General features: G+C 46.4%; 5 protein-coding genes and 1 long non-coding RNA gene across 8 annotated transcripts; 1 reads left to right on the top strand and 5 right to left on the bottom strand.

The window, feature by feature from the left end:
- The first annotated feature begins 41,976 nt into the window (after positions 1-41,976).
- LOC136943261 (lutropin-choriogonadotropic hormone receptor-like) lies at positions 41,977-45,449 on the top strand. The gene is given in 6 exon segments (XM_067236521.1): positions 41,977-41,981; positions 42,886-42,960; positions 44,258-44,446; positions 44,568-44,624; positions 44,748-45,103; positions 45,106-45,449. Coding segments are annotated over 6 exon segments (1,026 nt in total).
- Positions 45,447-59,945, bottom strand: gtf2a1l (general transcription factor IIA, 1-like). The gene is made up of 9 exons (XM_067236518.1): positions 59,922-59,945; positions 59,598-59,699; positions 59,393-59,513; positions 59,264-59,313; positions 52,553-52,646; positions 51,516-52,444; positions 50,866-51,162; positions 46,222-46,311; positions 45,447-45,927 (listed from the first exon to the last, which is right to left on the bottom strand). Exons 1-9 carry the CDS (start codon positions 59,943-59,945, stop codon positions 45,820-45,822), a joined length of 1,815 nt encoding a protein of 604 aa, XP_067092619.1. The 3' UTR covers positions 45,447-45,819.
- Positions 59,946-60,170: 225 nt separating this feature from the next.
- On the bottom strand, positions 60,171-78,250 carry LOC136942909 (stonin-1). Of its 2 annotated transcripts, none has more exons than XM_067235959.1 (5): positions 78,124-78,250; positions 64,993-65,191; positions 61,838-63,755; positions 61,230-61,432; positions 60,171-61,068 (listed from the first exon to the last, which is right to left on the bottom strand). In XM_067235959.1, the coding sequence occupies exons 3-5, from the start codon at positions 63,681-63,683 to the stop codon at positions 61,003-61,005; spliced, it is 2,115 nt and encodes a 704-aa protein (XP_067092060.1). In that variant the 5' UTR covers positions 63,684-63,755; positions 64,993-65,191; positions 78,124-78,250; the 3' UTR covers positions 60,171-61,002. The 2 variants fall into 2 exon arrangements, with proteins under 2 accessions (XP_067092060.1, XP_067092059.1); XM_067235958.1 differs by having other exon boundaries at positions 64,993-65,209; positions 78,124-78,241.
- A 2,537-nt stretch (positions 78,251-80,787) lies between these two features.
- Positions 80,788-104,110, bottom strand: ppp1r21 (protein phosphatase 1, regulatory subunit 21). 2 transcript variants are annotated; one of them, XM_067236757.1, is made up of 21 exons: positions 103,579-104,110; positions 102,524-102,592; positions 101,689-101,841; positions 101,232-101,333; positions 99,798-100,021; positions 98,294-98,388; positions 97,542-97,594; positions 94,823-94,972; positions 94,611-94,712; positions 93,832-93,920; positions 93,206-93,342; positions 91,309-91,401; positions 89,802-89,929; positions 88,843-88,995; positions 88,388-88,480; positions 86,164-86,412; positions 86,033-86,068; positions 85,833-85,949; positions 82,917-83,015; positions 82,100-82,228; positions 80,788-81,736 (listed from the first exon to the last, which is right to left on the bottom strand). In XM_067236757.1, the coding sequence occupies exons 1-21, from the start codon at positions 103,630-103,632 to the stop codon at positions 81,707-81,709; spliced, it is 2,355 nt and encodes a 784-aa protein (XP_067092858.1). In that variant the 5' UTR covers positions 103,633-104,110; the 3' UTR covers positions 80,788-81,706. The 2 variants fall into 2 exon arrangements, with proteins under 2 accessions (XP_067092858.1, XP_067092859.1); XM_067236758.1 differs by having other exon boundaries at positions 101,232-101,330.
- A 7,878-nt stretch (positions 104,111-111,988) lies between these two features.
- On the bottom strand, positions 111,989-114,395 carry LOC136943239 (uncharacterized). Its single transcript, XR_010876669.1, has 2 exons — positions 113,569-114,395; positions 111,989-113,513 (listed from the first exon to the last, which is right to left on the bottom strand). It is a non-coding gene; the product is annotated as an uncharacterized lncRNA (long non-coding RNA).
- Positions 114,396-114,593: 198 nt separating this feature from the next.
- foxn2a (forkhead box N2a) lies at positions 114,594-143,417 on the bottom strand. Its single transcript, XM_067235968.1, has 6 exons — positions 143,297-143,417; positions 125,608-126,161; positions 124,017-124,141; positions 118,008-118,057; positions 116,658-116,726; positions 114,594-116,025 (listed from the first exon to the last, which is right to left on the bottom strand). Exons 2-6 carry the CDS (start codon positions 126,145-126,147, stop codon positions 115,619-115,621), a joined length of 1,191 nt encoding a protein of 396 aa, XP_067092069.1. The 5' UTR covers positions 126,148-126,161; positions 143,297-143,417; the 3' UTR covers positions 114,594-115,618.
- Positions 143,418-144,179: the final 762 nt, after the last annotated feature.

The raw sequence follows: 144,179 nt of genomic DNA, 5'->3' as shown, positions 1-144,179 counted from the left end.
GCTGTCTTGAAGGAAGAATAAGTAGAATTTGAAGAATACAGGTAGACCTACCGCTAGGTATTATGAGGAACTTAGAGCACGGGAGTCAGGTGGCTGAGTGGTGAGGGAATCGGGCTAGTAATCCAAAGGTTGCCAGTTCGATTCCCGGTCAAGCCAACTGACGTTGTGTCCTTGGGCAAGGCACTTCACCCTACTTGCCTCGGGGGAATGTCCCTGTACTTACTGTAAGTCGCTCTGGATAAGAGCGTCTGCTAAATGACTAAATGTAAATGTAACATTCAAGAACTGTTATTTCTATCACAAATATCGTCTGCCAAAGCGGAGGCTCGGATGCGAGACAGTGTACAGTTTTACTGGAGTCCTTATGCCAGAACTTGTTATTATACGGCAGTTCGAGGGCCAAATTCATAGAGAACGTGAACCAACAGCAATTGTACCTACAACTAACCTAGGAACACCTGGACGCCCACGCTACGACTTGACAGCAGAACAGATTCATTTATGTTTGGATCTTGGGTTTAATTGGCAAGGCATCGCCTCCCTTTTTCGGATTGATCGCCGGACTTTGTTTCGCCATCGACAACGCTTGCGTGTCTCATCACTTCAATACAGTCAACTCTCCAACGAGAGCCTAATGACAAACATCAGGCAGATTTTAGGGAACACACCCAACGCTGGTGAGACTTGTGTGCGGGGCAGTCTGCGCTCCATGGGAATTTGCGTTCAGCGTAGGAGAGTTCGTGAAGCACTACAAGCAACAGACCCAATTGGAAGATGTGTGCGTCACAGACAGGCTATTCATCGCAGGATCTACACAGTTAGGGGGCCGAATGAGTTATGGTGTGTTCATTGGTTACTACTATCAATAATAGGGCCTTTGTGGCCACAATTCAAAATGTTATGTTTTTAACTCAATGTTAAAGTTTGATAGTTTATGTTTAATAACTCAATACTTCTTTATGCCATCTTTATTCACAGGCACATAGATGGAAATCATAAACTTATCCACTGGAGAATGGTGTTCCACGGATGTGTTGACAGGTATAGCCGTTCTATTATATATTTAGACTGTCTAACAAACAACTGTGCGTCCAGTGTGTTAACGCTGTTTGAAGAGGGAGCGCGTAGCTTTGGGTTGCCATCAAGAGTCAGATGTGATCGCGGAATGGAGAACGTTGAGGTAGCTCGTTTCATGCTGAGCAGGAGAGGGTTGAATAGGAGAAGCATTATTGCTGGCCGCAGTGTTCACAACCAAAGAATTGAACGACTTTGGGCTGAGCTGAATCGTGTTGTTTCGTACTGTTACGCGGAACTGTTTACATTCATGGAGAATAAAAAACTTCTGGATTCGTTGTCAGAGCTGCACATATTTGCACTACATTATATTTACTTACCACGAATCCAAAGGTCGGCGAGGGAATTCCGCAATCAATGGAATAACCACGCACTGTCAACAGAGAGCTACATGACACCGTTGCAATTATGGTTCAGAGGTGTGATTGGTAATATAGGACAGAATGTCACAGGCGTGAACAGTGTGCTTGACCCTTCCGAAGACCCAGTTATTGCTGAGAGTGAAACACTGGCCGAACTTCGACTCAACAGCAGTGTAGTCGTTCCTGGCAACAGTTTCGTTGTGAATGACTCTACAATGGAAGAGATCTGTCAAATAATTAATCCTTTAGCTGATGATGGAAACAATGGCATTAATCTTTTCACAACCGTTGTTGCTTTCTTGTTAACAAGATATTCAATGGAATAGTCTTAAACTTCTGTTATTGTTATGTGCAGTTGAATAAAAAGCCTTTTCAAATGTTTTTACAGTATTGCTTTTAGAGTATTAACGTTTTGCTACTGCTTTAGATCATTAACTTTCCTGGAGATGAACATGGAAAGATATCAAATACAAACATTAACATTTTGACAAGTTAACTGAACAACAGTTTTACAGTATCGCTTTTAAAGTGCTTTAAATCCTTAACTTGCCAGGAGATGAACATGGAAATATAAAAATACAAACATTAAAATTTTGACACGTTAACTGAACAACAGTTTTACAGTATCGCTTAAAAGTGCTTTAAATCCTTAACTCGCCAGGAGATAAACATGGACATATAAAAAAAAATTGACAAGTTAACTGAACAACAGTTTTACAATCAGTATTAGGGCATCTTGCTAGTTCGATTATGTATTCAGCCTTTTTGATACATATATTCCATGGAAATCCTGTACTGGATTTAGGCCATGCCGAAACCCTGTGTTGCGAACGGCAAAGTCCATGGCTTCCTTGAAAGCTTCATAGTGCCTATAGATAGGCAAGCGCAAGCAGTTAACACACGTGTTGGCTAGTGGATACTTTCCTCCACTGTGCAGGAATTCCAAAGAGGGCTGAGGAGAAAACCCAATCGGAGGCAGTTCATCTGACCCTGTTGCAAATGCTAGCAAGTCCTGCAGTGTTGTTTACATTTACATTACATTTACATTTAGTCATTTAGCAGACGCTCTTATCCAGAGCGACTTACAGTAAGTACAGGGACATTCCCCCGAGGCAAGTAGGGTGAAGTGCCTTGCCCAAGGACACAACGTCAGTTGGCATGACCGGGAATCGAACTGGCAACCTTCGGATTACTAGCCCGACTCCCTCACCGCTCAGCCAACTGACTCCCTGTTGTTGTTGTCCCCGCTTCCTCTGTAATCATCAAAAAAAGCACCACAAAATCAATGATCACTACTCCAATAACTAACTGGCATAAAACAGTAGAAAAGGCTAATGTAATTACACAAAATAAAACTGAACAATAACTAATACTCAAATATGAACACACTATGGCATGATTACAGAGAAATTAAATTTAAGCAATACAGTCCTCATGCCATGTCCACCACATCCAGTGTCTTAAAAATCACTGAAAACGTATTATGCCCGCCTTCCACATCTTGTAGGAAGTCCCTCCAGAAGGCAACAACTTTGTTCTCATCCGATCTGTTGTTGCTTCCTATCTCCGACCATCGTATTAGAAACAGCTCATCCATGGTGTCCGCTGTGAGGTTACTTGGACTGTAACAGAGGATGGAGCGAAAAGCTTCTGGATGAAGCTTGATCTTCTGGAGGACACCAAGTGTTTTTAATCCATCTCTGAATCTAAATATTTTTTGGGGAAAAAAACAAGCCTTCATTATGATACTACTTATGAGACAAAAAGGAATCCACATATTCATCCCAAATTACACAATTATACCATCCTTCTAATGGTTAGTTGAGAGGCTTATTTGTGAATTTCAGTCAGGTGTACAGTACAAATTGTAAGCATGTGTAGACATTCCCATACTGAAGCCTGATTCATGACAACCAGATGTATAGGAACATGCAGGGCATGGGGTCCTGAGGACCAGGGCTGAGAACCAGTGTTGTAGCAGACTACTGCTACAACTATTGATTTATGTCAGATTTATGTCAGGCTGCCAACTGCCTAGCTGCCGGCAGTGCTTGAGGAAGGCCAAACTCAGACATTGACCATTACACACACAATAGTACTCAGAAAATGTACCTTTCATAGGGTCCCCGCACACGGTGAACTACTTGAAACAGTAGAATGTCCTCGAGTAGCTGATCCTTGTCAGTCAATGTGATCAGATTCCTCAAGCAGCCTCCATTGGCCAGGTAGTCTGTCAGTGGCTCAACAAGCTGCTTCAGCTCCTCCAGACTTCTGGGCTCAGAGATCTGTGGGGTGTTGGTACATTAACAAGTCCTCCAAAAAGTTAAGAGCTAAGGTTTGTCTAAAATGTACAAACATTTTTGTCATCCTTGTTATCTACAAATCTTCAAATTTGCACTGTAACAAATTTGACTGTAGATTTTACAGTAAATACCTGGCAGAAAAGTTGCCAGTAAAGTCTTGTAAAATTGCTGTTAATAACTGTGAATATAATTACAGTATAATACAGGATTTTTTTACAGGTTATTGGTGTAAATATATTACAGCAATGTATAGTTTTTTTCTTAAAAAACAAAACTTTATTGTAATTTAGTTTACAACATTATCTTGTGTTCTTTTCAAATTACAGATGTTACCTGGCAACTCGAGTTGCCAGCTAAAAGCTGTAAATATTTCACAATACAATATGTTGTTGTAAAAACAATTACAGTTAATTTTTTTTACATTTGCAGCTTTGCTGATGCTTATTGTAAAGTGTTTTAAATAAGACCAGGTTTGCTTTTAATCCACAAATCATTTCATTAATTTTTCTTTAACTGTTAAATAAAACCAGTCCGAGATACAAAATCATGACACTTTATTTTTTAACGCAATACAGTATTACAATAATGTACGTTTTAACTTTTCAGTTTCTTAACAACTCATTAAACAATAAACTTCATGTTAATCTTAATTCAATTAAGAGATGCAACGAGGTCCAGCTATATTCAAAGTTACCATATACATTGCTTGAAGACCCAATTTAAAATAATGACCTGGATTAGAAAAACTGTTCAAAACATCACCTCGACAAAAATAAAACATTAAAACTATATTCACATAGTGAGGAAGTCGTATTACAATATAAGCCATTCAAAGTCCATTAGCCGCTTTAGTAAAGAAGAGACGTGAGGGTTAATGGAGTTTCTCTTCTTCTCCTGTACCTTCCCACTTTTTTGGGTCACCATCTTGGTTGCCTTGGTCCCACTGGAGGGGTTAAGTCCGATGAAGCATCTGAAATCACAAATTTCATGAAATCTTTTGTAGGTGTAATATGACAATGAAAATAAACTTCATTAAAAAGTGCCTTAACTGCTTTACAATAACTGCTAACTTACCCTTTTTTTTACTCAAAATGTTAAAGCTAAATAAAATCTGTTACTCATAATAGCAAACTTTACAAAATAATGATCAACCGTCTTCTACTTCAAGCACATAGTTACCTTTGAATGAATTCCAGTGTGCAAGATGCTTGCTCCTGGTACACCAGATTAAAGTTGTAGTAGCTAGAAAACAAAGCTGCCATTCCAGCCACAAAGTTGGGATGTGGAGGCACAACCACCTGACCCTCAATGCTCAGCATCCAAACGGTTGCTGTGAGCAATTCACCTAAACATAAAAAAATAAAATAATGGTTAAAACATTTTTTTTCTGTGGCCTTCCACATAAACATATCCACGTTAAATTAATCTTTGTCCTTCATAGTCTGTCTTTGCAATGCTTTACAACTGATAATAATAAAAACAAATACAATACCTAAGACAATCAGTCTTGGAGAGTCAGGAAGCTGCAGTGTTTGTTCAACGTCAGCTGCTGTTGCCAACACCTAAAAGACGTTTTTACCTGAAAATCGTCTTCAGCCATGTAGCCTTTGGTTGATCACTGTGCAGCGACGGCGCTCCCTTTCGGATTTTTTTCCTCGACCTCTAGCTATCTATGCTAAACAATGCAGCAGTTGAAAAACACGATTAGTACTTCTACTTCCACTACTACGCTCAGTTCAAAATGAAATAAATATGAAAAGGATTAACGGTAACATAATACCCACTATACTTTTACTTCAGTACTATTACCATAAGCTAAACTGCTTCGCCTGGATTGCTTGTTCAAAATGTCTTCTGACATTTCTCCAGCTAACTTAGCTAACTTAGTTAGTTACCAAGCTATAAGTGAACTTTATATTGGGGCCTGCACTAGACTGATACACGGTCAATGTAGGTTATTTCAACCAACATAAACAAGTTAAACCACAATTTAATTATGTAAGCTATTTATAGCTATGTATAGCTATTATTTATAGCTATGTATACTTACATATTGTAGATGAGGGGAGTGGAAATGTGGCTGCTCCTCTGCAATCTGCCATCAAATGGTCTTTCGTCAAGCTAACCGCCTCGTGCAACGCATTCAACAGTAAATAACTGTATTACTGCATCATTTACAGTCAAGCGCAAATATGCCTGTAATTTCACAATAATTATTGTAGAAAAAAACTGTTGGCTACTGTAATCGTTTTTCCACCCACAATGCATTGCAATATACAGGTAAACTTTGTAAAATGACAGAACAAGAAGTTACTGTAAAATTTTGCTGTAGAAATTACAGAAATGTGTTACAGTGTGGAAAAAGAGTCAATATACAGGTGACAAATATAAAATTGTAATTTTAAGAAAGAATATGTTTTCCCCAATAAACCTGTGTCAGCTTTTCACGCAGATCCACATCTGTGACATGATCAAGGTCAGGTTTGGTCACTTCTGGTCCCTCAACCACAGATGTGAATAGAGTTTTGGACAGGAAATGAGGGGACGGGCCTCCATGAACCAAGCTGACAGCAATGGCTGTACCAGCAATGAAATACCTATTCTCTCGTGCAGCTGGGGAAAGAAGGAAACAAGTTTGTCACTGAGCAATTATGGCCAGACCATCAGTAGCCTTAACATTTAGACTATTTTTAGACAACATGAGGTATACAAACCAGTGGAATCCAGAGCCCAGTTAAGATGGCCTTCACAACCTTCAAACATCCCAGATTGAGAGAGTGCCTCCATTAGCAGCCGAAGAAACTCTCTTATTGGCCCCCCAAGATCAACAGCTTCTTCAATTGTCCCCTTATTGTCAGAAAACTTTATTGACATGGTGTTATTTGGGTTGTATGTCAATCTTTTGAAGCCTCGGATGGCACCATCAAGAACACTGGAGCGATTTATGTTGAACTTGCAACTGCTCCTGCTGTTTATCTTTTCTGACAGCTCCTTTAAGATGTGGCTCTGTAAAGGAGTTTTGTTGAATAATTTAAATTGTTATTGGTTAAGCAATTTTTAAAGGAATGTCCTAAAAAGTCATTTAAGAACACACTAAATAAGGTCATATTTGATTCAAACTAATAAACACACATCAATTGTGATTTCAGAGAATTATTTACTTAATGTTGTCCAATCCATTAAGAAAGAAAGGTTTGGAGCATAACACACTCACGTCTGGTCTTCGATGCTGGCTCTAATGGCGCTGTAAAAATCATCATCTGATGAAGTAGATGAGTCTTTTATCAGATTTATATATGTCCCATAATCACTTTGGCGGGGTCCGATCTCACTACTTGTGGACGGTTGTGCTGACTGTGTCTCATGTTGGCCTGATGATGATGATGGCCGGGTATGGGACTGTGTCTCATGTTGGCCAGATGATGATGATGGCCGGGTATGGGACTGTGTCTCATGTTGGCCAGATGATGATGATGATGGCCGGGTATGGGACTGTGTCTCATGTTGGCCAGATGATGATGATGATGGCACAGTATGGGACTGTGTCTCATGTTGGCCAGATGATGATAGCACACAAGAGTCCATCACTTCCTCTTCAATGAAGCTATCCTCTGTTTCAGAACTGTCCCTACTCACAGACTTGGGGGTCAAACACAGCAACTGTTACTCTGGTTGGCATGATCAACATTACATCACTACACAATGAAAGATTTTAAGCTTACAATTAAAGTTTAAAAGCCTACTGAGACAAACAAAAGAGTTACGTGTACTGTGCAACACACTGGACAATGAAGCTGGATTAGAGAATCTAGATTCTAGACTAAGGTTCTTCAACACCAGCCCTCTGGGCCCATTTTTGGGTGGTTTCCCTCAAATGAATAAGGTTGTTATCAGGCTTCCAAAGAGCTTGATGATGATGTGTTGGAGTAGGGAAACATCTACAACTTGCAGGGCAGAGGATCACTGAGGAGCAGGGTTGAAAGTAGATGATCCTAGGCCTACTTAATATGCCTATGTTCTTCAATACATAAATCTCACCTCAAGTGTTTGGGATGGCCTCAAGTATAGTGATGACTTCTTAAAAACCTTATGAATGAGCTCAGCATCCAACTGCTGGCCTTCACATAGTGCTGTAGCAACCAGCTTGTTTCCACAGGGCAAAAGCATTTCCAAACTGAAGATAAAAAATGAAAATGGATTTAAATCAAGATTTTAGCTCAATTTGTATCACATTCCTCTCTGTATAATTATAACAATATGTCAATGGCATAATCCAATGCCAATGTAACTTGCCTCACACCATCTGGAAGTTGTCCTCTGGTTTTGAATGCTTCACAAATTTTTTGAATGACTGTTGCATTATCCCAGGTTTTTTCAAATTCAAAGGCATTTAATATTTATCCCTTTTCGTGTAGCCTCTGTTTCTTCCTAATGACCCCCCACATCTTTGTTGAAGGTCCTGTGAATTGGTGGTCTGGCTCTGAAAAAAACAAAAATTGAAGATAAAGTATTTTCAATCACACCTAAAAATAATCCCAGTGTCCAATGCGCATGAAACATAACAGTTGTACTAGGTAGCCCGAGATACAACCATGTGACATGGAGGAGGAGGCGGCTCCTCAGGGGAAGAACATCCTCCTCAGTGAAATTATTAATTGATTAAATATTAGTGAATTATATACATAATTGAACATCAATTATCAATTAAAGATAAAACTATACTAACACGTTAATATTTCACCAAAACATTTTAAAATATTTTGTTTGGCAATGAATGTCTACTGCAAATCAAAAGCCGTCATTTGTGGGAGGACATCCTTCCGAAGTAGTATTAGTGTAATTGCCATGCACGTCTATGGACGGGGGGTTCGGCCCACCAGCCGCTAGGTTTTGTAATTGAAATCAAGTCAATGCAGCCAGAGGAGGGACGCGGCTAACTGTCCTCCGGAGTTTCAGTAGACATGAGGCCTACCGCTACCTTAAAAACATATCGGCATCACAAAAGAGGGAACATTCAAATAGAAAACGACTAGAGCTAAAGATGCTAAAAACACTGCATTGAGAGAATTAGCCTAGCTAGTGATTAATAAAGTGTTTTTATCTGTATCTTGTTTTTACTTTTTAAATCAGATCGAGGGTGTTGTGTAAACGTTGTCCATTGCCATTTGGACGCCCGCTGTGATTACATGCATTTCCCTCGTTCACCTAGCCCCTTTTTAATATTCATAATTTGAGTTGCAATTCGATCAATAGGCTATAGCTTATTGTATGATATACTATGTGTTGCTTAAAGATATGGAACATGAGAATAACTTCCGATCGCCAGTTGCTAGTCAGATTATTGCTACATTGCTAGCTAGTCTACAAACAGCATGCCATAGGTTGGGTTTCTCCCGACTTTTTTGAGGCAGCAGCCGCCACTAAAATCTCGTTAAACGATGAATCGGTTGTATGAAATTCTTCCCTTTTTCCCTTTTGAAGACCAGCTGCTAAAGTGTCTGGCTTGAAACCTGGGATTTTCGCTTGTGGCTGGTGGCACGGCCATGGGTGTCGTGCCATGTCGTCCAGTAAAGCTGTTTTGTGGCCTGAACAAGTGCCTGACCTCGGCATTTAGAGCCGGGACCGGAGCTGTACCTATTGCATTTGAGAGAGTGTTTGCAAGTGCAGGGGAACCCAGGAAAGTTCGCAGAACTTGCATGGCCTCTTCTATGCTTTTGCCCGTACTATGATTCTATGCAAAAGTGCGGGACAATTATCTTCCGCTTCCAATTTAAAGACTTCCGGGCGGGTAAAAAATAACATCGGCACTGCTTTTATGTTTATCTGGTAGCGGGGTCAGGCGCTCAAAAGACCACTGAGTCTTCAGACAAAGACGCTGTTACTGATAATGATCGATAGATGGCGATTGTAGAAGTCGTAAAATATAGCCTACTTGCGTTGGGACAGTGTGTCCTTCATTTCCATGTTGATGCTCAGTGAATATTTATTCAGAACATTTGTTGTCTAGCCCTTTAGATTATTTCTTTATTTGTGGTAACCATATGTTCCCAAAGGCATTAAAAATATTGACCAAACTGGACTGAGAAAACCATCTAAACGAGACATGATAAAACTAATGTATCAGGAGGTGATGCAATGTCACACACGTTGGTTGTAGACTGCACACTGCAGGATATAAAAGTGTAGCTCAACTTTAAAAACGTCCCATTGTCTGATTATAATGCCATGACATGATATTGATGATAATAATAGTGACAATAATAAATCGTTGTCCCTAGTCCAAAAGTACTGATCCACAGCAACATGAAACTGTCATTTAGACAGATTACAGTTTGGACATGAGTCGATTAAATTCTGATTAAGATAAAACTTTAGTCAGTATGGAAATAAAGTAGGCCTATGACATGTAAAACAGAAAACAGATTGTGAAGGTCAGTACTTATAGGCCTAAATGTAGGATATGTTGTCCTGTATTTGTCAGACGGGAGACCTGCAAGCCGCGGCACCTATTCGAGTCTTACATTTACATTTAGTCATTTGGCAGACACTCTTATTCAGAGCGACTTACAGTAAGTACAGGGACATTCACCCCAAGGCAAGTAGGGTGAAGTGCCTTACCCAAGGACACAAAGTCATTTTCCACAGCCAGGAATCGAACCGGCAACCTTATGATTAATAGCCCGACTCCCTAACCGCTCAGCCATCTGACCCCCGGGGGGGCTACAGAGCTAGATAAGCCATTTATTTGAATCTTCTAAAACATGCAGGACAGGGGTTCCCTGAGGACCAGGGTTAAGAACCACTGCTCTAGGATGAGAATCAGGCTACTGTGTGTAATATGAAACTCGCATGTAAAAATAAACCATCTACAAGAAATGATACTACAGTGAACCTTTCCACCTAGCTAAAGATATTCACAGAATTTAACTTCTCGAATCAATAACAAATTACAGCAAGGGTTATAAAACTTTTTGGGACCAGGGGCCACTTGGAGAAAACATTTTGCAAGGACCACCCCCCCCCCCCCCCCCCCCCCCCCCATAATCGTAACACCCATTCGGCATACCCTTTGTGTAGGCTACTTGTTTTATTGGTGCAGATGGTCCCTTCTGTAGATTATTATATAGGCTATTTGTTCATTTTTTAAATGACAGGACAATTTTGAAATGTTATAATTTATGGCAAATTATTTCACGGACCATGTCCCTCGGGGGCTCATGTGGGGGGTGCTCCGGGAGTATGGGGTACCGGACTCCCTGATCGGGGCTGTTCGGTCCCTGTACGACCGGTGCAAGAGTTTGGTCCGCATTGCCGGTAGTAAGTCGAACTTATTCCCGGTGAGGGTTGGACTCCGCCAGGGCTGCCCTTTGTCACCGATTCTGTTCATAACTTATATGGACAGAATTTCTAGCCGCAGCCAGGGTGTTGAGGCGGTCCGGTTTGGTGACCTCAGGATCGGGTCGCTGCTTTTTGCAGATGATGTGGTCCTGTTGGCTTCATCAGGCGGTGACCTTCAGCTCCCACTGGAGCGGTTCGCAACCGAATGCGAAGCGGCTGGGATGGGAATCAGCACCTCCAAATCTGAGGCCATGGTTATCGACCGGAAAAGGGTGGAGTGCAATCTCCGGGTCGGGGAGGAGATCTTGTCCCAAGCGGAGGAGTTCAAGTATCTCGGGGTCTTGTTCACGAGTGAGGGAAGGATGGAGCGTGAGATCGACAGGCGGATCGGTGCGGCGTCCGCAGTGATGCGGGCTCTGCATCGGTCCGTCGTGGTGAAGAAGGAGCTGAGTCGAAAGGCGAAGCTCTCTATTTACCAGTCGATCTACGTTCCTACCCTCACCTATGGTCACGAACTGTGGGTAGTGACTGAAAGAACGAGATCGCGAATACAAGCGGCCGAAATGAGTTTTCTCCGCAGGGTGTCCGGGCTCTCCCTTAGAGATAGGGTGAGAAGCTTGGTCATCCGGGAGGGGCTCAGAGTAGAACCGCTGCTCCTCCGCGTCGAGAGGGGCCAGTTGAGGTGGCTCGGGCATCTGATAAGGATGCCTCCTGGACGCCTCCCTGGTGAGGTGTTCTGGGAAGAGGCCCCGGGGAAGACCCAGGACACGCTGGAGGGACTATGTCTCTCGGCTGGCCTGGGAATGCCTCGGGGTCCCCCAGGAAGAGCTGGTGGAAGTGGCCGGGGAGAGGGAAGTCTGGGCCTCCCTACTTAGGTTGCTGTCCCCGCGACCCGACCCCCGGATAAGCGGAAGATGATGGGATGGGATATTTCACGGACCTCCTCGCTATGGTTCGCGGACCCCCACTTTGAGAACCACTGAAGAAACATTGAGTGCATTTACATGCACACGCCGATCATAACCCACGATAATGGCATTAATGCCATTATTAAACTGATCATGTGAACATCTTTATCTGATTTCCAAAGAAAGTCACAGCATGCATGATTAAACTATTTAGCCTACCTAAATAAACAACCACATACATTAAAAATATCTGCATTTTGTGATGGGTAGAGCTACAGTACGTAGAGGCCTGATTTACGCCTGGGACACATGCTACGAAGCCAGACGCGCATACACCAAGCCTTTCACCTCCACTGAGCTTTCCTTTTTCACATTTAAAGCTGACATGGTAACATGGCATAGGCTATATTTAGGCAACTTGTAGCCTAATTCCAACAGCCGTTGCAGCATAACATAACGTGGCAACATTTGTATTTTTTTGCCGTAGTCTTTATAAAATACGTGCTGTGGGTCATACAACTCCATGTAGGCCTAGGCTACTTCTCAACTTCGATGATTAACTTTGTGTCGTCAATCTTCCCAAATTTCTCAGTTGGTTTATGATGTAGGCCTACCCTATGGGTTTCAGTATAGCCAGCAGCAGTAGGCCATTGATGTGTCAAGTGAATTTGGGGACATTGTGCAAGTGTAACAGTGACGTTATGTAATATTTTTGTTGTATCGCTTTGCACTTTGCAGACTTCACCGGCTGCGCTTAGAAAGCATTGTAATTTGTTCAGATTGGAGGAAGGCTCGTTTTCATGAAAACGAGGTTGTAGCTCGATGTCTATATCACTACGGTTGGAAAGAGGTGCCGTTTGTGTTTTAACAACGTTCTTGTAATTAATTATTGCTTCGAGTTTGAATCTGTGAATATCTTTCCAACTTTAACTAGCCAATATTTCCTCCCCATATTGTTACAGAAGCAAAGTTGCCCCTCTTGTTTTTTCTTTTCCAATCTAAAACAGCAAACGGGCTGAGGTATTCGCCTCGGTTAAAAGTATGCTCTGCCTTCCTTTTACAGCGACTTCCGGAAAAACCGGAAAGTTGTCTTCTCTCCCCCCTTGTATTTTTCTCTCTCCCACCTTCTCTCTCTCCCCCCCACCTCTCTCGCTCTCTCCCCCGACCCCACGAGTATGCAGTACGAGTTTCTGCGACACTTGCTGAAAGAAAAGAGAATCGCAACCTTGAAAGACGTGAAAATCGCTGATCACAAAGCAGCCCTTTAACTGAAATAGCAATGATAAAATAGCTTGAAACTAGCTTTTACCAATGTAATTTCAATACTGGATTGATTAATGATTAAATATTTAGGAAAAGCCATGAATGGATTGTCCAACGCACCTGACAATAAAAAAACTTGAAACTTCTAGAATTCAATCTGTGCGAAAACTTCAAGGGGCACTGAAAATCGTCTCCTCTCCCACCTTGTCTCTCCCCTCCTTTCTTCTCTCTCTCTCCCCTCTTCTCTCTCTCCCCCTTCTCTCTCTCTCTCCCCTCCCTTCTCACTCTCTCCCTTCCCTTCTGTCTCTCTCCCCCGCTCTTTTCTAAATTAATAAATTACTAATGAAAATGACTAATTTTCTAATGTATTTGCATGATATCAGTATAACATTGCTTAAGAATAACTGATGAGTGCATATGTATGAATGTTTCATGGGGTAACACAAGTGATGAGTGCATGTGGAGGAGAAAGTCTTTCAGGAGTTTCGCCCTAGACAGCCTCTCATAGATAACCCTGTTGGGCTGGGTTTCATGTTTGGACAGGTGTCAATTATATCACACATTTACATCTATCTCTCTTTCACGCTCTCTCTCGGTTTCACACTCAATCTCACTCTTCTTTCGCTCTCACCATTTCGCTCTCTGTCTCCTACTTTCAGACAGGCACACACCCAAACAAACACAGAAACTATCTCTCTACCTCTCTCTCTCCCCATCTCTCCTTCTCTCTCTTTTTGTCTCTCTCCTTCTCTCCCCCCCTCTCTCTCTTTCTCTCTTCCTATCTCTCTTGCTTTGTGTCTCTGTCTATCTCTCTGTCTATCTCTCTGTCTATCTCTACCCTCTTGAATTGTCTTCCAATGTCCTTGATCGAGCTATTTCAGTTTAAACTATGTCTCAGCACATATTGGTAAGACAACTCTCACCCCCTGCCCGGCCCCTCTTCTCAGGAAGCTGTGTGGAGCTGATGGTGTTAGTGATGCTGTATTGACGTTTGTGGGGGTGGAGAGACCCTGCACAGGAACCTGATCCACTCTGCATCTCCACCATCCTCAACCACCAACACATGAATTATTCAACAACCTCAACTCTTACTCCACTTTCTCCTTCCTTTCGACTCTGTTTATCCTCCTTCACCCCTCTGCTCTGCTCTCCTCCTACCTCCCCCCCTCTGCTCTCTTTTCCTACTCACACACACACACCACTCGCATACACACACACACCACACACTCACTAAAACACCACACCAGACACACTCTCAAACACACACACCTAAACACATACACTCTCAAACACACACACACACAGGCTCAGCTGATCCAACCCACACACTTGACCAGGCCAGGGGCACCAAACCTAGGTGTGTGTGTGTGCTAAGGGTGTGAGTGTGTGTGTGTATACCTCTCTCTCTGATGTGGTCTACTAGCTGATGACAGGCTTGTTTGGCCACCTCACCACACATCTTTACACTCTCACAGAAACACGCACCCTTCACACACACCCTCATACCCCTACACTTATACATCCACATCCTTTACACAGATGACACACACACACACTCTGCAAGATTAACTGTCCGGCAAATTATCTTTAGAGCGCCAGGACCCAACATTAACTAACCTGAATAGAGTAATTAAAATGTAGCTTTAGACCAACAGGTGCTTGAACTGGCTGTGCTTTATCCATGTCTCTGCAGTCCCATCTGCTGACTGGGGACAGAGGAATCCTGTGTGTGTGTGTGTGTGTGTGGTTGTACTGTATGTATACATGGCTGTGTGTGTGTATGGTTGTACTATATGTATACGTGGTTGTGTGTGTGTATGGTTGTACTATATGTATACATGGTTGTGTGTGTGTATGGTTGTACTATATGTATACATGGTTGTGTGCAGTGTTCTGCACGTTCATTCCTCTCATGAACTAGTTCAAAGTTCAGTTCATACAAGTGAATATGAATCGTTCACATTCATAGTTCACCATTTAAATTTTGAACTAGTTCATAGTTCAGTTCATTTCGTAGTTTAAGGTGTGTGTTTACTGTGTAAAAATCCTGCAAAAAATAATAAGGTGCATCAGATCAGATGTAGTTCCTGAGTCTGCGTCTCTGCTTTCACTTGCCATTTTTATGAGACGGAGAGCTGTTGTCTTGGAATATGTTGCTTGTTTGGTCTACGTGTGTGCGAAGAATCATGGGTAACGTAGTGCAAAGTTGAGTTAGTTGGTTTAGGTTAGGTTACATTCAAAATTTTACGGGCACTGAGCAACAACATGGTGCAAGCATTCATTTTAGACTGCGTCTCTCCTCAGGAGAAGGAAAACATTCCTTAACGTTTTAGTTAGACCTCAGATAATATGAAAGTGTTCACCATTCAAATTCATTATTTGTCATTAAGTTGCGTTCAGTTCATCGTTCTCATGAAAATGAACGTGTTCAATGAACGCATTCTTTTGAACTTGTTCTTGCACAACACTGGTTGTGTGTGTATGGTTGTGCTTTATATACATGGCTGTGTGTATGGTTGACTATATGTATACATGGTTGTGTGTGTGTATGGTTGTACTATATGTATACATGGTTGTGTGTGTGTGTGTATGGTTGTACTATATGTATACATGGTTGTGTTTGTGTGTATGGTTGTACCATATGTATACATGGTTGTGTGCGTGTATGGTTGTATTATACTATATGTATACATGGTTGTGTGCGTGTATGGTTGTACTATATGTATACATGGTTGTGTGTGTGTATGGTTGTACTATATGTATACATGGTTGTGTGTGGTTGTACTATATGTATACATGGTTGTGTGTGTGTTCATGGTTGTGTGTGAGTGGTGTTTGTCAATATGTATTTATACATTGTCATATATATGATATCACAGTATGTGTGGATATAAATGTGTGTGTTTGTGCATATGAGAGTGTGGATATGTCTGTGTTTACACATAAATATTACAGTATGTGAGTGTCAAATGTGTTGGCCATAAGCCTCCCTATGTGATGATTCAGCAGATTATGGAGGAGGATAGAGCTAATCTGACAGCCTGCGCAGGGTGCAATACTCCTCCACCCCTCTCCCTCTTTTTTCCTCCTCCACCACCTCTCTCACCCCCTCTCTTTCCTTCCCCCCTCTCTCTCTCCCTCCCCCCTTCTTTCTCTCCCGCCTCACTCTCTCCCCTCTCTCTCCCCCCCCTCTTTCTCTCTCTCTCTTTATCTCCCCTCTCCTGTTCCCCCCTCACTCTCTCCCCTCTCTCTCCCTCCCCCCTCTCTCTATCTCTCCTGCTCCCCCCTCACTCTCTCCCCTCTCTCTCCCTCCCCCCTCTCTCTATCTCTCCTGCTCCCCCCTCACTCTCTCCCCTCTCTCTCTCCGCCTCTCTCTCTCTCCCCTTCCTCTCTCTTCCCCTCTTTCTCTCTCTCTTCCTCCTTCCGTCTCTCTTGGGACCAGGAGCTTCCTCAGAGTTCTGGTACCTTGTTGTCATAGTAACCGTGGATGGAGGGTGTTCATTGTTTCAGCTTTAATCCCCAACACCACGGCAACCTGGCTCACATACCTGCCCTAGTTCCTGCCCACACCTGCTTCTCCTGGTTTCTGTTTTCATTTACCAGCCGTTCTTCCAAAAATATTGTCTTTCTGCCTAGTGTGAGTGGTGTAGCGGTCTTGATGTCAGGGGTGGAGGGGTGTGGTGAAGGGTGAGGGGGTGTGGTGAGGGGTAAGGGATGAGGGGGTGTGGTGAAGGGTGAGGGGGTGTGGTGAGGGGTAAGGGATGAGGGGGTGTGGTGAAAGGTGAGGGGTAAGAGGGAGGGGTGAGGGGGGGTGGTGAGGGGTTGTGGTGAGGGGGTGTGGTGACGGGTTGAGGGGGTGTGGTAAGGGGTGGTGGTAAGGGGTGAGGGGTTGTGGTGAGGGTTGAGGGGGTGTGGTGAGGGTTGAGGGGGTGTGGTGACGGGTGAGGGATTGTGGTAAGGGGTGTGGTGAGGGTTGAGGGTGTGTGGTAAGGGGTGTGGTGAGGGTTGAGGGGGTGTGGTAAGGGGTGCGGGGGTGTGGCAAGGGGTGAGGGGGGTGGTAATGGAGTGTCTGAAAGCTTCAGGAGAGATCCAGCCTCTGCAGAAGAGCACTACAGCCACCTGCTGGTAACACATACATTACTGCAGCCTCTAAATCTGCAGCCTCTAAATCTGGGGAGTCAGGTGGCTGAGCGGTTAGGGAGTCGGGCTAGTAATCTGAAGGTTACCGGTTTGATTCCCCGCTGTGCAAAATGACGTTGTGTCCTTGGGCAAGGCACTTCACCCTACTTGCCTCGGGGGAATGTCCCTGTACTTACTGTAAGTCGCTCTGGATAAGAGCGTCTGATAAATGACTAAATGTAAATGTAAATCTACCTCTAAACCCCAGACCATAGCCCCCACAAAAAAACAAACCCAGACCATAGCCCCCAGACCATAACCCCAAGATCCTAGACTCCAGACCCCAGTCCATAACCCATAGCCCCCAGACCATAGCCCCCAGACCATAACCCCAAGACCCTAGACTCCAGACCCCAGTCCATAACCCATAGCCCCCAGACCATAGCCCCCAGACCATAACCCCAAGACCCTAGACTCCAGACCCCAGTCCATAACCCATAGCCCCCAGACCATAACCCCAAGACCATAGCCCCCAGACCATAGCCCCCAGACCATAACCCCCAGACCATAATCTATAGCCCCCGGACCATAGCCCCCAGTCCATAACCCATAGCCCCCAGACCATAGCCCCCAGTCCATAACCCATAGTCCCCAGACCATAATGCCCACACCATAATCTATAGCCCCCGGACCATAGCCCCCAGACCATAACTCATAGCCCCCATTTATAATGTAATGGAGACATCTCAGTGTGTTTGGTGGGTCTGCCTCTAATTACAATTACACAGATACAATCACAGACACATGGTTACCCTGCCAACAGACACATGGTTACCCTGCCAACAGAATCATGGTTACCCTGCCAACTGACACATATGGATGCACAAACGTCCAAACTCTTATCACACACATGATAACACTTTAACAACATCATACAGAGTTCCACCTGTTTGTCTTTCCAACGTTTTACAGCTGGCAGACAAAAGGATCTTATCAGATACAAAGAATTCAGTACATGTTTGTGATCCTTTGTAATTCCAACATAAATGCACAATCCAGGATGTAATGTTCAGATACAATGTTCAGTTGTAGTGTTCAAATGTTATGTTCAGATGTAATGTTCAGATGTAATGTTCAGATGTAACGTTCAGATGTAATGAGAGTTGGACTACAGTAGACTGAGTGAGGTGAGTGGTTAAAAAATTGTTACCCCGTATATCGTTTCCCGGTAAAACTTCCTTTTTAAAAGTATTATAACAATTAAAAGGGCTTGTCCATCAACGGTGAGTGCGGTAACATAGGAAAGAGAGGGGGGATCATTCCAGAATATGATAAAGTTTCAAATTAGATAACCTCAACTGTCACATTTAGAATATATATGTTCACCATCCCTATCTGCTGAAGATGTGTGTGTGTGCGTATGTGTGTGTGTGTGTGTGTGTGCGTGCGTGTGAGCATCAGAGCCAAAAGTGATTCATTATATAGTGTGCACTTTCATCCAAAACAACCATCAAGCAGAGCAGAAGATGCTGGTTCAACATGGTCCTGAGAACAGACAGACAGACAACCAGGCAGACAGACAGACAAAGACAGACAGACACACAGGCAGACAAACAGAAAGACAGACAGATAGAGAGACAGAGTGTCTGACCAGTATTGTAGCTGATTGTAGAACTGAGTCAATTTTATTAATGACCGCACAGGCATTTCCACGGCAGCCGGCAATCAATGGCACTTGACCCCTTTTAATACCAGAAGTGCTACCATGATGCTCGCCTCAAGGCTGGATGGTGTTTTGGGAGAGCACCAGAGAACCAGCCAGCCAGGACAAGAGAACCAGCCAGCCAGGACAAGAGAACCAGCCATCCAGGACAAGAGAACCAGCCATCCAGGACAAGAGAACCAGCCATCCAGGACAGATCAGCTGCAGGTTGTGTGGTTCTTCTGTGTCTGTTTGCCTCATGGAAGGTGACAGACATATCAGAAATACCATATCAGTAACACTGTGAACATCACACACGCTCACAGTTTTACCATCTGCATGTACAGTGTGAAAACATTCTGCTGATGCAGCCAGACAGGGAGTGAGGCGTTCCACAGTCATCAGGGTTATTTATCTCATCCTTTCTCCTTCTCCTCCTCTATCCTTCATCCCTCCACCTCCTCATCCTCTTCCACCTACCTATCCTACTCCACCTCCCCATCCTCCACCTCCCCATCCTCCTCCCCATCCACCTCCACCTCCCTATCCTCCTTCCCATCCTCCTCCACCTCCCCATCCTCCTCCACCTTCCCATCCTCCACCTCCCCATCCTCCTCCACCTCCCCATCCTCCTCCACCTTCCCATCCTCCACCTCCCCATCCTGCACCTCCCCATCCTCCTCCTCTCCCCCTCTTCTCGACTTGCCCGTCTCTCCTATCGCTTTTGTTGTATCTCCATCTTAGCATAAACACATAAACATATCTCCCTCCCTCTCTCTCCATCTGTCTCCCTCCATCTCTCTTCCTTCCTCCCTCTATTCATCTATTTCTCCCTCTCTCTCCCTCCGTCTCTCTCCCCCATCTCTGTCTTTGCCTCTCCCTCCATCTCTCTCTCCATCTCTCTTCCTTCCTCCCTCTACTCATCTATTTATCTTTCTCTCTCTCTCTCCCTCCATCTCTCTATTCATCTATTTCTCCCTCTCTCTCCCTCCATCTCTCTCCCCCCATCTCTGTCTCTCCCTCCATCTCTATCTCTCTGCCTTCCTCTCTTTCTCTCTCCCTCTCTCCCTTTCCCTCTCTCTCCATCTCTCTCTCACACACGTACACACGCACAGACACCCAACAGAAGTGTATAACTGTACAACACAGTCCTTGTCTGGCTGCTAAATCATCTTCTACAACTCAGGGTTCCCCAGCATAATCCTGACCTTGCCTCTCCCTCTCTCTTCTCCACCTCCCTGAACACAGACTGGTCCAGAGCTCACAGGAAGTGGCTGGTGCTACGTGATTAACGCCCCCCCCCCCCCCCCCCCCCCCCGTCTGACAGGCACAGGGGCCAGTGTGCCTGCGTGATAAACCTCTGGCCAAATTGAATTCCTTTATTCGATGTAATCGAGTGTGATAGAGCTGTCTCTGTGAGTGTGTATAGGTGTGTGACAGAGTTGTCTGTGGGTGTGTATGTGTCTGTGTGTGTGCGTGTTTGTGTTGCGTTTTTGTGTATGTTCGTGTGTGTGTGTTCATTTGTGTGTGTAGGTGTGTTACAGAGTCGTCTCCTCTACACTCCTGAAGTATCGCCGCCGTTGGTTACACTGCATCCGACACTGACGAGGACAAACAGGGGATCCATCAACAGCCTGGCCTAGCAACACACACACACACTATATACATACCACACACAAACAAACTATATACATACTACACACACACTGTATACATACCACACGCACACGATATACATACCACACACACACGATATACATACCACACACAAACAAACTATATACATACTACACACACACTATATACATACCACACTCACACACACTATATAAATACCACACACACACTATATACTTACCACACACACACTATATACATATCACATACACACTATATACATACCACACACACACTATATACTGTGGCAGACAGCAGGGAGAGGTGAGGGGAGTGGTGATTGAGGGCAGGTATCTGGGAGAGGTGAGGGGAGTGGTGATTGAGGGCAGGTATCTGGAGTGGTGATTGAGGGCAGGTATCTGGAGTGGTGATTGAGGGAAGGTATCTGGAGTGGTGATTGAGGGCAGGTATCTGGAGTGGTGATTGAGGGCAGGTATCTGGAGTGGTGATTGAAGGCAGGTATCTGGAGTGGTGATTGAAGGCAGGTATCTGGCCGCCCGTTGGATCCACCCCCGAGCCATATAGGGACTTCCTGCTTCAACGAGACAACGAGACAGGCTGTGTCTCGTTGGGAGGTTGATTGTTTGTGGGATGGCCTATAAAATGATGTATGTGAGGAATTAAAGAGGCTGATACATGGAAAGTGGACTGGGTGTGCTGAAGTCTTATTGGGTGTGCTTTGCCTTCGGCAAGGGCACAACCTTTGTTCTCTCACATATATCGTATTATTATTATTTTCCCACCCCTAAGGATCAGTCAATATTTGGACTACATAGAAAACCGCGGTGTCAAAATGTTCGTCTTGGTCTCGATTGGGTTGCTTCCATTGGGATTTACGTTCCGTTGCACGGTTTAGGCTGAACTTTTTGTGTCAAAAAGTGCCTTTGTCAACAAAGGGTATCAGTGCTAGCCTACGTCACAGCGTCAGCACACGTTAGCAACGACGCATGGATACAACGTGCATAGATGTTGCACGATACAGCGAGTATCGTGCCGTGGTGTACTAACAGCATCATACATGTACATTTAAGCAAATCAAGACTTGCATGTACAGTAAGTAATGTAACATTAAATAATGTATTAAACTCAAACTTGTGTGGTGCGTCGCTGTCTTCAATGCCACAGCCTAAACTTTGTCAAAAGAAACGTTTTTTTCATTTCCGGCGCTTTCAAAAATCCCCTCACAGTTTGGCTAGCCACCATAACTAGCTTGCTCGTAGCAAACCTCTTTTGAAATAGCCAATTCTCCCTAAATAGATTATTATTTACGTTTTTGGGGGCATATTTTCAGTAGGCAGATGGTACTGTTTGAATCGCGATTCCATCTGAAATACTGCCGGTGACAGCGTTGTTACAGACGTTTGTTTCAAAGTTTTTTTTTAATGAATTACGCAATATGAGTAGGCTAAATGCTTGAATAATTTCACTAGAAGAGAAAAACTTAAAGGGACGGACCCACCTGCAACCGACGCAAGCAAGCACACCCTACAATTTCCCCAGAAATTGTACCCTCTCTAGTTGAACTTGTTATTGTGGAAACCCCACAACCTTTTACCTGCTACAATACATACCACACACACACACACTATATACATACCACACCACACTATATACATACCACACACACACACACACACTATATACATACCACACCACACTATATACATACCACACACACACACACACACTATATACATACCACACCACACTATATACATACCACACACACACACACACTATATACATACCACACCACACTATATACATACCACACACACACACTATATACATACCACACACACACACTATATACATACCACACTCACACTATATACATACCACACACACACACAATAGGAGGACCTGTAACAGCTGTGTGATACAGCCCACCGTCTGTGATATTCAGAACAACAGATATACACATGTTATCTGGTCACGGATACCCAGCGCTGCTGGTCTGAGTGTGTTGGTCTGTAACCTTGACACAATTACACTATACTGCCCTGCTGAAGCTAACCGCAGTAACTACGCAAACAATGATTTCAAAGTTCTCTGACTATACAGCCGAATGTGTTGTAGGTAGATTTAGTGGTAGTGCGCTGATTGAACATATGTTAATGAAGTAATAGTTATTCATTAAAAAACACGGACACAGAATTGACCCATGACCCCAAAAATGCAGATACTTCACTCTGCCTTTTGATGTATATAAATAGCTATAAATGTAGTGCAGAAGCTAAGTGCAGTAACTACAACATTGTTTTTCAGTTTTCTTTGTATTTTCAATAACACATTTTTTTTTACTATTTCAGTAATTTGTAAATGTATTTTGCCATGGTAACTAATTAATTTTGATCATTGTCTTCAGTATTCTACACAATTAACTAAATAAGGGACAATTTATGGGGAAATTGTGGAGTGTGCTTGCGTCAGTTGCAGAAGGGTGCGTTTTTTTTATTGAAATTGTACAAGTCATATTTGGGTAATTTAAATAAGCATGCATACTTATTATTTATGAAGATTACATGAATTAAAAAGTTTACATTTGTTGCTGCTCATTTACATTGTGTTCTCTTCTCACTTCCCTGAGATTTGTCTCCTACCCTGCAAGGGGGGATGGTGAAAGTCTACGTGGCAGCCTCACATAGCTGAAACTGTTGCATGAAAAGGAAGAAATTGGGCAAACCTGTGTAAAAATAGTCCTAACCTATGTGAATTTCACTTTCCTTTTCCCTGCTAGTGATATTTTTAAGCATATTTCATTCATTCATTAAGAACCCACTTTCAAACAAGCTGATTCTAACAAAATTTTCACTGGCAGTATCTCAGCTGGAATCCTTAATTCAACATTACCATCTGCAAACTGAAAATATGCCTCCAAAAACGAAAATAAGCTTGAAATTCATTTTTGGAAAACTGGCTAATATAACAAGTTTACTGGAAGCGATACTTGGCAGTAACAACATCCCTGGTCCGAAGACTCTGCGCTCATGTGACCGGCTATCCACGTGGTAAGTAGGGAAAAGCACATTCAACTTTGTCAGCTTCTCTTACTCCCTTTATATCAGCCTCTCTCAATCCTTGGCATTGATCCTGGTCCCTGGGTCTACTGTAGCCCTTAGTAGGTTTTTAGATGTTTATCTGCTCCAAATGACTGGGTTGTGAACTAAAGTTGGAAGCAAGATCTACAACTATCAAGCCTAACAACTCCCTCCACCAGTCACTATGGTCAGTCCCTGCTGGTGTTGCTAGCCAACTTCATGGAAACAGATTATGAGGTTGATCGGATTAAATGAGCGAAAACGAGGCACAATTTTCCCTCATCTGTCCATATCTTTTTAGTGTTGCTGACGGGAGAGAAATGCCAGTGCAAGCTAACTAGCTAGATAGAGCGAAGGGCAGTTTGTAACACTCACAATTTACTAGCTACTCTAAAATGTAAGGGGAGTGCCGAACATGTTCTGTCGCCTTTTGGCTTCCTAAACAGCTGTTGAGTTGTTTTTCTTACTAGTGTGTCTCGCATACGGCGTTGCAGTGAGCTACACTGGTTTAAAACCACAGGTAATGATAATTTCACCAACGAATCGTTTACTTTAAATCTAATGTCATAATAAATGCTCAAACGAAAATGTATTGTGGGGAATGTTCATTTTAACGATTGAAAACATGTATCACAGGCCGCTGTTGTATGTGTCACCCGGGCAACAGAGGATAATGTCATGATGCTAACGCTTCAGTGAAATAGACTTCTGTTTCCGAAAATAGATGTAGTAGCGTAATATTATCAGTGTATATCATATTGTACATACATTTCACAATTGTGTTTCATATGGGGCTTGGCGATATATCGAATATTGGCAATAATATCGCAATCATTTTGACGACGATGTAAAATTTGAAAATATTGTGAATATTGAATATTTCGAATATTATATATTTTTCTTGTGTTTTAGGATCACCGTCTGGCTCCTATGTGTTCACACACACAGAGACACACACACAGAGACACAAACAAACTCACAGACACCGTTTGTGCACATACTCACAAAGAGCATGTGCACAAACTGAAAATTGCAAGCGCACAGGCACTCTCTTTTGGTCTCTTTTTGTCCTGTCACATAAGGACCTCTGCATGAATTGTTCCATGTGAGGTCCATTTTGTCAAGTTGCAAGAACCATGTTATGGCAACTGCTTAAATCTGCACTACACATTTTGTACTTTATAACAATAGCTGTTCTATCTCATTTTTGTTGTTGTATATGTGTGTTAGGAATAAACTATAAAAGTTCGCGCATAGACAGACTGCAGCAAACATGGCAACTTGGAAGAAGCGTTCTAAAGTTTGGTTGTATTTCACACGACAAAATGACAACAACGCCACTTTTAACGCGTGTAAAAAGTATATTTCGTCGAAGGGAGGAAATACTACAAATATGAAGAAGCATTTGAAAACACAGCATGGAATGAAGTTACTGGAACTTCATGTGTTGGATGCATGCAGCAGCGCAGCTAACGTTCGCGCTTCATCTCTAACTATCTAAGGTAGGGCTAAACTGCTCAAAAGTGATCACAACCACTTGTTACTGTGTGAAGCAATTTGCCTTTATTGTGTGTAGTCGATCTAGTTATCTTCTGTCCCGTCGTTTGAAGCATACATTTTAGCTCCGGCATTCGTCTCCCATTAGTATTGATCTTATTGATCATTTCACGTTATCGGGGCGGCGTGTGTTATCAGCAAACGTTCGCGTGTCGCATTATTAAACTGAGCTTATCGATTTTTAATCCATTATTAAACTTAGCATTTTAATTGTTTAACCTTTTAATAGTCCTGTTAAATGTGCCTGAAAACGCCTAAACAACATACCCAGAGTACATTGAAAGCTGTGGTTGAACCATTTGGAGTACATGGTCTCTTTTGAAAGGTGACACTGAAGTTATTTCCCCTGTTGTTAGGACCCATGTAAGTCCTACTGGTGTTGAGTAATAGAAGCTTGAACACAAGGAAACTTAAAGTTTCTATCTCCGACTAGATTTTGTTTTGAAAACAGAGGCCTGAAGAGGCCTAGAGGTGGTAGGTATTAGCTCATTTCAGAGCCAGTCAAAGCCAGTTTGAGAAATTCGTTTAGAACGAGTGTGTGTGTGGGGGGGTGCAGGACGCACAGACCTATGGCTGTAGAGGGGAACATCGATAAGAGAATCGATAAGGAATCGAATCGATAAGCAGGAATTAATAAGGAGTCTGAATATTTAAAATCTTATCAATACGCATCCCTACACACAACCATCACCATCTCTCTCTCTCACACACACACACAACCATCACCATATCTCTCTCACACACACACACACACAACCATCACCATATCTCTCACACACACACACAACCATCACCATATCTCTCACACACACACACAACCATCACCATATCTCTCTCACACACACACACACACAACCATCACCATATCTCTCACACACACACACACAACCATCTCTCTCTCACACACACACATGTCCCGTTTCACACAGTTAATTATTCTTTGGAGCTGGATGAGAATGAATAAGAGATCTGTTGCTTTGAGCAACAGCATATTGCCCCCTGCTGGACACCCTGTGGTGCTGCAGAGGAGACGAGAGAGAGAGAAAGGAGGAGAAGGGGAAAGAGGAGAGATGAGAGGAGAAGGGAGGAGAGGAGGGGGAAAGAGGAGAGATGAGAAGGGAGGAGAGGTGGAGGAAAGAGGAGAGAAGGGAGGAGAGGACGGGGAAAGAGGAGAGATGGGAGGAGAAGGGAGGAAAGGATAGGAGAGAGGATAAGGAGAGGGGTTGAGTAGAGGAGAGCAGGGCTGTGTCTAGAACATTTTGAACAGGGTGACCAGGCAGGGGCACAGCCCCAGAGCAGGGTGACCAGGCAGGGGCACAGCCCCAGAGCAGGGTGACCAGGCAGGGGCACAGCCCCAGAGCAGGGTGACCAGGCAGGGGCACAGCCTCAGAGCAGGGTGGCCAGGCAGGGGCACAGCCCCAGAGCAGGGTGACCAGGCAGGGGCACAGCCCCAGAGCAGGGTGGCCAGGCAGGGGCACAGCCCCAGAGCAGGGTGACCAGGCAGGGGCACAGCCTCAGAGCAGGGTGGCCAGGCAGGGGCACAGCCCCAGAGCAGGGTGGCCAGGCAGGGGCACAGCCCCAGAGCAGGGTGACCAGGCAGGGGCACAGCCTCAGAGCAGGGTGACCAGGCAGGGGCACAGCCTCAGAGCAGGGTGGCCAGGCAGGGGCACAGCCTCAGAGCATGGTGACCAGGCAGGGGCACAGCCTCAGAGCAGGGTGGCCAGGCAGGGGCACAGCCCCAGAGCAGGGTGGCCAGGCAGGGGCACAGCCCCAGAGCAGGGTGGCCAGGCAGGGGCACAGCCCCAGAGCAGGGTGGTAAAGAATGTATAATACATTACAACACATATTCTAGAACTGTAATCACCAGCTGCATATCAGGCACGACACTAACTATGATCCCAGTTATTAATATGTGTGGCATTTTAATCACTGAATGCATCACGGGCACTGTGCACGAGTGAATATAACAACAGGATTTATGAAGGAGGCATGTCTTAAAGAATATATTGTGCTTATTAAAGTTATGCATTGTGCTTATTAAAGTTATGAACTTAGAAGTGTGCCCAGGCTTAAACATTGGGTCTCACACTGAGTGTGGGAAGCAGGCTGTTCTTTGTGTCTATCTTTTCATTTTCAGAAACAACCTTGAATCTGGGTGGAGATGGCACCCGAGCAGGTGGGACGCGGAGGCAAGAACAACTCCCTGATGCACGAGAGAACAAGCTCAACCCTCTTTTCATCTCTCTGTGTTAATTGCACTGTATATTATATGCTGGGGCAGGGAAAGATAGCCAGTTGGACTTCGTGAACCAGCCCAAACTCTGTTGCGGGTAGGGAAACTTAGACAACCCCAGAGCTCTGTACTTGTTGATTTCCAACTGCTGCATTAAAGCTGATATTATCGGACCTCTGCGACTCCAGACCACTCTTTCTAGAACACAGATTTGTGTCATAGAATAACATCATTACTTATTGGAATAGACACAAAAAGACATTTGAATCCTTCAGTGGCCAGGCAGGGGCACAGCCCCAGAGCAGGGTGACCAGGCAGGGGCACAGCCTCAGAGCAGGGTGACCAGGCAGGGGCACAGCCCCAGAGCAGGGTGACCAGGCAGGGGCACAGCCTCAGAGCAGGGTGGCCAGGCAGGGGCACAGCCCCAGAGCAGGGTGACCAGGCAGGGGCACAGCCCCAGAGCAGGGTGACCAGGCAGGGGCACAGCCCCAGAGCAGGGTGACCAGGCAGGGGCACAGCCCCAGAGCAGGGTGGCCATCAACCACATATCGAGACTCGAGTTTAAAAATGTTTATCTCCCCTTTCTGTTGTAGGTAATGAAACACTGCCTGTTACATCTCAATAAACTAAAAATAATTATATGAACATTTTCCTCCTGTGTGTAGTTATTAGTAAATGGTCACATCCTTAATCTAAATCGAGCATCCCGCTTATGGGATTTCCCTATGGTAAATTATGATTTATTCTAATGTATTTATAATAATTTTCAACAACCTAGAAATAATCCTACAGTTTCTTCAATGGATTCCGTAAATTCTATAAAGTGATACACACCAGAAACATTCTAACTGCAAACTTAAAATGATATATTTATTATTTGTAGCCTTACTCATACATTAAGAACCCTTTATTCAGTAATGTTACCATTATTTATAGATTCCTAGAGTAATAACAAACATAAACAATATATATTTTCTGTAATTGGGCATTGGAAAGTGTGATTTTCTAAAGGTGAAGTTCGACCCATAACTTTAAATCCCCACATTTTGTATTATTGTTGTATTTAAATACATATGGCACATTTGTAACAAATCAGAATCAGATAAATAAATGTTTCTTAACACAAATATGATTGTAAACTCTTATACCTGAGTGTGCATTTAGATATCATATCTTTAGAACAGTAAATGGAGGTATAATTAAAATGTAATTTCTTTGTATCTTCAGAAGGAACAAACTATATTTTTGGAACGTTTCATTTTGCCTGGCTGTTCTCTCCCTATAACCCTGACTGAGCCTCAGAGTCAGACCCTGAAGAAGAAAGTTCACATTGCTCAATAATAATATTATGTTCACCTCACGTCAGCCCTAGAATTCAGAGTATTTTTTCTTTTGTATTGTATACTGACAAGTCTCATGGATTTGCATTCAATTTAATTGACGTAGCCTAAATGTCTAAACAATATGCAGTCAGTATAGATCTCATCTTATGACTGAAGTCAACCAGGATCATGATTTCCACTTATCCTAAGCTTAGCAGAAGAACAATACAAATTTCGTTACTTATGTTAAATACTATACAAACCAATTATCATGTGAAACACTTAAAGACAAATGGCATGGGTATTTAACATCTTTAAAAAAATGTCTCACCTATTGTGAATGCTTGCTAGCTAGCATGCTACTGTAGCAAAACAAGCTACAGTCTGTAGAGACTTAGTTTACATCAGGCTATTTTTGGAAAACAAACTGTATTCCATACACTGAAAGTAAAGGGGCTGCATGGTGTTGAATAACATACTACTAATTTCTAGCTCATGTTTAGTTTCTGAATGTTTATATCCTTACAAATATCTCCCAGCACACATGGAAAAATCGATGTTAGTATCATCAGCGTCTTCTCTCATGCTTCTCCAGTGTGGTTGTTGAACATGCCGCTCAGCCTGAACTCCCTTCCCTCATATTTGAGAGTGTTTTCATTGTCCAGTATTCATGCATATGGACAAGACTGTCAGCAAATAGCCGATCGCATGGTAGGGGTGGCACCAGTGGTGACCAATCACTTTTCAGTGGTGGCCAGTGCCACCCCTGGCCACTCCCTGGACACGCCCCTGGATGAGAGGGGTTGAGGAGAGCAGGAGAGGAGATGAGAGGGGAGAGGAGTGCAGAGAGGTGGAAGGGGTGGGGAGGAGCGGAGAGAGAGGGTTAGTCAGGCATTTCTGACTTGATAAGATGACAGGTTCTCTATGAGAGGCCATCTAGGGCTAGCCTGGTGCTAACCAGACCAAACTTTTCCCGAACCCCGTGGGGAGGAGGGCCACAACATCATGGCCACTAACAAAACTCAGCAAGGATTGTTCTTGCTCCGGCTTTAACGTATGGATATTCGGCAGCGTTGCCATAACAGACCGAATAGCTTCGCTCGCATCTTTCTCTGCCGCCATTACTGAACTACAACTCAAACTAGTGCACAACGTCGTCGTTCTCAGCCACTCCCTCTGTTCGCTGATTGGACCTACAAAAAATGTGTTTCTGAAAACCGACTAATACATCGAAATCCCAGACATGGTACAGAAGCAAAATCAAAATTGAGCGGAATTACGTAGGAGGGCAGAGCCGGGCTAGTCTAGGGTGAAACTCCTGAAAAACTTGCTCCTCCACATGTATTCATCACTTGTGCTACCCCATGAAACACTCATACACATGCACTCATCACTTGTGCTACCCCATGAAACATTCATACACATGCACTCATCAGTTATTCTTAAGCAATGTTATACTGATATCATGTCAATACATCTAGAATTTACACATTAAAATTAGTCATTTTCATAAGTAATTTATTAATTTAGAAGAGAGCAAGGTGGGGGGGAGAGAGAGAAGGGGGGAGAGAGAGAGAAGGGGGGGGGAGAGAGAGAGAGAGAAGAGAGGGGAGAGAGAGAAGGGAGGGGAGAGAGAGAAGGGGGGAGAGAGAGAGACAGAAGGTGAGAGAGGAGACGATTTTCAGTGCGCCTGGAAGTTTATTCTGCACAGATCGAATTCTAGGAGTTTCAAGTTTTCAAGTTTCAAGTATTTTATTGTCAGGTGCATAAGACGATCCATTCATGGCGCTTCCTAAATATTTAATCATTAATCAATCCAGTATTGAAATTACGTTGGTAAAAGCTATTTTGTCATTGCTATTTCAGTTAAATGGCTGCTTTGTGATCAGTGATTTTCACGTCTTTCAAGGTTGCGATTCTCTTTTCTTTCAGCAAGTCTCGCAGAAACTCGTACTGCATACTCGTGGGGTGGGGGGAGAGAGCGAGAGAGGTGGGGGGGAGAGAGAGAGAAGGTAGGAGAGAGAAAAAGACAAGGGGGGGAGAAGCAGGGGGTCTTAATAGCACTTCAGGCCCCTGGGCTATGGATTTTTTCTTTTTCATTTTTTGAAGCCCCCTCCAGCTAATTGCATAATCTTTTTTTTTTTTTGCCTCCCTAAGGATCCGTCAATATTTGGACTACATCGACAAAGTCGGTGTCAAAAGTTTTGTCTTGGTAGCGATTGAGTTGCTTGTATTTTTATTTACGTTCCGTTGCACGGTTTAGGCTGAACTTAAGTTTTTGTGACAAAAAGGGCCTTGTGTCAACGAAGGGAACCAGCCTACGTCACAACGTCAGCACACGTTAGCAATGACGCATGGATACAACGTGCATTGCTGTTGCACAGCAAGTATCGTATCGTGCCGTGGTGTACTAGCAGCATTATACATTTAAGCAATTCAAGACTTGCATGTGCGGTTAGTAATGTCACATTAAATAATGTTTTACACTCAAGCTTGTGTGGTGCGTCGCTGTCTTCAATGCCACAGCCTAAACTTTATGTCAAAAGAAATGTTTTTAATTTCCGGTGCATTCAAACAATCCCCTCACTGAGGGCCTCAGTGAAGTTTGGCTAGCAACAGCTCGTAAAAGCTAGGCTAGCTTGCTCGTAGCACAATTCAGGTTCTCCACGCAGGGCTCTAGACTGAGACCAAAAAGTCGCGTTTGGGGGCATATTTTCAGTTAGCAGATGGTACTGTTTGAATCGCGATTCCATATGAAAAATACTGCCGGTGACAACGTTGTTAGAATAGCTTGTCTCAAAGGGGGTTCAGCTTGTTTCATATTAAATGGACCCATCTGCAACCGACGCAAGCAAGCACACCCTACAATTTCCCCAGAAATTGTACCCTCTCTAGTTTTTGTTACATTTTGTTACATTTTGTTTAGATAAGGGGGGGGGGGGGGGCTCCCTCCACCACCACCAGATGCCACTATAGAGCATAATGACACCGCGAATACGGACGTTTATCATCTTTATTATTTTGTATTATTATTAAGAGGACTTCAGCTCTGCCTTCAACACCATCATCCCTGCCCTGCTTCAGGACAAGCTTTTCCAGCTGAACATGCCTGACTCCACCTGCAGATGGATCACAGACTTCCTGTCTGACAGGAAGCAGTGCGTTAAGCTGGGAACACGAGTCTCTGACTGCCGGTCCATCAGCACCGGCTCTCCTCAGGGTTGCGTCCTTTCCCCTCTGCTCTTCTCCCTGTACACCAACAGCTGCACTTCCTGTCAAACTTCTGAAGTTTGCGGACGACACGACCCTCATTGGGCTCATCTCTGACGGGGATGAGTCTGATTATAGGTGGGAAGCGGCCAACCTGGTGACCTGGTGTAGCCACAACAACTTAGAGCTCAATGCTCTTAAGACAGTGGAGATGGTTGTGGACTTCAGAAAGAATACAGCCCCACTCACCCCCATCACCCTGTGCGACTCCCCAGTCAACACTGGAGTCCTTCCGCTTCCTGGGCACCATCCTCTCCCAGGACCTCAAGTGGGAACTGAACATCAGCTCCCTCACCAAAAAAGCACAACAGAGGATGTACTTCCTACGGCAGCTGAAGAAATTCAACCTGCCAAAGACAATGATGGTGCACTTCTACACAGCCATCATTGAGTCCATCCTCACCTCTTCCATCACCATCTGGTACGCTGCTGCCACTGCCAAGGACAAGAGCAGACTGCAGCGTAATTTTGTGATGTTGCCAGTCCGTAACTGCAACGTTAACTAAGTAACCTATATTTCTCAATTCTACTGCTTTTATTGGGGAGGTTCATATGCAGACCTCATTTGCCCAAAATGCTACTTGTTCTTGTATAATAGACTACAAGGTAGCCAACTTTAGGAGGACTATGTTTGTGTGATGTGTAGCCTAACTCCAGCTAATCATAAACAAGGCAGCATTTCCATGTAACATTGTCATTTTATTTCTAACAAAGTGCCAAACAGTGAATTAAAATATTCTGCCAGTCCCCGCTACAGGTCCTGTCTGTTGGCCCTGACAATGAAGCACAAAATAAGTTAGTGTTCTATCAACATAATTGCACGTGTAAAAAGGGGCTATACAAGTCATAAAAAAAATCAAATCTAAAATAATATACATCATCTAAAAAATATGTGATTCTAGATTTTTGTCCCATAGCCATGTGAAAGGTTGGATATGGAAGCTGCAATCATGATTCATTCACCTGGCTTGTTTTGAATGGGCTGCCGGGGTATGTTTGAGTGTCTCCTCTATGAGGAGCTCCACAACTTTCTCTCCCAGTCCCGTCTTCCACTTCAGCACAGCGTCTGGAATTAGAAGTCATGAACTTATTGTCAGCACCAATGTGAACGTTGAACGCTGCGTGTAAGCCATAGTTCATGGCATCTCCATACACTTACCACTCTCTTAACACCGACATTATTAGTCAAAATGGCAAAGAAATCTGTGGTATGGCAGCATTTCATTAAAGTACATTTACAAAGTACTGGGTGACTCGAAAAACGTTGAATGCAAACTCTGCCAACAACCGTTTATTTTTCATAGTTCAACGTCGAATATGATGTAGCCTACCACCTGAAAAACGTAAGTTGGCCTAGCCCTACTTTGCTCATGCTAACGCGCTGGCAGGGCCGGATTAACCATTAGGGCAACTGGGCACTTGCCCAGGGGCACATGACATCTAAGGGGCCCTGGACAATGTCAACTAAAATGTTACATCAGGGGCGTCAGATGGCTGAGGGAAGCGTGCTAGTAATATGAAGGTTGCCAGTTCGATTCCCGGCCGTGCCAAATGACATTGTGTCCTTGGGCAAGGCACTTCACCCTACTTGCCTCGGGGGGAATGTCCCTGTACTTACTGTAAGTCGCTCTGGATAAGAGCGTCTGCTAAATGACTAAATGTAAATGTTATGAACGCAGTCCTAACTTTCCTTAATGTGAGTACTTTATCACAACTCGTTCTATCAAAATGTTATGTTAAATCACGTCAAAACAGTGTTTGTGTAGTCTAGTAGCCAGTGCCGCCGCTCCCATAACGCTCACTACGCGCTGTGCGTAGGGCACCAACTCCTGAAGGGGCACCAAAAAATAGCCAACTGAAAAATCATCATAGTTATAATACTTATAATACCGATATTATTTTAGTATAGAAATATTAGACACGTATATTACAAAACAAGCAGAACAAGAGATGTAGCCTATTGAAATGCTCACAAAGTTACGATGGTGCCCCCCCCCCCAAAACAAAACAAATAGGCTACACACTCAACTTCCCAAGCTCGCTGTGGGTGCCCTTCCCTCAGCGGAGTGACGAACTTTGACAGTAGGCTAGGTCAACATTTCTAAGATGGGCTTAAAACGATAACAGGAGTCAGGCGAAGGAAAAAAGAAAGAGACTGCGAGATGGTGCCCGTGCATCACTTTCAGGTAAGTCCATGTTTAATCATTGTTAAATGGGTGAATGACGGATAAGGATTTCAAAATTGGAGAAAAAAACAACTGACCATAATATCAAATTTAAGGACTTTCAAAACTGTTTACAGTGTTGCGTATATAATGCAATTGCATGTTTTAATTTTAAGAATGTAATAAACCTTTTTCTTGGTGATTCACATATTTATCCCAAAGAAAATGTCATTCCCGGGTAACTGTAATTAATTTTTTAATTAGTCATATTACTACCACTGTTGGTACAAATGTACAAATATTTATAATTGGAGCTCAACAAACAATTAGTGCTCAGAAAACAACATTTTACTCCCAACTAATATAATCAGAGGGAGTCAGGTGGCTGAGCGGTGAGGGAATCGGGCTAGTAATCCGAAGGTTGCCAGTTCGATTCCCGGTCATGCCAACTGACGTTGTGTCCTTGGGCAAGGCACTTCACCCTACTTGCCTCGGGGAAATGTCCCTGTACTTACTGTAAGTCGCTCTGGATAAGAGCGTCTGCTAAATGTAAATGTAATGTAAAATAATCAATTTGGAATTTCATATAGACATGGGCTCATTTCTGGCTGTCGATAACTCATAATTCAAAATCAAATTGTAATTTTGGGGGGAATTAAAAAAAGAAGTTTTCCAGTAAAGACAACAAGACTATTGATGTATCCTTAACTCAACAAATAACAGATTTGTGTAATTTAACACAAAAATATGGGTTAAATTACTTGGCTGTGTCATTGTTAGCCGGAATGATATACTGTTAGACGGAAGGACATTCTGCAAACATTTTCAGGATTACCATAAAAACCATATTTTGTATCATTTTTCTTACCAACACTCAAACTTGAAACTAAATAAGTGAAATTGACAAGTTTGTAATGATTTTAAAATGTTTTAATAAAAATGTTAATTGATTAATTTCACTTAACATTACATAACATTTTTATAAAACACTTAGGAATTAACATATTTCATATTTTACATAGAGAATACATTTAAAGAGTAACATACTGTTTTAGTGACATTTACATTTATAACCTCATCTAACCATTTGAGTTGCCAACATTTAATCAGACGAGTTTAAATCAGTTTATGAAGAGAAGATAGGAACTTTTGAACATTTCCAAATGAACTTAAAAAGACATGTTTGTGACAATATCATGAGTGTGGGCATGTGACTACCACATGTTTTGGAATGTTTCCCAGTCAGGGATACATAGTTGTGATGAGCGGTTTGTTAATGGCTCAGGCTCCGATAGGATAGCTTGCATGTCAAACACGTAATAAAATATTACATCTGGGGTTGTTGGCCACACAAAGGCATTTCTGCCCATTGTCTGTCGCATGCAGCTCACTTCAAGTTCATCACCAACCAGATTTAGGACTTGGCCGACAAATGGCTGTGCATCATATTTAACTATGACAAACCTTCCAACAATATCTGTTGTCATAGTATGATGTGGTGTTGTTGCTGGAGCACTGGTGGGTAATTCACACACATTCATGTCCACTTCATTGGGACTGAAGCAGTCACAAATGTTACCCTTCCCTCGGCTGCAGAAGCAGGACAGCTCTCTGTGACTAAACTGTCCAGGGGTAAGAGACACAATCTGGTGAATTTTCATTGTGCCCTTCACAACAGGTAGCTTCTCTGGTACAGCTTCATCATGTTTCAGGATGTCCTCTTCTGACAGCCAAAAGTACTTGATAGAAGAGGCTGAGGTCTGTAAAGTTTTATAGAGCTCTTTTGGTGTCTTAATATCTGCTCCCATTTTCACCCTCTGATCAGCCATGCGCTTTATAGCACCACCCACCCCATCAGGTGCACCTTTACCATGGGCTCTCTCAGAGAAATCAGAGATTGTGGCATATGATTGGCTCCCATCGGATGTGTAGACCACACTGGCGTGAATTGTGGCCTGTTTACGACTTCCACCAAAATGGAAAGCTTGAATCTCGGTGTGGAGCTTGCAAGCATAGTTTTCCGAGAAATCCATGTGGACCACGACCTCTGTGTCACCGATTGTTTCTTTCACTTGTCTGCACTGCTCAACCTGGTGTATCCAGTTGTAGTGATGTTTGGCCATCAGATCAAGTTTTTCATTCAGTATTCTTTGTAGGTACTGCCATGTTCCACATTCAGCTTTTTTCACAAAGTTTGTGAATTCCTTCTCACCAGAGGTGGTCTTGACCCTTTCCCACTGTAGCCATGTGGTGGTGGTGTTCTGTTCTTGAGGAGCTATTTCCACATCTTTGTAACAGCACTTAACACAAACACGATACATACAATCTTTTCTAAGAGGATCACACACAATAGATGCCAACAACTGTGAAACACTTGCCACTTTTACAAAGCCACTTTGAAATAGTTTCTCCACAAGCATCTGGACGTTTTCGTGGTCAATGCAGGCGCAAGTGTTGCGATCACTTGTTTTGGTTCCGTGATGTAGAATGGGCGCAAGCGCACAAACTGTCTATATGACAGTGTCAGTTCCTTTTGTGTTTCCTTATTGTAGTGTAAATGGAGTTCTTTCATGTTTTTTTGTAGGACTCTTCTTTGAACTTTCTCTAGTTTTTTTGTTACTGTGTCTTTTTTACCAGGTAAAAGTCTACTATTTTCATCCCTACACAGGAAGCGAGTAACCTCTGCCTTCTTTACTGCAGAGAGTTTCTTGGCTCCACGTGGCTTGTGTTTCTCACTGACGCATGTAGCACTTGTTTTGTTAACCCTTTGCAGACGTTTTCTTAGTTTCTCCGATTTTTGGGGGGACAGAGCAAGTTGCCTTTTAAGTTTGACTATTTCATTCTTTAGTTTATTGTTGTTTGGGCTTTTTATTGCGATGTTGCCATCATTTCTTTCTGGGGTAGACGAAGCAAGTGGCTGGACATCCTCTTGTGGCTCTCTGGGTGGTTGTAGCTGAGGTACATCTGGCTCTCTGGGTGAGTGTGGCTGAGGGTCATAGTCTGGGTTGGGGTTCTCCAAGAGTAGACCCATTCATTGAGACTGGAGTGTCGTTCATTAGTTCATTGACTTGCTTTAATCTCTCCCTCCGATTCCTCTGGTTTACCCTCCACTGCTCCCTTTTCCTCTTTGCAGCTGAAGGGCTCATCAGCCGTACAGGTGTTTTGGTGACTGGCCTTGATTTGTAGTAGCTACAAACAGTAATAATAATAAAAGTATTATATTGTAATCAATTTCACTACAATCTTATTTTCAAAATATGACAGTAAATCTGTAAAACGATATGGCTTCATAAACAATGGCCACGGGTATAGTCTGACACATTAAACTAGTAAATTAATTAGTGTGAACCTATTTTTAAGAATATTTCAAGTTTTCTTGTTACATACAATCACTTCACTTGTTTATCACTATAATACCTTGCTCTCTTTTTCTCAAGATACTCAGCCCTAGCTTCTGCATCGGCATTTTTCCTGGCTCTGAACCGTCTCTGCCTCTCTTTATTAGACAGGCATCTGGAAGGACAGAATTGACCTTAAAATGTCAGAATCTATACTAAGGCTTTAATCAAATGTTGCTACATTAATAAATGATTAAATTATTCATGTTTGACTGATAACATTACAACATTCAAATAAATGATGATGACCCATGTGACCCATGGAATCATATGAACTCAAGATTAATTAAGGAAATAATATGGGATGAAAACATACAAATATGTAAATAATGTTAATATGTTAATATAACTATGCATAAAAGTTTACAAATACTAATAAAAAACCAGATTGTTATACATGTCATTCTAGATAACGAATGACATGTCCTGGCTAACAGAGGTTTTTTGTTATCCAAGAATGACAAGCTGTTATCCAGGAATGGATATTTGGATACATTTCTTTCTTTATAATCAGGCACTAACTTAACCACCTATGGAAAATCACTACTTAGCTATCATCACTTTGAGGTAATCTTTTAGATGAAATAGATAAGTTTTTTTAATATAAAAACATTATAAATGTTTTGTAAGTGTTATCCAAAAGGACACTTGCTATTGCTACAAAGTGCACCAGTGACTGAAAAGGTAAAAAAAATCAACATATGAAGAGACGCTTGCTTAATTACTTTGGCACATGTTTTGGGGCTCCTTTGGGTCTTCTTTTTGATACAATATTTTGTCACATGACATTTCAGATTGCATTATGGTCCAAAATGGTCATCGATGTCTGTTATCCAGGACTGACATTTAAGAAATCACAGTTTGGAGACAGAAGTCTTTCTGTCATAAAATTTGATTATAAGCTTAGTATTATCACTATATGTTTAGGTATCATTGAAAACATCAGTACTATTATGCCCAAGTATATTTGAAATACTTTTATTCATATATCTTACATTTTTGTTATATTTTTCTGTTCAGATTTTAAGCCGGGACAGTTACCCAGAATGACATTTTGGGACTTTTGAGCTAAATAATTCTTTGATTGTTTTATTTATATTGAATATTCATATGACTAATTAAGAAGGGAAGATTGAGTCATTTTATGTAGTGTATTTAAAAATGTAAATATGTTTTATATCATGAATATGGTTTGGACACCAGAATTGACATGCCACGTCATTGACCCAAATACGGGAAATGTGCTGCTAATATAATGGTTAGCCTATGCATACACCTCAAACTTGCTGACGTTATTGCTAATGTTAGCACACTCAAACTTAACTAGTTAGGTGCAAGCTAGATATGCATTTTACAAGTAACTGACGCCAGCTAGCTGTTACTTTCTTACCTACTGTCTGACAAGATTTTACCAATTGAAAAACGGCTTGTAAAATGTTTATTTTACATAAAGCTCAAAAAACTATTTTGCGCTCAAATAAAGGGGGGGGGGGGGGGGGGGGCTTAAGGGGGGGCCCTTAAACCTTGTTGCCCAGGGCACAGAAAATTGTTAATCCGGCCCTGCGTGCTGGGTTGAAAAATGAATATGCCTATTATAACAATCACATTCAAATCGAATGACATTATCTTCTCCGGCCAAGACAAAAAAATCTTTCTCTGTTGCACCGTTCCCCACTCAGCTTCTACGTAAGTTCGCATGCTGCAAGTTCAGGCAGTGATAAGCGCGCTCTGATGATTTGCATGTTAAACAAACAATATTTGGGTGTGCTTTGCCTTCGGCAAGGGCACAACCTTTGTTCTCTCACATATATATTATTATTTTTTTTATTTCTTTTTGCCCCCCTAAAACTCAGTCAATATTTGGCCTACATAGACAACGTAGGTGTCAAAAGTTTCGTCTTGGTAGCGATTGAGTTGCTTCTATTGGAATTTACGTTCCGTTGCATGGTTTAGGCTTAAGTTAAGTTTTTGTGGCGAAAAGTGAAGCTAACGGTGGCTAATTTGCTAGCCACAGTCACTGACGTTACTAACGTCACTGCGTCACTAACGTCACGAAAACACGCCTGACTACCTTTGGCAGAACATTCGTTTCGCATCTGTTAACTTGGGGGATAGCTAGGCTAACTATAGCTTTACTGCAAGGCAGCTGCAGAAACGCCACAAGAAAAGAGGCCAGGGTGATAACTATTTACTAATTTTACTTTGTGATATGACACACAATTGTGATGTGTAATGTACAATATAAGCTGATATTATTAAGGAAGTACATCTACTTTCGGAAACAGTAGTCTACTATTTCACTGAAGTATTAGCATCATGACATTAGCCTGTGTTGCCCGGGCAACACATACTACAGTGGTCTATGATGTATATGTTTTCAATCGTTAAAATAAACATTCCTCACATATACATTTTCGTTGTATGATTTATTCTGACATTAGTAAACGATTTGTTGGTGAAATTACCATTACCTGTGGTTTCAAACCAGTGTAGCTCACTGCAACGCTGTAGCCTACCCGAGACACTAGTGTGAGTAGCTAACAAAAACTCCTCAGCTGTTTAAGTCAAACGGCGACAGAACATGTTCGGCACTCCCCTTACTCAAAAGTCTTTCAATAGGGAAACTATCTGACTACTAACCTGAACTTCATTGCCACAGCCTAAACTTTGTCAATCTGTTCATGAAAATAATTAATTTCAGCCTAAACCGTACAACGGAACGTTAAATCCAATTCAACCAACGCAATCGCTACCGAGACGAATACAGCAGTAGTCTATTACTGTACCGTAGTAGTAGAATTTACCGCGGCAGCTTCTCCACACAGGGCTATATCGCATTTTGCGTTGTTACTGACAATGATCGCTACCAGTGAGCTTTTTATGAATGAGCGATTTTCCACTAAATAAATGTCAAGCTTATTTACGTTTTTGGGGGCATATTTTCAGTTAGCAGATGGGACTGTTTGAATCGCGATTCTATCTTCTGCCGGTAACGTCGTAGAATAATCTTCAAAGGGGGTTCTTTATTAATGAATGAATGCAATGAGTAGGCTAAATGCCTGAAAATATCACGAGAAGGGAAAACTTAAAAGGACGTTTAAGTCATAGAGATTAGGTCCATTTTTACACCGGTCTGCCAAATGTATTCGTTTTGATTCAGCTATGAGGCTGCCTCTTGCAGGGGAAATGAGAAGACATCATATTTCATTCTACACTTCACTCGTATTTTGAGTTGTAAATGAGCAGCAAAAAAAAGATGCTTTTAAATCTATGTAATATTTATGCATAATAAGTAGGCCCTATGCATTTTTATATAAAATATACAGGAATATCAGTTGTAAAAATGGCATTAAAATCCCTGTACAACCGACGCAAGCAAGCACACCCTACAATTTCCCCAGAAATTGTACCCTCTCTAGTTTTAATTTGTTTTACATTGTAAGAGATACTAAATACCATCGGCATTCGTTTACAAAAGGACTGGTGATACGAGTCTTATTATTAGTATGCTATTAGTGGCTGAATCTGCAATGTCCAGCAGCCATTGAGTCGGATCGGGAAAATGTGAAAAAAAAAGCGTTTAAAATTTTGGCGGCAGCCCTAGTAAAAATCATCACAATTGATTATGGGGTGTGTGGGGTAGAGCCCGACCGATATATCGGCGGGCCGATATTATCGGCCGATATTGGGCATTTTCGGTATCGGCATTTATAATGGCCGATAAATGAATATTTATGTTTTTATTTTTTTTGAAAGGACTAAGTTTCATATCTTAAGTTTGTATTTTTATACATTTTATTTATCAGAAACTGCATTAACATATTATTTTAGTGAGGAAATAATAACAGGAGTCAGATGGCTGAGCAGTTAGGGAATCGGGCTATTAATCAGAAGGTTGCTGTCTTCGATTCCCGGCCATGTCAAATTACATTGTGTCCTTGGGAAGGCACTTAACCGTACTTGCCTCTGGGAATGTCCCTGTATTTAGTCGCTCTGGATAAGAACTTCTGCTAAAAGTGACAAAATGTAAACTACAAATAACTACTGTTAGGGAAATCAGTTTGTTTTGTTACGCGTTTCTGGATTTTTTAAATATTTTTTTATATCGGCCAATATCGGAATATCGGATTTTTAAATCACCAAATATTTGTATCGGTATTGGCCTTAAAAATCCTTTATCGGTCGGGCTCTAGTATGGGGGACCCGGGATTCCTAGCAAACGGTCCTGGGTGTTGGGGTTAGGTATGAGGTATTAAGGTTAGGTGTTAGGGTTATGTGTTGGGGTTAGATGTGGGGTGTTTGGGTTAGGTGTGAGGTGTTGGGGTTTGGTGTGAGGTGTTGGGGTTTGGTGTGAGGTGTTGGGGTGAGGTGTTGGGGTTAGGTGTGAGGTGTTGGGGTTTGGTGTGAGGTGTTGGGGTTAGGTGTGGGGTGTTGAGGTTAGGTGTGAGGTGTTGGGGTTTGGTGTGAGGTGTTGGGGTTAGGTGTGAGGTGTTGCGGTTATGTGTTGGGGTTAGGTGTGGGGTGTTGGGGTTAGGTGTGAGGTGTTGGGGTCTGGGTTAACATCTGGTAAGTTTCATCACATTTCTGAGAACCAGCATGAGGTCCAGCCTTAGTGAGGTCCAGCCTTAGTGAGGTCCAGCCTCTAGTGAGGTCCAGCCTCTAGTGAAGTCCAGCCTCTAGTGAAGTCCAGCCTCTAGTGAGGTCTAACCTGGTCCATGCAGGACAGGGCAGTTGTTATCTCCTGGGTGATGCTGGAGGTTCTAATCAGATAAGTCCTGTTCCAGAACACAAACATCCTATTAGTCTAAACACTGATTGGCTGCAATGTTGTCTCATAGCCTTTCTGGATAAACACACTTTCCCTCTGTGTGTTTCTCTCTCATTACTGCCTTTCTGTATGTCTCTATCATTCTCTCTCTTGCTCACAGTCTGTGTCTTTGTTTCCTCTTTCTGTGTCAGTCTTTGATTCCAACAGATAGTTAGTTACCTGAGTCAGTCCTAAGGGCCTGTCCTGGGGTCAGGGTCAGTTCTAGGGTCAGTCCTAGGTCCTAGGCTTGGAAAGTACTTTTATTTTGTTTGATTGTCTTCACTTGATTTTGTTGTTTATTTATGTTCTCAAGAACCTGTGTCTGTGATTGTGTTTTCTCTTCTAGGATCCTGAATAACAACATATATCTGAGTCACATCCACCAGGACGCCTTCACAGGGGCATCAGGGCCCAGTGCTCTGTGAGTGTCTGTCTACAGTATCTGTCTGTCATGCTCACAGCACAGTGAACACCACTCGGAATCTAGCCTGCAGTACCAGACTGTGGTGAGCAGGCAGCCTGATCACATCAGATGTGTTGGCAGCCTTGATCTTCTGAGCTGCTGCTCTGGTCTGTCCGACTCACCAGCCACTACGTCCTTGAGCACCAAGAGCACAAACACTGTTCTTGGTCATAGCTTTCTTCCTGCTTTTATTTTCTTGTGAAACTAGGAATAGGAACTACAACAAAATACTTCCAGGATTTAGCAGTGAAGTCAGTGCTAATTGTATAACTAACGTTATAACCAGTAACAAGACAAGAACACTAAAGCCAGTATGCTTAACTGTACTTTAACCAGTTAAAATCTTTAACAGGTACAGTGTCAACTGGGACTAGTCCTCAGCAAGTTCTTACATCCAGTGTGTGTCTGCATATCTGTGTTTGTGTGTGTATATCTGTATGTGTGTGTATATCTGTATGTGTGTGTATATCTGTATGTGTGTGTGTGTGTGTATATCTGTGTGTGTGTACATCTATGTGTGTCTGTATCTGTGTGTGTGAGAGAGTTTCTGGATGTGTTTGTTTGTGTATCTTTGTGTATGCATATCTGTGTGTGTGTATCTTTGTGTATGCATATCTGTGTGTGTATACGTATATATCTGTGTGTGTGTATATATATATATATCTGTGTGTGTGTATATATATCTGTGTGTGTGTATATATATATCTGTGTGTGTGTATATATATATCTGTGTGTGTGTATATATATCTGTGTGTGTATATATATCTGTGTGTGTATATATATATCTGTGTGTGTGTATCTGTGTGTGTGTGTATATATATATATCTGTGTGTGTATCTGTGTGTGTGTGTATCTGTGTGTGTGTGTGTATCTGTGTGTGTGTATCTATATCTGTGTGTGTATATATATCTGTGTGTGTATATATATCTGTGTGTGTGTATCTATATCTGTGTGTGTGTCTGTATATATATCTGTGTGTGTGTCTGTATATATATCTGTGTGTGTGTCTGTATATATATCTGTGTGTGTGTCTGTATATATATCTGTGTGTGTGTATATATATATCTGTGTGTGTGTATATATATATATATATATATATATGTGTGTGTGTATATATATATATATATATGTGTGTGTGTATATATATCTGTGTGTGTATATATATCTGTGTCTGTATATATATCTGTGTGTGTGTATATATATCTGTGTGTGTGTATATATCTGTGTGTGTATATATATGTGTGTGTGTGTGCAGGGACGTGTCCTCCACGGCGCTCATCTCTCTCCCTCCCCAGGGGCTGGAGGAGCTGCGGACGCTGAGGGCGCGAGACGCACCGGCCCTGAAGACGCTGCCTCCTCTGGGCAGCCTGACGGAGCTGCAGGACGCTGAGCTCACCTACCCCAGCCACTGCTGTGCCGTCCACACCTGGGGGCTGAGACACAGGTACAGACACACACCTGCTGCAATTTTACATTTATATTGAATGAAGTTTCAAGTTAAATACATACATGCATGTGTGTGTTCCTCCTCTGCTGTATGCTGCACTCCCGGCTGTCCTGAGCAGGGAGAAGGTCCTGCTGTTGGGGAACTTCACCAACCCGTGCAGGGATCTGTCAGCCAGGTAGCTCCACTGCTCATCCTCCTTTTCCTCATCACAACAGACACGCCTCATGTCAAGTCTCTCTCTCTGATCTGACTTCAGTGTGGTCATGTTCAACGTGCTGACTCGCCCCTCTCCCCTCAGCGGGTCAGAGGGAGAAGACGAGCAGTACGAGGGGTTCCCCTCCGACTACTCTGACCTGTGTCCCGGCAGCCTCGCCCTCTCCTGCTTCCCTGCGCCCGATGCCTTCAACCCCTGCGAGGACTTGCTGGGCTTCTCCTTACTGCGCAGCCTCACCTGGCTGGTCACCACGCTGGCCGTGGCCGGGAACTGCTCCGTGCTCCAGGTCCTGCTCTCTAGCCGGCAGAAGCTGTCCGTGTCCCGCTTCCTGGTGTGCAACTTGGCGCTGGCGGACCTGTGCATGGGCCTGTACCTGCTGCTCATCGCCTGCATGGACCAGCGCTCGCGCCGCGAGTACTACAACCATGCCACGGCATGGCAGACTGCGGCGTGGCTGGCTTTCTCACAGTGTTCTCTAGCGAGCTGTTTGTGTTTACGCCGACAGTGATCACGCTGGAGCGATGGCACACCATCACGCACGCCCTGCGCTCTCACAAGAAGCTGCGTCTGCGCCAGGTGGTGGCCATGATGGCGGTGGGGTGGGCCGTCTTGCTCCTGGCCGCCCTCCTGCCCATGCTAGGAGTCAGCAGCTACTCAAAGGTTAGCACAACTACCGCTAGCACCACCATACTGGATAACACATCCACCGCTAACCCACTAGCACAACCACTGCTGGCAGGAGTTGTTTTGTTTTTCTGCTATGACAGAAAACACAACAAAAGATGAGATACTTGATATTTAATGCGGGCAGAGCAGTCACATGGAGGATACTGCATCACCAGGACACAAACAAAACTGGCACCTTAAAACAAAATGTTTGCAACATCGCAAAACTAAATCTTAAATTACTCTGATAGAGGCACCATTACAGGATTTTCATAACAAATGAAAATAAGATTAATAAATGTACAACTGAAAACATAAATACCATTTACAAAAGCTACTTCACAGTGCTGGCTAACTGGATCATACTCTATATCCAATCATTCACATTCTCATTGGTTACCACATTCGATGAACATGGAAACATTCATTACTTAATACAGACTAAGGCCTCATTTAAGAAGGGCTCATCTCCCAGCACACCCCTTTCCCCTCACCATTCTGCCTCCCCCACAGCCTTGGAGAACACGTAGTCCCTCCCTCTGTAGCACATCACCCCATCCTTCAAGTAGAACTTCCAGCGATTCTTACTGCGGTGGATCTGACAAGTAGGAAGACATCTTCAGTACCAAAAACACCCCAACACTGTACACTAACCACCCCAACACTGTACACTAAATACCCCCAACACTGTACACTAAACACCCCCAACACTGTACACTAACCACCCCCAACACTGTACCCTAACCACCCCCAACACTGTACACTAAACACCCCCAACACTGTACACTAATCACCCCAGCTCTAGATAGGCTGACCTATGCACCCCTGGGATTCTGCTTAAACAATACAATAAACACAGTAACGCAAGGCAGGCAGGTGCCCCAGGTCTTACTTTGTCATACTGGCACACGATGACATTGTCGGTGTCAAACAGGTCGGGGATGTCCTGCTCACTGACATCATCTCCAGAGTTCAGAGGGTCCTGGGGTATCGAACACAGGTGAGACAGGTGAGGGTGAGACAGGTGAGGGTGAGACAGGTGAGGGTGAGACAGGTGAGGGGAGGACAGGTCAGGTGAGGACAGGTCAGGTGAGGACAGGTCAGGTGAGGACAGGTTAGGTGAGGTGAGAACAGGTCAGGTGAGGGGAGGACAGGTGAGAGTAAGACAGGTGAGGGTGAGACAGGTGAGGGGAGGACAGGTGAGGGGAGGACAGGTGAGAGTAGGACAGGTGAGGGTGAGACAGGTGAGGGTGAGACAAGTGAGGGGAGGACAGGTGAGGGGAGGACAGGTGAGGGGAGGACAGGTGAGGGTGAGACAGGTGAGAGTAGGACAGGTGAGAGTAGGACAGGTGAGGGTGAGACAGATGAGAGTAGGACAGGTGAGGGGAGGACAGGACAGGTGAGGACAGGTGAGGGGAGGACAGGTGAGGGGAGGACAGGTGAGAGTAGGACAGGTGAGGGTGAGACAGGTGAGGGTGAGACAGGTGAGAGTAGGACAGGTGAGAGTAGGACAGGTGAGGGGAGGACAGGTGAGAGTAGGACAGGTGAGAGTAGGACAGGTGAGAGTAGGACAGGTGAGAGTAGGACAGGTGAGAGTAGGACAGATGAGAGTAGGACAGGTGGGAGTAGGACAGGTGAGAGTAGGACAGGTGAGAGTAGGACAGGTGAGAGTAGGACAGGTGGGAGTAGGACAGGTGAGGGTGAGACGGGTGAGAGTAGGACAGGTGAGGGGAGGACAGGTGAGGGGAGGAAAAGATGTCTGGGACTGTTCAACACAGACTTTGGTACGACTTTGGGAAGATAACCATAACAATATTAAATGCATAGACCAGTGGTTCAATACTAACATGTTTAAACACAAGGCTGGTGAAACAGATCACATTCAGCTTAAAATTCCATTAACTATGAACAACTAATTCATATTACAAGCCCTGCTATGTGTTCATGGGGTAGGTCAGTATTGACTACCATGTCAACAAACTGGGCAGGTCAGGCACCTTAATCCGCCAAAGCATTATGAGGTAACTAGAGAATTCTATTGGTTGTCTGCTCGAAGTTTGTTGCCATGATTCATCCCCACCCAGTCAGACATGTAACACAGAGCAACAGACAAAACACGGTACTATTCACACCCTTCTCCTACCCTGACCAGAGAAAGGGGTTTGTAATTGCGACTAGCTACATTTCTTACGAGTGACATTGGCATGTTGTGGTTTAATTTGTCTGTTTGATTTAGTTTACAAATGATTTAACCTAACTCGTTAGGATTCCCGTTACCGCTAGATTGTCCACCATTGTTCACAAGGCCTCTCTCTCTCCTTCCCCTTACCCACACAAGGCCCATCTCTCTCTCTCTCCTTCCCCTTACACACACACAAGGCCTATCTCTCTCTCTCCTTCCCCTTACCCACACAAGGTCTATCTCTCTCTCTCTCTCTCTCCTTCCCCTTACACACACAAGGCCTATCTCTCTCTCTCTCTCCTTCCCCTTACCCACACAAGGCCTATCTCTCTCTCTCCTTCCCCTTACCCACACAAGGCCTATCTCTCTCTCTCTCCTTCCCCTTACCCACACAAGACCTATCTCTCTCCTTCCCCTTACCCACACAAGGCCTATCTCTCTCTCTCTCTTTCCCCTTACCCACACAAGGCCTATCTCTCTCTCTCCTTCCCCTTACCCACACAAGGCCTATCTCTCTCTCTCCTTCCCCTTACCCACACAAGGCCTATCTCTCTCTCTCCTTCCCCTTACCCACACAAGGCCTCTCTCTCTCTCTCTCTCTCTCTCCTTCCCCTTACCCACACAAGGCCTATCTCTCTCTCTCTCCTTCCCCTTACCCACACAAGGCCTATCTCTCTCTCTCTCCTTCCCCTTACCCACACAAGGCCTCTCTCTCTCTCTCTCCTTCCCCTTACCCACACAAGACCTATCTCTCTCCTTCCCCTTACCCACACAAGGCCTCTCTCTCTCTCTCTCCTTCCCCTTACCCACACAAGGCCTATCTCTCTCTCTCTCCTTCCCCTTACCCACACAAGGCCTATCTCTCTCTCTCTCCTTCCCCTTACCCACACAAGGCCTATCTCTCTCTCTCTCCTTCCCCTTACCCACACGCTCTTCACAAACACATTGTGTATTCAATGTACTATTCAAACCCAAGACTAACCCATAACTTCTCTGGTATTGTTCATGATATAATTACATTTTCTTAAATAAATCATTGTGTATAATACTCGCATTATCCCTCATCTTATCTGATCTGCTCTACTTTCATCAAATTCAATACTTAAGAGTAAACTGATTATTACTAGGGGTGCTCCGATCAGGATTTTTGGGACTGATTGCTAGAAGCAGTATCGGCAGATACCGAGTACTGATGTTTTGTAAAATTATAATTTTTAAAAAAATTTATCCTAAATTCTTACAGCCCCTTAGTATTAGTTAGACCTTGTACTGTTAGTATAGTTAGACTTATACACCACTATTCAAGATTTATGATCCCTATATGTTGAATGTATGCACCTTCCTGCCAAAGTAAACTTGTGTGTGCAAACTTTCATGGCGATTAAACCCCATTCTGATTAAGGGGTCTATTTGAAGCCTTCTATTTATCATGTAGCATTATCTATTTAACTATTCTTAACAACAATGTATATTAAGTATAACAATGAAGAGATTATAAACTATCATGAATTAACAACAACTTTATTTAGTGGCAGGAAACATGTTTAACATATTCCCCCCTCTTTTTAGAGACGCAACATAAACCAAGGCAGCCTATGCTGAGTTATTGATAACCGCTTATAAATAAACAACTGTAACTATTCTGCTGAATAATAAATTACAAAAACAGAATAAAAAGAGTCTTTATACATTTTAACTAGTGGTGGGCCGTTATCGGCGTTAACGCAGCGTGAGACTCTTATCGCGCGATAAAAAAAAATATCGCCGTTAATATATTCTCAAAGTTGGGTTGGGAGCTGGGTCTATACTACCCAAGCTATGATGACTTTCACCTTGATATTTTAGCGCGGATGTATACCTAGCCGAATTGCACTGTAGGGGGCGAGAACGAGTCTTCGAACCTGTGTATATGCCTTGTGTATGAAATTATCACATCAAACGTGACGTGTTAACATGGATGCAGCTATGAAGCCGCCTGGTTTGCTTCAGGGAAAATGTATTTTTAAGAAGCTTCCCAATGGAAACCTCGACAAGACTAAGGTTGTTTGCACCTTGTGCTATGCGGAATTAGTTTACTGTAGGAGTTCTTCCAGTCTCAAATACCACCTAAACGCAAAGCATCCCTTAGCTAATGCGGAAGATGCCGGGCCAAGCACTGATGTAGCGCAGGGGAAGAGTCGTCGTCAAACTACGATGTTTGAGTGCAACCGAGGCAAGCCCGTCAGCACAGCTCTATCGGCCAAGCTAACTAATCTAATAAACAGTTAATAAACACAAGTACATCTTATTGAACATAATTTATTTTCATCACCAATTATCATAGTAGAACAGCTTTCTCAAGCAGTTTGGGATGCATTTTGGAAACAGGAGATGAGCTCCTGGTCTAATGCGCCACCTGGCTTGAGAAACCCGTTCTCAAAAACGTACTTTTAGTCATTTTTTGGGTAGCACACATATTCTGAATGCCTTCGGCGGAATTCAAATGAGCCATTTTAATCTAGATTAATCTAGATTAACGCCAAGATTACAGTGAGATTAATCTAGATAAAAAATTATAATTTATGCCCACCACAAATTGTAATTTAAGACTATAAACCTGCAACATAAAAGGCCATAGTCAAAATATTGTTTCACATTTTTCTCTGCAATTAGGTAGGAGATAAAGGAACATGGGCAATAAAGTGCACAGCAAAAAAAATTTGGATCGCCCTTTATAGTGAGTACCGATCTGAGTATTTAAAATGATTATCGGACGATAATGATCAGCAACCGATCGATCGGAGCACCCATAGTTACTACGAAGGTTATTAACCAAGGTTTCCTCAGCCCCTTTAAACACATTCTGAGGTGGTGCCCCTAAGATACTTTATTATACATAAAGTATTTATATCTTAAACGAGCACACCACGCTCCAGACATCATCTGAAAAATAGCTTCAATGGTCGTTAAAGAGTGGCCGTCCAGCATGATTAAACTAGCTAGCCGCCAGCTAACATTAATTCCAAGTTCACTAGCAAACTTAATTTATGGACCTCTGTATTTCTCAACCCTGCATACGGCCATGACCACAGCCACTGCCGACGTGACAAGACAACCTGTTCATACATCAAGGTCATGACAAATACCGAGCTAGCTAACTTACCAAATTGGGACCCATATCAACCAAGATGTTTCACAAACATGTAGATGTAGAGTTAATACAAATGTATGTAGATACTAGAGTCTACAGTCACAGTAACAACCTTTCAATTTCCACACCTTTCCTCCACATTTTAACTCCCCTCCCCTACTCCACATCTTAACTCCCTCCACTCCAACACATCCTCACTCCCCTCACCTCCCACACATTCTCACCTCCTCCTCCAGCTCCAGTCCATCGCTGTCACAGTGGGAGGTGTCGTCATCACTGCTCCCCTCCGCCTCATGTAGAGCTTTCAGGGCTTCTGCATTGATTATTCCCAGGTACTCATTCTCTCCCATCACCTCTCTACCCTCCTCCTCTTCTTCCAGTTTCACCCCTCTATCCTCCTCAAGCTTCCCTCTCTCCCCCTCCCCCTCCTCCTCCTCCTCCAGGTCTGACAGGTCTGCAGAGCCATCCAGCTGGACCAGGTCTGACAGGTCGCTGTAGTTGTAGTCTCTCAACACATCCAACTGTAGGGAGAGAGGGGGGGAGAGAGCATGAAGGAGGGGGGAGAGGGAGAGGAAGCGAGAGAGGGGTGCATGAGAGAGGGGAGAGAGGGAGAGGAGTGAGGGAGGGGAGAGAGGGAGAGGGGTGAATGAGGGAGGGGAGAGAGGGAGAGGGGTGAATGAGGGAGGGGAGAGAGGGAGAGGGGTGCATGAGGGAGGGGAGAGAGGGAGAGGGGTGCATGAGGGAGGGGAGAGAGGGGGAGGGGTGCATGATGGAGGGGAGAGAGGGAGCGAGAGAGATGTGGATGGACTGCTGAACTGAGATGCCGGCCTGTATGTTGAGACAGACTGGTGAGGTGATGTCCAGGTGCTCTCACCTTGGCAGGGTGGTGAGGGAGCCCCTCCACATCACTCAGCCCTCCTGCCCTGGCAGCACCATCCTCCTCCTTCACCATCTGCTCCACCTCCTCCATGATGCTGCTGAACTCTGACCCCTGGTAATCAGCCAGCTGGCCAGAGATGCAGGAGGACATAGACATATCTACAGGCTGGGGGCTGAACTCTATCCCCTCCAGGGTGAATTCGAAGGGGCTGTCTGAGGAATCCTCATTTGGAGCCTGGGCCTGGTACTGGGGAGGGGAGAGGGGGACCAGAGGCTGGGCCTGGGGCAGGTGGGGGGACTGGGGCTGGGAGAGGCCCCCCTGGGTCTGAGGTTGGGAGAGGGCCCCCTGGGTCTGAGACTCGGAGAGGGCCCCCTGGGTCTGAGGCTGGGAGAGGGCCCCCTGGGTCTGGGTCTGAGGCTGGGAGAGGGCCCCCTGGGTCTGGGTCTGAGGCTGGGAGAGGGCCCCCCTGTGTGTAGGCTGGGAGAGGGCCCCCTGGGTCTGGGAGAGGGCCCCTTGGGTCTGGGAGAGGGCCCCTTGGGTCTGAGGCTGGGAGAGGGCCCCCCTGTGTGTAGGCTGGGAGAGGGCCCCCTGGGTCTGGGTCTGAGGCTGGGAGAGGGCCCCCCTGTGTGTAGGCTGGGAGAGGGCCCCCTGGGTCTGGGAGAGGGCCCCTTGGGTCTGAGGCTGGGAGAGGGCCCCCCTGTGTGGTGGCTGGGTGTTGTGCCCTGCGGCCCTCCAGAGCTCCACCTCAGGACCCCGAGGCACAGCTCTGCTGGGCAGTGAGGGACGGAGGGCAGGGGGGAGGGGGGCCTGGGACGGGGGCCGAGGCACTTCCTTCCTCACCACAACACTCTGGGGGGGCCGGGCAGGGGCCCCCCCGGGGGCCTGGGTCACCATCACCGGGACGTTCACCTTGTACAGCTGACCTGCGCCGGGCAGAGGACGGGAGAGTTTAACCTCATACCTCTTCAGAATGGGTGACTGAACATGAGGGGATGAGGGGCCCCAAGGCTGAGGGCCCCAGGGCGTCTCACCGGAGGCGGTCTGGAGGGTGACCCCTGCAGGTATCTGGACGGGGTAGCTCACCCCTGGAGGGAGGGAGAAGGTTGCCATGGTGCCCGGGTTGCTCTACTCAACAACACAAACATTTATACTCATAAAAAAAAAGAAAAATCGCTAAAGATACAGAAGTATATAGCACAGGGGTAGAGCGTTAAACTGCAGATCAAAAGATCAATCTTCAAAATCAAATCTCCCCTGTACATACCTTTTGATAAAAGCATTTGATAAAACGTTTTTTAAAGCACATTGCTGCAAAACAACGTGTTTGTTTAAGTTAATGTTTGCTCTTGTGTGAAGTACGGTGCTCGAGACTGGTCCATGTTTATAATTGGTCATATTTTGCAAACACGTCCCTTTTTATGTGAACGCTCTCATCGCTCAAGTGGGGAATCCTGGGTTGAGTTAAGGAGTTGATAACCACCGTTATTATGGTTGTTAGGCTTAGTGAAGCCAGATAACGAGAATTGATCCCAGATTTGTTAAACTTGTTTCGTACTACAGGGCCCTGGTCTAACAGTGTCCGTGTACTACAGGGCCCTGGTCTAACAGTGCCCCGTACTACATTTACATTACATTAATGCATTTAGCAGACGCTTTTATCCAAAGCGACTTCCAAAAGAGAGCTTTACAAAAGTGCATAAGTCACTGATCATAACAACGAGATAGCCCCAAACATTGCGGATAGCCAAAACATGAAGCATACATTGTGAAACCAAATAAGTCCCAAAGGGAAGAACAATAAGAGCATGTAGTTAGACAAGTTACAATTAAACAACATGAACCTCAAAAGTGCAAGGGTGTACCTGTGGAAAAAAGCAAGCAACAAAACTATATTACACAGCAAGTACAATAGTTCAGTACTACAGGGCCCTGGTCTAACAGTGCCCCGTACTACAGGGCCCTGGTCTAACAGTGCCCCGTACTACAGGGCCCTGGTCTAACAGTGCCCCGTAGTACAGGGGCCTGGTCTAACAGTGCCCCGTAGTACAGGGCCCTGGTCTAACAGTGCCCCGTAGTACAGGGCCCTGGTCTAACAGTGCCCCGTAGTACAGGGCCCTGGTCTAACAGTGCCCCGTACTACAGGGCCCTGGTCTAATAGTGCCCCGTACTACAGGGCCCTGGTCTAACAGTGCCCCGTACTACAGGGCCCTGGTCTAACAGTGCCCCGTAGTACAGGGGCCTGGTCTAACAGTGCCCCGTAGTACCAGGGCCTGGTCTAACAGTGCCCCGTAGTACAGGGGCCTGGTCTAACAGTGCAGACCTTGACTGTCAGGAAAAGAGGTACAATAAAGGTCAATTTTTGTTCCCTAAGGTACAGACTTAGCAAATGTTCCCTTAAAAGTACAAAAATGTATCTTAAAGGTAGAATTATGCACTTTCCATAGTACATTGTGGACTTTCCGAGGTGTAAGGTACATATTTGTCCCTTACATATTTGTACCTCAATGTTTAAATGTAAAACGGCAGGAATTAGAGGATGCTCATCACAACAGAACATTAATGTCATCTTTCAATATAGTAACACAAGTTAATCTATACTATATTCCAACTCAATTACTCAATAATTGGTTTTGGGATATGTGCAAAATACATCTGAATGTTTTTTTTTGGTGAAGTGTCCTTCCTTGAATAATTTTTTATCATGTTAATGAGGAGTATGTAATAATTTGTATTCACAATCAGTATTGAAAAGTTTGATATTCAAACCCTTTACCCTATTTATATTATAATGAAACTGACCAATAATTGTTGACGCTTTAAGTTGAGTTCTATTTTAAGGATCTAGCTACAGGCTAAAGAGAGGTCGACTCGGCGGAAGCATAAATATTGCAGCGCAGAAGGATACATGACTGAATCGACAGTGATCCAACTGTCAGTCACTGTCAGTGTCGATCCAAGCCGGGAGGATGGCGCTTGGACTCCCTAGGCAGAATTATATGCAACAACACGTCCCTTGGATGTCTTATTTCATAATACAAAGTTTGTTCTGGTGACCTCTAATAGGCCTGCATTTGATGATCGCAGTGTTCTAGCTGGTGTGTAGTTTATAAAGGAGTTAGCAATGTAGCTAGGTCCTTGTCCGTGTAGAGCTTTGCATGTGAGGAAAAGGACCTTAAAGTCAATTCTGAAGGTAACAGGGAGCCAGTGTAAAGTAGCTAGGACAGGACTAATGTGTTCTCTCCTTTTAGTTTTGGTTAATAATCTAGCTGCAGGATTTTGAATGAGCTGTAGTCTTTCAGTGGTTTTCTTGGGAAGACCAGTGAAAAGTGCGTTACAGTAGTCCAGCCGGCTGGATATAAAAGCATGAATTAACTTCTCTGCATCATTTTGGTTTATGAATGGTCGTACCTTTGCTATATTCCTCAGGTGAAAGAAAGGTGTTTTGGTCACTTTATTAATGTGAGAGTTGAAATTCAAATCTGAGTCCAGGATTACACCGAGACTCGTCACCTCTGGTTTAAGACAGGGGGTTAAGCCTCCAAGATTCTTAATAAGCATCTCTCTTTTGGATTTGGGGCCACATAGTAGGACTTCGGTTTTGTCTTCATTTAATTTAAGAAAGTTATCATTCATCCATTTGTTTATTGCCAACAGGCAGTTGGTACTGGAATTGATGGCCGTTGCTTCGTTGGGTTCAGTGGATATATATAGTTGTGTGTCAGCCGCATAGCTATGGAAATCTATAGTATATGATTACTTATGAAAAACAGTTAATTTCAACGGTTTTTGGACATGTTAGCTAGCAAGATTTTCAAGCCATGTCAAATCGAATAATGAAATGGAGTGTAATTCAGACCCTCCAGGAATTTGCGATGTTGCGATCACACCAATTCACGCGAATTCAACGTGACGTTGCAATTTTAACCTATCACCGCAATTTTCCCGCAACTTTGACCAATCATCGTCGTCTCCCACAACTCTCTCCAGTACGGGTTAAATCCAGTGTTGCGCCTGAACGCGTTCATTGAACGAAAGTTCATGAACTCGTTGATAATTTTGGTGTACTGAACGTACTGTATTACTGCCTGATGAACGATACTGTGAACGCGTTCATTCTGGTGTCTGTGAACTCTTTCACTCTTTTTAATTTCGTTCAATAAAGGTGCCAGATTTCTAGAGACTTCCAGGCGAAAAACACACCGTTAACAGTCCTGTATCCAGGGTTGCCCAACCAGTCAATTGCTGCATGTGCTTTCTTCTACTGTCTATGCCTGGCAAGCGTGAGAGCGCCGAGTTGCGTTGAGGCCGAGAGCGGTATTGCAGACAGATAGAGATTTAAATCTTTTTTGTTAAAAAAAGAGAGATTCCTCCCTTCAATGCATGCGAATGTAAATCCTGGTTGGATAAGGATTAAAAATGGGATATGATGAATATATGGCATGTTGGTAAGGTTATTTAGGGGACCATTTCTCAATGGTTTTATTCTTTGATTAATGTTTGTTAATTACTTAATTTTCAACCAATAACTCAATTAAAATTACAAAGAGGGAAATTCGCAACTTTTACTTGCTCCCGCAATTTCATCGCAACAAACACCTAAAAAACACAGCAACTTTCATCACAACTTTTTGGAAAAGCTCCCGCGAAATCAGGAATTTTAGCCCGCAACTATCACTAAAAAGGCCCGCGAAATCCTGGGGGGACTGGTAATCTTTGAATGCAGTTTTCTCCGTTATCACTTTTTGACACAGGTCAACTTTAAAATGATGTAACTTCAGTTGAGATAAAGATATCTGAGAGAATTAAACATATTTGTATTCAAGAGAGTTTGTAGTTTCCAAATATGTATAATACTCAGAAAGTCAAATTTTCACCATGTGAAGGGTTTCCGCAGGCCTCCACACGAGTCCTTCCAACAACATATTTACAGGAAGCATAAAGACCTTTTAGCCCAGACGAGCCACTGCTCATGATATCCAGGAAACAGTAGTGGGGGAGGATAAGCAGGGGCCCAGTGATGCTGTCAATCCTCCTAAACCTCCTGATATGAATGAAATGTTAGTGCAGTTTAGAGAGAATCTTTTTGGCTTTATTCTAAAATCGAGGGTAAAATCCACCTTCCTCAGACTGTTCAACAAGAAATACTAGATGACGTACATTTTTTGTTCGACTTCTTTAAAACAAACTATGCATTTCTAAAATATCATCTTGAAAAAAATGGCTTCAATGTGGAATCTTGTCCTGAACTCTATGAAGTTCTGCAGTGCTCTGACTTTTTTTCAGAGGCATCAAAACTTGTTAGGTCTCCGTATATGTTGAAAAACTACTGCCAAATCCGACCTCGAAATGACTGAACCTGTAGACTATTCATTGAGAGACCCAAGTGGTCATAAGGTTGGAAGCTACTCTTATGTACCCATTTGTGATGTACTTCACAAATACTGCTCTTGTGAAGATGTTTGGGATTCTATGCAGAGAGCGCGAAACTGTGAAAGAGATGTACATGTTCTAACTGATTATAGAGATGGATTTTATTTCAGGAACCACAACATTTTTGCAGATAATCCAGGTGCCCTAAGGTTACACCTATATGAGGATGAATTTGAGGTGTGTAATCCGCTGGGTTCTAAACGCAAAAAGCACAAACTTTGTGCATATTACTACACTGTTGGAAACATAGGTTCAAAGTACTGCTCACAGCTAAAACATCCATCTAGCTTTGCTTGTCCGTTACCTTCACGTCAAAGTTTGGTTTAGATGTAATTTTGAAACCATTACTGGATGACTTTAACAAACTGTCATCAGAGGGCCTTACCATCATTGTTAATGGCATTAAGAAGCATGTTTTTGGAGCTGTAGCTGCAATATTGGGAGACAATCTGTCATCTCACATGATAGGTGGATTTACCATGTCTTTTGGTGCTGGTCGAATCTGTAGATACTGCATGGCTACTCACTGAGATGAAAAAGAACTTCAGGGAATCAGATTTTGTTTTAAGAAATGTTTATGTACACAGATACCATTTAGAATGTGTCAAACAAAATCCAGAAAACAAAGGAACGTATGGAGTTCGTGGTGTATGTGTATTTGACCAGATTACTTTGACGTCACAACATCTCTTCCTCCAGATGTCATGCATGATTTCTTGGAGGGTGTAGCACCGTTAGTATTGAGGCTTGTTGTATGTAAAGCTCATCACAAAAAACATAACCATACAAGAACTAAATGAGGAACTAAGAAACATGTCCATTGGACAAAATGATAGGACAAATAAGCCTGTGCCTTTCTCAGAAAATTGTTTACATGCCTTCAGTATTGTCGGATCTGCTTCACAGAAGTGGTGTTTATTCCACCTACTTCCTTTCTTGATGGCACCCAGAGTACCTGAAGGCTGCAGTTACTAGCGGATCTGTTTATTGTGTCGTGAAATTGCCGACATTGTAATGGCACTGGTTGTTAAAAAAGAGTCTCTTCCTCTTCTTGACCAATTAGTTTCAGAGTTTTTGTGTGGTATGGAAAAAGAGTTTGGAAATGTGATAACTCCAAAATGTCATTACTTCATCCATTATTCTCGTCTAATGTTGTCCTACGGTCCTTTACGGTCTTTATGGTCCATAAGATTTGAAGGGAAACATCAGTATTTCAAACAGGTAGCTAGTTCCTCAAGAAACTTTGTTAATGTTACATCAACTTTAAGCAGCCACCATCAACTTAAACAGTGTTGGGAATTTTCCTCAACTAATATGTTTGGGGAGTATGAGAGCCGCAGCGTTAACACACTGTTACAGTCTCTTCCTTTAGCTCTTAGGCATTCCATAACTGTTAGTGAGCGGTATAAACATGTCAATTTTCAGGACATAACACTCAACCGAGTAACAGAGGTTGTGATTAACAGTGTTAAATACTGTGTGGGAGATGTCTTTGTTGTGGATCATATGCGCTGTGAAAAAATACCTTTGTTTTTTCAGGTCAAATATATTGTAAACATACACACAGATTGGGCATTATGTGGAAAACTGTTAATTCCTCTTTCTTTCTGTCATCACTACTACGCCTACTTTATGAACATGACTGGACTGTCCTTGACCCTTTCGAGGTGATTTTCATGCTTTGGATACATACTCTGTCGATGATAAACTGTTTGTTAGTATGCAGCATTTATGTTAGCTGGGTTGTAGAGCGTTGTGGATGAGGACGGCTAACAAGCTCAAAGCTTGTGTTTTTTACATCCAGAACACAGACATCAGTCTGGGTTTTTTTTTAATGATTTTTATATTGGACATGACATCCTAAAACATTGTTGCATTTTATTTTGGGATGTTACATTGTATGTTTGTGAAAACCTGTGAATTAAACTGTTTTCCATTTTAAGGACTAAAATAAATGTCTAAAATTCAGTTAGTTGTTGTTTGCCACTTAAAGGTACAAAATGACTTTGTCACTGGGGCGGTACCTTAATGGGACAAAATGTTACCTTTTCCAGAGGTACTTTGTTGTACCTTTGTGTAGGTACATTTGATACCTTTGATCCTCAAAGGTATAATATTGTCCCTTTAGAAGGTACAAACAAGTAAGGTACGAGTGTGTTCCTCTAAAGGTGCAACAATGTACCTTTGAGGGTACCACCCAGTGACAAGCTTTTGTTCCTTAAAAGGTAGTTAGTGTTTTGTACTTTTTTTCTGAGTGTACTTTCCATTCCCAAGCTGCTGGGAGCAGATATGATGTATCAGAGGAAACTTACCTTGGTGGTGAAACTCCCGACACACTGACCTGAAGGGATGACGATGGAGGCTGGGGGGGATTAGAAGGTTGTACTAGTAGTAGATAAAACAGTACAGTGATAGAGAATAAGAGAAGTGTCTATCCTCACCTGCAGGTTTGGAAGCAGCCTGGCCATAGCCGGCTGGAAGCTGCAGCAGGAAGTTAGACGAGGTGAGGGTGTCCTTAAATCCCTCCACCGCATTAGACTGCATGACTTTAGACTCCCAAAGCTGACATAACAAACCAGCGCTTCAAGATCGGTAATTCTTCCATTTAATTCTGTTTCTTTTCGGGGCAGTAGCGCTAGCACTGACCTGTCTTAAGTCCGCCAGGACGCGGTCCTCCAGCCCCTCGTCTCCCATCATCTCCCGCATACTCTCAATCACGTCGTCAATGACGGAGAGGTAGAGTTTAGGCTGGCGTGAGATGCGGTAGGATTTACTAAAACATCAGCTAGTTACTGCATTAAATATGATCAGCTACTTAGCTGACCAGAGATGCGGTAGGAATACATCATTAAATATGATCAGCTAAGCTACAGTAAGACATGACGACAACGGCAACTCTGCTGCTAGCTACAGTAACTGCTAACACCGTTTACAAAGTTGCTAGAAACATGTTAATGACTAACGGCTTACCACTAGGCTTGAGTTTGACAGCATTTGTTCAAAAAAGCATTTGAAGATAATTCATTGGATTGATTCAACCTTAAACGGGTTTGGTTTGGAGGTCAGTTTGTTAGCGAGTGAACCCTACAGATGTCAGCAGCGGTCGGCTGGCACGACTGGGCATGAGCAGGTGGTATAATCACAGGTGGAGTTTACCGCCATGTCACAAGCACGACCCTTCAATGAACACGCGCACAAGGAAAATATACTCACATAAAGTTTTACTCAGGTCTTTTCTTTTTACTGAAGCCATACATGGATGCTTAAATATTTCATACAGTCCCAAGAGCCCAAAAGCAAAATAATTAATTTACAGTTTAGTAAAGCTATTTATCTATCTATATATTCATAAAATATTGCTACGTGTGCAAAAAACCTCCATGGTCAGCTATTCAACAGTTGCTTGTAGGGAATCGTGTAAAATGTTTAACGTTTCGTTTTAAGATGAAAACCCCCATTTTAATGCTAATGCAAGTCAAGAGCCCTCCTGTCATTTACATTTATGCATTTAGCAGACGCTTTTATCCAAAGCGACTTCCAAGAGATAGCATTTACCATGAATCATATTATGAGAGAAATGTAAAGTGCATTGCATTGGTATGGGGTAGGATTAAGTTAATAAAATACCAGGCCTAGGCTTATTAATGAATGTCTTCAACACCATATTAGCATTGGCGTAGCAACGGGGGAGGGTGGGCAGACAAGGGGGGAGGGTGGGCAGGAAGCCCCCCAACTCACACACACATTGATTGACAAACATTTTCTAAATACCCCCATTCAGCAGTAGAATACACTTTGCATGGTATAAACACTGTTGATACATGTGCCTCCCAGAATAACTAATCTGCTTCCCTGTGATGCTCACAACTCATGAGGCTTTTCTGAGTTACGGGGAAGTCTGTCAACTTGGAGACACATCGTATTGTTAGTATCCTCAGATGCTGGGCTGTGTTAAAAGGATGAACTATGACATCTATAAACTGTTATTGCTCTCCTGTAGGCCTTTGTCCCTTTTAAATACATCCATCCTTCTGTAAGGCCCTCCTGACGCTCACTGTGTCCTGCAGCCTGATGGCTTCTGAGACTCCATCTCTATCCACTTCTTCTCAATCTCCACCTGGAACCATACAAACATTATATCATATTCAGAACATTTAGCTAGTTTATATAAATTGTAAATATACGCCTACTGTATTATACATTGTTTTAATGTCATTTTGATCTGTATCAGTCATTACTATCAGTTGATATTGATAGTGTTCCTAAGAGAATTTCTACCTGACAGTGACAGTGAGTCCTACTGATCAGGTGTTTGTGGGGCTGGATGTCACTCTCGATGCCCAGCGAGCGCACCCTGGTCTGGGATGCCAGGGCCCCGGCCGCCTGGTACTCTATGGAGGCGTAGGGGTACCAATCTCTGGGCACGTCCTGGTCCGAGCCCAGCTCCAGCCGGCAGGAAAGGGAGTGTGGGTGCTCCACCGCTGAGGGGTACAGCTGCAGTTAGCCCAGCGTGCCACTAGAGGGAGCCGCAACCTACGCACTTGATTTCCTGCTGAACTTTCTATATGATCCATTAATGTCGTTTTGTAAATGATATAGGACAGCATAGTGTGGTTTTGGACAGGGGGTCATATGACCTTAGTGGCAGAGCATCTGTTGTCTTTGTTTTGTCTCTGTTTGGAATGCTAAATACACATACAATACTAATAAATGTAATTAATACATATATACTTTAATAATAAAATATAGTATTCATACCTCCAACTCTATAGACTCGTAATACAAAATGATAATATATGGGGGGGAAGGGTATAACTTAGTGGAAGAGCAGAGGACTCAAATTAATGCAGACATAATATCCATCAGTTAGTGTGCCGGAGTCTTACCCATGTTCTTAACAGGCAGCCTGTCGATCCTCCAGACGATGGCCGAGTAGACGTTCTCGTACTTTACCGTGCCAACCGTCACCTGAATGACCGTCTGAGAGTCTGCGGTGCTCACTGAGCCCAGACAGGCGTTCCGGTTCATACGGGCCTTCAGGGACTTCTGTCTCAGCAGCGCCACCGTTCGTGACACCTTGACCCACTCTGGTGGCACTGGCACACGCACCTGGACGTCCTCGCAAAACGGAGGCCCGTCGGCCGGCCAGGAGGATGCCATGTTGAGGAAGGCCTGCAGCTCCACATAGGCTCCCTGCACGGTGACCGACGCCTTGATGGAGAAGGGCATGTCGGCTCCGGCCGGGGACAGGGTCCGGTACCGCAGCAGCTCCACCCTGCAGCCGTCCGGAGGACAGAACTTCAGCAGCCGTGTCCTCTGGAACTCCTGCTCACTGACACACCGGTGCAGGTGCCACTCGGATATCTCCATCCAGGCGTCCTCTGCCTCCTCAGGGCCGTAGCTGGCGTCGCAGCGCAGCAGACCATGGTCGTTCAGTGCCAGGAAGCAGTCGCCCGCTCCGTTCAGGAAGGCCAGGCAGTGGACGTGAGTGTAGGCGGCTCGGTCCACCAGCACCCCGTCCTTGTCCAGCTGCAGCCAGACGTGGTCGGTGATGTGCAGGGAGAGCTCCTGCTCCTCGTGGTGGCGTCGCTGCAGCGGCGGCGGCAACCGGAGCAGCTCCTCCTCCATGGCAGCCAGGAGGTCCTCCATGTCAGCGTGGTCTGTGGTGCCGAACTTCAACAGCTGCTCGGCCTCGGTCTCATGGCTCAGCTCCAGCTTGGGGTGGTAGCGCTTCTTCTCAGAGTAGGACACCTGCTCCACCTTCACTGTGAGGATCTTGCGGGGCTCCCCATAACTTTCCAGCTTCAACTTTGACAGGTGGCAGTGGGGGAGCAGCTGGAACTCCTTGAAGGGCTTCTCCAGGCCTTTCTCGTAGTACATCTGCAGGACGCCACCAGGGAGAAGCCTGAGGTAGATGGGGCCCCACTGTCGGGATGACATGCGGTTCTTCTTCTCTGGTATCCGCAGCATCAGGGACCAGCCGTCCCGCCTCTGACTGCGGAACAGGCCCCGAGGGATGAAGGGAGACGGACCCTTGCGGCCCTCCTCTTCCTCTCTGCACCCGGACCTGCAGACCTCTCCTCGCACCACTCCGTGATCCTCCTCTGCTCGTAGGCCCTCCAGCTTATGGCAGATGTAGGAGTAGGAGTTCTGCAGCAAGTCTCTCTGGGGTTCCTGGCCGTCCTTGGTCCTGATGAAGAAGCGCGGAAGGCTTGAGCCAGACTCGGAATCTGAGGAAGAGCTTCCGGAGTCAACGCAGGTCCCTGCGCCCCCCCAGAACGGGTTGAAGTGTCCAGGCTCACCCTGGAAGACGGGGAAGGGACGGAGGCCCTCTGAAGGCTCTGGCAAGGCTGGGGGGGAGGAGACATCAGGGCCTGGGGAGGGGGCCGTGGCCGTGGAGGAGCTGGAGAAGCTACGGAAGAAGTCGTTCTGTTCCCAGGGGCCGCTCAGGGTGGAGGCGGGTCCACTGAGCGGCGTGCTGAGTGGTGTGCTGAGCGGTGTGTTGCAGGGCACGCAGGCACCCCCCTCCAGGCTGCAGAACCCAGCAGGAGACTCCAGAGGGGGGAAGCTCCAAGAGGAGTCTCCCATGGGCGGGAGGACCAGCTTCAGACCGTTCGGACGGGGAACCGAGTCCTTTCTTGACCCTGGCGACTGCAAGGGCTTCTGGGGGAACGGGGGAGGTGACCCGTCATCCTCAAATGTCACCCAGTTAGAGCTCTTCATTGAACACATGCCGAGGGCTGTCTGGTGAGCAGGGACGAGTCAGCAATTATTTTTTCTTTATCACTCACCGCCTTCTTCTTCCTTGTTGTGGAGAAAACAAATTGGCATCTGTTTAAACTGTTAAAATGTTTTCACTGTGAATAACACCAGAACAGGCAGGAGAGAAAAGAGATCCTGTTCTTCAGAGTCTCTCCTGTCCCCACCCCTTATTTACCTCTCATCCAGAGGAGGATAAATTGAGGCCCAATCCCAATGTCCACCCTAAACTCTAAGCCCTGAACCCCTCACAGACTTACTTGACGTAACATGATAAGTGGGAGTCAGATGGCTGAGTGGTGAGGGAATCGGGCTAATACTCAGAAGGTTGCTGGTTTGATTCCCGGCCATGCAAAATGACATTGTGTCCTTGGGCAAGGCACTTCACCCTACTTGCCTCTGTGGGAATGTCCCTGTACTTACTGTAAGTCGCTCTGGATAAGAGCTCAAAATTGGAATGGGACAGCACTTGGCATTATCTGTAAAATAGTAATGTTGCTGGATAAAATCTGATGAAAGCATACTTGGAATGTATCATCAAAGTACAAACTACATACAGTCCTGGCTAAATTAACCATCAGTGAGCTTTGTATTTAAATGTACGTGTTATAACTTTTATTTCTAACCATGTTTAGGTCAGGGTTGTTTGCTCCTTTCAGGCTTGTTTGTTTACTATTCTTCTTCTTTCTTGTCTTACTAGTGCATAGTGCCCATGATGCAGTCATCTCTGAAGTACTGGTTCAACCTCCACATGTATTCTTGTCAAATCGCCAATGCTGTGGTAGCCTACATCCATGCAAATGATTATGTAGCCTTTATTTGTCTGCTGTTTCCTGGCATATACTACTACAGTGGTGCCATCAAGTAAATTCCTTGTTGTGTAAACTACTTGGAGATTAAACTGTATTCTGATTCTGATTGCAGTGGGACAGCCCTAAGCCCTCACAGACTTAACGACAATGCACCTCAAAGTCTGTGAGGGTGGACATTGGGATTGGGCCATAGACTGTACTGACTGCAGCTTGGAGAGGTTATGGCAGCAACTGTTATGATTGGTAGAGGACAACAGGTGTGTGTGTGATTGGTAGAGATGAGTAGAGCTGCTCTGATTGGTAGAGAGGAATAGAGCCAGAAGGGTTAATGACCTCTCATTACGCGGTATGCAGAGCCATGTTCCCAAACATGACGTGTATCATTTGCAACACCTTGTTTGTGAATGGGTAGAGTAAGGGGATGGTTTGAATGTCATTTCTTTTAAGGCTTTTCATTAACCATAACTCACCACAAAGCAGTCTAAAGAACTCCAGTATTCCAGTAGGTGAGATGAGAGATGGCAACACTATTGTTTGTGTGTACCCGGATGTTACAGGGAATCCTCTTGGCTTCTACTAGGGATGAGTCCAGCAGCAGATAACCAGCTCTTTCCTGCACACGTCCGTGTGAACCGACCGGGCTGAGAACAGCTGCTGCTGCAGGAAGCTCTGGAATATTCAGGACAGCTGGTGAAATGTGGAACACTTTTCCATTATTGTGTGCAAGAGGAAGAGGATTCTAGCGCATAATTCTACATTCATGGGTCCAGTCATCCGTGAAATATAAATGTGCAAATTTGCAACGTTTGTGGGAACCTCATTTCTATACTGTTTCCCATGGATCAATATTTGGCTAAATATCCCGCTAATTTGTGGCTCAGGATAATGAGAGAAGACATCAGGGAACTGTTAATAAATGCAGGCTGTATTATGGGTTGCTTGTTGCCGAGCTGTGGAAACGTAGCCCTAGGCTGTGATGTAATCCAGTGCTACACCCACCTGATGATTAGCTGCCATGCTGTAATCGTCTGACTAGCCAACTAGCCACAAATTCCTCTGCAAGTCAGTCAGGTAGCCCTAACTCCAGTTCCCTATCCCCAAACTCAGCCACAGCCTTGACCCTAGTCCCAGCCCTCACATTGCCTGCGATTATGTCAGTGACACACAGAGATTTCTGAAATTATAGATTGATAGTGCAGTGCCCGTGATGCAGCTGGTGATAACAATTCTCCTCAAAGGCTTTGGTACCTATATTTCTCAGATCACAATTTAAATTGTCATCTCTGAAGTACTTGTTCAACATCATCTGTTCTGGTCACTTATGCATATCAGAAAAGCAATTTATCATTATTTTAAACAAATTGCCAATGCTCTAGTACATTCATGCAAATGACTATGCAGCCTTCGTTTGTCTGCTGTTTCCTATGTTATAAATTGCCTATATCATGTTGATCAAAATTTACTATATTGGTTCTCTGTTAAATTGTCTTACCACCACAAACATATAAACATTTAGTTAATAACAGAAGTCATTACATTCACAATGGTTGAGTCAATTGTCATAATTGTAGGCATAATTCACCAAACAGCGCTTGCATGTACAGCTCTGCTGGGGTGTTTTCTATGTTAACATTAACGTTTGTATTTTTTCATTTGTGCTATGCAGTGCTGTAAAATAGTCTTGTATTTTCTGTATTGCCTTTGCATAAATAAGACATGACAAATGACCGGGGAGACTAAATTCCTACGAACATTGTCCCTGTCGTATGCCTGTATTTAGGATCGCTATAACCATGCCTCAAGAAAACGACCAATGAGGCTAAAGTGGAAGGAAGAGTGCCCATGTCCGTGAAGCAGCTGGTGATTATAATGTGGCAGCACATTTGTAATGTGCAAGCAGTTTTGACATCATTAAACACATAAATGTACGTTGTGGTAAGTTTTTCCTTCTGTACAACCCTGCTTCTCTCAAACTTGACTTCAAAATGCGTATACTCATCCTGATGTTGTGATTGGTTGACAACATATCAACTATCATGTCGTATGTATGCCCTGCATCAAAATAACTCTTCAAAATAGCGAAAGTATCTTTAGGAGTACTCATGTTTTCAAAATAGGCGCTTTTCCGTGTTTTTCACCTCTCCTTCCTGTTAAAAGACAGACAGTCCGTCTGTCCAATCAGGAGGGTCTGTCCTCTGCTAGATAGACCCTACCTTTTCCGGTAGAAGTTAATGTCGTTAGGTGTGTTCGACTTCATGCAGCACCGGTGGCGCCGACAGCCGGCCTTGAAGTTGAGAATACCATTGGCTGCTTCAAGTCAGCCGGGCTGCAGGCGACGCCGGCGCTGCATGAAGTCGAACGCACCTATTGTGCTTTATGATTTGTTGAAATGTTTTCCTATTTGCCGTTGTGTTTTCCTATTTGCCGTTGTGTTTTATGATGCCGTTGTGTTTTATGATTTGCTGTTGTGATTTGCACTTCAGTACGGTGGCCCTGAAGTGCAAATCACAACCACTAACATGACTGCATCCCCAAAATGAAAACACTCCCCCCAAATAGGATGACTTTCTCACCTCCCCCCAATACAAAGACACGCTCCCCCAAATGGGAAATGACATTACATTAACTCAAAAACACATTACATTAACTCAAAACGGAAAGGGTTGGTACTACACTTCGTTGCTGAATGGATGAAGAGGTGGGCGGCATTTTCCGAAGTGCATCCATTAACTAGAGAGGATACCATTTCTGGGGAAATTGTAGGGTGTGCTTGCTTGCGTCGGTTGCAGATGGGTCCATTTATTAAACAAGCTGAACCCCCTTTGAAACCAGTGGCGGAACTAGAGTTTTATACATGGGGTGGCCAAGGCTACTTCAGGGGGTCCAGATTCTTGGGTCACTGTTTTCATTAATATATACAGTGTAATCTGGGTCTATAAGTGCTGGAACATCCAAAATATTTTTGGGAAAAAAAGCTCAAGCACCAGGGACTTATAATAGCATTTCTGTGTTACAGAAATAACACAGTGCATAGTTTATTTACAAAACAAAGTGAATTTACACACCCAAAAAAATGCAATTTGACTTGACAGGTAGCAGAAATCAAGCAGAAATGGACTTGAAAAATATAAATAACTTGGTGCCCAAAAACATTACAAATTTACAGTATAATATTTATGTTCATATCTGTTATGTTAGACCCAGATTACACTGTATATATGAATGAAAACAGTGACCCAAGACTCTGGACCCCCTGAAGTAGCCTTGGCCACCCCATGTATAAAACTCTAGTTCCGCCACTGGTTTCAAAGGGGGTTCAGCTTGTTTATTAAATGGACCCATCTATTTTAGATATAGTATAAGTTTAGCTAACTTGCAAATCCCCTTAACTAATAGCAAAGAAAAGTTTGGGAATTGGCCAAAACAAGACCACATTAAATCTGTGTGATAAGAAACCCTTTGGATCAGTGGTGTAGTGGTAAAATTAGGTGGGTAAACTATGAATTGTATTCTTTATTTATTTTACGTTTCATTAGGCCTATTTAGATGGAACCAGTAAGGTTGACTTGTACCTGCATCATCGTATTTGAAAACACGTTATTAGGCTAGCCGCTAGCGTTTGTCCCTGTCTTAATGCGATGTTGTGCGAACCAAAACAACGTTTACAAACGTGAATTGATCTTACTCTATACTTGAGGCCTTTTGCGGGCATCTGTGGGAGTGGGAGCACTCAATGGTCTCTTCAAAAATCTCCTGATATCCATGGCTAATATATCCATTCCGAACAGGTAGACTAATCCACAACGTGTATGTGTTTAGATAGTAGGCTACTTCGTGGATCCTGATTGGATTTGCCGCCGCAGCCGCAACGCATTGATTGGAGGGTCACAGACCATATACAGCGCAGTTGAAATGATTCAGACTACAGCGTTTATATGTTCAACAATATGAAATTTAGTTTTTGCCGTTTTAAAATGAGACCAAATTTATTTCGGATTATTCCAACGGCAGAATACGAGGCGCAGGGAACTTAGATGTTCGTAAACGCACATAAACGCTATTTAGTGGTGGATAAACGCCATTTCCACAATTTAGAGGTGGATAAACGCTATCTCCCAATTTCGGGAGGTGAGTAAACGGCATTTACGTGCGTTTAGCCCCCACTACATCCCTGCTTTGGATGTATAATTTTAGAATGTCAGTGTACAAGCTAGTACACAGTGCAGGTATTATTTATTATACCTACTAGCTAACACAGATGTAAACACAATGTTAGGCTAAATTGGGAACCGATCTCTCGTCTTTTTGATTACCGTATTTTTCGGAAAATAAGCCGCATCGTGTTCGTGTATAAGGCGCACCCCCCCAGAATGAGCACTTTGTGTTTGTAAATCGGAGTATAAACCGCACTGGAATATAAAACGCACTTTGAAAGCAAACAACGTTACAATTGCGCCGGTTAACGTTGAGCGGACCCCTACTCATGATTGATTACTTGGCATCTAACTAGACAACATTCCCAATCAGGGTGAACACTCAAATGATCTAAAGACCATAGCATTGCACATTTCAAAACAAAATGAACACAACTATAGAACTCCAAACAATGCTTATTTAACTAAGCTAATGCCCTAAAGTCCTTTTCCTCACATACAAAGCTCTACACGGACAAGGACCTAGCTACATTGCTAACTCCCTTATAAACTACACACCAGCTAGAACACTGCGATCATCAAATGCAGGCCTATTAGAGGTCACCAGAAGCAGTCATAAGAAGATTGGTGATTCGGCCTTTGTCAATTACGCCACAAAACTATGGAACAAATTACCCATAAATATTAGGGAAGCAAATACGCTAGATATTTTTAAAAGACAGCTTAAAACCTACCTTTTTACCGAAGCATTTAAGTAATTTTATCTCAGAAGGGTTTTACTACTTTTATCAGTTATATTATTATTTTTATAATTTGCTATTTTAATTATTACTTTTACCACTTATATTATCGTTTTTATTGAAAGCACCTTGAGCTACAATTCTTGTATGAAATGTGCTATATAAATAAAGTCTTACTTACTTACTTAACTTAAAAGGTTTTCAGCTTGCCGCAGGGCATTCTGGGTACCAAGAGCAATGCACGAGTATAGGCGATCTACAGCATTGTGTAACACACTTCGGTTGTGGATAGTGTGTCCAGAAATAAAGCCAAGTCACTCAATTAGTGGCAGAATCCATTATTATGTCTACAAAATTATTTTAGATATAGTATAAGTTTAGCTAACTTGCAAATCCTGAGGATAGCCTTTCTATGTGACAACAGACAAGGGTGTTTTGTCCCTCGGGAGTTGCCGTAGGCTTGATGCTGAACGCATTTGTGAAACCAGTGAGGGCTGTTCGAATAGCGATGTCAAGAAGAGCAGTGGTAAAATACAAGTTATGAAAAGAGACCGCGTCCGTGTCTTATTGTCCACACGATCATATACAATTAGATCTAAAACAAACTTACAAAGACCTCGGTTACACTACCAAAGTTGAATTAGTAATGTTGTTAGCGATGCTAGCGTTATTTTGCTAGAGCTACTAGTCTATAACATTTCACTGGGTCTTGCAGCTGTTTGATTAACTGAAATTATTATGAAATGTTATGTTCTACTAGCCATTTGCCTACTTTAGGAAGTCACTGTATTTCCAAGCCCTGATAGTGTAGCCTACTGACTTTCTCAGTTTGTTATTGGACAACTTACACAGCTACTGCTATTCTTAAAATATTTTCAGGAAACCTAAACCCAATGCAAACCTTAAAACTTACTTCAAATATTATGCCTTTTTCAATCGCGAAAAGAGCTTGTGGAGCTGTGGAAATATTCTATATTCTGCTGTCTGTTCTTCTTATTCTTCTGTATCTCGCAACAAACGTCTCTCTTCGATTTGAATAATGCACCGCAAAGAAGGTCAAATAAGATGTCAATCAGCATCAAATTTCCAGTAGCGAATTAGATTTTGGGGTGGCACCCGGGGTGGCCAATCAGATGTCAGGGGTGTCCAGTGCCACCCCGGACACCCCTCTGGCTCCGCTACTGTTTGAAACAAGCTATTCTAACCACGTTTTCACCGGCAGTATTTTTGAGATGGAATCGCGATTCAAACAGTGCTAGTACCATCTGCTGAATGAAAATATGCCCCCAAACACGTAAATAAGCTTGATATTTATTTAGGGGGAATGGCTGATTCAAAAAAGTTTTGCTGGAAGCGATCATTGTCGGTTACAAAGCCAAAAGCGACTTTTTGGTCTCAGTCTAGAGCCCTGCCTGGAGAAGCTGAATTGTGCTACGAGCAAGCTACTGTAGCCTAGCTGCTGTTGCCAGCCAAACTACATTGAGGGGATTGTTTGAATGCGACGGAAATTACAAACTTTCTTTTGACATAAAGTTTAGGCTGTGGCATTGAAGACAACGACGCACCACACAAGTTTGAGTTTAAATACATTCTTTAATGTGACATTACTTACTGTACATGCAAGTCTTAAAATGCTTAAATGTATAATGCTCTTATGGTTCTTCCCTTTGGCACTTATTTTGGTTGTTCACAATATGCTTCATGTTTTGGCTACCTGCAATGTTTTTGGGGCTATCTTGTTGTTATTGTCAGTGACCTATGCACTTTGTAAAGCTCTCTCTTGGAAGTCGCTTTGGATAAAAGCGTCTGCTAAATTAATACATGTAAATAATGCTGCTAGTACACCACGGCACGATACCATACATGCTGTTCAACAGTCTCTATGCACGTCGTATCTAATGCGTCCTTACTAACGTGTGCCGACGTTGTGACGTAGGCTAGCACTGAGTACCCTTCCTTGACATTAAGCACTTTTTTTGCCACAAAAACGTAATTTAAACTTAAACCATGCAACGGAACGTAAATAAAAATACAAGCAACTCAGTGACATAAACTGCACTGACAAACTGTGCAGCTCAGTCATCTCAAGATGGCTGAGAGTAGATCGAAGAGATCAGTTTATGGAAATGTGAAAATTAACCAAACAACGTCAATCTTGGAACTGCACTCCATTGGATTTTAAAATGGGCACGTGCGAAAAATGAACTTTCCAGTGTGCCCAGTTCTACAATCCCATTTACACAAGATACACAGGCAGATCGACAGACAGACACACACACACACATAGATTCCTGGCATTATTAGAGAGATGCACACAGCTGAGCCAGCTATTCTCAGAGAGGACAGAGGCTGAAAGAGGCTAGCCTCTAATGAGAGGTTCTGAGACGCACCTTTTCCACTCTACTCTGCTACTCAATTCTGTTGCTGAGGTGTGACTGGCTGGATGCCTGACTGGCTGGATGTGTGACTGGCTGGATGCCTGACTGGCTGGATGCCTGACTGGCTGGATGCCTGACTGGCTGGATGCCTGACTGGCTGGATGCCTGACCGGCTGGATGCCTGACCGGCTGGATGCCTGACCGGCTGGATGCCTGACCGGCTGGATGCCTGACCGGCTGGATGCCTGACTGGCTGGATACCTGACGGGCTGGATGCCTGGTCGGCTGGATGCCTGGCCGGCTGGATGCCTGACCGGCTGGATGCGAGACTGGCTGGATGCCTGACTGGCTGGAGGCCTGACTGGCTGGAGGTCTGACTGGCTGGAGGTCTGACTGGCTGGTTAGGGTTAGGTTTGTGTTAGGTTAGGGTTACCCTAGATCCTCCCAGACGCCTGCAGCTACTCACCCAACCCAGGCTACCCTAGAGAAGGAAAATCCCCTGTCAGCCTCCACTCCAGCCTCTGTTAGCCTCTACCCCTGCCTCCACTCCAGCCTCTACCCCAGCTTCCACTCCAGCCTCTGTTAGCCTCTACCTCAGCCTCCACCCGAGGAAGAACAAGGCAGAGTTGAGAAATGTCAAAGTCAATTACATACAATGACAGTGTCATCTTGACAATGATAAGCTAGAGAATGAGAAGTTGCCTCCACCAAGACCAGAGCAGACATTCCACACAGTCCACTGAGACTGCAGCATTCACACAGGAAATACCAAGCTGCTCACACACACACACACAACAAACATGGAGTCTTCTTTGCTCTCTCACACACACACACACACAACCAATATAGTCTCCATTGCTTGCTCTCTCTCTCACACACACACACACACACAGTCTTCATTGCACTCTCTCTCTCACACATGCACAGTCTTTATTGCTCTCTCACACACACATACACATGGAGTCTCCATTGCTCACACACACACAAAAAAACTTGGCCTCTTCACTGCTCACACAAACAACATGGCTTCTCTGTGAAGCGACACATCAGAATACCTCCTTCCTGCTCAGCTGACGGATGAGCAGAGTTGAAGTTACTTTACACTGTACCTGGTGAACACTTTACACTGTACCTGGTGAACACTTTACACTGTACCTGGTAAACACTTTACACTGTACCTGGTGAACACTTTACACTGTACCTGGTGAACACTTTACACTGTACCTGGTAAACACTTTACACTGTACCTGGAGAACACTTTACACTGTACCTGGTAAACACTTTACACTGTACCTGGTGAACACTTTACACTGTACCTGGTAAACACTTTACACTGTACCTGGTGAACACTTTACACTGTACCTGGTAAACACTTTACACTGTACCTGGTGAACACTTTACACTTTACCTGGTGAACACTTTACACTGTACCTGGTAAACACTTTACACTGTACCTGGTAAACACTTTACACTGTACCTGGTGAACACTACACTGTACCTGGTAAACACAGACTGTTCCTTGAGTCTGAAACGGTAGAACTCTGCATTTCTGATCCCTGATCGTCTGCTGTACTTTCTATGTGCACTGTCGCTTTAGAACAAATAATATGCTAAATGAATAAAATATAACCAACCTTAAACAAATGTCAACCATGTCATCTTATTTATGATGGAACAGGCAGACATATTTAGAAGACAACAAAGGCAGAAGTGGATAGAATTAATCACCCTCACATGTTTGGAGAAGATATTTTTGTTTTCCAACTCCCATGATCCAAATGATAATCTTGTAAAGTAGACGATAGGTTACCATAGCTGACCAATAGCATGGGCGAGGATCCCATAACTGACCATAGGACAACAAGACAGAATAAGAGTCAAATCCAATTGAAAATAATTACATGGAGCACCATATTCAGTTCTAAACACCGCACAAAGACACAGTTACTGACAGACAGTCAGTCAAATGCTTGGATAGGAGAGCAGAGAGGCTTGTCTCCCCCTGCCAGCTGGTTAAACAGCTCACTTAGACCTCATACTGTTTATTAAACCTATTTTATCTCAATTTCTGTTTCTGTCAGCTACATACATTCTTGAAGTACCTTCAGGATCAATACAGTTCATTTTGGATATCCATCAGGGTCAATAAAGTGATTTTTTTATTTCTTTCAGGATCAATAAAGGTAATTAAATTAATATTTGATATGGATTCCACCATCATCCTGCTCTGAGTATTCCTATACATCTCCTCTGCCGTTTCCTAGGTTTGTTATTTTACAGGTAATTTACAGCCTTTCTCTCTTTAGTGGCATCATATACATCTAATCTGTCTGTGAGGCCTGCTCTCCTGACCTCCTCCCTGAGCTGGCCCAACCCTGCCGCTGAATGTGGACATAGCAATACCGCTGGTTACTGTGGATCAGGGAGGTGCTGACACGTGAACCTCAGTCCCCTGATGTGGGAGCAGAGCAGGGCATGCTGGGAAGGGTCTGGCTCCAGCTTCACTCCTCCTCAGATGTAAACACGCTGTTCCTGTGAACACCCCAGTGCGATACGGATCTGCTTTTGTTCTGATGCTCAACCCTGGGGCCTCCTGACCAAGATCATCAACATTTGATCAGGGACAAATCAATTGCAATTAATTATGTTTATTTGTTGTTGTTAATTTGTATAATTTAGTTTGTTAGTTTAATTCAGTAGTATAGTTGTATCTATCTTAATTCCAGGAATGTGTTTGTGGGCATGTGCACCTCAGTTTCTAAGGATTATCTGGAGCCGAGTGCACCAGCTGGGCGTACGCCTGGGTGTAACGCTACGTCCGACGTAGAACTGAAAGTTAAGACTAACTTAAAGTTACGACTAGTGAACCAGTTAGACTTAAGCCCTTTATGTGCTGCACCTGGGTGTACATTTTACGCCTACAGAAGCACCGGGCACTCTGCAAAGAATGTCGCAGATGTCCTCTTTATAATCCAACGGAGTGCTGTGCCGTGATTGAAGTTGTTCGAATCAGCATTTTGACATTTTAAAAGCAAATTCCGTCTTTCCCGTGCATCATCCCAGCCCCTACATTCCGGTCCTCTGGTCATCCCTTGCCCCATGCGCAGCACTAGGAGGCTGTATCTGAGGCTGTATCTGAGGCTGTATGGTAACTTCAGGGAATTTTGTTTTGTTAATGAACTAATGCGATTAACTAATTAATTTAAACTAAGAGTTTAACGCACAGGAGTTTGTAGAAAGGGAAATAGGGAAATTCGGTTTCGTTATTAAGAATCTAATTCACTTTTACAACCGATAATCAGCTGCTTTCAAAGGGGCTGGCTAGTGAACAGAACAACAATATCAAGTGGATACACTTTCAAAATAAATCTGTGAATTTTGAATTTTAACATTGTTTCTGGTGTCAAAACTGCCTGTTCAAATGTACATGCAAGCTCTGCATGGTGAATTAGGCCTACAATTATGACAACTGGCTCAACCATTGTGCATGTAATGACTTCTGTTATGAACTAAATGCTTAGATGTTTGTGGTGGTAAGACAATTTAACAGAGAACCAATATAGTAAATTTGGATCAACACAACATCAATTTATAACTAAGGAAACATAAATTCAATTCAATATATTCAGACAAATACATCAGCATTTGCATTTGCATGAATAGGCTACCACAGCATTGGCAATTTGACTAGAATAGATGATGTGAAGGTTACATTTACATTTAGTCATTTAGCAGACGCTCTTATCCAGAGCGACTTACAGTAAGTACAGGGACATACCCCCGAGGCAAGTAGGGTGAAGTGCCTTGCCCAAGGACACAACGTCATTTGGCACGGCCCGGAATCGAACTGGCAACCTTCTGATTACTAGCCCGCTTCCCTAACCGCTCAGCCACCTGACTTCAAGAGAATTTCAATTGTGATCTGAGAAATATAGGTACCAAAACCACTGAGAAGACTGTCATCACCAGCTGCATCACGGGCACTGATCTATCTATAATTCCAGACATCTGTGGGTGTCACCGACATCATCGCAGGCACTGTGCCTTCTCTATAATTCCAGGAATCTGTGTGTGTGTTCCACCAATGTTATCACAGGCACTAATAGGCACCATAGGGCTAACACACAAACACAGATTACTTGAACTATACATGTACAGCTCTGGAAAAATGTAAAGACCACTGCACCTTTTTCCTTTCATTTTAAAGGGTTGCAAAGGAAAGTTTTGAGTAAGGAACAGAAGGTTAAAATTTGCAGTGGCATTTGTACATTTTACCCTTCTGTTCCTCACTCAAAATTGTCCTTCTCAACTTTTTTTAAATGAAAGAAAACGGTGCAGTGGTCTCTATTTTTTCCACAGCTGTACATGTATAGTTTAAGTAATTTGTATTTATGTGTTTCACTGACATATTGATCTTAATCAGTGACTGCATCACGGGGAAGCTACTTTGCATTAATTAGTGTAGTTTACTTCATCGGAGAAGTCATTCTGAGACCATAGCCATTACAGATAATCTCTGGTTTATACATAGGGGAGAGTGGGGTAAGGTGTGCCAGCGGGGAAGTTGTGCCACCCCCTGTTTCTAGGGAACCATAGAAGAAAATGGTCATGGGACCACACATTTTTGAAGAGTCAGTCATTTTACTCATCCTGTAAAGAAGAGAGCCTCATTGCATGAGAGGTAAACACATTTAAGTTCAAAAAACTGTTTTTTGCCTTCCAAATTAAAATTTCTATGATCAAGGTTTTTGATTGTTGTGTCTGAACAGTTATAGACAAGTTTGAAAACATTTCACATATGTTTTAGTGCTTTGGTAAGCTACACAATGAGTCTATACAGCTAGCATGATTTTAGCTCAAAACTGCTGGATGATGCATTTTTCCAAAAACGTGGGATTGGGGTAAATTGTGCCAAAGGGCCTGGGGTAAATTGTGCCAGATCTGTGAAGAGAATTGCAGTCAATTTGGTCTTCATTTGAATTTCATTTTGTTCTGAACATGTGTTCATGTAAATTACCTTTGCATAGAATTGCTTTTTTTTTTTTCATTTGAACTCAACTTTGTTCTCATGTGTTCATGAAGCCCTAGGCCTTGTTTAAGAAAATTGACCTTTGATGTCAGACATCCCAAGTCTCCCGGAAATATGAGTCTCTGCAGGTTGGGATGTCTGTGATGTGCTCATGTGACGCAATTGGCTTGTAGAAAATCGGCCTTTGATGTTGTAAAATAACTTTAAATAAACCTTAAATTAGTGATTTTGTATTGAATCTATCTAGCTTTTATATAGCATCACAGTTTCTGAGATGAAAATATACAGTTTTACTTCAATAATCAATGGCACAATTTACCCCAATGTATTCTCTCTAAAGGCACAACTTACCGGGGACAAGTTGTGCACGCAAGATCACTTTTTTCAGAAAGCTATATTTCTTAAATACTATATTTCAGATACAAAGTGATTGTTCCCAGGGATGCACCACATCCTGAAATATATGTACATATTTTAGTTGGAAGCATTACTGTCATGGCCTCGCTTTAAAGTCACTTTAAGTAAAAACTGGCACAACTTACCCCACTCTCCCCTAATATTATACAAATATGAAATATGCCTCACTATAAACTAAAAAAACAACACATTATACACAATACGTCAAATGTTCTCTTTATCTACACTGAATGTAGTATTTTGCTTTTAACCTGCCTATTGTTCTATCCGCTGTCTACTTCATCTGTCAGTTAAGTTGCAGGCTGACATGTTTCAGGGTGAGAATAAACAGAGAAAAGTAGCCTACATATAAATGCCCACGAATTTGAATGTGGGCCTCTTTTTAAGTTAAGGAGGTATTTTCTAGAGTCACGCACAGCAACAACAAAAAACAGTTTAGATGCGGTGTTTTCAGCCAGCTCTCAAACTATTCAACCGTGATCGCTGACTCTTTCAGAAGAAAAACCTCAACAATTAAGTCTCTCCACTAAAGATAGTCATTTGCTGCTTTCGTTGTGCACAAATGGCAGAATGAACTAGAACAGTGCAGCACACGGCATTCATTCTCCAAGACCAAACAACATTCAATAATGTGAAATCGACAATATTTATTACTAAATACCAACGCTGAGTTATATACTTAAGAGAACATTTTTAAAAACGGCCATGAAACATGACGTGGATTGGTCTAATGTCAATTCTCGGACCAGCATATGAGAACTAAATGTATTTGCTAACTAATAGCTACAACTTGCTTTGTGTGGGACAGACGGAACACCATCCCGTTAAAGTTTACGCTTCGTTGGCACACAAAACCACACAAAAACAACAGTAGCCTACTTACATTTACAAGTCAGGTCATTGTGAGTTCCTTTTTGTCGAAGTTTAAATCCCTTTAAGTCGGCCGGTTTCACTCAAAATGGCAGAGCGTGAAAGCTTCGGTGTTATTCCGCCTTCCCGATGTAGTAACGGGACGGCTAGCGGTGCGACATGCAGTGTACAGAGGATGCACAGATCCCCTCCCTCCTCTCAGCGCATGACAGAGCAGCTGCCGGAGGGAGTTCGTGTTTGCAACTAAAAATCCCTAAGGAGGTGAAGTGATGAAAACCAGAAGGCAGCTTACAAAGTTTGTTTCTGTGTTGTAACGAGATGTAGCGACGTACACGTTTATCAAATCAACACTGTTTTCATTGCCTTGAGTCTACCTTCTGGGAAACGTATCTTTTCTTTCAAATATATCCGATATAAGAGGTTGTCTGACTCCGATGGTTGGGCGCTGGGGCTTGTAGACGGAGTATTGGTAGCATGGTGGCAAAGTGTCTCCAAATAGTTACGTTTTACTCAGCAGACGCTTTTATCCGAAAGGACATGGTGCATATGTAACCGGTGTGAATCGGTGAAACTCACTCGTCAGGTATGTAAGAGGTCACCCGCGTCAACGAATAGATAGCTTTTCTTTGGCGTAGCCGGTAGTGGTTGCGCTAGGCAGTCAGAGGTGGCGCGTTCGAGCCCGGGCAGGGACGCCTTCTGACGGAGCGTGGCCAGTGGCCACGTCTGTTACACCCCCGTTCCACATATAAAAAGTGCAGCAGAAAATCCAAGGATCAGAAGTGCACAGTTGTATCATTTTATGGAACACATGTCAACCACCAGTTAAACCTTACGTGTTTTAGTTGCTGCGGACGCAGTCTCGTGGATAGTGTGGGTGTGAACCTCGTCAAATCAGCTGCTTATAATATACCGTAAGGAAACTCAGTAGCTGCAGGTTCAAAAAAACCCTGTATGCTGCTTTAGATATAAGCGTAAAAGAACACTATACCTACATTAAAACATAGCCAGCGGTGTTGTCAGGAGTTTGATAATGTTCCATCAACAGTTTAAACAGCCTTGCTCAATATAGTGCATTGTACCTGTGATAAAATTGGTGTCGCACACACACACTATTCCTGGAACTATAGACAGAAGTACCGTCAGGGGGGTTCGATAATGTCGACATCGTCGACAATAAAAAATTGTCGACAAATATTTCTGTTGTCGACAAATCTTGATCTCATAGGACCTATTTTAAGTGCCTGCAATAACGTGATTTAACCAGTGCGCGCTGTAGCGCTAGACTAATGCAGCCCTCCCGTGTGAATTTATAGTACTCCAATTAGGCAATTCGGGCCATTACACCGAGAGCTTATTTTTGAAACGGTTCTTTAGTTGAGCGTGGGAAACTAAACCCATTCTAATTTGTACAAAATTACAACAAAAAAAGACTAAATGTACACACACACACACACACACAGATTTGTCATTATTTGAGAGACAATCAACCAATCACACATATTGAGCAGGGTCAGTGTTATCCTGCTTTCAGACGGGGTCCGAGTTGTCCTGCTGTCAGACGGGGTCAGAGTTATCCTGCTGTGAGACTGGGTCAGGGTTATCCTGCTGTGAGACTGGGTCAGAGTTAACCTGCTCAGACTGGGTCATAGTTCACGTGCTGTCAGACTGGGTCAGAGTTCACGTGCTGTCAGACTGGGTCAGAGTTAACCTGCTGAGACAGGGTCAGAGTTATCCTGCTGTGAGACAGGGTCTGAGTTATCCTGCTGTCAGACTGGGTCAGAGTTAACCTGCTGTGAGACAGGGTCAGAGTTATCCTGCTGTCAGACGGGGTCAGAGTTATCCTGCTGTCAGACAGGGTCAGAGATATCCTGCTGTGAGACAGGGTCAGTTATCCTGCTGTCAGACTGGGTCAGAGTTAACCTGCTGTGAGACAGGGTCAGAGTTATCCTGCTGTCAGACGGGGTCAGAGTTATCCTGCTGTCAGACAGGGTCAGAGTTATCCTGCTGTGAGACAGTGTCAGAGTTATCCTGCTGTCAGACGGGGTCAGAGTTATCCTGCTGTCAGACGGGGTCAGAGTTATCCTGCTGTCAGACGGGGTCAGAGTTATCCTGCTGTCAGACAGGGTCAGAGTTATCCTGCTGTGAGACAGGGTCAGAGTTATCCTGCTGTCAGACGGGGTCAGAGTTATCCTGCTGTCAGACGGGGTCAGAGTTATCCTGCTGTCAGACAGGGTCAGAGTTATCCTGCTGTGAGACAGGGTCAGAGTTATCCTGCTGTCAGACGGGGTCAGAGTTATCCTGCTGTCAGACTGGGTCAGAGTTATCCTGCTGTCAGACTACATTTCAGTGTACATTTAAAACTGACAGTAGATTAAAACAGCTCTGCCTCTGGCAAGACTGGCTGTCTGACAAGACCACCACACACAAAATACTGTTCCCATGGAGACATAACGGAGTTGTAAAACTGGTGATCCCACAATCCGGTGTCTCCACTAGCAGTACCGGTTCTAGCACATTTGGCACCCTAGGCAAGTAATGTAATGTCATCACAATCTCTCCGCCAACCGGATATGTCGTACTTGGTTAGAGCAATAACATGTTTTAAGTCCTCAAAACAGTACATGTCTCAGGTTGTATTATTCTTAAAAGAACTGACGGAACAATAATGGATATAACATGATTTCATGAATATATATTCATATGGACACATTTTACATCCATTCATGATCGAGTACAAGTTTGGAGAATGTTGTGCTGTACACATGGCATTGTTGTTAGTGTACACACACACACTTTGGTGTTAAAACATCACATACAGAGGCAGACTCCATCCTTGTCTCTTCTGCCCCCTGGTGGAGGGGAGTGCTGCAGCAGGTAGACAACCTGCTTTAAGCTAACCTGTCCTGCTGTCTGTTAGCTCTATGCTCAATTAGCTCAGTCATATACGTTGATTTAAACACACCAGGTCAGGTACATAGGTCCCTAGCCCAGACGGCTTCCCATTTCATCGGTATAAAACAGTCAGAGTGTAAAACAGAAATGCTATTACAGTTCTGCGCCCCCCCAGTCACACTGGACCGACCAACACATTCTCTAGCAGTGACCACCCACTCATCCAGGTCAACATACATTCTCCTCCTCCCACCCAGAAACAAAAGTGAAATCACTGTTTCCATCGATGCCTCAGTCCTTCCTACACACACACGTACATTTGCATAAACCCTCAGTAACTCTAAGAATGTGATCTTTACAACTTGACTAGTGAGTAATCCTAGCCCTACTAACCCTGCTCCCTCCACCCCTCTCCATTTCTCCCTCCCTAACTTCATTCTTCCTTCCCTTCCTTTCTCTGCTCCCTCCACCCCTCTCCCTCCCTCCCGACTAGATTTCAGAAGCATGGATGACAAACTGCTCCTGTGTCCTCGATTGCCCCGGTCTGGCAGAGAGAGGAGCGGTTTGCAGGGTCTCTGGAATTCCTCCAGTGGAGAGGAGGAGGAGCAGGAGGAAGAGTCTCCATGGTTCAGCCTAAGGAGGTGCAGGTCTGGAGCAGGAGGAAAAGCAGGAGGAAGAGGAGGAGCAGCAGGAGGAGTCTGGTCCTAGCGGCCCTTGTTCTTCTTGGTGCTTCCCTGCAGGAAACATGACATTTACATTTAGTCATTTAGAAGACGCTCTTATCCAGAGCGACTTACAGTAAGTACAGGGACATTCCCCCCAAGGCAAGTAGGGTGAAGTGCCTTGCCCAAGGACACGTCATTTGGCATGGCCGGGAATTGAACCAGCAACCTTCTGATTAATAGCCCGATTCCCTAACAGCTCACCCATCTGACCCCCTATATACAGATGGGTCATAGGTCAGGGTCAGAAGTCAGACAGCACACAAGAAGTGTGTTTCCTAACATCAGATTATCAGATACTTTCAGCAGGAGGTTCTCATCACCAGCTTCCCAGGGGGAGGAGCCCGGGGCAGATGGGCGGGGCTAGGGCCGTACCTTGTTCCCCAGTTTGAGCGTGTCGATCTCTTCCCTCTGCTTGCTCAGCGTCTCGTTCATGCTGCACAGGTGGTCGCTCATCATGCTCAGCTGCTCCTCGTAGCTGCGCTTTATGGTGGACAGCTCATCCTGCAGGAATAGGGGGAGGGGACAGGTACTACATGGAACAGCAGGGGGACACAGCTCATCCTGCAGGAACAGGGGGACAGGTACTACATGGAACAGCAGGGGGACACAGCTCATCCTGCAGGAATAGGGGGGACAGGTACTACATGGAACAGCAGGGGGGGACCGCTCATCCTGCAGGAAAGGGGGGGGGACAGGTACTACATGGAACAGCAGGGGGGGACAGCTCATCCTGCAGGAACAGGGGGACAGGTACTAGTACTGTATTTGACGGAAAATAGGCCGCATTTTCTATAAACCGCATCCCACCAGAATGGCAACTTTGTGTTTGTAAATTGAAGTCTAGGCCGCACTGGAATATAGGCCGGCTGTTTATTTAACCAGCAACACACAATGGACAACTTGGATAGCCATCTAACTAGACAACATTCACAATCAGGGTGAACACTCAAATTATCTACACTACAGACCATAGCATTACACATATCAAAACAGAACGAACACAATAGATACTCCGAACAATGCTTATCTAACTAAGCTAATGCTCTTAACTTCGTAGCTTTTCAGCTTGCCATGGGGCATTCTGGGTACCAAGAACAGCAGGGGGACAGCTCATCCTGCAGGAAAAGGGGGGGACAGGTACTAGATAGAACAGCAGGGGGTCAACAACAGTGTTGTTGTTGTTGTTTACCTGCAGCCGTGTGATGTTCTGATTGGCCAGTCGGACCTCCTCCGCCAGGGCCTCCCGGGTCTTCTCAGCGATGGCCAGGCGCTTGGCAAGGGCCCGGCACTGGAGACAACACACACGTTACACCCCACACACACACACACACACACGTTACACCCCACACACATACACACACCACACACACACACACACGTTACACCCCACACACACAAACACACAAACACACGTTACACCCCACATACACACGTTACACACCACACACACACGTTACACCCCACACACGTTACACACCACACACACACGTTGCACACCACAAACACACGTTACACACCACACACACACACACGTTACACACCACACACACACGTTGCACACCACACACACACGTTACACCCCACACACACACGTTACACACCACACACACATTTAGTCATTTAGCAGACGCTGTTATCCCGAGCGACTTACAGTAAGTACAGGGACATTCCCCTGAGGCAAGTAGGTTGAAGTTCCTTGCCAAGGACACAACGTCATTTGACGCGGCCAAGAATCGAACCAGCGACCTTCTGATTACTAGCCCGATTCTCTAACACATTACACCGCACACACGCATTAAAGGGAGTCAGGTGGCTGAGCGGTGAGGGAATCGGGCTAGTAATCCGAAGGTTGCCAGTTCGATTCCCGGTCTAGTCAACTGACGTTGTGTCCTTGGGCAAGGCACTTCACCCTACTTGCCTCGGGGGAATGTCCCTGTACTTATTGTAAGTCGCTCTGGATAAGAGCGTCTGCTAAATGACTAAATGTAAATGTAAACCAAGGGGGTATTCCAGAAAGCGGGTTTAGTGAAAACCCTGAGTTGGTTAGCCCTTCGATGAGGCAAACTCTGAGTTTTCCGTTCCAGAAAGAGAGGTAACGTCAGTGTCCATGTTAACTAATTGAGAACGTAACCTGCTCGCTAGCAGGTTTTCCATAACAAACTGCATTTCTACCTATTCCCTCCAACTTTCTGAGCCTGATACAGTTGGCAGACATGGGGTGTCCTTTCCTGGTTCAGCCGACCGATCTCAAATTAAATGTAATTATCTTAGCCTTATGTCAGGATAGGATTATAAGACAGTGATTAGATGTGCTTTAATTCCCTGATGAACAGTCTACCTAAGTTAACGTTACCATTTTCTGTCAGACTCCATAAATTATGTTTGCAACATTCTCAGCCCTTAACATCGCTAATGTTACACACCGTGAACGTGCAGTCAGAACCGATCAAATGCTTTTTGACACTGAAATTAAGATTACATCATTTACATTTAATTAGGTCTTTATTGCCTACAAATAGAAATCTAACCATGAGTATTTATATATTGTTCCTACAATTAACATTATTCACCTGTGACCATGTAACTTGTGTTCCAGCAAATCATTTTCAAGATCAGCCTTTCTAATCTTTTGCCCTAAGTACAGCACCGCTTGGTCAGTTTTTGCACTTGCTTCATGAGATGCATTTTGTACAACTCCTTTACTGGTAACTGAGAATACATTAGATTACATAAAATTCCACAGTTCTACATGCAGAATTCACCTGTGATTAACTTAACATCTCACTCTGTGCAGCATCCATGCTCTCATCACTTCAGTGTACATTTAAAACTGACAATTCCACACAAGCCTGTAAACAAAGTACATGGGGAGAGAACTATCAGTAGCTACCATACATAAGCTTCTCTGCATCCCGTCTGTGGCAGCGAAATGAAAAGCATTCTGTTCGAGGTTACTTTTGCATTTTTCTTCTCTTTTCTGTACTTTTCTGCCTTCATCTTGCTGCAGGTCCTTTCAAACATACATTTCAGGACTTTTAAAACTCCAGCAAATAATTTTCAGCTAAATTTTCAAATTCTTCTGAATTATTTCTCTTTTTGAATTTTTCTTCTCTTTTCTGTAGTTTTATACCTCCGTCCAGCGCCAGCCCCTTTCAAAAATACCTTTCAGGCGCTTCAGCTTATAACTTTCTACAAACTTTTCACTATTTTCAGCTTTTTTAGCATGGTCAGCTATCCCCATTCAGGTTTTCAGCATTCTCACTGCTGTTTCGCAGGAACAGCCGTTTCTAGTTATTATTATTATTTATTTTCCCACCCCTAAATCTTCGTCAATATTTGGACTAAATAGACAACCTAGGTGTCAAAAGTTTCGTCTTGGTAGCGATTGAGTTGCTTGTATTTTTATTTACGTTCCGTTGCATGGTTTAGGCTCAAGTTTTTGTGGCGAAAAGTGAAGCTAACGGTGGCTAATTTGCTAGCCACAGTCACTGACGTTACTAACGTCACTACGTCACAAAAACACGCGTGATTACCTGTAGCAGAACATTCGTTTCGCATCTGTTAACTTGGGGGATAGCTAGGCTAACTATAGCTTTACTGCAAGGCAGCTGCAGAAACGCCACAAGAAAAGAGGCCAGGGTGATTTGGGCCGGTGGAGGATTTTTTTGTTGTTGACATTTGTCACGTTAGTCTATCTTCTCTTAAAGTAGGCTACACACGTTCTGCATTCTGACACCTCAGCCTCTGCATGGGTTGTACCATGTGAGGGAGTTCTCCCCTCCCAAATAGAGTTGGTTGGGTCCATAGCCCGTCTTTTCCAAAAAGTTTTTTCAGACAGGCTACGGATAGCTGGGCCGGGGGGCCCTACCGTAACGATACGCGTCAGCGAGGATAGATGGGAGCAGGGCCGGAGTGATGGCATCACTAGACAAGGGTTTTTGATAAACGTCTATGTTTATTTTACACAAAGCTCAATTAAACTATTTTGCGCTCAAATAATGGCCAAAACGACTTGCGTTAGCGACGTTGATGGAACACCCCCCTGATGTCCTCACATGTATGGTAAACTAACGTGTGTGTGTGTGTGTGTGAGAGTGAGTCTTACCTCAGCATGGAGGTGGACAGTCTTGCTGTCCGACAGCTGCAGCTGTGAGGTCAGCTCTGACACCCTCACCATGTAGTGGCTCTTAATCAGCTGCTCTCTGCTGGCCTCATCCCCGACCTACACGCACACACACAGAATATGGGAAAGAAGGCTTGTATGACTGGTGTGTGCTTGTGTGTGTGTGTGAGTGTGTGTCGTACCTCATCGTTTATGGGCGTGGTGGTCAGCATGCCAACCTGGTGACAGAGAACACAGTAAAACATGCTCTGCTGTGATTGGCTAGATTAGTTAGATAAACAGATAGGAAGAAAGAGAGAGAGAGAGGTCGTACCAGACTGGTGGAGAGCGTGGCCTCCCTCCCTGCTCCCTTCTCCTCCTGCTCCTCCTCCTCCTGGCATCCCGGGCCGGGGGGTCTGGGGGGCCCGGGGGCAGGGCCCCCCAGGGCGGAGCACAGCTGGGCCTGCAGCTCTGAGATGCGCTGGTTCTCCTTCTCCAGCCTCACCCGGCCCAGCTGGGCCTCCAGGAGCCAGTGCTCCTTCTCCTGCTCCAGACGAGCTATCTTCTCCTGGCCCTGATGCACCTGGGGGCCGGAAAGGAGGAGGAGGAGAGGTGAGAGAGGAAAGGTGCGAGAGAAGAGGGGAGGAGGAGGAGAGGTGAGAGAGAAAAGGTGAGAGAGAAAAGGTGAGAGAGAAGGGAGAAGGAGGGGTGAGAGAGGAGAGGTGCGAGACAAGAGAGGAGGAGGAGAGGTGAGAAAGAAGAGGTGAGAGAGAAGGGAGGAGGAGGGGTGAGAGGAAAGGTGCGAGACAAGAGAGGAGGAGGAGGAGAGGTGAGAGAGAAGAGAAAAGGAAGTGAGAGTAAGGAGGGGAGACAGAGAAGACAGGAGGGATGAGAGAGTATGTATGTACAGTTAGGTCCATAGGTCCAAGTATTTGGACATTGACACAATTTTCATCATTTTGGCTCTGTATACCACCACAATGGATTTGAAATGAAACAATCAAGATGTGCTTACACATGTGTGTAGGAATTACAACACATTTTATATGTGGCCCCCCCCGTTTTAAGGGACCAAAAATAATTGGATAAACTAACATAATCATAAATCTAATTGTCACTTTTAATACTTGGTTGCAAATCCTTTGCAGTCAATGACAGCCTGAAGTCTGGAACCCATAGACATCACCAGACGCTGGGTTTCGTCCCTGGTGATGCTCTGCCAGGCCTCTACTGCAACTGTCTTCAGTTCCTGCTTGTTCTTGGGGCATTTTCCCTTCAGTTTTGTCTTTAGCAAGTGAAATGCATGCTCAATTGGACTTAGGTCAGGTGATTGACTTGGCCATTGCAGAACATTCCACTTCTTTGCCTTAAAAACTCTTTGGTTGCTTTCGCAGTATGCTTCGGGTCATTGTCCATCTGTACTGTGAAGTGCCGTCCTATGAGTTCTGAAGCATTTGGCTGAATCTGAGCAGATAATATTGCCCGAAACACTTCAGAATTCATCCTACTGCTTTTGTCAGCAGTCACATCATCGATAAATACAAGGGAACCAGTTCCATTGGCAGCCATACATGCCCACGCCATAACACTACCTCCACCATGCTTCACTGATGAGGTGGTATGCTTTGGATCATGAGCAGTTCCTTCCCTTCTCCATACTCTTCTCTTCCCATCATTCTGGTACAAGTTGATCTTGGTCTCATCTGTCCATAGGATGTTGTTCCAGAACTGTACAGGCTCTTTTAGATGTTTTTTGGCAAACTCTAATCTGGTCTTCCTGTTTTTGAGACTCACCAATGGTTTACATCTTGTGGTGAACCCTCTGTATTTACTCTGGTGAAGTCTTCTCTTAATTGTTGACTTTGACACAGATACGCCTACCTCCTGGAGAGTGTTCTTGATCTAGCCAACTGTTGTGAAGGGGTTTTTCTTCACCAGGGAAAGAATTCTTCTGTCATCCACCACAGTTGTTTTCCGTGGTCTTCCGGGTCTTTTGGTGTTGCTGAGCTCACCAGTGCGTTCTTTCTTTTTAAGAATGTACCAAACAGTTGATTTGGCCACACCTAATGTTTTTGCTATCTCTCTGATAGGTTTGTTTTGATTTTTCAGCCTAACGATGGCTTGCTTCACTGATGGTGACAGCTCTTTGGACTTCATATTGAGAGTTGACAGCAACAGATTCCAAACACAAATACCATACTTGAAATGAACTCTAGACCTTTTATCTGCTCCTTGTCAATGAAATAACGAACTCCCTTTATGAGGGAATAACATACACCTGGCCATGGAACAGCTGAGCAGCCAATTGTCTTACTTTACAATTACTTTTGGTCCCTTATAAAGGGGGGGGGGCCACATATAAAATGTATTGTAATTCCTACACCGTTCACCTGATTTGGATGTAAATACCCTGAAATTAAAGTTGAAAGTCTGCACTTAAAGCACATCTAGATTGTTTCATTTCAAATCCATTGTGGTGGTATACAGAGCCAAAATGATGAAAATTGTGTCAATGTCCAAATACTTATGGACCTAACTGTATGTGTTTGTGTGTGTACCTGCTGTGTGAGACCCTCCCTGCTCTCTGTGGAGGAGGTCAGGATGTGCCGGTTGGACAGAGCCTCCCTATACGGCACGGACTCTGGCCTAGGCTGGAGACACACACACCACACACACACACCACACACAAACACACACATGCACACACACTACAGGTTATATGTGCTTGTCTGTCTGTGAGACTGCTACTCACAGTCTGATTGGTTCTGCTGCTACACATAATCTGATTGGTTCTGCTGCTACACACAGTCTGATTGGTTCTGCTGCTACACAGAATCTGATTGGTTCTGCTGCTACACACAGTCTGATTGGTTCTGCTGCTACACAGAATCTGATTGGTTCTGCTGCTACACACAGTCTGATTGGTTCTGCTGCTACACAGAATCTGATTGGTTCTGCTGCTACACACAGTCTGATTGGTTCTGCTGCTACACAGAATCTGATTGGTTCTGACCTTCCTGATGGTCAGCATGTAAGCGGCTGCCCTCCTCTTGTTTCCCAGCATGCTCTCTGCCTGCAGGGGGCTGAGGGTGCACGCACCACCCCTTGGCCCATACCCTGGAGACGCCGTGAAGAAGTCCAGGTTGTTACTGAAGAAGGTCGCCACCTGGAGGGAGGAGCACAGGAACTCATATTATAGTGACAGTAGGGACTCTTTATATTTAGCACATATACAGTGACAGTGCCATCTGGACAATGACATGGCTCTGGTCAACATAGCAGTGAATATAGCTGTATGAGATCAGTGTTTCCTCTAGGATTTATTTCAGCAGGGGCAGGGGGGTCTTTTGCCAGGAGGTGATGGTGAGGGAGGAGTGCGTGTGTGTGTACCATGTAGGAGGTGATGGTGAGGGAGGAGTGCGTGTGTGTGTGTACCATGTAGGAGGTGATGGTGAGGGAGGAGTGCGTGTGTGTGTACCATGTAGGAAGTGATGGTGAGGGAGGAGTGCGTGTGTGTGTGTACCTTGGAGGAGGTGATGGTGAGGGAGGAGTGCGTGTGTGTGTGTACCTTGGAGGAGGTGATGGTGAGGGAGGAGTGTGTGTGTACCTTGGAGGAGGTGATGGTGAGGGAGGAGTGCGTGTGTGTGTGTACCATGTAGGAGGTGATGGTGAGGGAGGAGTGCGTGTGTGTGTACCTTGTAGGAGGTGATGGTGAGGGAGGAGTGCGTGTGTGTGTACCTTGGAGGAGGTGATGGTGAGGGAGGAGTGTGTGTGTACCTTTTAGGAGGTGATGGTGAGGGAGGAGAGTGTGTGTACCTTGGAGGAGGTGATGGTGAGGGAGGAGTGTGTGTGTACCTTGGAGGAGGTGATGGTGAGGGAGGAGTGTGTGTGTACCTTGGAGGAGGTGATGGTGAGGGAGGAGTGTGTGTGTACCTTGGAGGAGGTGATGGTGAGGGAGGAGTGTGTGTGTACCTTGGAGGAGGTGATGGTGAGGGAGGACAGGGAGGAGAGGAGACACTCTGACGTGGTTCGCAGCTTCTGGGAGACGCTGGGAAGACCCTCCTCCAGACTGGCCTTCTGACTGTAGTGCTGAGAAAGTTCTGACACACACACGCGCACACGTTAGATCAACCAAGTTGGACAAGCACTACCTTACTTTCTATCCTATTTTATATTGTATAGTGTGGTTAAGAAATATTTCAAACAGTTTACATTTTCTAAATGTTATATTCAAGATTCTTATGTTTCTCGTACACACCTTCCTGCCACAATAAATTCCTTGTTTGTGTAAACTTAATAAAGCTGATTCTGATTCTGACCAGCTTCACTGTTTAATGGATTCAAAGGATCTTAACTAGTCACATGTAATGACATCTTCTTTCCCTAAACTGTTTGTATAGTGCTGTGTAAAGTACTGTGTATAGTGTTGTGTATAGTGCTGTGTAACGTGTTGTGTTATGATAAATGAAGCATAGCGCAAGTTCAGTCAGGCAAGTCCGCTCCCCGCACTCGGGCATCTTCTACAATGTTTCACTACTAACTCCCCCCACTAAGAACACTCCTCTTTCCCTCTTTCCTATGTTGGGCTGCCATATGGTTCAGTTCTGATTATCGCTCTCGTCTATCAATTAACGCTGTCGAAGAATCACATGATCATGCCTTTTATTAAGCTTATCTCCCCATGTAGTTTCTCCAGGCCATCAAGTGCGCGACCCTCCACCTCCCCGTCGCCGCCCGGTTCCTGTCTCTATCTTCGACTCATTGGTCGTCGGCTGCCGCCACCGCCACCAGTGTCTGGACTCCGTGGGGGATTCTTCTCGGATGTCGGGGGAATGTCCCTGTACTTACTGTAAGTCGCTCTGGATAAGAGCGTCTGCTAAAAAAATGACTAAATGTCAGGCAGGCGCCCGCTGATCTATGATTCCCCATGGGGTCTAAGCTCCAAACTTTGTAGTACAATTACCAGTCCGTAATAACATCACTCTACTCATACCTGGTCTCTCCTGATTGAAATAGTGCTATCACAAAAACCGGTACTCTGATACCAAGTTGGTACTCAAAAACAAAAAACTGTACGACTTTCTGAATTTAGGGTTGTACAAGGTCTACCCGGTACCCATGGAGTTGGGAATTTAGGACGCTGACAAGCACAGCGTTGCCAAAAAGATCTCACCAGAAGTCGCAAGTGGTCCTCTGAAAAGTCACTGAAAGTTGCTAGATTTGTCGCTAGCAGCTAGATTCGCTTTAGATTCGGGAAGGCAAAAGTCACTGAATTTAGCGACAAAGTTGTTCAATTGGCAACACTGGACAAGCATAAGACGCCGGCATGGCAACAAGCAGCTGCTGCTGTGGGGGCTCCACTAACACCTGTCCTCATTCTCTCTCCTCCTCCAGGGTACCTCAGGGTTGAGGTAAGTGTTGTGCTGAAGTACAGTAAGTGTTGTGTTGAAGTACAGTAAGTGTTGTGTGATTGGCTCACCTTGGAGGGCGTCATGGAGACTGTGCAGAGCAGCAGCCAGTTGAGTGAACGCTGCAGAACAGCTGCTCTGAGGCAGGGCCTGCTCCCTCTGAGCTGCACACACACAGAGACACACACACACAGAAACACACACACACAGACACACACACAGAGAGAGACACACACAGAGACGCACACACACAGACACAGACACACACACACACACACAGAGAGACACACACACAGAGAGACACACACACACAGAGAGACACACACACACAGAGAGACACACACACAGAGAGAGACACACACACAGAGAGAGACACACACACAGAGAGAGACACACACACAGAGAGAGACACACACACACAGAGAGAGAGACACACACACACAGAGAGAGACACACACACAGAGAGAGACACACACACACACAGAGACACATACAGAGACACACACAGAGACACACACACACACACAGAGACACACACACAGAGACACACACACAGAGACACACACACAGAGACACACACACACAGAGACACACACACAGAGAGAGACACACACACACACACAGAGAGACACACACAGAGACACACACACACACAGAGATATTGAAACATATCTTTACTTCCCAGAGTCTAGGAGAAAATTATATTGACCAACTATTCGTGTTTACTGGGGGTCAGATGGCTGAGCGGTTAGGGAGTCGGGCTAGTAATCAGAAGGTTGTTGGTTCGATTCCTACACTGATGTAGACATAGACTAATGTAGATATAGACTAACTAAACTGAAATAAGCTGAAATAGAGCAGAGAGACTTACAGAGCAGAGTTATATAGATCTAGAGCATGCAGACTTACAGGGCAGGGTGATATAGATCTAGAGCATACAGACTTGCAGGGCAGGGTGATATAGTTCTAGAGCAGACAGACTTACAGGACGATATACATCTAGAGCAGACAGACTTACAGGGCAGAGTGATATAGATCTAGAGCATACAGACTTACAGGGCAGAGTGATATAGATCTAGAGTAGACAGACTTACAGAGCAGGGTGATATAGATCTAGAGCAGACAGACTTACAGAGCAGAGTGATATAGATCTAGAGTAGACAGACTTACAGAGCAGGGTGATATAGATCTAGAGTAGACAGACTTACAGAGCAGGGTGATATAGATCTAGAGCAGACAGACTTACAGAGCAGGGTGATATAGATCTAGAGCAGACAGACTTACAGAGCAGGGTGATATAGATCTAGAGCAGACAGACTTACAGAGCAGGGTGATATAGATCTAGAGCAGACAGACTTACAGAGCAGGGTGATATAGATCTAGAGTAGACAGACTTACAGAGCAGGGTGATATAGATCTAGAGCAGACAGACTTACAGAGCAGGGTGATATAGATCTAGAGTAGACAGACTTACAGAGCAGGGTGATATAGATCTAGAGCAGACAGACTTACAGAGCAGGGTGATATAGATCTAGAGCAGACAGACTTACAGGGCAGGGTGATATAGATCTAGAGTAGACAGACTTACAGAGCAGGGTGATATAGATCTAGAGCAGACAGACTTACAGAGCAGGGTGATATAGATCTAGAGCAGACAGACTTACAGAGCAGGGTGATATAGATCTAGAGCAGACAGACTTACAGAGCAGGGTGATATAGATCTAGAGCAGACAGACTTACAGAGCAGAGTGATATAGATCTAGAGTAGACAGACTTACAGAGCAGGGTGATATAGATCTAGAGCAGACAGACTTACAGAGCAGGGTGATATAGATCTAGAGCAGACAGACTTACAGAGCAGGGTGATATAGATCTAGAGTAGACAGACTTACAGAGCAGGGTGATATAGATCTAGAGCAGACAGACTTACAGAGCAGGGTGATATAGATCTAGAGCAGACAGACTTACAGGGCAGGGCCAGCAGGGTGATGTAGCTCTGCAGCTTCAGGAAGATGGCCGTGACCCTGGTCAGGTCTCTCTGCAGATCTTGGTTCTTAGAGGAGAGAGCTGGAGGACACAGAGATGCCTCACATTCCTCCTGCAGGCTGCACACAGGAGGCAGGGTCACACACACACACACACACACCTCCTGCAGGCTGCACACAGGAGGCAGGGTCACACACACACACACACACACACCTCCTGCAGGCTGCACACAGGAGGCAGGGTCACACACACACACACACACACCTCCTGCAGGCTGCACACAGGAGGCAGGGTCACACACACACACACACACCTCCTGCAGGCTGCACACAGGAGGCAGGGTCACACACACACACACCTCCTGCAGGCTGCACACAGGAGGCAGGGTCACACACACACACACCTCCTGCAGGCTGCACACAGGAGGCAGGGTCACACACACACACACACACACCTCCTGCAGGCTGCACACAGGAGGCAGGGTCACACACACACACACACCTCCTGCAGGCTGCACACAGGAGGCAGGGTCACACACACACTCACACACCTCCTGCAGGCTGCACACAGGAGGCAGGGTCACACACACACACACACACACTCCTGACCTCTTGAGCTGGTAAGGTAGAATCTTCTGGAGGAAGTGTGTGTATGATGAGAAGTGATCTGCAAATTCCTTCAGCTTCACCACAGTTTCCTGTCAATCAAACACAGCACAGATCAGCCTGTCAATCAAACACAGCACAGATCAGCCTGTCAATCAAACACAGCACAGATCAGCCTGTCAATCAAACACAGCACAAATCAGCCTGTCAATCAAACACAGCACAGATCAGCCTGTCAATCAAACACAGCACAGTTCAGCCTGTCAATCAAACACAGCACAGATCAGCCTGTCAATCAAACACAGCACAGATCAGCCTGTCAATCAAACACAGCACAAATCAGCCTGTCAATCAAACACAGCACAGATCAGCCTGTCAAACACAGCACAGCACAGTTCAGCCTGTCAATCAAACACAGCACAGTTCAGCCTGTCAATCAAACACAGCACAAATCAGCCTGTCAATCAAACACAGCACAGATCAGCCTGTCAATCAAACACAGCACAGTTCAGCCTGTCAATCAAACACAGCACAGATCAGCCTGTCAATCAAACACAGCACAGATCAGCCTGTCAATCAAACACAGCACAAATCAGCCTGTCAATCAAACACAGCACAGATCAGCCTGTCAATCAAGCACAGCACAGTTCAGCCTGTCAAACACAGCACAGTTCAGCCTGTCAATCAAACACAGCAAATTTCAGGGACCTGGAACGGTACATTCAGCGGTATACTCCACAATGACCTCCATCCTCCTCCTCAACCACCCACCCTACCCTCACCAGTACAGTGACCGTGTCCTCTGTGATGCTGTGGTGCAGTTGCAGCAGTCCGTCCTCTAGGGGGCGCACATACGCTGCGTTCTCATGCAGGTACTGGGAGAACTGCAGGGGGAAAGGGCTGCAAGTTAAATCCCAGCGGGTCGGGAGTCTGGGGTCGGGAGTCTGGGGTCGGGAGTCTGGGGTCGGGAGTCTGGGGTCGGGAGTCTGCTAACCCTCTGGTTGAGTGGGGAGATGGGCTGGATGGAGGAGTCCAGGGGGTAGATGTGCAGTCTCTGCTCGGTGTAGGAGTGGAAGTTCAGCAGAGCAGCAACCAGGTCCTTGACCAGCAACACAGCCTGACCAGCCACATCCCTCGCCTTCAACTGGAGGAGGAGGAGCAAGAGGAGGAGGAGGAGAGAAGGAGAGGAGAGAAGAGAGGAGGTGGAGGAGAGAAGAGGACAAGTGGAGAAGGGGAGGAGGTGGAGCGAGAAGTTAGGATTAGTAAGAAACTGTATCAGTGTTCGGACACTAGTGATGGTCTAGTAGTGATGGTTTAGTAGTGTTGGGTTAGTAATGTTGGTCTAACAATGTTGGTTAACAGTCTTGGGTAAGTAGTGCTGGTCTAGTAGGGTTGGGTTAGTAGTGCTGGTCTAGTAGTGTTGGCTAATAGTGTTGGGTAAGTAGTGCTGGTCTAACAGTGTTGGGTAAGTAGTGCTGGTCTAGTAGTGTTGGGTAATAGTGTTGGGTAAGTAGTGCTGGTCTAACAGTGTTGGGTAAGTAGTGCTGGTCTAGTAGTGTTGGGTAAGTAGTGTTGGTCTAGTAGTGTTGGGTAAGTAGTGTTGGGGTAACAGTGTTGAGTAAGTAGTGCTGGTCTAACAGTGTTGGGTAAGTAGTGCTGGTCTAGTAGTGTTGGGTAAGTAGTGTTGGTCTAACAGTGTTGGGTAAGTAGTGCTGGTATAGTAGTGTTAGGTAAGTAGTGTTGGGGTAACAGTGTTGGGTAAGTAGTGCTGGTCTAACAGTGTTGGGTAAGTAGTGCTGGTCTAACAGTGTTGGGTAAGTAGTGCTGGTCTAACAGTGTTGGGTAAGTAGTGCTGGTCTAGTAGTGTTGGGTAAGTAGTGTTGGTCTAACAGTGTTTGGTAAGTAGTGCTGGTCTAACAGTGTTTGGTAAGTAGTGCTGGTCTAACAGTGTTGGGTAACAGTGTTTGGTAACAGTGTTGGGTAAGTAGTGTTGGTCTAACAGTGTTGGGTAAGTAGTGTTGGGTAAGTAGTGTTGGTCTAACAGTGTTGGGTAACAGTGTTGGGTAACAGTGTTGGGTAAGTAATGTTGGTCTAACAGTGTTGGGTAACAGTGTTGGGTAAGTAATGTTGGTCTAACAGTGTTGGGTAAGTAGTGTTGGTCTAACAGTGTTGGGTAACAGTGTTTGGTAAGTAATGTTGGTCTAACAGTGTTGGGTAACAGTGTTGGGTAAATAGTGTTGGTCTAACAGTGTTGGGTAACAGTGTTGGGTAAGTAGTGTTGGGGATGGGAAGATTCACCGGTTTGCATCGATGCATCGGCATAAAAGCTCACGATGCGATGGCCCGGATCAAAAAAGTGTGCACCGGATACAAATGTGAGATGAAATCGCGATGCATCGTTTCTAACATTTTTGCATCGGTATAATCCGATGTATTTATATAGAATCGTGTGTAGGCGAACACCATTTAGTATTTAGAAATGTGACCAATGATTTGTGACCAATCATTTTATATTTAGATAGATTCCTCCTCTCGCGCTCATCTCCACTGCTGTCAGTGGCCGATTCTTGTCAAGTCTCTCGGCCAAGTTTCGCGCGAGTTGGAGGCGTGTTCGGGCGAGTGTTATCATGGCGAATTACACGTTCCTACGAATGGCAATAAATCCAAGGTTTGGCAACACTTCGGATTTTACAAGAAAGATGGGCAATTTGACAAGACCCATGCAATTGGCAAGATATGTCGTGCTGCTATAAAGTATACATGGAGCACGGCTAATTTAGGTAGTCACCTGAAGAGGCTACATGGTATTTGTAATAGTTTACCCTTTTTTACATTCAGAGAACACAACAGGAAATAAGGGCTGGTTTAAGGCAAGGTCCAGGCCTGATGTTATTTTATCTTTTGTCAGAGACTGCTTAATATGTGAAGTAAACCTTTCACTTGTTTAGTTAATTGATGATTTGCTGTCTGACAAATAAATCATTATGTACCATATTAAATTGCATAGCATCATATTCTTTTGCATCGCATCTCATTGAATTGCATCGTGTCGAATTGCACTGCATTGCAATAGGGGTGATTCGTATCGCATTAGTAGTTGCTTTTATGTATCTTTAATGTATCGGATCGTTGGCAGTGCATCGAGATGTGTATCGCATCGTCCTCAGTGATGGAGATGCACATCCCTAGTAAGTAGTGCTTGTCTAGTAGTGTTGGGTAAGTAGTGCTGGTCTAGTAGTGTTGGGTAAGTAGTGTTGGTCTAACAGTGTTGGGTAACAGTGTTTGGTAACAGTGTCGGGTAAGTAGTGTTGGTCTAACAGTGTCGGGTAAGTAGTGTTGGTCTAACAGTGTTGGGTAAGTAGTGTTGGTCTAACAGTGTTGGGTAAGTAATGTTGGTTAACAGTGTTAGTTAACAGTGTTGGTTAACAGTGTTGGTTAACAGTGTTGGTTAACAGTGTTGGGTAAAAGTGTTGGGTAAGTAGTGCTGGTCTAGTAGTGTTGGGTAACAGTGTTAAGTAAGTAGTGCTGGTCTCGTAGTGTTGGGTAACAGTGTTGGGTGAGTAGTGCTGGTCTCGTAGTGTTGGGTAACAGTGTTGGGTAAGTTGTGCTGGTCTAGTAGTGTTGGGTAACAGTGTTGGGTAAGTAGTGCTGGTCTAGTAGTGTTGGGTAACAGTGTTGGGTAAGTAGTGCTGGTCTAGTAGTGTTGGTCTCACCTGGTGCCGCCGGTTGTGTGGAGGAACATTTAAACTGTTGAAGTGATGATACTCTGGAGAGGAAGAAGAACACAGTACAGTTTCTCCAGGTGGATGTGAGGGTTAGAAGAGCCCTACAGACGTACTGTATAAACAACAGGCCCTACAGACGTACTGTATAAACAACAGGCCCTACAGACGTACTGTATAAACAGCAGGCCCTACAGACGTACTGTATAAACAACAGGCCCTACAGACGTACTGTATAAACAGCAGGCCCTACAGACGTACTGTATAAACAACAGGCCCTACAGACGTACTGTATAAACAGCAGGCCCTACAGACGTACTGTATAAACAACAGGCCCTACAGACGTACTGTATAAACAACAGGCCCTACAGACGTACTGTATAAACAGCAGGCCCTACAGACGTACTGTATAAACAACAGGCCCTACAGACGTACTGTATAAACAGCAGGCCCTACAGACGTACTGTATAAACAGCAGGCCCTACAGACGTACTGTATAAACTGCAGGCCCTACAGACGTACTGTATAAACTGCAGGCCCTATAGACGTACTGTATAAACTGCAGGCCCTATAGACATACTGTATAAACTGCAGGCCCTACAGACGTACTGTATAAACTGCAGGCCCTACAGACGTACTGTATAAACTGCAGGCCCTATAGATGTACTGTATAAACTGCAGGGCCTACAGACGTACTGTATAACAAATACACACAACAGAAGAAAGGAGTGTGGCTAGCTTACGGGTGTCGTTGAAGGGCACCTTCTCCTGGATCACACTGCTGTTCTCCTGCACCTGTCTGCTCAGCTCCACCTGGCACCCGCTCAGCTGCTGCTGGCTGCAGGGGCACAGTACACCCACGTCTGTCCAGGTGTGTGTGTGTACAGGTGCGTGTGTCCAGGTGTGTGTATCCAGGTATGTGTGTCCAGTTGTGTGTGTCCGTGCGTGTGTCCAGGTGTGTGTACGTGTGTCCAGGTGTGTGTGTGTGTGTGTATTCAGGCGTGTGTGTGTGTGTCCAGGTGCTTGTGTCCAGGTGTGTGTCCATGTAGGTGTGTGTGTGTCCAGGTATGTGTGTCCAGATGTGTGTGTGTGTGTGTGTCCAGGTGTGTGTGTCTGTCCAGGTGTGTGTGTGTGTGTATTCAGGTGTGTGTGTGTCCAGGTGCTTGTGTCCATGTGTGTGTCCAGGTATGTGTGTGTGTCCAGGTGTGTGTGTGTGTCCAGGTGTGTCCAGGTGTGTGTGTGTGTCCAGGTGTTAGTGTGTGTCCAGGTGTTAGTGTGTGTCCAGGTGTTAGTGTGTGTCCAGGTGTTTGTGTGTGTCCAGGTGTGTGTGTGTCCAGGTGTGTGCGTGTCCAGGTGTGTGTGCGTGTCCAGGTGTGTGTGCGTGTCCAGGTGTGTGTGTGTGTCCAGGTGTGTGTGTGTGTCCAGGTGTGTGTGTGTCCAGGTGTGTGTGTGTCCAGGTGTGTGCGTGTCCAGGTATGAGTGCGTGTCCAGGTGTGTGTGTGTGTCCAGGTGTTTGTGTGTGTCCAGGTGTGTGTGTGTGTCCAGGTGTGTGTGTGTGTCCAGGTGTGTGTGTGTGTCCAGGTGTTTGTGTGTGTCCAGGTGTGTGTGTGTGTCCAGGTGTGTGCGTGTCCAGGTGTGTGTGCGTGTCCAGGTGTGTGTGCGTGTCCAGGTGTGTGTGTGTCCAGGTGTGTGTGTGTGTCCAGGTGTGTGTGTGTCCAGGTGTGTGTGTGTGTCCAGGTGTGTGTGTGTCCAGGTGTGTGTGTGTCCAGGTGTGTGCGTGTCCAGGTATGAGTGCGTGTCCAGGTGTGTGTGTGTGTCCAGGTGTTTGTGTGTGTCCAGGTGTGTGTGTGTGTCCAGGTGTTTGTGTGTGTCCAGGTGTGTGTGTGTGTCCAGGTGTTTGTGTGTGTCCAGGTGTGTGTGTGTGTCCAGGTGTGTGCGTGTCCAGGTGTGTGTGCGTGTCCAGGTGTGTGTGCGTGTCCAGGTGTGTGTGCGTGTCCAGGTGTGTGTGTGTCCAGGTGTCCAGGTGTGTGTGTGTCCAGGTGTGTGTGTGTCCAGGTGTGTGTGTGTCCAGGTGTGTGTGTGTCCAGGTGTGTGTGTGTGTCCAGGTGTGTGTGTGTGTCCAGGTGTGTGTGTGTCCAGGTGTGTGTGTGTGTCCAGGTGTGTGTGTGTGTGTCCAGGTATGTGTGTGTGTCCAGGTATGTGTGTGTCCAGGTGTGTGTGTGAGTGTGTCCAGGTGTGTGCGCTCACCACTCTTCCGCCCGGGCCCTGCACTCCCGGGCCTCTCTCTCCAGGGAGTGAGCCTTGAGCTCCAGGCGTGCGGTCTCCTGGGCCAGCCGGTCCTCCCCAAGGGCACACCTGGCCCTGAGCCCTTCCAGCTGGGCCTCCACCCGCTCACGCTCCTGCTGCAGCTCTTCCACAAGCGCCTCCAGCTGGGACAGCTGACGCTGGTGCTGCTCCCCCGCCTCGTAGAACTGGGAGAGGACCAGGGACCAGAACACACTGTTTATGGCCTCCGATCCCCTCCTCTTCTCCTCCCTGCGCCCCCTCTCGCCTCTTCCTCTCCTTCCTGTCCCCCTACTTCCTGTCCCCCTCCTTCCTGTCTCCCTCCTCTCTGTCCCCCTCCTCCCTGTCCCCCTCCTCCCTGTCCCCTCCTCCCTGTCCCCTCCTCCCTGCCCCCCCTCCTCCCTGTCCCCCTCCTCCCTGTCCCCTCCTCCCTGCCCCCCCTCTCGCCTTCTCCTCTCCTTCCTGTCCCCCTACTTCCTGTCCCCCTCCTCCCTGTCCCCCTCCTCCCTGTCCCCCTCCTCCCTGCCCCCCCTCCTCCCTGCCCCCCCTCTCGCCTTCTCCTCTCCTTCCTGTCCCCCTCCTCCCTGTCCCCTCCTCCCTGTCCCCCTGTCCCCTCCTCCCTGTCCCCCTCTCCCCTCCACCCTGTCCCCCTCCACCCTGTCCCCCTCTCCCCTCCACCCTGTCCCCCTCTCCCCTCCTCCCTGTCCCCCTCCACCCTGTCCCTCTCTCCCTCCCTCCCTGTCCCCCTCTCCCCTCCTCCCTGTCCCCCTCTCCCCTCCTCCCTGTCCCCCTCCTCCCTGTCCCCCTCCACCCTGTCCCCCTCCACCCTGTCCCCCTCCACCCTGTCCCCCTCCACCCTGTCCCTCTCCACCCCGTCCCCCTCTCCCCTCCTTCTTGTCCCCCTCTGCCCCCCACCCCGTCCCCCTCTCCCCTCCACCCCGTCCCCCTCTGCCCTCCACCCCGTCCACCTCTCCCCTCCACCCCGTCCCCCTCTCCCCTCCACCCCGTCCCCCTCTCCCCTCCTCCCCGTCCCTTTCTCCCCTCCTCCCCGTCCCTCTCTCCCCTCCACCCCGTCCCTCTCTCCCTCCCTCCCCGTCCCCCTCTCCCATCCTCCCCGTCCCCCTCTCCCGTCCCCCTCTCCCCTCCACCCCGTCCCCCTCTCCCCTCCACCATGTCCCCCTCTCCCTCTCCCCTCCACCCCGTCCCCCTCTCCCCTCCACCATGTCCCCCTCTCCCCGTCCCCCTCTCCCCTCCACCATGTCCCCCTTTCCCCTCCTCTGTCCCCCTCTCCCCTCCTCCCTGTCCCCCTCTCCCCTCCTCCCTGTCCTCCTTTCCCCTCCTCCCTGTCCTCCTTTCCCCTCCTCTGTCCCCCTCTCCCCTCCTCCCTGTCCCCCTCACCTGAATGTGCAGTCTCTCGTTCTCCTCAATCTTCTTCTGCAGGTCTTCATCAAACACAATCTGGGTTTGACCCTGCTGGGAAGGAGAGTCTCCTTTACCCTGCTGAGACACACAGTGGAGGCTGTAGACTACACCCTTTACCCTGAGACAGGAGGTACAGGCTGTAAACTACACCCTTTACCCTGAGACAGGAGGTACAGGCTGTAGACTACACCCTTTACCCTGAGACAGGAGGTACAGGCTGTAAACTACATCCTTTACCCTGAGACAGGAGGTACAGGCTGTAAACTACATCCTTTACCCTGAGACAGGAGGTACAGGCTGTATACTACACCCGCCAACTTCAGTCAAGCTCTTTTGTGCAGCTGCTAAATGCTAATTGTAAACAGCCTGCCAGCCATTCCTCCCTCCCATCCTCTTGTAGGGCATTCACATATGCCCCGGCTCTGAGCCCCACCTTGGTCCTCCTGCCCCCCCCCCGGGCCTCGCTGGCAGACAGCTCCTCCTGTAGCAGCTCCACCCTCCTGGTCAGCTGCTGGTTCCTGAAGCTCAGACTGTCCATCTCCTGCTCTGCCTTCCTGAGGCTCTGCTCCCTCTGCTTCACCTGGTCCTGGGTGGGGGGGGGGGGGGGGGGGGGGGGGGGTGCTGTTTATTTCACTATATATAATGTGTCATACATTTTACATAAAAAATCAAGACAGCAATGTGAATTCTGTTATCAATTTGTTTAGTTTTTATTACAAAAACACAACAAAAAGTACAGATAAGATTACCATTAGAGTACCGGATTGATAAGCAGTATCGGAAACAGTAATACCGTTAAAATCTAAATGATACGCATCATTAGTCAGGGGTGAGTGTCTCAGGGATGAGTGTGTCAGCGGTGAGTGTGTCAGCGGTGAGTGTGTCAGCGGTGAGTGTGTCAGGGGTGAGTGTGTCAGGGGTGAGTGTGTCAGGGGTGAGTGTGTCAGGGGTGAGTGTGTCAGGGGTGAGTGTGTCAGGGTCAGGGGTGAGTGTCTCAGTGGTGAGTGTGTCAGGGGTGAGTGTGTCAGGGTCAGGGGTGAATGTGTCAGGGTCAGGGGTGAGTGTGTCAGGGTCAGGGGTGAGTGTGTCAGGGTCCGGGGAGAGTGTGTCAGGGTCCGGGGAGAGTGTGCCAGGGGTGAGTGTGTCAGGGTCAGGGGTGAGTGTGTCAGGGTCCGGGGAGAGTGTGTCAGGGTCCGGGGAGAGTGTGTCAGGGTCCGGGGAGAGTGTGTCAGGGGTGAGTGTGTCAGGGTCAGGAGTGAGTGAGCTACCTTCAGAGCCGTGGAGCTGGCCTGTTCATCCACCACAGCCTTCTTCAGGACCTGGTTCTGGGCTCTGAGCTGGGCCAGAGGAGAGACATGAGGCCTTCTTCAGCAGATGATCCCAGCATTTCTACTGTAAGTACTGCACTGTAAGCTCTCTTCTACTGAACTATACTGCAAGTTTGGAAGAGGGGCTCAAAACGGATCTGTGCTCATTGAAGTCCATAGTAACTGGACCCCCCCCCCCCCTCCCTGGACTCGTGGACTAGTTTGAGTCAAATGAGCCTGTTCCTCCCAGAGAGTAAATACAACTTCAGCAGTTTCAGTCTATACAGGTCCATGACTCTGACCACTGAGATACAGTAGGAACTTTGCACATCTGATCTGGATCTTCTGCTGTACTTTCTAAATGGACTATTTGTAAATTGCTTTGTATAAAACATCTGTTAAATTAACAAAATATCAAAAGAGAATGTATCATAACAGGAAACAGTTGTGCTGGAGGGGGAGGAGGGGCTGAACAGGAAACAGCAGACACCCTGTCAGCTGACTGACACCATACACCCATGCACTCGCTCAGCTCTTCAGGATACTCATTCAGATTTCATATTAACTAAAACGAGTCACTCATTTATAGTACTGGTTATAAAGTGATATAGGGTGTAATAGCCTTGTTTTGCTGACATGAGAAATTGGGGGGGTTAGAGCGCATCTTAGGTGACTTCCCATTCTGATTCTGATTCACTCTGTACAGTGTGGCTTACAATCACCACACGACACCAGTCATTTGTAAGACCTACATCCACTGAGGTAGATCTTGGTCTTGCTATTTTATAGGCATTCTGTTAACCGAAATACTGTCCAAATCCAGGCAGACAAAAGGGTCTGCGCCGAATATCTACCGAATATAGCTGGCTAGCTCCGTCTAGAAGGGTAAATAGCAAACAGCAGTAAACAGTAAATCGTAAACAGCAGCCATTTCTACCTAGTGAAAACAAAGATCTAGTCTAGCTAGATAATATAATTATGTCGCTCCAACATCAGCTGGCATTGCTAGCACTTACCTTGGAATACTCCTGGGCCAACTTGCTGTATTTCGCTTGAAGGTCTCCAGCCATTTCTGACTACTTCTGCAGGCTGCTTAGCGAGACTGTGATGAACGATAGACGACTAGCTATGTATGCTATGCTAAGCTAGTTAGTTGCACAGAAATGACAACCGCAGCAAATAAGCTACTTAGCTGGCGGGCTATCTAGCTACCGTTACGTTCTTATGACAGCAGCACTATCACCGGCATTGATGAGGAAATGCTAAGTGATCATCTGACTACTAACGCCGGATGTCATTTCAACTGAATGCACCTTGTTAGCTAGCTCGATAACTGGTCAGACATCTGCTAAGCACTACTGTAGCGTCTGGTCTCGTCTGTTATTTTCTGCTCTAGTCTAGGTAACTACTGTAAGGTACAACGCCCAGTCTACACTTGACTTCGCTTCATACAATAATTTCCCTACAGTAATAGAGCTAGCGTTGACACGCCAATGTTCAAATCGGTTCCATTTCAAATGTCTGTAACCTATCCATTATAGCTATAGACTTATCCGGGCGGCTGTCAAAGGCCAGGCCAATGAGTTTGGGTTCAAAGTTCACAAAAATAAAAAATGTGAGACCTGAAAAATATGACCTCTGGCGGCGGGAAGAGCTCATCACTCTTTTTACTAACGAAAGACAGCCATATACAGAGACACGATTTCATCAATGTCTCCCTTCCTGTACTTCGTCGAGCCAATCCTTTTCTTCATTTGATCGGATCCAAAGACATGGAAAATGTGACAAAAATGTAGAGGTTTCCAGGACAAATACTTGATATTTGGGTTATTGTCCAGGACATTCACTTGTAGAACAGAACAAAGAACTAGAGGTGAGGAAGTGAGTCTACTGTGAGGGAGCTGTGGGAGAGGTGATCATCAGTGTCACAAAAGATGAGCTCAGGCCTTCAAGCATGGTTCACCAGTATTGGCTCTCATGAAATATGCAGAAATAATCATGAAATCAATTATTTTATGAAGTATATGCTTTTATTTGTCCAAATGGCATATCTTTTGAGTGCATCCATGAGTGCTACAGCCTAGTATGAAATAGTGTGGCTGCTGACTGACACAGGAGAGCAGCATTGTGGGAGAGAGGGAGGAGGTGAAGAGGAGAGACAGAGGGAGGAGGGGGAGAGGAGAGACAGAGGGAGGAAGGGGCCAGGAGAGACAGAGGGAGGAGGGGGAGAGGAGAGACAGAGGGAGGAGGGGAGAGGAGAGACAGAGGGAGGAGGTGGAGAGGAGAGACAGAGGGAGGAGAGGGAGAGGAGAGACAGAGGGAGGAGGTGGAGAGGAGAGACAGAGGGAGGAGGGGGAGAGGAGAGACAGAGGGAGGAGGGGGAGAGGAGAGACAGAGGGAGGAAGGGTAGAGAAGAGGAGGACAGAGTGAGGAGGGAGAGAGGAGAGGAGGGGGAGAGGAGAGACAGAGGGGAGGAGGGGGAGAGGAGAGACAGAGGGAGGAGGGGGAGAGGAGAGACAGAGGGAAGAGGGGGAGAGGAGAGACAGAGGGAGAAGAGGAGAGACAGAGTGAGGAGGGAGAGAGGAGAGACAGAGGGAGGAGGGGAGAGGACAGGAGAGGGAGGAGGGGGAGAGAAGAGACAGAGGGAGGAGGGGGAGAGGAGAGACAGAGGGAGGAAGGGTAGAGAAGAGGAGAGACAGAGGGAGGAGGGGGAGAGAAGCGGAGAGGGAGGAGGGGGAGAGGAGAGACAGAGGGAGGAGGTGGAGAGGAGAGACAGAGGGAGGAGGGGGAGAGACAGAGGGAGGAGGGGGAGAGGAGAGGGAGGGAGGAGGGGGAGAGAAGCGGAGAGGGAGGGGGAGAGGAGAGACAGAGGGAGGAGGGGGAGAGGAGAGACAGAGGGAGGAAGGGTAGAGAAGAGGAGAGACAGAGGGAGGAGGGGGAGAGAAGCGGAGAGGGAGGAGGGGGAGAGAAGAGACAGAGGGAGGAGGGGGAGAGAAGAGGAGAGGGAGGAGGGGGAGAGGAGAGACAGAGGGAGGAGGGGGAGAGAAGAGACAGAGGGAGGAGGAGGAGGGAAGAGGAGGACAGAGTGAGGAGGGAGAGAGAAGAGACAGAGGGAGGAGGGGGAGAGAAGAGGAGAGACAGAGGGAGGAGGGGAGAGAAGAGGAGAGACAGAGTGAGGAGGGAGAGAGGAGAGACAGAGGGAGGAGGGGAGAGAAGAGGAGAGACAGAGGGAGGAGGGGGAGAGAAGCAGAGAGGGAGGAGGGGGAGAGAAGAGACAGAGGGAGGAGGGGGAGAGAAGAGGAGAGGGAGGAGGGGGAGAGGAGAGACAGAGGGAGGAGGGGGAGAGAAGAGACAGAGGGAGGAGGAGAGAAGAGGAGGATAGAGTGAGGAGGGAGAGAGGAGAGACAGAGGGAGGAGGGGAGAGAAGAGGAGAGACAGAGTGAGGAGGGAGAGAGGAGAGACAGAGGGAGGAGGGGAGAGAAGAGGAGACAGAGGGAGGAGGGGGAAGAAGAGGAGAGGGAGGAGGGGGAGAGGAGAGACAGAGGGAGGAGGGGGAGAGGAGAGGGAGGGAGGAGGGGGAGAGAATAAGAGAGGGAGGAGGGGGAGAGAAGAAGAGACAGAGGGAGGAGGGGGAGAAAAGAGGAGAGGGAGGAGGGGGAGAGGAGAGACAGAGGGGAGGAGCGGGAGAGGAGAGACAGATGGAGGAGGGGGATAGAAGAGGAGAGACTGAGGGAGGAGGGGGAGAGGAGAGACAGAGGGAGGAGGGGGAGAGGAGAGACAGAGGGAGGAAGGGGACAGGAGAGACAGAGGGAGGAGGGGGAGAGGAAAGACAGAGGGAGGAGGGGGAGAGGAGAGACAGAGGGAGGAGGTGGAGAGGAGAGACAGAGGGAGGAGGGGGAGAGGAGAGACAGAGGGAGGAGGTGGAGAGGAGAGACAGAGGGAGGAGGGGGAGAGGAGAGACAGAGGGAGGAGGGGGAGAGGAGAGACAGAGGGAGGAAGGGTAGAGAAGAGGAGGACAGAGTGAGGAGGGAGAGAGGAGAGGAGGGGGAGAGGAGAGACAGAGGGGAGGAGGGGGAGAGGAGAGACAGAGGGAGGAGGGGGGAGAGGAGAGACAGAGGGAAGAGGGGGAGAGGAGAGACAGAGGGAGAAGAGGAGAGACAGAGTGAGGAGGGAGAGAGGAGAGACAGAGGGAGGAGGGGAGAGGACAGGAGAGGGAGGAGGGGGAGAGAAGAGACAGAGGGAGGAGGGGGAGAGGAGAGACAGAGGGAGGAAGGGTAGAGAAGAGGAGAGACAGAGGGAGGAGGGGGAGAGAAGCGGAGAGGGAGAGGAGAGACAGAGGGAGGAGGTGGAGAGGAGAGACAGAGGGAGGAGGGGGAGAGACAGAGGGAGGAGGGGGAGAGGAGAGGGAGGGAGGAGGGGGAGAGAAGCGGAGAGGGAGGGGGAGAGGAGAGACAGAGGGAGGAGGGGGAGAGGAGAGACAGAGGGAGGAAGGGTAGAGAAGAGGAGAGACAGAGGGAGGAGGGGGAGAGAAGCGGAGAGGGAGGAGGGGGAGAGAAGAGACAGAGGGAGGAGGGGGAGAGAAGAGGAGAGGGAGGAGGGGGAGAGGAGAGACAGAGGGAGGAGGGGGAGAGAAGAGACAGAGGGAGGAGGAGGAGGGAAGAGGAGGACAGAGTGAGGAGGGAGAGAGAAGAGACAGAGGGAGGAGGGGGAGAGAAGAGGAGAGACAGAGGGAGGAGGGGAGAGAAGAGGAGAGACAGAGTGAGGAGGGAGAGAGGAGAGACAGAGGGAGGAGGGGAGAGAAGAGGAGAGACAGAGGGAGGAGGGGGAGAGAAGCAGAGAGGGAGGAGGGGGAGAGAAGAGACAGAGGGAGGAGGGGGAGAGAAGAGGAGAGGGAGGAGGGGGAGAGGAGAGACAGAGGGAGGAGGGGGAGAGAAGAGACAGAGGGAGGAGGAGAGAAGAGGAGGATAGAGTGAGGGGGGAGAGAGGAGAGACAGAGGGAGGAGGGGAGAGAAGAGGAGAGACAGAGTGAGGAGGGAGAGAGGAGAGACAGAGGGAGGAGGGGAGAGAAGAGGAGACAGAGGGAGGAGGGGGAAGAAGAGGAGAGGGAGGAGGGGGAGAGGAGAGACAGAGGGGAGGAGGGGGAGAGGAGAGACAGACGGAGGAGGGGGATAGAAGCGGAGAGACAGAGGGAGGAGGGGGAGAGAAGCGGAGAGGGAGGAGGGGGAGAGAAGAGACAGAGGGAGGAGGGGGAGAGAAGAGGAGAGGGAGGAGGGGGAGAGGAGAGACAGAGGGAGGAGGGGGAGAGAAGAGACAGAGGGAGGAGGAGGAGGGAAGAGGAGGACAGAGTGAGGAGGGAGAGAGAAGAGACAGAGGGAGGAGGGGGAGAGAAGAGGAGAGACAGAGGGAGGAGGGGAGAGAAGAGGAGAGACAGAGTGAGGAGGGAGAGAGGAGAGACAGAGGGAGGAGGGGAGAGAAGAGGAGAGACAGAGGGAGGAGGGGGAGAGAAGCAGAGAGGGAGGAGGGGGAGAGAAGAGACAGAGGGAGGAGGGGGAGAGAAGAGGAGAGGGAGGAGGGGGAGAGGAGAGACAGAGGGAGGAGGGGGAGAGAAGAGACAGAGGGAGGAGGAGAGAAGAGGAGGATAGAGTGAGGGGGGAGAGAGGAGAGACAGAGGGAGGAGGGGAGAGAAGAGGAGAGACAGAGTGAGGAGGGAGAGAGGAGAGACAGAGGGAGGAGGGGAGAGAAGAGGAGACAGAGGGAGGAGGGGGAAGAAGAGGAGAGGGAGGAGGGGGAGAGGAGAGACAGAGGGGAGGAGGGGGAGAGGAGAGACAGACGGAGGAGGGGGATAGAAGAGGAGAGACTGAGGGAGGAGGGGGAGAGGAGAGACAGAGGGAGGAGGGGGAGAGGAGAGACAGAGTGAGGAAGGGGAGAGAAGAGGAGACAGAGGGAGGAGGGAGAGAGGAGAGACAGAGAGAGGAGGGGGAGAGAAGAGGAGAGACAGAGGGAGGAGGGGGAGAGAAGAGGAGAGACAGGGAGGAGGGGGAGAGAAGAAGAGAGACAGGGAGGAGGGGGAGAGACCCAGGGAACCTGTCCTCCCTCCCCAACCAACACTAACCCAGTACTCCTAAACCCAGGGAAACCCCCTCCCCAAACATTAATTGTAAAACCCAACGTCCCAATGACAAGTGCAAAGTACTCGTCCACTAGCTTACACTAACGTTACATTTTTATAAATTAGCAGATGTTTGTATGCACAAAGAGTAGTGTAATTAATAGTAATAGTGCACAGTGCCTGTGATGCAGTCGATGATTAATATGCCAGTGAAACACACAAATACACATCACTTGAACTATAGATAGTGTACAATGCCCGTGATAAAATTGGTGGCACACACAAATTCCTGGAATTATAGATAGTACAGTACCCGTGATGACAGTTGACAGTGACAGTCAGTGGTTTTGGTACCTATATGTCTCAAATCACAATTGAAATTCTGTCATCTCTGAAGTTCTTGTTCAATCTCCACATCATCTATTCTAGCCACTTATGCGCATTATAAAAGCAATTTCTCATTATTTTAACCCTTTTGCTGCCTTCGGGTCACATGACCCAAAGGTTCATAACAAACCATCGTTGTGTTTACCAAATTTTACCCAATACAAAAATACATTTCTTTTAACCTTCGCAATGTGGGGGATCTGAGACAGCCAACAGTTAAAAGAAAATGCTTCACTTTGTTTTTGTATGCGGTAAAGTTGTCGCAATACGACGGTGGGTCACAATGACTGATGGGTCAGAATGACCCGAAGATAACACAAGGGTTAAACAAGTTGCCAATGCTCTGGTACATCCATGCAAATGATTATGCAGCCAAAGAGGTGTTTTCAATGTTTACATTAAGATTTGTATTTTTACCTTTGTGCTATGCAATGCTATAAAATAGTCTTGTATTTGCTGTGTCACATTCTCATAAATATGACACAACTGACCGAGACTAAATTCATACAAACATTGTTTCCTGTCGCTATATCCATGCCTAAGATGCCTGGGTAAATAAAGGTTAAATTTAAAAAAGTAAGAAATCGACCAAGGAGGCTAAAGTGGTAGGAATAGTGCCCATGTTATGGGCATTTGTGATTATAATGTCATAATGTTGATTTGATGTTGAGTTTTGTGCACATTTGTAATGTGCAGGTACTTTTGACATCAGTGAACACATTCATGTATGTAACAAAATCCACTGATCTATACTGAAAGTATCCACTTCATATTGTTGTTCTGTTATCTAGGCCAGCCTTTCATACATACAGGATAAAGAAAACCCTGTGAAAGCACATTAAATGTTATGCAGTCACCACTGAACTTATTGTAAATAAAATATCTCCAGTTCAATCATTGTAGTGTTTTCAGTATCTTCATTAAAAACCATCATTATAATATATCTAATCTTAATGTATACTAATATGTTTTCCACCCTAGCAGTACCAGTTGTTAATTCCATAACACATTAAGCTTCTATAAACACACACACTGCCAGTGGCTCCAGCTCTGTGTGGTTGCTTGGTAACTGTTGGCGTGGTGTGGTTGCTAAGGCGGTATGGGAGAGGGGGAAGGTGCAGCTCAGATTTCTAGTTGAATGAAGCCAAGTTAGTGAAGGGAGGAGGAAGGAGGCTGAGGAGGGAGGAGGCAGGGGAGGAAGGAGGCAGAGGAGGGAGGAGGCAGTGGAGGAAGGAGGCAGGGGAGGAAGGAGGCAGGGGAGGGAGGAGGCAGAGGAGGGAGGAGGCAGGGGAGGAAGGAGGCTGAGGAGGGAGGAGGCTGAGGAGGGAGGAGGCAGGGGAGGAAGGAGGCTGAGGAGGGAGGAGGCAGGGGAGGAAGGAGAATGAGGAGGGAGGAGGCAGGGGAGGAAGGAGGCTGAGGAGGGAGGAGGCAGGGGAGGAAGGAGGCTGAGGAGGGAGGAGGCAGGGGAGGAAGGAGGCTGAGGAGGGAGGAGGCAGGGGAGGAAGGAGGCAGGGGAGGGATGAGGCTGAGGAAGAAAGAGGCAGGGGATCAAAGAGGCTGAGGGAAGAGGCTGGGGAGGAGGCTAGGAAGGGAGGCTGGAACTGGGATTGAAGGCTTGAGGTTAAGGGTTGTCTTTACACAGGCCAGTGCTGGGTGAGACCTTCTCGTCCTCAAGTGTCAACCTCCACACTGACGACCTGGCAGGGGGCCCCCAAGGCCATCACAGGCCCGCCCACAGGAAGCAGACATCATGGCCCCGCCCACAGGAAGCAGACATCATGGCCCCGCCCACAGGAAGCAGACATCATGGCCCCACCCACAGGAAGCAGACATCATGGCCCCGCCCACAGGAAGCAGACATCATGGCTCCGCCCACAGGAAGCAGACATCATGGCTCCGCCCACAGGAAGCAGACATCATGGCCCCGCCCACAGGAAGCACACATCATGGCCCCGCCCACAGGAAGCAGACATCATGGCTCCGCCCACAGCCATCAATAATGGAGCAGCCTCCTACATGATGACAGACTGAATCAGTGCCTAAGAGGGAGGGAGGGGGAGGTTAGGAGAGATGGCTAGAAGGAGGGGGGGGGGGGGGGGAGGGGCAGGTTAGGAGAGATGGCTAGAAGGAGGGGGGGGGGGGAGGGGCAGGTTAGGAGAGATGGCTAGAAGGAGGGAGGGGCAGGTTAGGAGAGATGGCTAGAAGGAGGGGGGGGGAGGGAGGGGCAGGTTAGGAGAGATGGCTAGAAGGAGGGAGGGGCAGGTTAGGAGAGATGGCTAGAAGGAGGGGGGGGGAGGTTAGGAGAGATGGCTAGAAGGAGGGGGGGGGAGGGAGGGGCAGGTTAGGAGAGATGGCTAGAAGGAGGGAGGGGCAGGTTAGGAGAGATGGCTAGAAGGAGGGGGGGGGAGGTTAGGAGAGATGGCTAGAAGGAGGGGGGAGGGAGAGAGAGGGAGGGAGACGGATGTTTGTGGAAAGTGTGTTTTGCCCCCACCAGGTGGCAACGTTGATTCAAAGCGTGTCCTTGTTCGCGTTAGTCCTTTAGCCCTGGTGCATCCTGGGACACTGGAGGCTGTCCACTCCTTTAGCAGACACTATCTTTGAGTCACATTCAACTGCACATAGGAAGTACTGCAGAAGATCATGGATCAGAAGTGCAGAGTTCTATAGTATTTCGGTGGTCAGTGTCAAAGAACGGTCGGTTTTACCAGACAGTGCAAAGTAACCACATCTCAGCTACCAGGCTGAGAATGGACAACAAAGTAACACACTGTTACTTTGCTCTGCGGTACTTCCCATGTGGTCTGTTAGTTGCTTGGATGAAGTGTAAATTAATCAAATGTTAAAATGAAAATATTCATGTCTCATATTGAAACGTGTTACCGAAAAGCAACCACAGACACACAAAAAAAATTACACTGACAAAGCCAAGGTAAAACAAGACATTTTTATTTTGTAATACCATATATAATGCAATTGCATATCTTTGGCGAAAATAAACTTTATAAACATTTTATCAACAAAGGTTAGCATACAAAAACCAAAAGGTGTGTCTGCCAGAGAGCAGACAGCTGACGTGGATACATACTGGGCTGGCAGCTTCAGTTAGTCAAATGCAACAAAATGCTCTTTATAACCATAAGAATTAAAGAGAAAAAAAAGTATTTGGGGGAAAATCGCATAATGAATAAATCTTCAAGGACAGTTTTTAAACAAAGGATCACTGGGTGCTGTGTATGTGTGTGGGTGGGGGCAGCTAGCTGTTACCAGGGTTACCAGGGGCAGGGGGAAGTCCCAGACCCCCGCCATCCAAGTTTCATCTGTCACCATGGAGACAGATGTATGTAGCCCACACATGCGCAGCAGTGTTGGCAGTGCCACCATGACAGAGCTAGCTAGCATGGCAGAGTTGGCAGTGACACCATGACAGAGCTAGCTAGCATGGCAGAGTTGGCAGTGCCACCATGGAGACAGAGCTAGCTAGCATGGCAGTGTTGGCAGTGACACCATGACAGAGCTAGCTAGCATGGCAGAGTTGGCAGTGACACCATGACAGAGCTAGCTAGCATGGCAGTGTTGGCAGTGACACCATGACAGAGCTAGCTAGCATGGCAGAGTTGGCAGTGCCACCATGACAGAGCTAGCTAGCATGCCAGTGTTGGCAGTGCCACCATGACAGAGCTAGCTAGCATGGCAGTGTTGGAAGTGCCACCATGGAGACAGAGCTAGCTAGCATGGCAGAGTTGGCAGTGACACCATGACAGCGCTAGCTAGCATGCCAGTGTTGGCAGTGCCACCATGACAGAGCTAGCTAGCATGGCAGTGTTGGCAGTGCCACCATGGAGACAGAGCTAGCTAGCATGGCAGAGTTGGCAGTGCCACCATGACAGAGCTAGCTAGCATGGCAGTGTTGGCAGTGCCAATATGACAGAGCTAGCTAGCATGGCAGAGTTGGCAGTGACACCATGACAGAGCTAGCTAGCATGGCAGAGTTGGCAGTGACACCATGACATAGCTAGCTAGCATGGCAGAGTTGGCAGTGCCATGACAGAGCTAGCTAGCATGGCAGAGTTGGCAGTGCCATGACAGAGCTAGCTAGCATGGCAGAGTTGGCAGTGCCGTGACAGAGCTAGCTAGCATGGCAGAGTTGGCAGTGCCACCATGACATAGCTAGCTAACTAGCTAGCATGGCAGAGTCAGCAGTGCAACCATGACATGGTCTTCAGGATCAATACTCAAATCAATACTCTTCTATTCAGCCATTGAGCCAAACAAGGGAAACAGCAGGCAAACTTGGCAGTGGTGGTTAGATGGACCCGCTCTACAGTGACACCAGGCACTCTACACAGACACACACCAGCTGCTCTACAGAGACACCAGCTGCTCTACAGTGACACCAGGCGCTCTACACAGACACACATCACCCGCTCTACACACACACACACACAATCACCTGCTCTGCAGAGACACTAGCTGCTCTACAGAGACACCAGCTGCTCTACACACCAGCTACAACACTCCCAGTCACAGTGCTGGTGTCAGAGGGGAGCGTCAGCAGAGGGCCGTCAGCAGAGGGCCGTCAGCAGAGGGCCGTCAGCAGAGGGCCGTCAGCAGCTAACGCAAGACGCATTCAATAGTCTCATAAATTAAATATAAATAAGTCAATGATTACTGAACAATGTTTGTCTGATTCACAGCAGGGTAATACCAGTGTATGTTTGAATTCCTGTTGAAAACTAACAAGAACGTTATATACCCACTACAAAAAAAAACATCTTAATACACACAAAAGGGAAAATAACTTATTTAGTTATTAAGTCCAATTAAGTTATCAAACTTTTGCTTTTTGCTTTAATAATTTTACCTCAATGATTAGCATCTCCCTTGGGAATCCCCCAAAAATCATAATTTATCTCATCGTTAAACTTTCAAAGCATAGTTTCAGAGTATTTCACGGCTGTATTTGCAGCCTCAGCAAGTCCTGGCCTGTGAGTCACATGACAGGTCCTGGCCTGTGAGTCACATGGCAAGTTCTGGCCTGTGAGAATCACATGACAGGGTGACTTCCTGCCAGAGGAGGTTGTGAACACTGAGATGTTTCTGGAGGAAGAGCAGACGCAGCCTTTACACCGCTTACAGACTCACACCTGGCCTCAGCCTCCCTGACACACAATCTTGTTGCATGTTTCTTTCACAACTTGCCTCCACTTCCTGTTTCCTGTGAGTAATCAGCCTTCCAGCCTGAGGCCTGCCGCCTCAGAGCAGCCGGGTCATTTCCTGGTTGGTGAGGCCTCCTCCCTTTCTGTTTCCTGGTGTGAGCAGAGACAAAGAGACTAGATCCATCCCTCCCTCTGTCTCTCCCTCCCCTCTCTCCCCTTCCCTCTCAGTCTCCCTCCCTCCCCCCCCTCCCTTCTTCCTCTCCCTCCCTCCCTCCCCCCTCCCTCTCTCTCTCCCCCTCTCTCAGTCTCTCCCTCCCCTCTCTCCCTCTCCCTCCCTCCCCCTCCCTCTCCTTCTCCCTCCCTCTCGCATCCTCTCCCCTTCCATCACACTTTTTGTCTCTCTGTCCCCCTCACTCTCTTCCTCATCCTTTCTCTCCCTCCCCCCTCTCTTCCACTTGAACATGTGTTGGAGGATACTGCAACAGCACAGTTCTGGATCACCATGGTTACCACATCTGCCATGATTGGGCCATATTAGACACACCTCACTTTGGACAGTCAGGAACACCCAAGGGAGGCCAGGGCTGAGACTCAGAAAAGGGGCTGAGGCTGGGACCAGGGCTGAGGGAGGAACAAAGGCTAGGGCCAGGGCTGAGTCAGGAACAAAGGCTGGGGCCAGGGCTGAGTCAGGAACAGAGGCTAGGGCCAGGGCTGGGGCTAGGGCCAGGGCTGAGGCTGGGGCCAGGGCTGAGGCTGGGGCCAGGGCAGGTAAACACCTGGTTGTCTGGATGATCCAGATCCCAGCTCACTGTAAACACTTAAAACATGATACTTCATTCTGTCTCTACACTACACAGCAGTGCCCTCATCCCTGATCAACACCAGCGTTTAGAGGAACCCAGGTCAAGAAGGTTATTAAGGTCATGGATTCATTATTGCATCTCTGTAGGATACTCCTTAACCAAGGTCACGTCACAACAATTATCTTCTCCTTCTGCAGGGTGGAAGAAGAAGAGGAGGAGGGGGGGGTCCATTAGGAGGGGGGGGGTCCATTAGGGGTATGTTCGGTATGAGAGTTAGGGTGTCTGGAAAGATCATGCTCATTCTGAATACGTAGAGGAGGAGGAGGATGAGGAAGCATGCGTCTGCCACTCAGACGTTCCTCTGAATGCTGTCTCCTGGCCGACAGGGAGAGGTGTGGCGCTGGGGAGAAGACCCCTGGCTACTACAGTCTATGGCTTTGCTTCTCCTGAGCCAGTTGTTCTATTGCCATCTGTTGATTTGAACAGGAAATCCCCAAATTACAAAAGGGCTCAAAACATCCAATCAGAGACCAGAAGATGAAGAGGAGACAGAGGAGGCACACCAGGACACACGAGGGGTCAGGGGGGCAGAGACGCCACCTCATTTCCGGTTCAGTTTTTTGCTCTTGGCGGAGCATGTGGTGCCGTGCGTGTCGCTGCGGACGCCGGCCAGGTGCAGCAGGGATCCGGCCGCCTCCTTCAGCTCCTCGTCCAGGTCTGGACGCACCTCCCGCCTGGCGCGCTTCTCCGCCGGACGCTTAGCGGAGGAGCGGCGAGGAGGGAGGGAGCGGCCTCTCTCCTCCCACAGGTCAGAGTCCTCGTCGCTATGGAAACCCTCGCTGCCAGCGCGGCGCGTCCGCCCCCCTCCCTCCTCCAGGGAGGAGAGGGATGAGGAGGAGGAGGAGCAGCGCTGGAGGGCCAGGCTGCTGTAGTTGTGGTCTTGTTTGGGGTCGCTGCTCACCAGCACCAGGTCTGGTCTAGACAGGTCCAGAGGACCGTCAGAGTCACCTGAGGGAGGGAGAGAGAGGTGAGCAGAGGTAGACACACATATGGGAGGGTTAGGGTTACACAACCACACCAGCCTGTAAACACAAGGAGGATGAGGACAGGATGAGGAAGAGGGCAGAAGGACAGGATGAGGAAGAGGGCAGAAGGAGAGAAGGACAGGATGAGGAAGAGGGCAGAAGGAGAGAAGGACAGGATGAGGAAGAGGGCAGAAGGAGAGAAGGAGAGAAGGACAGGATGAGGAAAAGGGCAGAAGGAGAGAAGGACAGGATGAGAGGAAGTGAGACCGAAGCGGAGGAAGAGTGAGGGTGGTGAATGAAGGGAGACAGCGAGAAAGGTGGAGGAAGGGAGGGAGGTGGAGGCAGGTGATGGCAGGGAGGTGGAGGCGGGGAGGGAGGTGGAGGCAGGTGATGGCAGGGAGGTGGAGGCGGGGAGGGAGGTGGAGGCAGGTGATGGCAGGGAGGTGGAGGCGGGGAGGGAGGTGGAGGCAGGGAGGTGGAGGCGGGGAGGTGGAGGCGGGGAGGTGGAGGCGGGGAGGGAGGTGGAGGCAGGGAGGGAGAGAGGTTGAGGCAAGGAGAGAAAGAGGGAGGTGGAGGCAGGGAGGGAGGTGGGCATGGCATGGAGGCGTGTCTTACATGGCTCGTCTTGGTGGCCGGGGGCGGAGTTTAAGAGCATCATGGCGGTGGCTGCGTCAATGTCTGATTCTGTAGGAGGAGAGCACAGGCTGGTCACTGGGGGGGTCAGTGGTTACTGGGGGGGTCAGTGGTTACTGGGGGGGTCAGTGGTCACTGGGGGGGTCAGTGGTCACTGGGGGGGTCAGTGGTTACTGGGGGGGTCAGTGGTCACTGGGGGGGGGGGGGGGGTCAGTGGTCACTGGGGGGTGTCGGTGGTCACTGGGGGGGTCAGAGGTTAGTGGGGGTCGGGGGTTACTGGGGGGGGGGGGGGGGGGGTCGGGGGGGGGGATTACTGGGGGTCCTGACAGACTGAGAGGCCATGCTGCTGTCACCAGGATAAGATGACCTGGAGGAGAGAGTCTAACCCACCCCTCCCTCCCTCTCTCTCTAGTTCTGTACTACAGGGTCTGTACTAGAGGGTGTTTTAAATGGCCTGTACTAGAGAGGGTGCTACAGGGTCTGTACTAGAGGGTCTGTACCAGAGTCTGTACTAGAGGGTCTGTACCAGAGGGTCTGTACTAGAGGGTCTGTACCAGAGTCTGTCCTACAGGGTCTGTACCAGAGTCTGTACTAGAGTCTGTACTAGAGGGTCTGTACTAGAGAGGGTACTAAAGGGTCTGTACCAGAGTCTGTACTAGAGGGTCTGTACTAGAGTCTGTACTAGAGGGTCTGTACCAGAGTCTGTACTAGAGGGTCTGTACTAGAGGGTCTGTACTAGAGAGTGCACTGGAGGGTCTGTACTAGAGGGTCTGTACTAGAGGGTGTGTACTAGAGTGTCTGTGTACTAGAGGGTCTGTACCAGAGGCTGTACCAGAGGCTGTACCAGAGTGTACTAGAGGGCCTGTACTAGAGGGCCTGTACTAGAGGGCCTGTACTAGAGGGCCTGTACTAGAGGAGGGCAAGATCATCTAGATGGAGAGGATGGAGGACTTGGTGGGATGGAGGGGAGGGAAGTATGGGATGGAGGGATGGATGTGCAGTCAGCTGATCATGGTTGAAATGTACAGCAGCAAACATCAACATCACAGGGAGAGCTTCAGATCAGACTAAATATGTACTGATGATGTGTGTGTGGAATCATACCTGAGGTGGACCTTGTTTACACCAAACATTAGAAATGTTCTCTGGTTGATCAGAGAAGGACAAAGAGAGAGATGGATAGAAGAGTAGAAAGAGAGCAATGGATCGACAGATGGATCGAGAGATGCAGTAGAGCCAGAGATGGAGAGAGAGATTGAGTAGAGACAGAAAGAGAGAGTAGACAGAGAGTAGAGAGACAGAGTAGAGAGAGAGCTGGAGGAGATGACTCACCTTTGAGTGAGCAGCCTTGCAGGAAGAGGTGACGAGGAGGTGATGAGGCACTGTGGAGACAGGAGGGGAAAGATGATAAAGGAGGAGAGGAAGAGAGGAGCAGACAGGAGTTGAGGAAATAGAAGAGGAGGTGAGAGAGAGGAGGTGAAGAGAGAGGAGGGGAGGAGAATCAGTTTAGGATTGAGGTTAAATACAATCAATCAGTGTTAAATACAACTGTACAATGTAGTGTGGATAACAATCACTAAACTACACAGTGTTTCCCCTAGGTTTACAGCTTTGGGGAGGGGGGGGGCTTCTCTACCGATCATGTAGAGCGGGGGTTCCCAAACATTTCAGCCCACGACCCTTAAAGATCCTGTAAAGTGGACCTGGAAATGAGTTTTAAGTTCTCCACATCACAGAATAATGTGTTATTAACTACCCATCCAAATTCAAATGAAAAAATAACACAGACAAGTATGTTAAATTAGGCTTTGAAATCGTGAAAAAATCAGCAGTCTTCTCTGCTTGAGACTGGGGGGGCGTGTCGCTTGAAAGAGCTGAAGCTCCGCCCCTCGCTGCCTAGTGCCTACCTCCGACCCAGATAATGGACGTCGGAGAATAGCACGGATACGCGCTTCACACCGCAGTTGCGTTTTTGAGAAGTCGTATAGCTAACTTGTCAGTTAATTTAAGCCTGTTATTGTATTAGTCTATATTCTTGCTAATTTAAATTAAGTTAACTGGTGATCTTCGTTGTTTGTATTATTCCCCTGCTAGCTAAATTGCACGTCTGTTGATTCTATAGCGATTGCTGCCTTTGCTTACGTTTGCATTTTCGTTGCATTACTATGCAGAAATAGTTTTAATTAATAAATAGGTTTATTGTTATTATTTGCTACAGACTGCTTAGCCTATCAAGCTCAAATGAAGCAGACAGTGTACATGCTTTCGAGTACCTTAATCGAAGGCTACTGACCAACGTCAATTATTAATATGCAGCATTTATGCCATTTAGAACATACTTTATGAGTGGAAGGTCTCTCAGTAGCCTAACCGTATTGCTTTAGGGGAAATAGTAAGAAAATATGTGCAATATTACATTAGTTATTAAACTAGGCTATTACATTAACCTGGGGGGGGGGGGGGAAAGAACAGACTTATGTCGTTGTTGTAACATTCATTCATTCATTCTTCCACAAATGAAAACACTGATCAACCATAAAACAATCGTTATGAAAAATATGAAATATGATATATAAAACTGTACAAAACTGAATAAGGAACAACGGATTAAGGACACTCAATCGTCAGTGTCAGGACAGTTATCTCCCAGTTCCTCAGTTTCTTTTGTGTTGGCACAATTACAACAACGACATAAGTCTGTGCAACACAGTCCTGCAGAAAAACATGAACATCTGCCTGTCTTACAGGCACTTTTGCAGCCGCAGAGTATCACATGCAAAACACTGTCAGGGGCCGAATTTCTGTTATGTGCAAGGTCTCATCCTCTATTTGCCAAACATATCCATCCATGTTGACAAAAAGCAGTTACCTTATTGGTGTAGAACGATCACGTGTCGAACCGTGCCACGACTCGTTCTTTTTTTATGAGCTAAAGATTGTGAAAATGCCAGACTGTGGAGCGGGAATCATTTTCTAAAATACTTTGTGGTTCACCTTGCGGCCTATATGCAGCCATAGCGCTAGCTACTTTTGGAGGAGGGGAATTCAGTTTTTTCAAAATGTTACACTAACTGTTTATACCATACTGAAGAGGAGAACTATGGGATTTTTATGATGTGAATAAATATGTGATTAGGCAAATCATCCTTTTGAAAGGTGATTTCAGGCAGCAATTTTTTTTTTTACAAATATCTTCTCCGTCCACCATACCTCATAAGACAACTTAATTCTTAACTACTTTAATTACAAGATGGAGGAACACTTTGAGTAGATGGAATATCCACAAATGTGTGGGCAATGTAGAACAGAAGATAGATTAGAAATATAATATTTTGATTAAAAGTTATGACCATTTTAGTGATTAATACGAGCGCGTATCGCATTTTGGCCTTTATTTGAACTCAAAATAGTTTTTGAGTTTGTGTAAAATAAACATAGCCGTTTTTCAATTGGTTAAACCTTGTCTGCTGAAGGTGATGTCTTTTTTTCTCTTAATTTTTCAGCCCCACCCTAACGTTAGCCTGGTTTTCCATCGTTATTCTTCTCCCGGTGCTCCCGATGGCCAGTCCGCTACTGCGGGGCTGTGCCGCGGTGGTGGATTTTCAAGTCATATTATTTTACATTTTCGTGCTGTAAGGGGGTGCTGCAGCACCCTCATTGCCCCTAGTTCCCGCGGCCATGGGTATTCCCTCTCCACTGAAATCCAAAACTCAGCCAGTGTCTTGGCTGAGAACACTGCCTTTAACGTTCGGTCGCTTGACAGTTCAACTAATGCGTCCTCCTGCTTGGATGTCAGATGGTTTGCCGTACTTAGTGCATTGAAAATCAAAAGGCTGATGGCTTTTTGGGTGTGCTTTGCCTTCGGCAAGGGCACAACCTTTGTTCTCTCACATATATATTATTATTATTTTTATTTTTTTTGCCCCCCTAAAACTCAGTCAATATTTGGCCTACATAGACAACCTAGGTGTCAAAAGTTTCGTCTTGGTAGCGATTGAGTTGCTTCTATTGGGATTTACGTTCCGTTGCATGGTTTAAGTGGAAATTAAGTTTTTGTGGCGAAAAGTGAAGCTAACGGTGGCTAACTTGCTAGCCACAGTCAATGACGCTACTTACGTCACTAACGTCACGAAAACTCGCGTGACTACCTCTAGCAGAACGATAGTTTAGCAGCTCGTTAACTTCTGGGAGATAGCTAAGCTAACTGCTTTACTGCAAGGCAGCTGCAGAAACGCCACAAGCAAAGAGGCCAGGGTGATAACTATTTACTAATTTTACTTTGTGATATGACACACAATTGTGACGTGTAATGTACAATATAAGCTGATTTTATTAAGGAAGTACATCTACTTTCGGAAACAGTAGTCTACTATGTCACTGAAGTATTAGCATCATGACATTAGCCTCTGTTGCCCGGGCAACACATACTACAGTGGTCTATGATGCATCTGTTTTCAATCGTTAAAATAAACATTACTCACAAATACATTTTCGTTGTAGGATTTATTATTACATTACAAGTAAACGATTTGTGGGTGAAATTATCATTACCTGTGGTTTCAAACCAGTGTTGCTCACTGCAACGCTGTAGCCTAAGCGAGACACTACAAAAACATCTACACAGCTGTAGGAAGTCAAACGGCGACAGAACATGTTCGGCACTCCCCTTACTTAAACCAAAAGTCTATCTAACTACTAACCTGAACTTCATTGCCACAGCCTAAACGTTGTCAATCTGTTCATGAAAATAATTCATTTCAGCCTAAACCGTACAACGGAACGTTAAATCCAATTCAACCAACGCAATCGCTACCAAGACGAACACAGCAGTAGTCTACTACTATAGTACTGTACCGTAGTAGTACAATTTACCGGGGCAACTTCTCCACACAGGGCTATATCGCATTTTGCGTTGTTACTGACAATGATCGCTACCAGTGAGCTTTTTATGAATGAGCGATTTTCCACTAAATAAATGTCAAGCTTATTTACGTTTTGGGGGGCATATTTTCAGTTAGCAGATGGTACTGTTTGAATCGCGATTCCATCTTCTACTGCCGGGTAACGTCGTAGAATAATCTTCAAAGGGGGTTCTTTATTAATGAATGAATGCAATGAGTAGGCTACATGCCTGAAAATATCACGAGAAGGGAAACACTTAAAAGGACGTTTAAGTCATAGAGATTAGGCCAATTTTTTTCGTTTTGATTCAACGATAGGCTGCCTCTTGCAGGGGAAATGAGAAGACATCTATTTCATTCTACACTTCACTCGTATTTCCAGTTGTAAATGAGCAGCAAAAAAATGCTTTTAAATCTATGTAATCTTTATAAATAATAAGTATGCATTTTTATATAAAATACAGAAATATCAGTTGTAAAAATGTCATTCAAAAACGGACCCCTGTGCAACCGACGCAAGCAAGCACACCCTACAATTTCCCCAGAAATTGTACCCTCTCTAGTTGGGTGTGCTTTGCCTTCGGCAAGGGCACAACCTTTGTTCTCTCACATATATATTATTATTATTATTTTTATTATTTTTGCCCCCCTAAAACTCAGTCAATATTTGGCCTACATAGACAACGTAGGTGTCAACAGTTTCGTCTTGGTAGCGATTGAGTTGCTTCTATTGGAATTTACGTTCCGTTGCATGGTTTGGGCTTCAGTTAAGTTTTTGTGGCGAAAAGTGAAGCTAACGGTGGCTAATTTGCTAGCCACAGTCACTGACGTTACTAACGTCACTACGTCACTAACGTCACGAAAACACGCGTGACTACCTTTGGCAGAACATTCGTTTCGCATCTGTTAACTTGGGGGATAGCTAGGCTAACTATAGCTTTACTGCAAGGCAGCTGCAGAAACGCCACAAGCAAAGATAAACACATACTACAGTGGTCTATGATGTATCTGTTTTCAATCGTTAAAATAAACATTCCTCACATATACATTTTCGTTGTATGATTTATTCTGACATTAGTAAACGATTTGTTGGTGAAATTACCATTACCTGTGGTTTCAAACCAGTGTAGCTCACTGCAACGCTGTAGCCTCCCCGAGACACTAGTGTGAGTAGCTAACAAAAACTCCTCAGCTGTTCAAGTCAAACGGCGACAGAACATGTTCGGCACTCCCCTTACTCAAAAGTCTTTCAATAGTTGAAACAATCTGACTACTAACCTGAACTTCATTGCCACAGCCTAAACGTTGTCAATCTGTTCATGAAAATAATTAATTTCAGCCTAAACCGTACAACGGAACGTTAAATCGAATTCAACCAACGCAATCGCTACCAAGACGAACACAGCAGTAGTCTAGTACTGTACTGTAGTAGTAGAATTTACCGGGGCAGCTTCTCCACACAGGGCTATATCGCATTTTGCGTTGTTACTGACAATGATCGCTACCAGTGAGCTCTTTATGAATGAGCGATTTTCCACTAAATAAATGTCAAGCTTATTTACGTTTTTGGGGGCATATTTTCAGTTAGCAGATGGTACTGTTTGAATCGCGATTCTATCTTCTGCCGGTAAAGTCGTAGAATAATCTTCAAAGGGGGTTCTTTATTAATGAATGAATGCAATATGAGTAGGCTAAATGCCTGAAAATATCACGAGAAGGGACAACTTAAAAGGACGTTTAAGTCATAGAGATTAGGTCCATTTTAACACCGGTCTGCCAAATGTATTCGTTTTGATTCAGCCTGTCAGCTGCCTCTTGCAGGGGAAATGAGAAGACATCATATTTCATTCTACACTTCACTCGTATTTTGAGTTGTAAATGAGCAGCAAAAAAAAGATGCTTTTAAATCTATGTAATCTTTATAAATAATAAGTAGGCCCGATGCATTTTTATATAAAATATACAGACCCCTGTGCAACCGACGCAAGCAAGCACACCCTACAATTTCCCCAGAAATTGTATCCTCTCTAGTTTTATTTGCATGCATTAATTTAACTACTATTTTTAACTTGTTAAAATTTAGGCAAAAATATGCTATTTCTAATTGTTTTAAAATGTTCCTTGATTTCTGGAAATCATCTCACGACCCCCCCTCGCTGGTTGCGACCCCCACTTTGGGAACCACTGATATAGAGACAGAAATGACATGCAGTCGTGTAAATAAGAAAAAACATAAGGCCACTTAGTTTGTTTAATAAAAGAGCAAGCTATAGACCTGTTTTATAGGAAAGGTAACCTTTAATGACTTATTTTGTGATCTAGCGCTATATAACTAAAACAATTTTTTTACTTGACCTTCCGGGGGGGGGGGGGGGGGGGGGCGCCCCCCTAATATAATGGTAGGGGAAACACTTATACAAGCAGGCTGGGGGAGGCTCACCTGGTGGGGGAGGCAGGCGGTGTGGAGAGAGTGTGTGCTGAGGGAAGGTGCTGCTTCTTCAGGGCCTGAAGGAGGTTGGGCCGATACTCTGGATGCACACACCACAGAGACCCCTTCCCATTCACCTGATCACACACACAGAGTAAGTGTGAGAGCGAGTGCGAGAGGGGGGCGAATATAACCCTTACTCCGATTACAAGCTATCACACAAGACAAACAACAATAAATAACAACAACAGACAAACAAAACAAATAAGCACAAGTGACCCTAAACTGACTCGAAAGCCAAGGAATAAAAATATGCTTTAAGGCGAGACTTAAATGTCTCGGAGATTGGGGATGACCTGATTAAAATGGGCAATTAATTCCACAGACTAGGGGCTACAACTGAAAAGGCACGATCACCTTTTGTTTTCATCCGAGTCCGTGGAATGGCTGAAAGACTCCCGTCTTTACTCCATGTAAAACTTTAAAAACGTATAACAACACCTTAAAATCAATTCTGTATTTGACTGGTAACCAGTGAACAGGCCAATATTGAGGAAACATGGTCCCCGACCAGGGCAACGGCACCCACCAGGCTGTGTCATGTGAAGCTCATGCACTCCTGCTGTTAGCTAACTGCTACATACTGCTGCTAGCTGCTGCTGCTAGCTACTCATATGACGCTTTTGCTAGCTGCTACATACTGTTGCGGCTGCTAGCTACACACATGATGCTGCTGCTGCTAGCTACTCACACAATGCTGCTGCTAGCTACTACTAGCTACTCACATGATGCTGCTGCTAGCTACTACTAGCTACTCACATGATGCTGCTGCTACTAGCTACTCACATGATGCTGCTGCTACTAGCTACTCACATGATGCTGCTGCTAGCTACTCACATGACGCTGCTGTTAGCTGTTATATACTGCTGCTAGCTGCTACATACTGCTTCTAGCTACACACACGATGATGCTGCTGCTGGCTACACACATGATGCTTCTGCTGCTACATACTACTGCTGTTGCTAACTACACACACAATGCTGCTGCTGTTAGCTGCTACATACTACTGCTGCTGCTAGCTACACACATGACGATGCTGCTAGCTGCTACATACTGCAGTTGGTGCTAGCTACACACATGGGGTTACGCTTGTGTGGCTGTGTGTGTGTAGATGTAGCTTGGATAGATAACTGTAACTGTGTGTGTGTGTGCTGCATAAGCACTTCCTTTGAAGGAGTGTCGTGTGACCTTGACTAGGTTCTACCCTCATCACCATGCCGACAATACGGGGGGGGGGGGGTTGTCACGAGACGAACACTCACACCCTAACACACACACTCACACACACATAACTAACTCACATTAATAATTACAATGGCAGACAATTCTCACACATACACACAACCTCACACACAAAAACCAGTGCAACGTTGAGCAGGAGATTCCCACAGCAGTGGACAGAGAAAGTGACATCACTGATCACATGCTGAAAGGCAGTCAGGATTGTAGCCATGTCAAGTAAAGAGAGAGGGGGGGAGATGGACAGAGGAGGGGGGAGACAGAGAAGGAGAGGGGGGGAGACTGTCCGTGAGGTGCAACCCACCTTGCCCAGGCTCCTCTCCACCTTACGGAAGCATTTGTTGAGAGACAGGTTGTGTCGCACCGAGTTCTTCCAGCCAGTGGGGGCGCTGGAGAAGTAGGGGAAGTGCTGCAGGATCCAGCCGTAGATGTCCTTCACAGGCAGGGACTTGCTGGGGGACTGCTCTATGGCCATGTAGATGAGCAGGGAGAAGGAGAAGGGGGGCTTGGCCTTCAGCGCGTCCCTCTCGCCCCCCCTGCCCCGGGACGAGCTGGGGGAGGCTGAGGGGCCCCTTGCCCCCGGATCCCCCTCAATGTCGAACAGCGGGCTGGGGCTGGCCAGGGCCTCCGGGCCCCCCAGGGTGAAGTTCTGCAGCAGGTTCTCGTGGAGCCAGTTCAAGTTGGTCAGCTCCTCATCCTCGCCTGCCCGATCTACGCAGGTGGCCAATGGGCTGGAGGGACACTCCCCCTCGGGGATAGACCCCGCCCCCAATGCAGCCCTCTTCTCCTGGGGTGCTGGAGTTTCTGCTTTCTTATCAGGAGACATCCCGATGATAGGACCCATTAACCCAGGGGGGTCTGGAGAGGAGAGAAGAGAGGGGACAAGGGAAGAGAGGGAGGGGGTGAAGATAAAAGAGGGAGGGGCGGGGAGGACAGATGGTTAGAGAAGAGATCCTTGTCATCTTTCCTTTAGGTTGGCACATCCACCTTAGGCTGGTGAGATGCTGGCTATGAGAGGTGGGAGGAAGTGACATGCCACACCCCTTTCCTCAGAGGCCACACCCCTTCCTCTATGCCCCCTGAGACCATGCCCCTTTCATGCAGCCACACCCCTCCCCCCCTCTCTCTAGTGGGAATGGAGAGGCACTCTTCTGATCCCTCTCTCCTCTCCATCTGAGGGTCATTGACCACCTCTCAAGGTTCCCAAACAACTCCACTCCTCCAAGCCACCCATCACTCCCCTCCCTCTCTCTCTCCATCACTCCCCTCCCTCTCTCTCTCACTCCATCACTCCCCTCCCTCTATCCCTCCTCTCCCTCCATCACTCCCCTCCCTCTATCCCTCCATCCCTCCTCTCCATCCCTCCCCTCCCTCCATCCCTCCTCTCCCTCCATCACTCCCCTCCCTCCATCCCTCCCCTCCCTCCATCCCTCCTCTCCCTCCCTCTCTCTCCCTCTCTCTCTCTCCATCCCTCCTCTCCCTCCCTCTCTCTCCATCCCTCCTCTCCCTCCCTCCATCCCTCCTCTCCCTCCATCACTCCCCTCCATCCCTCCTCTCTCTCTCCCCCGCTCTCCATCCCTCCTCTCCCTCCATCACTCCCCTCCCTCCATCCCTCCTCTCCCTCCATCACTCCTCTCCCTCCCTCTCTCTCCCTCCATCCATCACTCCCCTCCCTCCCTCTCTCTCCCTCCATCACTCCCCTCCCTCCATCACTCCCCTCCATCCCTCCTCTCCCTCCATCACTCCCCTCCCTCCTCTCCCTCCCTCTCTCTCCCTCCATCACTCCCCTCCCTCTCTCCATCACTCCCCTCCTCTCCCTCCATCACTCCCCTCCCTCCATCACTCCCCTCCCTCTTTCCATCACTCCCCTCCCTCTCTCCATCACTCCCTCCCCTCTCTCCATCACTCTCCTCCCTCTCTCCATCACTCTCCTCCCTCTCTCCATCACTCCCCTCCCTCTCTCTCTCGCTCTCTCTCCCTCCATCACTCCCCTCCCTCTCTCTCTCTCTCTCTCCATCCATCCCTCCACCCATCCATCCCTCCTCTCCCTCCATCACTACCCTCCCTCTCTCTCTCTCCATCCATCCCTCCCTCCCTTCATCATTCCCCCCCTCCCTCCATCACTCCCCTCTCTCCATCACTCCCCTCTCTCCATCACTCCCCTCTCCATCTCCCGCCTGTCGATGAGGACACTAGATACACTGGCTTAATCGCTCCTCGCGAGTGTGGTGCTGGGAATAGCATTTACTTCCTTACATATACTGTGCTAGCTGTGTTATGCTAGCTAGTTTGGTTTTAACTAGCAACATACTGACGTTGCTCATCCACAAATGCCCTAATAAACATAGAGAATAGGTTAGCTTCTCTTGCAGCCTGTTCACCTGCTCATGTTGCCGGCTGTCTCACACTGCCTTGCAGGGCCTGTCACGGGACTTCCATTGAAAATGAACGGGCGGCAACATTTGAAAATCATGAAAAGAATCCTAGGAGAAACACTGAACCCGGTACCCAGCAGTCAGACGCTGACATGCACAGTGTTGCCAAAATAAATCTCACCAGAAGTTTCTAGTGGCTCTCTGAAAAGTTGCTAGATTGCAATGCAAAGGCAAAACCTAATACTGGGACATACGAAAGGAGGGCACAACAGGGTGAAAACATTTTAGATTACATCGTTTGCATAAATTGGTGTTTTGTGTTTATTTCCACCCATTGAACCACTTTTTATATTTTTATCTGATTATTTTGGTGAAAGAAAGATTTAGATGTTTTATGCAGTTAAGGTTTTAATAAAAGCAGTTGTGAAACAAATGTGGTTCAACGGGTGGAAATAATCGATTAATACGAGCTCTATAGCTACATTATTATTATAATTTATCGACCACATTTTCTTATTGGACTGATAATAACACTACAAATAAAAATGTATCGGCCAAAACCAATATGGCTGCAGATATATTGTGTATCCCTAACGTTTTGTGCTTGTGTTGCATGTTGCTGGTCAGTAGAAACAGGAAGGCTGGTCAGTTGCTGGGAGACCATACTGCTGTCTGTATGGAGGGGCACTGCATCTGCCATGACAACCAGGCCATCATTTTAATTAGGAGAGAGCAGCTCTGAGCAGCATAACCAATGGGAGAAGAGGCCTGGCCCTGCCACCCAATAACCAGCCAGCACCCAGGACATTTACCCAGCAGAAAAAGGCTACTGTACTGCGACTGAATAAGAGTCTGATACACAATCCAGACAACGTGGAGGATGGAGGGGCGAGGGGGAGGATGGAGGGGGAGGATTGGGGTGAGAGGGGAGAGGATGGAGGGGGAGGATGGAGGTGAGAAGGGAGAGGATGGAGGGGCGAGGGATGGAGGAGCGAGGGGGAGGATGTAGGTGAGAGGGGAGAGGATGGAGGGGCGAGGGGGGGAGGATGGAGGGGCAAGGGAGAGGATGGAGGGGCGAAGGGAGAGGATGGAGGGGAGAAGGGGAGGATGGAGGGGAGAGGATGGAGGGGAGAGTGGGTAGGATGGAGGGGAGAGGGGGAGGATGGAGGGGAGAGGATGGAGGGGAGAGGGGGAGGATGGAGGGGCAAGGGAGAGGATGGAGGGGAAAGGGGGAGGATGGAGGGGAGAGAATGGAGGGGAGAGAATGTATGGGCAAGGGGGATGGAGAGGAGGATGGAGGGGCGAGGGGGAGGATGGAGGGGCGAGGGGGGGAGGATGGAGGGGAGAGGGGGAGGATGGAGGGGCGAGGGGGGGAGGATGAAGGGGAGAGGGGGAGGATGGAGGGGCGAGAGGGGGGATGGAGGGGAGAGGGGGGGAATCCTGGGATGGGGTGGCCATGTTTGGACTGCGGGAAGAGTTTGAGAGAGCCTAGGGAGGAGAGGGACGGAGGGAGGGGAGTCACACAGGGACACATCATCCCTGCTGCTGTTGTTCCAGAGGAACTGGGTCAATCTCTGGATGAGATTCAGAGGGGGGGAGGGAGAAAGACCAGTGAATGAAGTTAAAAAAAGGCAAAGATGCACACTGCTAAAGCCCTACAAAAAGGCAGAGACACACAAAGAGAGAGAGACAGAGACAGTGAGGAGAAGGTAAGAGCCATGGAAACCGTATATTAATAAATAATTCATGTTCATGGAGGATGAATCATAACTCGCAGCAAAGTAGAGCAATCAGACATGTCAGGCTGGGGGGAGATGCCTGCTGCAGATACAGCCAGACTAGCAGTCACACACTCACACTCATTCTCTCTCTCTCCCCCTCTCTCTCTCTCACACACACACACACACACACACACACAGTGTTGTCTGTCTCTACATGGTTGCCCGACCATGTAGAGACAGAAATTACATGCCGTCGTGTAAATAAGATAAATAACATAAGGCCATTTAGTTTGTTTAATATAAGACCAAGCTATATACCTGTTTCATAAGAAAGGTAACCTTAAATTACTTATTTTGTGATCTGGCGCTATATAAAATAAAAATAAAATTAACTTGACCTTTCAGGGGGGCCCCACTAATATAATGGTAGGGGAAACACTGCAACAGCAGAACATTAATACAATTACAAGACCCAGTATTAGGTATTAGTGTTGCACAGTATACCGAAATTTAGGTACTCGACTCGTTGATATGTTTTTGTTAAAAACGGTTCGGTATTAGAATTTCCCAATGTTTGGTACTTGTAGGTCAAACGAGACGAAGCGATTCAGTCTACTGTGGGAATACTTTGCCTACACAGCCGACACTGATGGCAAACACACGGACATTACGAAGCCTATTTGTAAAAGCTGCTATAAAACAGTGTTGTGGAAGGGAGTAAATACTTCTAACCTCGCCAAGCACCTCAGTGACAGACACCAAGACTTACACACCCAGTACAAAAAATGACAGCTTAGCGAATGAGCTAGCCAGCTAGTAGGATGGTGAAATAGCTCTATGCAGGGTTGGGGAGTAACGGAGTACTGTAATCTGATTACAAAATAATTGCAACTGTAATCCGTTACTTTACTTTCAAATGCATGTTCGTTACCAGGCTTCTACAGAGCTAGATAATGACCGATTTATTTGAATCAGGTGTGTTGGAGCAGGGAAACATCTAAAACATGCAGGACAGGGGTTCCCTGAGGACAGGGTTAAGAACCACTGCTCTATATCCTTTTTTCTTTTGGTACACTACCACTGGCCATCAGTCCACCTAGTGTGTAATGCCCTTAATTGGGGTGACCTTTCTATTTATTTTGTAGTGCTACTGTATGTCCTGCTGCAACAGTTTCAGGGGTGCAACATCATTTGTTTTTTGATTTAGTCTTATTCCAGGTTATGTAAAAAAAACTTCAACTGGTTATAAACTAGGTTTTGAAAGTAATCCAAAAGTAATGGAAAGTAATCAGATTACGTCTGGGTAATCCAAAAATTACGTTACTGATAAATTTGGGATGGGTAACTAGTAACTGTAACGGATTACATTTAAAAAGTAACCTACCCAACCCTGGCTCTACGTATGTCAGGCCTACCCTACTGTAATCGTAGCGTGACAAGCAACATATTAGAAAACGTGAGTTCCAAAACAACAAATCTATTAAGCTACAGTTATTTGGGGGCTTTTTAAAACTACCTAAATAGCATAGTAGAGCAGCGAGCTCTAGAGCTAGGCTATTGGTGGCTCAGACAGCCAACGGACGATTAAAAAGACACACTCCCATCGTAAATTTAGAGAACGATGTTCTCATCGTCATCTGCCTCACACCATAAGTATTTCCATACGTGGCTCTTCCAAACTTATTGTTAACACAACATTAGCGAATCAAACAAAAGTTGAAAACACAACATAAACACACAACGACTTCAACAAAAACGAAACATTTATAAAAACGCTGCATTTCAAAAAACAATCAACTACTTACAACACCACAACATTTAGTGACACAACAGCATTGGTTCACACCACAACATCAGCCGAGAACACCGCTCCAGACCCCTGAACAGTGGTCTGGAGCACTTCTGTTGTGAGCAACTTGAAATGCAGCGTTTCTGCAAATGTTGTGTTTTGCGCTAATGCTGCCGTGTTCTCGGCTAATGCTGTTGTGGTGTGAACCAATGCTGTTGTGTCACTAAATGTTGTGGTGTTGTAAGTAGTTGATTGCATCTTGAAATGCAGCGTTTTTATACATGTTTCGTTTTGTTAAAGTCGTTGTGTTGTGTGTTAATGTTGGCGTGTCTTCAACTTTTGTTTGCTTCGCTAATGTTGTTGTGTTGTGCACCCGTGGGCCACCATAATTAACTGCTTGTCCAGTGTTGACAATTTAACGACTGTCGCTAGATATTGTGACTTTTTGCCTTACATAGCGGCAATTCTTTTATCTAGCGACTTTTCAGAGCCAATAGCGACTTATGGTGAGATTGTTTGGTCAAAACTATGCTCGTCAGCATCCGACTCTGCATGGGTAGCGGGTAGAGGTACGCGGTTCTACCATAACTTCAGAAATTCTGGTATCGTACAGTTTTTTGGGTTTGAGTCTCTCCCTGTCTCTCTCTGTCTCAAAACACACGCTCACATATGCACTCTCATACACTTTCTCTCTCTCACACGCACACACTTTCTCTCTCTCTAACACACACATACAGATTCCTCTCTGTAGGCAGCCAGACACGGAGACAGAAACACAGTGTTTCAGAACCAGACCATAATATCTCCGGGCCCATTGCTTCTCTGGTCCTCTCTCCTCGCTCCTACCCCTTCCTCCTCCCCTGTCTTCCTCCTCTCTGCTTCTCCCCTGTACTCAGGTGAGCATGTGGGTCACAGGTACGTCAAAGAGCCTGTGGCCAGGTGTGTGTTTAACAGGTGTGGTTATGGAATGATGTACAGAAGCAACAGGAATCCCTGCAGCCTACCTTTCCCTCCTCCCTCTCTTCTCCTCTATTAAATGCTGGGCAGGTGTGTTGCTCTTGTTATGTTCCATCCTCTCCTCACCCTACCCCTCCCCACCCCTGCCTCTCTCCTCCCTACCCCTCCTCACCCCTGCCTCTCTCCTCATCCCTGCCCCTCCTCACCCCTGCCTCCCTCCTCACCCCAGCCTCACCCCAGCCTCCCTCCTCCTCACCCCTGCCTCCCTCCTCACCCTAGCCTCACCCCAGCCTCCCTCCTCCTCACCCCTGCCTCCCTCCTCCCCACCCCTGCCCCTCTCCTCCCTACCCCTCCCCCTCTCCTCCCTACCCCTCCTCACCCCGCCACCAGCCAGTCGGCCCCATTTAAATGTGAACAGGGAGAGGATAGAAGGTGAAATACAACCTCCCTAACACTCATTTGTGTACAGGAAGTGGTTTTCAACGCGATTACAGACAGTCAATTATCATCTCAGTTATGATTATCATCATTATTGTCCTCTTATCTAAAAGCCTCAAAGCCGCCTGCAGGCGGAGGCTCGGGGTAATGTCCCTCTGGTGGGTTACAAGCTGAGGAGACACGCAGTTAATGGGCCTGACGAGTCTGCTGGGAATGACTGGGGCTAGCTAGCTAGCTAGCATGTTGACTGGTGTTCACTGAGGCTAACTAGCTAGCATGTTGACTGGCGTTCACTGGGGTTGGCTAGTTAGCATGTTGATGGGCGTTCACTGGGGTTGGCTAGTTGGCATGTTGACCGATGTTCACAGGGGATAGCTAGCTAGCATGTTGATGGGCATTCACTGGGGATAGCCAGCTAGCTAGCTAGCATGTTGATGGGCATTCACTGGGGATAGCCAGCTAGCTAGCATGTTGACTGGTGTTCACTGGGGTTGGCTAGTTAGCATGTTGCCTGGTGTTCACTGGGGATAGCTAGCTAGCATGTTGACGGGTGTTCACTGGGGATAGCTAGCTAGCATGTTGACGGGTGTTTACTGGGGATAGCTAGCTAGCATGTTGACGGGTGTTCACTGGGGATAGCTAGCTAGCATGTTTACGGGTGTTCACTGGGGATAGCTAGCATGTTGACTGGAGTTCACTGGGAATAGCTAGCTAGCATGTGGATGGTTGCTACAATCTCAAAATGGAAGTGAGGAAGAGGGTGTGTGAGCAAGTGAAATTGTGTGTGTGTGTCTGTGTGAGTGTGAGCGTGTGAGAGAGAGAGAGAGAGAGAGAGAGAGAGAGAGAGAGAGAGAGAGAGGAAGGGAGAGATAGAGAGAGAGAGAGAGAGAACGAAAGAGAAAGAGAAAAAAAGAGAGAGAGAGAAAGAGAGAGTGTGTGTGTGTCCTAATGTAGATCAATACAGTGAAAGTGCTGAGACAGCAGTCTGCCTCCATTCTGCTTCAGCCTAAAGTCCTGAACAACAACCTCACAGAGAGAGGGGGGGGGGGGGGGGTGAGACTTCTCTCAGGGTTGTGACTCTACTGGTCCGACTGGTTGGTGTGTTAGGGTGGGGAAGGTTGGTGTGTAGATAACGAAAGTACAGTATTACTAAGCAACTGTTCACACAATGAGGGGAGAACTTTTAGTAGATTATACTTCACTGTGTCTTGTAAATACAGATCATTCCTTGACTTAACTGAAATACTGTTAGAACTCAACTCTGCACTTCTGAATCCTTGATATTCTGCTATATTTCAATACGCACCATGTGTATGTCACTTTGGATAAAAGCCTCTGCTAAATTAATAGAATGTATCTGTAAAATGTGTGTTTGAGTATACTGTTTACTATCACTACTATTACTTATATATTCACACACACAAACATGGCTGTGGTGGTCTGGGAGTCTGGGTCAGGGGCACTGGCCAGCAGCTTAACACCCCAGTCGGGCCTGTGCTCCCCTCACTGCTGTTTCTGCTCTGGAGGTGTTTCTGCTCTGGAGGTGTTTCTGCTCTGGAGGTGTTTCTGATGTTTCACAAGAACGGCGCTCAGAATTCTCACACAACTGCACCAACAGGAAACACTGTCTGAGGAGGAAGTTTATTAGTTTCAGAGGCAGATACGAGCAGTGTACACACACACATTTACATGTAGTCATTTACACACAAGGCTGATGTGTACAGTGAGATAAGAGAAAGAGGCCTGGCTGTGCTGGTGGTACCACAGCAGTAATGGTACGCGCCTGTGTCAATAAAAACACCACAACCACACCAGAGCTGATCTCCCTGATTAGACGCAGGGCCTCATTAGCCGGTCAGTCGAGGTTTCAAAGTCCTCTCCCAACCACCACCACCACCACCACCACCAACCGTTAACCAGCCCTGATAGTTATTCACTGAGGTCAGGTGGTTTAAATTGACTTGAATTGTGCAAACTCACCACAGCCTGTCAACCAGCCAGTCAACTTGCCAATAACAAGTTCCAAACTACATGACAGTGCCTATGTGACCAGGATGATGCATTGCGTGGTGTGTCTGATAACGCCTGGGACACACAGGCTGCGATCTGCTGTGAAGCGATTGGAAGCGCCTCCTTTTTTCTTTCGGCGCCCATGTTATCAAGTGGGACCGGCCACGCTGGCTTCGAAAGGCTGCGATCGCCGGCGATCTGCAGCGATCATTTCGGCAGCTGGTCGAATTTTTTCGCGAAACGCTTGCGAAATTGGCTGCAGGATGATAAAATACACATTTGTAAAGTTGTAAACTTCATAATGTTTTCTTATATGACTTTGGAGGCCTACGTAGTTTACCAATATTCACCCTATATTAAACCTAACTACACAATGTTGGTAACGAACGGCCTTTGCATATGGTTACCCTGATGAAAACGAATGAAAATAAACGGATTGATCTGTTGAGCTAGCATGCCCGTAGTCATTTTGTGTTTGAGAGAAACGAGTTGTCACGCGTTGCACACAACACACACGCGTGCAGACACAGTCTACCAAGAGAGAACCCCCAAGTCGATTACTAAAATCAGCGAGAAATTCAAGGACATGGACGACATCAAATTAATTCTCAACGTTGAATTCTCGAAGTGCTGAAAGCACTGCCATGCTAGCATGGGCGTATCTAGACCTATTTTGGGGGGGCTTGAGCCCTCAGCCAGGCTGGCATGCTACCCCTGCTCATCTGGAAGGGTTGGTGTGACTAATTAGCTAGCACTCTGCTACAAATCAGGGCCCTAGACTGCAAAAACTTGTTTTACGGCATGCGCGAACATTCACACAGCCCTATCAGGGACACGGACGCACGCTTGTGCGCACACACACACACAGGAGACACACACAGCCCTATGGGACACACACACACAGGAGACACACACAGCCCTATGGGACACACACACACAGGAGACACACACAGCCCTATGGGACACACACACACAGGTCCTCCTGGCTGTCCCACTGCCATGTCCATTAAACAGGCTGTTTATTCAGTCAGGGGGAGCTGCACAAAGGCCCATTGTGTTGGTGACACCCAGCGCACACACACACACCCAGCACAGTCAAGGCAGGCCCAGGCCCAGCCTCCACCCACATTAGCATCAGTCTCACTAGGGGGGGGGGGGGGGGGGCGCATCTGGTAAGGTGGGCAGGGAGGGGTGCAGGGCTTTGAGGGACTCTTAGTAGAGACTCTTTACTAACTGTGACATGTTTGTGAGATGTGGATTCAGTGCAAGTGTCTAAGACTGTTCCAGACAAACAGCATGGACTACACATGGTGAAGGGCGCCAGCCAGCACACTCCCCTGCTCGGCTCTCCCTAGTGGGACAGCAGCACACTCCCCTGCTCGGCTCTCCCTAGTGGGACAGCAGCACACTCCCCTGCTCGGCTCTCCCTAGTGGGACAGCAGCACACTCCCCTGCTCGGCTCTCCCTAGTGGGACAGCAGCACACTCCCCTGCTCGGCTCTCCCTAGTGGGACAGCAGCACACTCCCCTGCTCGGCTCTCCCTAGTGGGACAGCAGCACACTCCCCTGCTCGGCTCTCCCTAGTGGGACAGCAGCACACTCCCCTGCTCGGCTCTCCCTAGTGGGACAGCAGCACACTCCCCTGCTCGGCTCTCCCTAGTGGGACAGCAGCACACTCCCCTGCTCGGCTCTCCCTAGTGGGACAGCAGCACACTCCCCTGCTCGGCTCTCCCTAGTGGGACAGCAGCACACTCCCCTGCTCGGCTCTCCCTAGTGGGACAGCAGCACACTCCCCTGCTCGGCTCTCCCTAGTGGGACAGCAGCACACTCCCCTGCTCGGCTCTCCCTAGTGGGACAGCAGCACACTCCCCTGCTCGGCTCTCCCTAGTGGGACAGCAGCACACTCCCCTGCTCGGCTCTCCCTAGTGGGACAGCAGCACACTCCCCTGCTCGGCTCTCCCTAGTGGGACAGCAGCACACTCCCCTGCTCGGCTCTCCCTAGTGGGACAGCAGCACACTCCCCTGCTCGGCTCTCCCTAGTGGGACAGCAGCACACTCCCCTGCTCAGCTCTCCCTAGTGGGACAGCAGCACACTCCCCTGCTCGGCTCTCCCTAGTGGGACAGCAGCACTTGTTACTGGGGGCCTAGGGGGCATCATGGGGGAGTCAACATGCTACTACAAGGGGAGAGAGAGCTACATTTGCAACCCAAATTCACATAAACCGCCTATATTTGATTACTGCACTCTGATGTCACGTAACCAAGACAACCAAGGCGGGCAGTTTCAAGGGGCATCCCTCCTACTGGTCCCTCTCCACCTTTCTCTCCCCCTCCCCATCTCTCCCCCCCTCTCCGTCTCTCCCCCCCTCTCCGTCTAGCAAGAAACCAGCTTGAAGAAGAGGAGAAAGATGAGAGAAGAGGGAGGGGAGATGAAATATGTGTGCAGCTGCCGTCATTAAACGCAGTCACCTCCAAACAAAGACCAGATTTTATCAGTCTACAAGAGGAGAGGACAGTTGGGGGTGAGGACAGTTGGGGGTGAGGACAGTTGGGGGTGAGAAGAGGAGGGGGTGAGGACAGTTGGGGGTGAGGACAGTTGGGGGTGAGGACAGTTGGGGGTGAGGACAGTTGGGGGTAAGGAGAGGAGGGGGTGAGGACAGTTGGGGGTGAGGACAGTTGGGGGTGAGGACAGTTGGGGGTGAGGAGAGGAGGGGGTGAGGACAGTTGGGGGTGAGGAGAGGAGGGGGTGAGGACAGTTGGGGTGAGGACAGTTGGGGGTGAGGAGAGGAGGGGGTGAGGACAGTTGGGGGTGAGGACAGTTGGGGGTGAGGACAGTTGGGGGTGAGGACAGTTGGGGGTGAGGAGAGGAGGGGGTGAGGACAGTTGGGGTGAGGACAGTTGGGGGTGAGGAGAGGAGGGGGTGAGGACAGTTGGGGGTGAGGACAGTTGGGGGTGAGGAGAGGAGGGGGTGAGGACAGTTGGGGTGAGGACAGTTGGGGGTGAGGAGAGGAGGGGGTGAGGACAGTTGGGGGTGAGGACAGTTGGGGGTGAGGACAGTTGGGGGTGAGGACAGTTGGGGGTGAGGAGAGGAGGGGGTGAGGAGAGGAGGGGGTGAGGACAGTTGGGGGTGAGGAGAGGAGGGGGGGGAATGGGGAGAATTTGGGATGAGAGGAAGTAATGAGGAGAGTTTGGGATGAGAGGAAGAGGAGTGGATGAGGAGGAAATAATGAGGAGAGGAAGGGATGTGGAGAAGATTGTTGGGGATGAGAAAAGGAGAGGAGCAGATGAGGAGAGGAGAAGGTGGATGAGGAGAGTTGGGGATGAAAAGAGGAGGGGATGAGGAGAATTGTGGATGAGGAGAGGAGGGGATGAGGTGAGGAGGGGATGAGGTGAGGAGGGATGAGGAAAGGAGATGGGATGAGGAGAGATGAGGAAAGGAGGAGAGGACCAGAGATCAGCAGGACAGACAGACTCAGTGGCTGTTCATCAATCCGAAGAACGCAAGTAGGTTCTTTTGAAGACCGCAAGGATGGAGAATGAATTGAGATGTGGGTTCTCTTGGCTATTGTGCAATACCCTGGACTCGCTAGCTAGGTTATCGAAAAGTCAGAGCAAATTTACAAATGAGCCGTTTCATCAATAGAATAAGCACATTTTCAGCGACTACATTGCCCATTTTTCATCACATTTTAATTCCGAAGCTGATTTTCACGTACCGTTAATCTGAAATATGAATAGTAAAAACTTAAAGTTATGGAGTTTGTCCCCCTCTCCTGACATCTTGCAATGACTTCTGGGAAATCATATGCGTTCTCGCTGGCCAAGTCACCATCTGATGCATCCTCGATAAAAGGGGCGGATCAAGAACATTTCCGGGTATTTTTGGCGTTCTTGGTGACTTGTGTTCTTTGGATTAGAAACGTACTTGGGCAATGAAAGATGACGTCAAACAAGTTTGCAAGAACAGAGAAACCGTGGATTGATAAACAGCCAGTAAGTAACCCTACCCCTCACGGTTTGTGAGAGGAAATGGCTTCTTTGTGATTTCACTTCCTTGTTGTGTTGCATCATTAAAGACAAAGTATAGCTGTTCATCTTCAAATGCAGAGGTCAAACATCCAAAGCAACATACAAATAGTGCATTTGAAAAGTGCAGAATAAATTCAGTGTCAGGTGGCTGAGCGGTTAGGGAAGTGGGCTAGTAATCTGAAGGTTGCCAGTTCGGTTCCCGGCCGTGCCAAAGGAAGTTGTGTCCTTGGGCAAGGCACTTCACCCTACTTGCCTCGGGGAGAATGTCCCTGTACTTACTGTAAGTCGCTCTGGATAAGAGCATCTGCTAAATGACTAAATGTAAATGTAGTGTCAAGCAACAGGACCAGACAGTCAACCATAACATCCCAACATCCCCAAATAACCAATTTCAGTCTGCAGCTCATTCTGCCTCTCAACCCAACATGCTGGTCCTACATGTTCTCCTTCACCTTGCTCTATACAAGACATACTCCGGCTAGAAACTGAACCCCCAGGCTAGCTGGCTGAGCCTGTATCAGGTGATGACTGACCCCACAGCTAGGTGTTCCTGAGTCAGGTGAGGTTCCCAGAAGCCTGCCTGTCTTCAGGTCCTCTAAAGCCTCACCGTTCAGACTGGAAAAGAGCTCTTGAACTCACTGGAATTCTAATATGCCGGCCACTATAGTAACATCTCCCCCACCTCCACCTCAGACGGCCTAACATTTTGTACAGCCGTATTTCTGATACCGTGGCGGCAGAAATTTAGCCGTGACGGCCCGCCAAAATCAACAGAGGAAACACTGTACCGTCAAACCTAGTGACAAATATAGTGACTTTTAAGAGAGCCACTAGCGACTTCTGGTGACATTTTTGTGACAACACTAACATAGATAAGCCTCAATAAGCCCCCTTTCACAACTACAGTTCGTCCACAGCCCTATAAGACACACACACACACACACACACAGCCTTATAAGTCACACATACAGCACAAGTAGGACACACACACACACACAGCCCTAAGACACACACACAGCTCTATAGGACACACATACAGTTACACCCCCACTTGGTCAGAGTCCATGGCAGTCTTAGCTAGATGAAGGTGGGGCCTTGCAACCCTAGCATGTTAGCTGTTAACCTAGCCCTAAAACAGTGCTCCAGATCTACAGGAACAAGCTTATCACAGTTATAACTACCTGTCTGCTGAGAATGAGCTGGTAGGCTGTCACGTGAAAACAATAATCATTGACACCAGCCATCTATAGGCTAACGTGTTAGCCAGTTAGGCAAATGTATTAACAAGCTAGTCTAAGTGCTTGCAAGCTAGGCTAAGATGTTAGCAAGCTAGTCTGTGTGTTGAGAGCAGAGTAGCCGCTAGGTGTATGAGCATATCAGGGCTCCAAGTTTTATCAAATGTTTGGCTTGAGATTACCATACCTGTCAACGTTTGGGTACCAAAATCCAGGAAACGGGGGCGAATGCATGAGACATGAGAGCCCTGGCATATTCACCTGCCATGTACTACACCTGTACACAAGCAGGGGGGGGGGGGGTGTACCTCAACCCAACTTGGAGACAGCTGAATACTCTACAGCCTTACATTTCTCACAGACTCCATCAGTTTTGGCTAACTGAATCCATGACGGTGGAAGGCAAGGTTAGCTGAAACACTGCCCACCCGTCAGTCCTCCTGGTCAGACACACAACAAACACTCCACCCCTCCCCCCAGCCTCTGTCCTCCCACAGCCTCTCTCCTCCCCCAGCCTCTCTCCTCCTCCTCCACTCCACCCCTCCCCCCAGCCTCTGTCCTCCCACAGCCTCTCTCCTCCCCCAGCCTCTCTCCTCCTCCTCCACTCCACCCCTCCCCCCAGCCTCTGTCCTCCCACAGCCTCTCCACCCCTCCCCCCAGCCTCTGTCCTCCCACAGCCTCTCCACCCCTCCCCCCAGCCTCTGTCCTCCCACAGCCTCTCCACCCCTCCCCCCAGCCTCTGTCCTCCCACAGCCTCTCTCCTCCCACAGCCTCTCTCCTCCCCCAGCCTCTGTCCTCCCACAGCCTCTGTCCTCCCACAGCCTCTGTCCTCCCACAGCCTCTCTCCTCCTCCTCCACTCCACCCCTCCCCCCAGCCTCTGTCCTCCCACAGCCTCTCTCCTCCCCCAGCCTCTGTCCTCCCACAGCCTCTGTCCTCCCACAGCCTCTCTCCACCCCTCCCCCCAGCCTCTGTCCTCCCACGGCCTCTCTCCTCCTCCTCCAGCCCCTCGTACACACACCTCCTCCTGTCTGTCACCCTCCAGCCCCTCATACAGTCGCTAGCTACATAGCTGGGAGGTATTAATAGCGTGGTCAGGACAGGGAAAATGTCCCGCTGCTATTTAGAGGAGCTAAATAACGTCCTCCACTGATCTCATACCTCTGTACACACACAGCAGATGGTACAACATACACACCATCTACCACAGTTTACCCAGTACAGCCACACACCCACACACACCCACACAGGCTGTTCACCCCTGGCAGTAAAGCCTAGGACAGGTTGATCACATCTCTCTTTTTTGTTTTCCATTTATCTTTTTGTCACCAAAAGAACCCGTCAGACATAACTGGGCCTCCCGTTACCACAGCTTCCAATCACACTGGGCCTCTCGTTACCACAGCCTCCAATCCCACTGGGCCTCTCGTTACCACAGCCTCCAATCACACTGGGCCTCCCGTTACCACAGCCTCCAATCACACTGGGCCTCCCGGTACCACAGCCTCCAATCACACTGGGCCTCCCGTTACCACAGCCTCCAATCACACTGGGCCTCCCGGTACCACAGCCTCCAATCACACTGGGCCTCCCGTTACCACAGCCTCCAATCACACTGGGCCTCCCGGTACCACAGCCTCCAATCACACTGGGCCTCCCGTTACCACAGCCTCCAATCTCCACATTTGCACACTCATCCTCAGGCTGATTCTCTCTTACATTCATCCCTGTGGCAGAAACACAGAAACACTCACCAGTGCCTCAATGTCCCCTGTAAATAGACACCCTCTCTGTAAGACTAGTTAAAAGGATGAATTTAACATTTGAGAAGAGAGACAGAGAACTGCAACTGACATTGTTTTGAAGAGCACTCTGTATCTGAGACTATCTAGTTTGAATCCAGCTCATCTCTCTACTAGCCACCGCATATACACTCCCCTCTTTATATAGTCACCTATACAGTATGTATACTTACATACACTAAACCTATATACACACACTCACACTTATTTTCTGTGTAATATTATGTTCCTGAAACTTAAACACGTGTGCATTCAAAACAAACAATAAAGCCATCCCACTTTTGGAAGCTACAGAAACAGCTGTGTTATTAGGCCATCAGGCCTATCACATTCAGCTGAATAAAGGGCAAATATCCCTAAATTATTTTGTTTTAGATGTCTGTTTAAATGGTTTGAAACAGAGTGCAGACTGTCAATGCTAACTTCCCTAAATTGCGGCGAAAAACGTCAATATGTGGTTTAATCGTTTTATGCGTAACAGACTCGTGACTCGCGAGGTTTGCGGATGAAAATAAACGTTGCTCTGCAATCTTTCCGTTCCGTCTACAGCCTCTACCACGTGCCCCTGTCATGCAAACCGTCGACCTAGTGTGGCGATTCCATCAAGAGTTAAATAAATACACGTTAAATTGCTTCATTTGAAAAATAAAAATCGTTCAAATGACTACATTTATATGATGCTATACGAGTCGTGTCTGTGTTAAAAACGCGGAACTACGAGTAACCTCTGGATTAACCGTGGCTTTCACCCTCGTAAAGTTGCCCTACATTTCTTTTCAGATGCATATCACCCCCGTGTCAACAACTCGTGTGGATGAATGTTTCATCCACGGCGGAGTTGCTGTAGAGGTCTCTACGACGAGGGAAACTAATACTCTTATTATTTCAGCAAGTTGAATTAATCGACTATTCACCCTTTATGACATTCAAGTTAAAAAGTTTCTGATGTTGGTAAAAACAACACGTCGATGGATACACGTCATTACTACGATGGTTGGATTTTTTTTTACACAGCTACATTATCAGTAAAAAGAACGACAACTAAGAATTTGAATCATTAGTTGCCTGACCCGCAAAAAAAAAAAAAAAAAAGGCGTTCAGGAATGAAACATTGATGAAGCAGCACGCATTCCCAAGCGCACAATCTAAGCATTCGATGTTCCGACCATATAAAGTAGTTTGAAAAGGTGAGGCCATCACACACCGACACAACCATGACCAGTACTACATTGTAACAGTGTCACACGATTCGTAGCACAGAACTGGTAACATTGTTGCCAAATTCTCGATGACAAAAGAAGTTTTCTGTAGCTGACGCTAGCCCAGCAGCTAACCAGACACATGGACGAGTTACGTTGGAACTGAACAACATTAAAGCAAAAATCAATAACAAGGCTCAACAATCTAAAAGTCTATCATTCAGATACTCAGACATAACACGACCAACATTCAATCGACCGAGCCTCAAAGAACGGAAGAGGGGCTGTAGCCTGCACGCTGTCTCTTACCATGCTGCCTGCTTTATCTCTGTCGGACAGACACTTACAGTAACACGCACGCCTATTCACAATACACCAAAGCATTGACAAGACACAAATAAGATAAATTACCGAACAAAAACACGTTTATAAAGTACTTACATTCATACACGCAATGCCTTTAAAGCGGAGCGGTTGCTGCGGTGTGTACTGTTCGGTCCGTCTAGCTGCACAATGTCAGAGATCAGTTCAGCAGCTGCTTCCTCCGTGCACGCAGCGCGCAGATCACGCCGCACAGCAACGCTACCAAACCCCTTTGCCGTTGGCAAGGCAACACACACCACTTCAGCCAATCATAGCCCCTCCCTTTCCATCTCCCCTGGCAACTGCCGCAGCGCAGAAGCACAGTGACCGCGCACGCACGCGGCTGTTCTGGCTCGTGTGCTTTTTATACTTGAGTCCTCATAGCCAAGAATTATGGCGAATCGTGGTCTGCTTTTTAGAGCAACCTTATTTTTTCATGATTGTCGCCCCATATTCAACAAAAACGCAACTGAGAAAACCCAATATGACTGGAAGAAAGTGTCTGTGGGAGGGAGAGGGCTAGAGAGCCTGTTGTCTTAATGTGGACATTCCCAACAGTTAGCAGGAAGATCTTGTATGACAAGGTTAAGTTAGCCACTTAATTTGACTGATACTTGGTACATAATCCCCAGATCAGATGTGCAGTGTGTGTGTGTGTGTGTGTGTGTGTGTGTGTGTGTGTGTGTTGTGTGTGTGTGTGTGTGTGTGTGTGTGTGTGTGTGTGTGTGCGTGTGTGTGTGTGTGTGTAGAAATCTCCACCTGTCATTCCTCTAGACTGACTGGTATCTTAACTGCAGAGTATTCACACCCACATGTGACTGTGTCACTGTGGTGATAGCTCAGTGTTGACCTGTTGTTATTGTAGCTCTCTACAGTAAGAAACGAACCCTCCAATACAAAGACTGACAAACAGTCAGACTGACAGACTGACCAACTGACAGACTGACCAACACACATACTG

The sequence above is a fragment of the Osmerus mordax genome, chromosome 5, assembly GCF_038355195.1.
Source record: "Osmerus mordax isolate fOsmMor3 chromosome 5, fOsmMor3.pri, whole genome shotgun sequence".
NCBI classification, from domain to species: Eukaryota; Metazoa; Chordata; class Actinopteri; order Osmeriformes; family Osmeridae; genus Osmerus; species Osmerus mordax.
Note: the sequence above shows the minus strand (reverse complement) of the source record. Positions and strands in the feature narration are given on the sequence as shown.

Excerpts from the sequence above, each read along its gene's own strand:
- gtf2a1l (XM_067236518.1), bottom strand. The coding sequence starts at position 59,945 with ATGCTGTCAAACTCAAGCCTAGTG. Across the intron at positions 52,445-52,552 it reads CACCCTCCAGACCGCCTCCG|GTCAGCTGTACAAGGTGAAC; the intron begins GTGAGACGCCCT and ends TGCCCGGCGCAG. Across the intron at positions 51,163-51,515 it reads TCCCTCACCACCCTGCCAAG|TTGGATGTGTTGAGAGACTA; the intron begins GTGAGAGCACCT and ends CTCTCCCTACAG.
- LOC136942909 (XM_067235959.1), bottom strand. The coding sequence starts at position 63,683 with ATGTGTTCAATGAAGAGCTCTAACTGGGTGACATTTGAGGATGACGGG. Across the intron at positions 61,433-61,837 it reads GCTGCCTGTTAAGAACATGG|CGGTGGAGCACCCACACTCC; the intron begins GTAAGACTCCGG and ends TGTACCCCTCAG. Across the intron at positions 61,069-61,229 it reads GGACTCACTGTCACTGTCAG|GTGGAGATTGAGAAGAAGTG; the intron begins GTAGAAATTCTC and ends GTATGGTTCCAG.
- ppp1r21 (XM_067236757.1), bottom strand. The coding sequence starts at position 103,632 with ATGGCTGGAGACCTTCAAGCGAAATACAGCAAGTTGGCCCAGGAGTAT. Across the intron at positions 86,413-88,387 it reads GGGAGGGTCTCACACAGCAG|GTGCATCAGGGCCAGGAGAA; the intron begins GTACACACACAA and ends TCCGGCCCCCAG. Across the intron at positions 81,737-82,099 it reads CGCTCAAACTGGGGAACAAG|GGAAGCACCAAGAAGAACAA; the intron begins GTACGGCCCTAG and ends TGTTTCCTGCAG.
- foxn2a (XM_067235968.1), bottom strand. The coding sequence starts at position 126,147 with ATGGGTCCTATCATCGGGATGTCTCCTGATAAGAAAGCAGAAACTCCA. Across the intron at positions 118,058-124,016 it reads CCGCCTGCCTCCCCCACCAG|TGCCTCATCACCTCCTCGTC; the intron begins GTGAGCCTCCCC and ends CTGTCTCCACAG. Across the intron at positions 116,727-118,007 it reads GCAAGGCTGCTCACTCAAAG|AATCAGACATTGACGCAGCC; the intron begins GTGAGTCATCTC and ends CTCCTCCTACAG.